The 109,464-nt window shown below is 40.4% G+C and overlaps 5 protein-coding genes across 5 annotated transcripts; 3 read left to right on the forward strand and 2 right to left on the reverse strand.

Moving 5' to 3' along the window:
• Positions 1 to 1,835: 1,835 nt before the first annotated feature.
• Positions 1,836 to 4,798, reverse strand: LOC145875700 (haptoglobin-like). The gene is made up of 4 exons (XM_082971531.1): positions 4,662 to 4,798; positions 4,221 to 4,333; positions 2,786 to 3,054; positions 1,836 to 2,600 (listed from the first exon to the last, which is right to left on the reverse strand). The coding sequence occupies exons 1-4, from the start codon at positions 4,664 to 4,666 to the stop codon at positions 2,037 to 2,039; spliced, it is 951 nt and encodes a 316-aa protein (XP_082827657.1). The 5' UTR covers positions 4,667 to 4,798; the 3' UTR covers positions 1,836 to 2,036.
• Positions 4,799 to 17,323: 12,525 nt separating this feature from the next.
• Positions 17,324 to 37,347, forward strand: LOC145875670 (uncharacterized). The gene is made up of 2 exons (XM_082971508.1): positions 17,324 to 17,380; positions 35,427 to 37,347. Exons 1-2 carry the CDS (start codon positions 17,324 to 17,326, stop codon positions 36,102 to 36,104), a joined length of 735 nt encoding a protein of 244 aa, XP_082827634.1. The 3' UTR covers positions 36,105 to 37,347.
• Positions 37,348 to 42,541: 5,194 nt separating this feature from the next.
• On the forward strand, positions 42,542 to 48,178 carry LOC145875671 (uncharacterized). The gene is made up of 2 exons (XM_082971509.1): positions 42,542 to 42,581; positions 46,073 to 48,178. The coding sequence occupies exons 1-2, from the start codon at positions 42,542 to 42,544 to the stop codon at positions 47,206 to 47,208; spliced, it is 1,176 nt and encodes a 391-aa protein (XP_082827635.1). The 3' UTR covers positions 47,209 to 48,178.
• A 6,984-nt stretch (positions 48,179 to 55,162) lies between these two features.
• LOC145875672 (uncharacterized) lies at positions 55,163 to 89,339 on the reverse strand (the record flags this gene model as incomplete). Its single annotated transcript, XM_082971510.1, has 2 exons — positions 55,163 to 55,877; positions 88,136 to 89,339. Coding segments are annotated over 2 exons (1,730 nt in total), but the record flags the coding sequence as incomplete, so codon positions are not given.
• LOC123733394 (uncharacterized) lies at positions 71,441 to 77,569 on the forward strand. The gene is made up of 2 exons (XM_082971484.1): positions 71,441 to 71,453; positions 74,183 to 77,569. The coding sequence occupies exons 1-2, from the start codon at positions 71,441 to 71,443 to the stop codon at positions 75,505 to 75,507; spliced, it is 1,338 nt and encodes a 445-aa protein (XP_082827610.1). The 3' UTR covers positions 75,508 to 77,569.
• Positions 89,340 to 109,464: the final 20,125 nt, after the last annotated feature.

Here is a 109,464-nt window from a genome sequence, read left to right on the forward strand (position 1 = left end):
CCACTAGATGTCACCAGCCTTTACAAAGTGTTTTGAGTCTTTTACTGTGAGATCTGACCGAACAAGAGCCTTGGAACGGTGATGGCCGATTAGACTCTGGCGCGCGAGTTCATGTTGGGTACCCTCGTTCCAATACGTTTTAAAAGAGAATGCATTCGTCCGCCTTCAATTTTATTCATGTTCTGGTTGAAAAAGGCACTAATGATTTATGCTATACAACGTTTGACATGTTTGAACGAACGTAAATATTTTTTTTCCCCTCGTTCATGATGAGAAGTTCGGCTGGCATAGATCATGTGCTAACAACACAGAGCTTTTTGGACATAAATTATGAGCTTTTTCGAACAAAACTACATTTGTTATGGACCTGGGATTCCTGGAAGTGACATCTGATGAAGAGAATCAAAGGTAATGGATTATTTACATAGTATTTTCGATTTTAGATCTCTCCAACATGGCGGTTAGTCTGTATCGCAAAGCGTATTTTTATGGGCGCAGTGCTCAGATTATTGCAAAGTGTGATTTCCCAGTAAGGTTATTTTTAAATCTGGCAATCCGGTTGCGTTCAAGAGATGTAAATCTATAATTCTTTGAATGACAATATAATATTTTACCAATGTTTTCGAATAGTAATTATTTAATTTGTCGTGCTGATTTGACTGGCGGTTATTGGAGGGAAACGATTTCCTCAACATCAACGCCATAGTAAAACGCTGTTTTTGGATATAAATATGAACTTGATAGAACTAAAAATGCATGTATTGTCTAACATAATGTCCTAGGAGTGTCATCTGATGGAGATTGTCAAAGGTTAGTGCATAATTTTAGCTGGTTTTCTGCTTTTGGTGATGCCTGTCTTTGAATTGACAAAACATTACACACAGCTATTGTCAATGTACTCTCCTAACATAATCTAACTTTATGCTTTCGCCGTAAAGCCTTTTTGAAATCGGACAACGTGGTTAGATTAAGGAGATGTTTATCTTTCAAAGGGTGTAAGATAGTTGTATTTTTGAGAAATTTGAATTATGACATTTAATTGTTTTCAAATTTGGCACTCTTGATATTTCACCTGTTGTTGATAGGGTGTACCAGGGGTGGGACGCATGCGTCCCACATAGCCCCTAGTACATAGAGATTAAAGGAAAAAGCTTCTACCAGTCCGTGGTGAGTAATCCCAGTTCTGATGTCCAGAAGTTATTTTCGGTCGTAAGAGACGGTAGCAGCAACATTATGTACAAAAGAAGTTAAAAAATAAGTTACAAACAACACAAAAAAATTAACAAAATAGCACAATTGATTACGGGCATGTAAAACATCAGCCATACTCTTCGGCACCATTTCTGAGATATCTCTTGTTGAAACTGAACAAATTGTGGTACAGCAGGCTGCTCCAAAGCAAGAGAGCTATTAACTAGTGTTGAGCTGTGATGACAAGCCTTTTGTCTTCTGTATTTAAATTAGTCACTAACCAGGAGTGACATGACCTCCATTCCCCTGCTGGGAGGGATTCTAGACCCTCGTTTATGTAGCTCTATTTTAGAACAAGTTATTTCCTTCTTGAATGATTTTCATGACAAATCTACTAAAAAACCCTTGCTGGTCTCAACACAATATCCTCCTTGGCCAGATAACAATTTTCCTTAATAATTCCATTACTTAAATGAACTTCAAAATCGTCTCATGTCCTAGCTGTAGGCTACTTGTTTTAATGGCTCTAACATGCTCTAAGGTTCCAGCTTGTAGAGATGATCTAAAACATGTTTCCCAGCATTCTAAAAGGAGTTGAAGAAAATGTGAATAAAAGTTATAAGGTGAAACATCGGAAACCAAACTTCTTAGGAGAGATTAATTTATTGAAAATCCTTTGAAATCAACATCGGAAGACACACTCAATCAGGCGGGGGCACACACTCAATGAAAGTCGAAACTTGAGAGAGTTTTACAAGATCAAGTCAGAAAATTACTTTGTTAGCAAAGGCATAATGGAGATTATGAGCCCCGGCTCTCATATCTGAAACTGTGCTGAGTGGAGGCTACAACTGCCTCGAAAACATCTCAGACATTACACTGGAGCGGAGACTGGCTGATTTCTCACTGTCACCCCTGAGGACACTGTTGATCCAAGGCATGTAGGCAGAGAGCTTCATGTAGACAGCGTATTTCCTCACGGCACAGGCCTTATCGAAGGACAGGATCCCTGCAGCATACACTCTGCCGTCTTTGGGGTCCTGGACTGCCAGGGCACCGCCTGCATCCCCAAAGCACACATTCTCCTGGTACTTGCTGGCTCCAGTACAGAACATGTTGTCGTCTATGGTTGGAGTGCTGCCACCACGGTTGTACTCTGCCTTACAGAAGCTATGCGATGCCACAGGCAATACCAGGTGTTTCAGTGACTCAGCGGGGGTGAAGTGGACCCCCCAACCCCAGCCTGTGATGATGCCTTTCTCCTGGGCTGCCTCAGCCAGGTCCTCACCCCTCTCAGGCAGAGGGATGGGCATCACAGCCTCGCTCAAGGTGAATGGCTCCTTCAGCTGAATCAGAGCCAGGTCGTTGTCCCAGTCTGACACGCTCTGGAAGCCTGGGTGCAGAACCACCTAGAAGGGGAAGGGAATAATTCATAGGACCTTTTTTTTGACGATCTACTGTATTTGTGCTCTAACTACCTATAAGACTGAAAATGATGATGTAGGTGAGAGAGCCCAGTGCAGTTCTGCTTGCTGTAAATACTGAATTGTCTGTATATTGTTTGAAAGAGATGGTAATGGGTATACTAGCTCACCTTTTCTACAGCAACTTCTTTGGAGTCATTGGCTTGGGAGTATCGCGTGATGCCTAGGTACACCTTGGGGATGATTGGTTCTTTCCCCTGGGTGTCCTGCCTACTCTTCCTGACAAACAAGTTCCTGCCAGCGGTCAGGACCCAGCGGTCAGAGATTAGAGCTCCCCCAGCGAAGCCCCCGTTCATGACGTTTTTACTCAGATAGACCATGGCCTGCCAGGGGACATGAGGGGCCAGGGTGCCCCCAACCATACGCCTGAAGCGCAGGTCTGGGCAAGAAACACAACAACATTATTTCTATACAATCTCTATATGGTTAAAACATCCCCAACTCAGCACCACCTAGCACTTACTGCTGTGCAACTCAAACACAACCATAAAAGATTATTGCAGAAAAATGAAATGTGCCTCAATACAATTCCAGCCTTTGTTTTAGTTTGAGTTTGAGTTTGCTAAAATCAACACTATTCACTTGAATACACATAGCATTTGGTAGTAGCTTTCTGGAACCTTTTAGCTTTGACCTGACAAAAGTTCAGTAAATTCATTAATCATCTACTATTATCTAAAAAAAATAAGTGTTGTCATGACTTGAGCCAGACAAGGCTAGCTTTCACAGAATTACCTTGGAGGTCAGAATACGCAGAAACCTAGATGAGGATGGAATTAGTGTCATTTCTCTTCTCAAACATTTTCCTGAAACGTTTGATGAGAGGTGGATTTTGAGGAATTTTACTTTTCAAGGCTTTCATGCTCTGTAGATTTTCCTAATGACATATTTTACCATCCAGCTTGGAGGAAGCTGAGACTGAGGATCTCTCCTTCCTTTCCTCCCTGCTTGCCTTCTCTTTGATCCCTGTCATCTCATGTGTGTCGCTGCTGAATCGATTTTTAAGATAATCGGGATAATAGCTGTGAGCCGTGAGACTTAACAAGGTTCTCACTTGAAAGTGATAGTGACATCCTCATTTTGGCCACAGCTACTGTATTCTCCAACAGGCTGAATAGGAACAGCTTGTGTCTGCTCAGCTCAGAGTTGCGTAAGGGGATCCATAGTGAAGATTGGCTTCAGAACATCCGATGAGAGTGACAGTGTAATTGAAATGTGAGTGATATCCTTACACGAACCAGTCACAATGGGCCAGCAAATATAATATGTTTCGGAAATAGACAAATTGCACGTGTGAAAACACACGTGTAATGTGTAAGTCCAATATTTTTGGGCGATATTCTGCATCAATGGTGTCACTAACACCCACCTTAACATAGACATGGGACAAGAAAGGTTGTCAATGATCTTTAAAATGTACATGTTTTTGTTTGAAAACGTTTCATCCCTCTCACTTTGTTGACATTTCAATCTAAATCAGAAAAAGTAAGCCCGTATTGGCATAAGGCAGGGAGTTGGTTATGTGTCAGTTAGACAGATAGCTACCTGAATTGTCTGACATCTCATCAATTGATTTGGTTTTGATTTTGATTTTGATTTTGATTTTGTCCTGTTCCAGACAGACACAGGAGGCCGCGAGGAGCACTACCAGGGATGACCTGCGGACAGAAGGAACACATAAGTACAGTACACACACACAGAGCCAACTGACAGACAGCGCCCAAACACTCACTAGTACCACAACTAACGGTTCCTTTACTTAGGAAGTCTCTGGGCTTGCTTGTTAACCTATATTTAGAAAAGGTCTCTAGCTAGAGCAATTTGAATGTTTTTTGAAAGATTTAAGTAGCTGTGTTTCCCTGCCATTTTACAAAGATCCATTGTCCAAAGACATTTCAGAGATTCATTTGGATTGGTACTGCAATGACAACAATTGCCAGGCAACTAGGGTTTTGTTGAAGAAAGAATATGAAAAGTATAACATACCACATTTTGATGGAAATATCTGTTTATCAGTTTGTATGTTGAGCTGTGTCTCCTCTGTAAAGACGATGGTACTCCGTGAGAAGTTATAGGACCAAGGCCTTATATCTGCTGAGGAGAGAACTCACCCCCTGTCTGCCCACCGCTGGGAATTTTGCTGGACACAGCTTCAGTTCTGATTCCCGAAAATCGGAGAGATTGCAAAATCTCTGTTCATGCCAACCCATTATTGGAATCGTGTCCAAACCCTAACCCTGACCCCATCTGGAGCTCAGCCACAGCCAACTAGTATCAGAGAAGACCATCTGAGGGATAAATCATTTCATAGGGTATGAATTATGAAATCAGAACAGGACACAGCACATCTATAATTTGTGCGTCAATTTGGTTTATTGAAAGTAAATGAGGTGCATATAAATGCCGCATCAGAGTGTGTTATTTAAAAAATGTGATACCGTCATAGTTGTTGTTGTTTGTTGTTGACTCACATTTGCTGTTTACGACTCACTTTGGTAACACTGTACTTGACATCCAGCGTCATAAAACATTATGACACAGTCATAACCATGTCATAATATGTCATAACAGCTGACATAACTTGTCATAGCCTGTTATAATATGGTCATAACACTGTTATGACACATATTTGGACCTGTTGTGACATATATTGAGTTATTTTATGGCTGGTTATAACACCTACATAAGAGTGTCAAAACCCACAAAACCTACCACACAAGGCAAACCATTCCATTACACCATAGCCTACATGTCAACAGTATGTTTATGTTATATACAAATGTTTGAAATTGACCATATTCAATTATTGTAGTTGCTCACACATTGATGTCAGACATTTTTTTTTATAAACAAAAACATTTATTTCACCTTTATTTAACCAGGTGGGCCAGTTGAGAACAAGTCCTTTATTTAACCAGGTGGGCCAGTAGAGAACAAGTCCTTTATTTAACCAGGTGGCCAGTTGAGAACAAGTCCTTTATTTAACCAGGTGGGCCAGTTGAGAACAAGTCCTTTATTTAACCAGGTAGGCCAGTTGAGAACAAGTTCTCATTTACAACAGTGACCTGGCCAAGATAAAGCAAAGCAGTGCGACACAAACAACAACACAGAGTTACACATGGAATAAACAAACACACAGTCAATAACACAATAAAAAAATCCAGTGTTATTAACACTGGAGTGATAGATGTGCAGATGATGATGTGCAAGTAGAAATACTGGTGTGCAAAAGAACAAAAAAAGTAAATAAAACAATATGGGGATGGGTTGGCGCCCCCCCCCTTGGGTTGTGCCATGGCGGAGATCTTTGTGGGCTATACTCGGCCTTGTCTTCGGAGGGTGAGTTGGTGGTTGTAGACATCCCTCTAGTGGTGTGGGGGCTGTGCTTTGGCAAAGTGGGTGGGGTTATATCCTGCCTGTTTGGCCCTGTCTGGGGGTTTCATTGGATGGGGCCACAGTGTCTTCTGATCCCTCCTGTCTCAGCCTCCAGTATTTATGCTGCAGTAGTTTATGTGTCGGGGGGCTAGGGTCAGTCTGTTACATCTGGAGTATTTCTCTTGTCTTATCCGGTGTCCTGTGTGAATGTAAATATGCTCTCTCTAATTCTCTCTTTCTCTCTTTCTGTCTTTCTCTCGGAGGACCTGAGCCCTAGGACCATGCCTCAGGACTACCTGGCATGATGACTCCTTGCTGTCCCCAGTCCACCTGGCCATGCTGCTGCTCCAGTTTCAACTGTTCTGCCTGCGGCTACGGAACCCTGACCTGTTCACCGGACGTACTTGTTGCACCCTCGACAACTACAATGATTATTATTATCTGACCATGCTGGTCATTTATGAACATTTTAACATCTTGACCATGTTCTGTTATAATATCCACCCGGCACAGCCAGAAGAGGACTGGCCACCCCTCATATCCTGGTTCCTCTCTAGGTTTCTTCCTAGGTTTTTGGCCTTTCTAGGGAGTTTTTCCTAGGGAGTTTTTCCTAGCCACCGTGCTTCTTTCACATGCATTGCTTGCTGTTTGGGGTTTTAGGCTGGGTTTCTGTACAGCACTTTGAGATTTCAGCTGATGTACGAAGGGCTATATAAATACATTTGATTTGATTTGATTTGTAGGTAGTTGGATGGGCTATTTACAGATGGGCTATGTACAGCTGCAATGATCGGTAAGCTGCTCAGATAGCTGATGCTTGAAGTTAGTCAGGGAGATATACCGTTGAAGTCGGAGGTTTACATACACCTTACCCAAATACATTTAAACTCAGTTTTTCACAATTCCTGACATTTAATTCTAGTAAAAGTTCCCTGTCTTAGGTCAGTTAGGATCACCACTTTATGTTAAGACTGTGAAATGTCAGAAAGATAGTAGGGAGAATAATTTATTTCAGCTTTTATTTCTTTCATCGCATTCCCAGTGGGTCAGAAGTTTGCATACACTCAATTAGTATTTGGTAGCATTGCCTTTAAATTGTTTAACTTGGGTCAAAGGTTTTGGGTAGCCTTCCTCAAGCTTCCCACAATATGTTGGGTGAATTTTGGCCCATTCCTCCTGGCAGAGCTGGTGTAACTGAGTCAGATTTGTAGGCCTCCTTGCACACACACGCTTTTTCAGTTCTGCCCACAGATTTTCTATCGGATTGAGGTCAGGGCTTTGTGATCGCCACTCCAATACATTAACTTTGTTGTCCTTAAGCCATTTTGCCACAACATTGGAAGTATGTTTGGGGTCATTGTCCATTTGGAAGACCCATTTGAGACCAAGCTTTAACTTCCTGACTGATGTCTTGAGATGTTGCTTCAATATGTCCACATAATTTTCCTACCTCATGATGCCATCTATTTTGTGAAGTGCACCAGTCCCTCCTGCAGCAAAGCACCCCCACAACATGATGCTGCCACCCCCGTGCTTCACGGTTGGGATGGTGTTCTTCGGCTTGCAAGCCTCCCACTTTTTCCTCCAAACAGAACGATGGTCATTATGGCCAAACAGTTCTATTTTTGTTTCATCAGATCAGAGGACATTTCTCCAAAAAGTATGATCTTTGTCCCCATGTGCAGTTGCAAACTGTAGTCTGGCTTTTTTTATGGTGGTTTTGGAGCAGTGGCTTCTTCCTTGCTGAGCGGCCTTCCTTTCTGAGTGGCCTTATGTTGATATAGGACTCGTTTTACTGTGGATATAGATACTTTTGTACCTGTTTCCTCCAACATCTTCACAAGGTCCTTTGCTGTTGTTCTGGGATTGATTTGCACTTTTTGCACCAAAGTACGTTCATCTCTAGGAGATTTTCACCAAAGTTGATTTGTCACGTGCGCTGAATACAGTGAAATGCTTACTTACAGGCTCTAACCAATAGTGCATAAAAGGTATTAGGTGAGCAACAGGTAAGTAAAGAAATAAAACAACAGTAAAAAGACAGGCTATATACAGTAGCGAGGCTATAAAAGTAGCGAGGCTACATACAGACACCGGTTAGTCAGGCTGATTGAGGTAGTATGTACATGTAGATATGGTTAAAGTGACTATGCATATATGATGAACAGAGAGTAGCAGTAGCGTAAAAGAGGGGTTGGCGGGTGGTGGGTGGGACACAATGCAGATAGTCCGGGTAGCCATTTGATTACCTGTTCAGGAGTCTTATGGCTTGGGGGTAAAAACTGTTGAGAAGCCTTTTTGTCCTAGACTTGGCACTCCGGTACCGCTTGCCATGCGGTAGTAGAGAGAACAGTCTATGACTGGGGTGGCTGGGGTCTTTGACAATTTTTAGGCCCTTCCTCTGACATTGCCTGGTGTAGAGGTCCTGGATGGCAGGCAGCTTAGCCCCAGTGATGTACTGGGCCGTATGCACTACCCTCTGTAGTGCCTTGCGGTCAGAGGCCGAGTAGTTGCCATACCAGGCAGTGATGCAACCAGTCAGGATGCTATCGATGTTGCAGCTGTAGAACCTTTTCAGAATCTCAGGACCCATATCAAATCTTTTTAGTTTCCTGAGGGGGAATAGGCTTTGTCGTGCCCTCTTCACGACTGTCATGGTGTGTTTGGATCATTCTAGTTTGTTGTTGATGTGGACACCAAGGAACTTGAAGCTCTCAACCTGCTCCACTACAGCCCCGTTGATGAGAATGGGGGCGTGCTCGGTCCTCCTTTTCCTGTGGTCCACAATCATCTCCTTAGTCTTGGTTACGTTGAGGGATAGGTTGTTATTCTGGCACCACCTGGCTAGGTCTCTGACCTCCTCCCTATAGGCTGTCTCGTCGTTGTCGGTGATCAGGCCTACCACTGTTGTGTCGACTGCAAACTTAACCTCTATGGGCTAGGCGGGACGAATTCGTCCCACCTACGTAACAGCCACTTGAAGCCTGTGGCGCGATTTTCAAAACCTTAAAAATCCTATTACTTCAATTTCTCAAACATATGACTATTTTACAGCTATTTAAAGACAAGACTCTCGTTAATCTAACCACACTGTCCGATTTCAAAAAGGCTTTACAACGAAAGCAAAACATTAGATTATGTCAGCAGAGTACCAAGCCAGAAATAATCAGACACCCATTTTTCAAGCTAGCATATAATGTCACCAAAACCCAGAAGACAGCTAAATGCAGCACTCACCTTCGATGATCTTCATCAGATGACAACCCTAGGACATTATGTTATACAATACATGCATGTTTTGTTCAATCAAGTTCATATTTATATCAAAAACCAGCTTTTTACATTAGCATGTGACGTTCAGAACTAGCATACCCCCCGCAAACTTCCGGGGAATTCGCTAACATTTTACTAAATTACTCACGATAAACGTTCACAAAAAGCATAACAATTATTTTAAGAATTATAGATACAGACCTCCTCTATGCACTCGATATGTCCGATTTTAAAATAGAATATTGCAAAATGTGCTTTCACCAAAAAGCTAAGTACATAGCCCAGGCATCACGGGCTAGCTATTTAGACACCCGGCAAGTTTAGCACTCACCATAATCATATTTACTATTATAAAAGTTTGATTACCTTTCGTTGTCTTCGTCAGAATGCACTCCCAGGACTGCTACTTCAATAACAAATGTTGGTTTGGTCCAAAATAATCCATCGTTATATCCGAATAGCGGCGTTTTGTTCGTGCGTTCCAGACACTATCCGAAATGGTAAAGAAGGGTCGCGCGCATGGCGTAATTCGTGACAAAAAAAATCTAAATATTCCATTACCGTACTTCGAAGCATGTCAACCGCTGTTTAAAATCAATTTTTACGCAATTTTTCTCGTAGAAAAACGATAATATTCCGACAGGGAATCTCCTTTTCGGCAAACAGAGGAAAAAAATCACAAAGGCGGGGGCGGTCGGGTCACGCGCCTAAGCCCAGAGTCCCTTGATCGGCCACTTGAGAAAGGCGATAATGTGTTTCAGCCTGGGGCTGGGATGACGACATTCTGTTTTTTCCCGGGCTCTAAGCGCCTATGGACGACGTAGGAAGTGTCACGTTAGAGCAGAGATCCTTAGTAAAAGATAGAGATGGAAAAGAAGTTCAAGAAATGGTCAGACAGGCCACTTCCTGTAAAGGAATCTCTCAGGTTTTGACCTGCCATTTGAGTTCTGTTATACTCACAGACACCATTCAAACAGTTTTAGAAGCTTTAGGGTGTTTTCTATCCATATGTAATAAGTATATGCATATTCTAGTTACTGGGTAGGAGTGGTAACCAGATTAAATCGGGTATGTTTTTTATCCAGCCGTGTCAATACTGCCGCCTAGCCCTAACAGGTTAATGATTAGGTTGGAGTCGTGCCTGGCCATGCAGTCATGGGTGAACAAGGAGTACAGGAGGGGACTGAGCACACACCCCTGGGGAGCTCCAGTGTTGAGGACCAGCGTGGCAGATGTGTTGCTACCTACCCTCACCACCTGGCCCGTCAGGAAGTCCAGGATCCAGTTGCAGAGGGAGGTGTTTAGTCCCAGGATCCTTAGCTTAGTGATGAACTTTGAGGGTACTATGGTGTTGAACGCTGAGCTGTAGTCAATGAACAGCATTCTCACATAAGTGTTCCTTTTATCCAGGTGGGAAAGGGCAGTGTGGAGTGCAATAGAGATTGCATCATCTGTGGATCTGTTTGGGCGGTATGCAAATTGGAGTGGGTCTAGGGTTTCTGGGATAATGGTGTTGATGTGAGCCATTACCAACCTTTCAAAGCACTTCACAGCTACAGACGTGAGTGCGTGAGTCATTTAGACAGGTTGCCTTTGTGTTCTTGGGCACTGGGACTATGGTGGTCTTTTTGAAACTTGTTGGTATTACAGACTCAATCAGGGACATGTTGAAAATGTCAGTGAAGACACCTGCCAGTTGGTCAGCACATGCCAGGAGCACACATCCTGGTAATCCATCTGGCCCCGCAGCCTTGTGTATGTTATTTTTTATTATTTTTTACCCCTTTTTTTCTCCCCAATTTCTTGGTATCCAATTGGTACTTACAGTCTTGTCTCATCGCTGCAACTCCCGTACGGACTCTGGAGAGGCGAAGGTCGAGAGCCATGCGTCCTCCGAAACACAACCCAACCTAGCCGCACTGCTTCTTGACACAATGCCCATCCAACCCGGAAGCCAGCAGCACCAATGCGTCGGAGGAAACACCGTACCCATGGCGACCTGGTCAGTGTGCACTGCGCCCGGCCCGACACAGGAGTCGCTAGTGCGCGATGAGACAAGGATATCCCTGCCGGCCAAACCCTCCCTAACCCGGACGATGCTGGGCCAATTGTGCACTGCCCCATGGGCCTCCCGGTCGCTGCCGGCTGCGACAGAGCCTAGGCTCAAACCTCGAATCTCTGGTGGCACAGCTAGCACCTTAGACCACTGCGCCACCCGGGAGGCTAGCCTTGTGTATGTTGACCTGTTTAAAGGTCTTACTCACGTCGGCAACGGAGAGCATGATCACACAGTCGTCCGGAACAGCTGATGCTCTCATGCATGCCTCAGTGTTGCTTGCCTCGAAGTGAGCATAGAAGTGATTTAGCTCGTCTGGTAGGCTCGTGTCACTGGGCAGCTCGCGGCTGTGCTTCCCTTTGTAGTCTGTAATAGTTTGCAAGCCCTGCCACATAAGACGAGCATCGGAGCCAGTGTAATATGATTCAATCTTAGCCCTGTATTGACACTTTGCCTGTTTGATGGTTTGTCACAGGGCATAGCAGGATTTCTTATGAGCTTCCGGGTTAGAGTCCCACACCTTGAAAGCGGCAGCTCTACCCTTTAGCTCAGTGCGAATGTTGCCTGTAATCCATGGATTCTGGTTGGGGTATGTACATACAGTTACTGTGGGGACGACGTCCTTGATGCACTTATTGATAAAGCCAGTGACTGATGTGGTGTACTCCTCAATGCCATCGGAAGAATCCCAGAACATGTTCCAGTCTGTGATAGCAAAACAGTCCTGTAGTTTAGTGTCTGCTTCATCTGACCACTTTTTTATTGACCGAGTCACTGGTGCTTCCTGCTTTAATTTTTGCTTATAAGCAGGAATCAGGAGGACAGAGTTGTGGCCGGATTTACCAAATGGAGGGCGAGGGAGAGCTTTGTATGCGTCTCTGTCTGTGGAGTACAGGTGATCTAGAATTTTTTTCCCTCTGGATGCACATTTAACATGTTGATATAAATTTGGTAGAACTGATTTAAGTTTCCCTGCATTAAAGTCTCCGGCCACTAGGAGCGCCGTCTCTGGGTGAGTGGTTTCCTGTTTGCTTATTTCCTTATACAGCTGACTGAGTTCCAGCTTTGTGAAATCATGTGAATTCCACTTGGCTGTTGACAGAGGGAGAGAGAACAGGTAGCCTAGTAGTGTAAAGTTGAGTAAACTATTAGTCTGTCCCTTTGCCATGCTTCTTGTCTCTCAACAACATTAGGAAAAGTGCAGCCTTGCAACTAAAGAATTTGCTGGTGTTGGGGAAAGAAATTGTAGTATTATGTGACTTTCTTCCACTGGGAGATCTGGTCATTATCTGATGTATTCAATTCTGAGTTTGCATCCCAATATTACACTTTATATACGTCATAGAATACTGAATATAACAAAACTGTTAGACATAGAAACACCGAATTTTCTGCATTAAAAAAAATCGAATAATGTTTATAAATGATTAAATTATGAAAAAATAAGAATATCACTCCACCCGTGAGGCCACTAGATAATTTGACTGCAGGACAGGGCTACTACCACATCCCAGTTGAAAGCACCTTCTGACATGCATCAGTGTGCGATCTCATTCTTATGGCCACTCGTTGGAGTGGAGTAGTTTGTTCATAGCCATCCTCCTTTTTGTCCGTGCAAAATTATTTTGCTATAGTATCGATTAAATGTAAAATGAGAGGCTTTCATTGACAAACAGAAAAAAAGCTGCAGTGCTTTGTAGCAAAGAGGTGAGCGTACAACGTACAGTATGTTGTCGTGTACTTATATTGCTGTAGATCTAGGGATTGATACTGGCTGAACAGTATCATGTACCTCATCAGTGTAATTAAAGCATATACAACAGCCATTGTTAATAGGAACTGTGTCAGGGCTAACGAGTTAGCAGATTGTCTCTCAGATGGTCTCATCGGTATCATTCATTCATGTTTCTGAAACAAGTGGGCGGGCTGGCATAACGCAATGACTGATGCAAGGACAGAGGGATGGATTGCCTGGCACTGTAATGCTGTTGATGTCTCTGAACTGTCATGCTCTTAGTGCCTGATGTTACATAAGACTGGTAACGTCATTGTGGCTCTATGTCACACTGTCACAACCACTGATTGTCCTTAGTGCTTGTGATTCCAGACTGGAACCTGTGTGTTGTGTATCACACTACAGGACAGGACATGATGTACAGGTACGTGTACAGATAAAAACACCCATCTGCCAGCAGCCATTACATTACATTTAGCATTTCACGTGTGTGTGTGTGTGTGTGTGTGTGTGTGTGTGTGTGTGTCAAATCAAATGTTATTTGTTACATGCGCCAAATACAACAGTGAAATGCTTACTTACAAACTCTTTCCCAAAGATGTAGAGTTTTAGATAAAATGATAAAAAAAGCGAGAAATAAAACACACAAGCATGAAGCTATATACAAGGAGTACCAATACCATATCAATGTGCAGGGATACGTGGTAGTTGAGGTAAATATGTACATGTACAGGAGGCTGGGGCTCCCGAGTGGCACAGCGGTCTAAGGCACTGCATCTCAGTGCAAGAGGTGTCACTACAGTCCCTGGTTTGAATCCAGGCTGTATCACATCCGGCCGTGATTGAAAGTCCCATAGAGCGGCGCACAATTGGCCCGGTGTCGTCCGGGTTTGGCCGGGTAGGCTGTCATTGTGAATAAGAATTTGTTCTTAACTGACTTGCCTAATTAAATAAAGGTTAAATAAATATACACTGCTCAAAAAAATAAAGGGAACACTTAAACAACACAATGTAACTCCAAGTCAATCACACTTCTGTGAAATCAAACTGTCCACTTAGGAAGCAACACTGATTGACAATACATTTCTTTCACATGCTGTTGTGCAAATGGAATAGACAACAGGTGGAAATTATAGGCAATTAGCAAGACACCCCCAATAAAGGAGTGGTTCTGCAGGTGGGGACCACAGACCACTTCTCAGTTCCTATGCTTCCTGGCTGATGTTTTGGTCACTTTTGAATGCTGACGGTACTTTCACTCTAGTGGTAGCATGAGACGGAGTCTACAACCCACACAAGTGGCTCAGGTAGTGCAGCTCATCCAGGATGGCACATCAATGCGAGCTGTGGCAAGAAGGTTTGCTGTGTCTGTCAGCGTAGTGTCCAGAGCATGGAGGCACTACCAGGAGACAGGCCAGTACATCAGGAGACGTGGAGGAGGCCGTAGGAGGGCAACAACCCAGCAGCAGGACCGCTACCTCCTCCTTTGTGCAAGGAGGAGCAGGAGGAGCACTGCCAGAGCCCTGCAAAATGACCTCCAGCAGGCCACAAATGTGCATGTGTCTGCTCAAACGGTCAGAAACAGACTCCATGAGGGTGGTATGAGGGCCCGTCAGCACATTCAACTATGTAAAGAAAAAAGTATTTAATAAGATTATTTCTTTCATTCAGATCTAGGATGTGTTGTTTAAGTGTTCCCTTTATTTTTTTGAGCAGTATATATACTACTTTATTCATCTCAATACCAGAACAATATAAATACTACTTTATTCATCTCAATGCCAGTACAATATAAATACTACTTTATTAATCTCAATGCCAGTACAATATAAATACTACTTTATTCATCTCAATACCAGTACAATATAAATACTACTTTATTCATCTCAATGCCAGTACAATATAAATACTACTTTATTCATCTCAATGCCAGTACAATATAAATACTACTTTATTCATCTCAATAACAGAACAATATAAATACTACTTTATTCATCTCAATACCAGTACAATATAAATACTACTTTATTCATCTCAATGCCAGTACAATATAAATACTACTTTATTCATCTCAATAACAGAACAATATAAATACTACTTTATTCATCTCAATGCCAGAACAATATAAATACTACTTTATTCATCTCAATAACAGAACAATATAAATACTACTTTATTCATCTCAATAACAGAACAATATAAATTACTACTTTATTCATCTCAATACCAGTACAATATAAATACTACTTTATTCATCTCAATAACAGTAGCCCACCAAGTACAATATAAATACCGATTGTAAATATGGTATTGGAACTGACCCCGTATAAATTACACAGTGTCCTACACATTGTAAATATGGTATTGGAACTGACCCCGTATAAATACTGAACAAAAATATTAAATGCAACATGCTACAATTTCAAAGATTTTACTGAGTTACAGTTCATAGAAGGAAATCAGTCATTTAAATAAATAAATTAGGCCCTAATCTATGGATTAGACATGACTGGGAATACAGATATGCATCTGTTGGTCACAGATACCGTTAAAAGTTAGGGGTGTGGATCAGAACCAGTCAGTATCTGGTGTGACCACCATTTGCCTCATGCAGCGCGACACGTCTTCTTCACATAGAGTTGATCAGGCTGCTGATTGTGGCCTGTGGAATGTTGTCCGACTTCCTCTTCAATGGCTGTGTGAAGTTGCTGGATATTGGCGAGAACTGGAACACGCTGTCGTACACGTCTATCCAGAGCATCCCAAACATGCTCAATGAGTGACATGTCTGGTGAGTATGCAGGCCATGGAAGAACTGGGACATTTTCAGCTTCCAGGAATTGTGTACAGATCCTTGTTGACATTATCGTGCTGAAACATGAGGTGATGGAGGAGGAAGAACGGCACGACAACGGGGCCCCAGGATCTCGTCACGGTATCTCTGTGCATTCAAATTGCCATTGATAAAATGCAATTGTGTTCGTTGTCCGTATCTTACCATACGCAGCAGGTTAGGAGAAAAAAACGTATCAGGTTGTGATAATTAAGTTAAGGTTAGGAAAATGGTTAGGGTTAGCTAAAATGCCCCCCCAAAAATATTATATATACTTTTATGTTTCCACACCTCACAAGCTACAGACAACATGGAAAGCGGTAATATGTCTAGATGGGATACAGCTTTTGTCAAATTGACATCTAAGTATATTATATATTTTTGGTGTATTTTAGCTAAACTTAACCATTTTCCTAACCTTAACCTAATTATCATAACCTTTTTCTCCTAACCTGCTACGTACGTTCTCCTAAACTTACTGCGAAAAGTTTTTTTTTTGTTTGTTTGTTGACAAAAGCTGTATCCCATCTAGACTCAAAATCACAGTCCTCCCACAATCCTCTCCTTCCATTTTTAATCCCGACATCCACTGCGGTCTCCACCGGACAAGATGGCGGACAGAATAGGTACGTCGGTTGTCTGTAAAAAAATAAAATAAACGTTTACAGGTTTTAATTAATTTTTTTATTAATTAAACTGACATTTTCACTTCAGCATTTACATGCGAAACATTGTATTTTATTACATTTTAAAAAAGCAAGTTAGTTAATAATGTTTCTATGTTGTGTTTTTGAAGGCCGCGGTAAATCCATGGTTACGAGTCAAGTCAAGGAATTTACTGTCATGGTCATTAAAACGGACAAAATACAACTTTAAAAACAGCTTGGGTATATTACAAGGAGGAGAATAAGGGAAAAAAAACAAATAGAAATATATATATATTCCCTGACAGTTTCTCTAAACGGTTGTAAAAATATTCAACTAATTTTACAGCGTTTTGCGTCCAGACGATATGCTAGGTGGCTAGGTATTTAGCCAGGTAAGTTAGTTAGCTATATGTCTGTATTTGATTTGATATAATGTGGAATAGGTTCTGTTTTTTGTTTTCTCATTTCTTTGGGAATAACCTCTGGCTGTTATGTTTTATATGTTACTGTTAAAATAAAAAGTTAGCTAAGCTAAGCTAGTTAGCCTGCAGGACTAGCCTCTTGCAATGCAGTCGGAGTTAGCAACGTTATGTAGCTTGCTGGCTAATGACAGGCTAACTGGTTATGACAAACAGCCTTGTCTCAACATAACTCCCGTGACTTTGAACTAGCTAACTTTAGCTAACTATCATATATATTTCGATATGCTAGGTGGCTAGGTATGTAGCCATGTTGGAGGCGCTGGAAGATGGCGGCGAGTGTAGACGAGATTTCAGCTTGCTCCGAGTAACCTTACTTAAATGTAACGGAACTTGGCTTATAGTAAACACAATAGAGAACAACGCTTAGTTGACCGATAATTTGATTCATAACTTTGAGAAATGGAAGGAAAAAATGTGCAAAAGAGCAAAGGGAGGAGAAGGCAGTTGCTAGCTGAGCACTCATACGGTGGAGAAAAACCGCCACCTGACTCCTCAGGAGAAGAAATGGAGGATTCTGGACATTCGGTTGATTCTGACAATGCAGTCAATAGTCCTGCACCCAAAAAGACACATAAAGAATTATCTTTGCGCGAACTACAGATCAACATAATCGATGCTGTAAACGAAAGAGCCGACGGTCTGGAGAAAATGATACGCGAAAACACATCAAAAATAGTTGACCTCGAGACCTCTCTGAATCATGCATACAAGAGTATCGAAGAGCTTAAACTTGCAAACACTGCTACGTCTGAGAAATGCATTGCTCAGGAGAAGACCATCGCAGACATGCAAGAGCGCTTATCGGAAGCAGAGCGATACCGGAGAAGGTGGGGGCTACGGCTTTACGGTGTCCCCGAGAACCAGGATGAGAATGTGAAGCGCTTAGTAAGAGACATCTGTAACCGTGTGGCACCGGACTTTCCCGATGGATATATGGATATGGCTGTGGATGTCGCTCATCGGATTGGGAAGAAACAAGATGCCATCGTCAGCCGATCGATCATCATCCAGTTTGCTTTTCGCACAGCGAGAGATGCAGTTTGGAAGAAAGCAAAGGAAAGCGCCTTTCTGAAAGAAAAAAACTTAGATTCGGGGAGGATTTGACTGTAGCAGACAAGGCAGCAAAGGCAAAATTGTGGCCTCTCGTACAACAGGCCCGAAATCAAGGAAACGGTGGATACTACAGGGGAATCAGAGCTTTTTTCGCCAACGGTAAAGAAATACGACCGGGGTGATTTGATTTGTTCTGTCGGTAGGTTTACAAGGTAGTTCCTTCCCCACTGCAAACTGAACGTTCTACTTTTGAAACATGGTGTTACTATTTTACAAGTTAAGAATTCTGTTAATACATATATGAAGCAACTTTTTATAGAGAGGGTAAAGTTGAGATTGCATAGGATTTTTCTTTCTATTCTATAGATATGGACTTGAAGTTTATGTCAATCAATGCCAGGGGGATACGTAACATGTTGAAGAGAAAAGCTTTTGTTTTGTTTTGTAAGGACTGCAACGCAGATCTTGCATTCGTTCAAGAAACACATTCATGCAAAGAGGACTATAATTATTGGAAAAATCAGTGGGGCAGTGACATTTTTTTGGCCCACGGGACAAATCATTCAGCTGGGGTTGCAATTTTAGCACACAATTTCAAAGGGACATTTTTGTTTACTCAAATGGACTCCAATGGACATTGGCTAGTAGCGGTCATCAACCACATGGACAGATTATTTGTGTTGTGTAATGTATATGGATACTGTTCTAGTCCTCCAAATAACTTACTTCTAGAGGAAATTGAAGAAATTGTTAAAAATCTTCTGAGAAAATATCCATCCAGTCAGATAATAGTTGGTGGAGATTTTTAATATGGTTTATTCTAATGAGACTGATAGATTGCCTCATAGGCCTAACATTGGTGTGAACAAGTTGGTGAATTTCTGCCAAAGCCTGGACTTAATTGACATATGGAGAGTAAAAAACCCTGGAGAGATACAATACACATGGAGTAATAGAGATCGTTCCTTACAATCAAGAATTGATTTGTGGGTGATAACCTCTAGTCTTGTGCCCAACACTGTAGAGGTGAAAATACTGCCTGCAGTCCTGACGGATCATAAAGTCATATGGTTGACTGTAAGAATATGCAGTAATGATGGTAAGAAATACTCTGGTGGTTACTGGAAACTAAATAACTCATTGTTATTGCATGATGATTTAAAAAATGTGATTAAGAATCTAATTTCTGTTTACTGGAGTTTAGCTACATCTAATGCAGAATATGGGAAATATTGGGAACTGCTGAAATTTAAAATCCGCTCAGCCTGTATTACTTATGGAAAACGGCTTGCTTTAAGAAGGAGATGTGAGGTAGCTGAACTCTCTAAAACAATTGCCGATATCACAGAGATTGAGCATCTTCATCTTAATGAGAAAGATAAATTGAATGATTTACAGAATCAACTAGATACATTGTATGAGGAAAAGGCTAGAGGAGCTTTCATAAGATCTAGAAAACAATGGCTTGAAAAAGGTGAAAAGAACAGTAGATACTTTTTTAATTTGGAGAAGAGGAGAGGGGAACTCAACACACTTCGGAAACTTAAAATTAATGGGGTTACCACTGAGGATAGAGAGTTGTTATCAGAATTTCCCACTAAATTTTATGAGAATCTTTACTCCTTAGATAACAATTTGAGTGACTCTAAGGATCTCCTTGATTCTATAGAGAATGTTAATTCGATTAGTGAAGAACTCAATCAGTCTTGTTGCCAAGATTTATCCATTATGGACATCCAGTACGGGGTTGCTCAGTTAAAAAAGAACAAATCTCCAGGTTGTGATGGATTAACCTCTGAATTTTACAAAACCTTCTTTGAAGAAATAGCACCTTTTTTACTTGAAACCTTTAAGGAGGCTATAAAGAAGGGAGAACTACCTGCCTCTCTGAAGCAAGGGGTTATTACTCTTATACCTAAACCACACAAGGATCTCCTAAGTATTGATAATTGGCGTCCAATCACACTCCTAAATAACGACTACAAAATTATAGCCTTAATCTTTGCAAAAAGGTTAAAGTCTTGCTTAAATGATCTGATTGATGAATGTCAATCAGGGTTTATGAAAGGGCGCCATATATCTAATAATCTGAGGCTGATATTAGACTTGGTTGAGTATCGTGATCTATTAGATGACTTCCCTGTTATCCTATTTCTGGATTTTCAGAAAGCATTTGATACAGTAAGTCACAATTTTATCTTTGATTGTCTTAAGCATTTGAAATTTGGTCGTTTCTTTGTTGATGCTATTAGAACTCTGTATAATGGTGGCAATAGCTGTATCAAACTCTGTCATGGAACATCCTCAAGATTTAACATTTACAAAGGAATACGACAAGGTTGTCCAATTTCACCTTTTTTATTTTTGTTAGTTTCTCAAATGTTATGCTCATTAGTTCATAAAAGTCCATTTGAAGGCATTACATTCCAGTCCAGAGAGATCAAGATATCCCAACTGGCGGATGACACCTCACTTTTTTTGAAAAATGTATCTCAAGCTAGATTAGCATTGGATATCGTGAAGCAGTTCTCCAAAATCTCAGGCTTGACTTTAAATCTTTCCAAATGTGAGTTGTTTGTTTTGAAAGGGGCTGTCAACCCAGCAGATTGTAACATCTCTGAAAAAGATACTGTAACCTACCTCGGTGTAAAGATCACCAAAAATCTTAAGGCTATGAATGATCTTAATTTGAACCCTGTAACTGAATCTGTCAAAAAAAAATTATCCTCATGGTTAGGGAGGGATTTAAGTCTTCAAGGAAGGGTGCTTTTATCCAAAGCTGAGGGCCTATCTCGTGCATCCTATCTTTTTTCATCTATTGACATTCCCAAATCCACTTGCTGTACCTTAGATAGGCTTTTGTACAACTTCATATGGAAAAACAAGCCACATAAGATAAAAAGAGATGTTATCACCAACAGGGTTTGTGATGGCGGTCTAAATGTCTTAGATTTCACTCTCTTCAATCAGATATCAAAGGTCAACTGGATTAAAAGGTACATAAAAAATCCTCATAGCTTCTGGAATATTATACCTCATTTTGTTTTTCAGAAGTTCGGCGGGCTTAATTTTTTACTACAATGTCCATATATTGTGGGTAAAATTCCTGTGAAACTGCCGGTTTTTCACAAGCAGGCTTTAATGTGCTGGGCTTTGTTGTATAAACACAACTTTTCACCTCATAAATGTTTTATTTGGAACAATGGGTCAATATTACATAGAAACAAGATGTTATTTAACCATAAATGGTTCTCGAAAAACATTGTTCTTGTCAGCCAATTGGTTAATAACAGTGGGAATCTATTTACACAGAGAGAATTTATGGAAATATACAACTTTGAGGTTTCAAGCAAGGAATATGACACTGTTATTAAAGCTATACCTAGTGGGATAAAAACTTTACTTCAGAATAATGCATATTTTGGAATATCTCCGATTGTAAGCGATATTCAGTTGAATGGCATTGGTCTACTAGATACGAAATTCAACAATCGTTTAATAAGGGATATTTCCTACAGGAAGTCTATTCCCTCTGCGATATTTTGTTGGGCTTCATCGTTTGATGTAAACTGGCGCCGTGCTTGGCTCACTCCACACAGATTTATGGTGACCAATAAAGTAAAGGAGATCTCCTTTAAGATAATCCATAGATGCTATCCGTGTAATAGCTTGATTTCTAAATATATATTTGATGTTACCAGTGAATGCAGTTTTTGTGAACTAGAAACTGAATCTATTGAACACTTATTCTGTAATTGTTTATATAGTGAAGTGTTTTGGACTGATGTAAAACTATATCTTAGCCGCAAATTGCATACAACCATTGATATTACTAAGTTTGACATATTATTTTACTACACTGATTCCACAATTGAACGTGAGTATGTCATAAATCTCTTTATTTTATTAGGAAAATCTTTTATCCATAAATCAAAATTTATGAAGAAAAAGCCCCTTTTCTTAATTTTTTTATCTGATTTGGAACAGTACGTAGAATCTTTAAAACGTATACAAAACAATATGTCAAAAAAATTTCTTCGATATATGTCTGTATTTGATTTGATATAATAGTTTTTTTTTTTTTTCTCTAATTTCTTTGGATTCCCTCTGGCTGTTATGTTATGTTTATGTTTTGCATGTTACTGTTATTTACAGCAAGTTAAATAAAGATTTGTGCAAACTTAAAAAAAAAAATTAAAAAAAAAGACCTCCTCTTTAGCAGGAGGAGAGCAGCTTAGTGAGCGCATGGTCGGAGATGTTAGCTAGCTAGGCTAGTGCTAACTTAACCAGCCAGCTAGTTGACTTACAACGTAAATATTAAATGAAATGGGGTAGCTAGTTGTTTACACATAAGTATGTTTAAATCACAGTTACAATTAAACCAGGAAAGTGTCTAAAGAACTTGAATGTTCCGACTTTGTCGCCTAGCGAGCTACCGAGGTGGCTGCAGTTGTTGAAGAAGCGTTCCGTCCACTAGATTATACGTCACACTAGAAACATCGCCTGAAAGACACATATCGCCATCTGCTGTCAGGAGGGAGGAAACGCAGTTGAGGAGGGAAAACTATTTTTATTCTTCTTCATTGAATTATAATATTATAAAGCAGTTTAGGGAAACGTTTTTTTCTCTCCATTAAATATGAATATTATATCAACACGTACAAAGATGCAACAAGTGTTGTTTGATTAGTTCAGATTTTTAATGAGAATTTTAAACAAACTCTACATCTACTCCACATCTGTATTTCTGATTCAGTCAAATAACTAGATATCAAAATAAGCACCTAGTTATTGATATCCTTGATAAAGATGAGCAAAAATTACTGTATAAAATAAATAAATAAACTTTACCCACTACCAGGATATTTTAGCCCAAAACCTGGTTACCTCTCTGCTAGGAGGCTGAAACTTGGCCAAAGTGGATCTTCCCTGTAGCTCAGTTGGTAGAGCATGGTGTTTGCAACACCAGGGTTGTGGGTTCGATTCCCACGGGGGGCCAGCACAGAAAAAAAAATGTATGAAATGTATGCATTCACTACTGTAAGTCACACTGGATAAGAGTGTCTGCTAAATGACTAAAATGTAAATATTCCAGCAAGACACATCAACATCCACAAAGAAATGGTTAATTGGGCACAAAAAAAATAATTTTAATGGCCATCTCAGTCTTCGGACTTGAACTCCATTGAAAACCTGTGGTTTGAATTGAACAGGGCAGTCCACAAGCGCAGACAAAATAAATCAAGGACATGGAGAGATTCTGTATGGAGGAAGGGTCTAAGGTCCCACCCAATGTGTTCTCTAATCTCATAAAACATTTCAGTGTCGTTATCCTCCCAAGGGGAGGGTGCTGGAATATTGAAAACATGGGTGGCAATAATTCAGACCCCTACCTTTTGAGAATTACATGTTAAACTCTATATTTTTCTCTGAGCAATTGTATTAGTATAAAATAATATAATTTCCCTTTATTTCTTATACAATATAGCTCAGTATTTGAATTCTTTATTTTATAGAGTCGTTTTTGCTCATCTTTATCAAGGGTGTCAACAATTTTGTCCCCCACTGTACCTCCATACTGCTGCTACATGGTGTAACAATACATCATGTAGATGTACATAATGAACAGACTAGGTCTATACTGCTCCTACATGGTGTAACAATACATCATGTAGATGTATATAATGAACAGACTAGGTCTATACTGCTCCTACGTGGTGTAACAATACATCATGTAGATGTATATAATGAACAGACTAGGTCTATACTGGTCCTACATGGTGTAACAATACATCATGTAGATGTATATAATGAACAGACTAGGTCTATACTGCTCCTACATGGTGTAACAATACATCATGTAGATGTATATAATGAACAGACTAGGTCTATACTGCTCCTACATGGTGTAACAATACATCATGTAGATGTATATAATGAACAGACTAGGTCTATACTGCTCCTACGTGGTGTAACAATACATCATGTAGATGTATATAATGAACAGACTAGGTCTATACTGCTCCTACGTGGTGTAACAATACATCATGTAGATGTATATAATGAACAGACTAGGTCTATACTGCTCCTACATGGTGTAACAATACATCATGTAGATATATATAATGAACAGACTAGGTCTATACTGCTCCTACATGGTGTAACAATACATCATGTAGATGTATATAATGAACAGACTAGGTCTATACTGATCCTACATGGTGTAACAATACATCATGTAGATGTATATAATGAACAGACTAGGTCTATACTGCTGCTACATGGTGTAACAATACATCATGTAGATGTATATAATGAACAGACTAGGTCTATACTGCTCCTACATGGTGTAACAATACATCATGTGGGGCTTTAAGGCGATGTTAGTGTGACGTATAATGTAGTGGACGGAACGCTTCTTTCAACAGCAGCAACAGGGGATTTGTAGATCAGTCAGTTTGCAGTCGCCTGCAGTGTCGAACAAGCCCAATACCAAACCAATCAGGTGGTTGTTTGATGAAATGAAGCTTCAGACGCCATTGATGACGTGCTGCTGATAAAGTGATACAGGCATCGGTACACTGCTTTGAAGTTTACTGCTTATCGATTTGGACGCAGGCCTCGTAGCTCCGGTATCAAAAGTAACATCCCTACTGACAACAAGGCAGCAGAGTCTACCGTGCTAATGCGTTCCCACTAGATATCACAACCACACAGTATATGAAAGCATGAGGTGTGGCTGACGTTTACAAGCTGGAGCTAGATACCGAGCTAGCATACAAACTCTGTAGCACATAGTGCATTGTGGGTAGTTTAGAAGATATCCGGAAATAAGTTTAAGAAATATGTAACAACGCAAAAACATAACTGTTTGTACTTATAGGTAACCAGATTGTGACTACAACTAAGTTACTAAGTCTTTAACCACACTGTGTTGTTACACGGGTGAGTAAAAACGAACGCTTCCTACCCTTTAACTTTTTGTCAGAAAATAAAATAAACGTTTTACTCAACTGCGTTACCCACTCCAGTCAGCAGATGGCGGTGTGGGAATTTAAGGCGATGCTGTTGGTGTGACGTATAATCTAGTGGACGGAACGCTTCTTTCAACAGCAGCAACAGTTATTAAGCGTCCTCGGTAGCTTGCTAGACAAAATAGCCGAACCAATAAAGCTCATTAGACGCGTTAGTGTATATTAGCCTCTGTGTTTTAAACCCACTACTGTCGTCTAGTTAGTTATCAGATTTAATTTCATATTTACGGTGTTGTTGTTATTATTCAGCTAGCGGGCTGGTTAAGTTAGCATTAGCCTAGCTAGCTAACATCCCCGACCATGCGGTCACTGCGCTACTCTCCTGCTAATGAAGAGAACATCACAGTAAAACAAGAAGTAGAGGGTGAGGCCGTTACTGTGAAAGAAGAAAAATACGCGTTCAGAGTGAAAGAGGAGGAGGATGTTACAGTAAAAGAAGAGGAGGATGCAGTTTATGAAGAGGAAGAGGAAGAGGGGGAGATGACTGTTACATCGATAGAGGAGGAAACTGGACATCTGGGCCCGGTTTCCCAAACGCATCTTAAGGCGTCCAATGGTTCTAACGGTGAACTTAGCCATAAGATGGTTTTGAGAAACCGTTCCCTGATTAACACTAGTAAGTACTGTCTTAAATACAGAGGCACAAACTCTGCAGTTGTTGAACTGATGTGTGGTGTTAAAGCGGAAATCTGCAATAGCTACATCTATATTTGGACTTTTAAATTATTTATTTATAGCCATTGATTCTTGAAGAATATAACACATGCCTCATGAGCTTAGTTCAACTGTTGTACCCCATCAGATCCCCAAATAAGCTTAGTTCTAAACATTAGAGTAAAGAAATGTAAATCAACACTGTATACCCTCAACATGGTTAAAACTATAATGTTGATATCATGGATGGTCAGTCCTTGCATCCATAGGTCTGTCTATGAATTTGAAAGTAGTTACATTTCTCCAACCCCATAATCATCTTATTACCAAAACAGTGGTGGAATTACAGCTTTGTTATTGTTTGAACTGCAGATTGCTGGGTTGTGTGGGTTTTTTAAACGGCAACAAAATGGCTGCCCAGAGGCTTGGTTTGGTAAACAGCTGAGGGATGGGGGAAGAAGTGTAACCACTCTCAAATTCATAGAGAAAGCTATTGTAGCAACCGTAACCAAACACCTAGCGACCTCTTCAAGAAGTTCAGACATCTTGGCGTAACAGTTATAAGGTGTTGGCTTGACAGTCACTGGACCCAGGTTTGAGTTCAGCTCAGGGCCTCCCCCTGAATGGACTACACTATAAATACAAAGACTGGCCATCCATGATGTCATAATGATAGTTTAACCAGGTTTCTAGGCTATATAGTATATTCTAGAATTCATCCATGATGTCATAATGATAGTTTAACCAGGTTTCTAGGCTATATAGTATATTCTAGAATTCATCCATGATGTCATAATGATAGTTTAACCAGGTTTCTGGGCTATATAGTATATTCTAGAATTGCCAGTGTAGATTTCCTGTGGAGGCAAATTATTAGAGCTGTTGATAAGTCATTGTATAATATTCAGCCAATTGTTTTTCATGCCATTACATTAAAGGCAAGACATACCTAGATTCAATTACATTCATGAATTGGTTTGAAACCTTTGTTTTAAACCCGTCTCAAAATTGGTGCCTTGCCGGATTTGTAAAAAATGGTTTGTCATGAAACTCTATTTTTTAAATGTATTTAAATGTAACCTTTATTTAACTAGGCAAGTCAGTTAAGAACAAATTCTTATTTACAATGACTGCCTACCCCGGACAACGCTGGGCCAATTGTGCGCCGCCCTATGGGACTCCAAATCACGGCCGGTTGTGATACAGCCTGGATTTGAACCAGGGTGTCTGTAGTGAAGCCTCAAGCACTGAGATGCAGTGTCCGCTGCGCCACTCGGGAGCCCCAAAATCATGTTCTAGTGCTGTCCCCAACTAAAATACATCTTGGTCAACCAAGAGTCATCTGTTCTTTCTACCAATCACCCCATGTGTTTTTATAAAATCTGTATGTACTGAACTTGTCTGATGCTTTAAGCACGCTGTTTGATTAAATAAATAAGACACACAAATGACGAGGGAGCCAGTCGTCAACATGACCTGACTGGAGGGAGCCAGTCGTCAACATGACCTGACTGGAGGGAGCCAGTCGTCAACATGACCTGACTGGAGGGAGCCAGTCGTCAACATGACCTGACTGGAGGGAGCCAGTCGTCAACATGACCTGACTGGAGGGAGCCAGTCGTCAACATGACCTGACTGGAGGGAGCCAGTCTTCAACATGACCTGACTGGAGGGAGCCAGTCGTCAACATGACCTGACTGGAGGGAGCCAGTCGTCAACATGACCTGACTCATCCTACTCCTCTGGTGATGTAGACGTTATCCCAGGCCCTGTGTGTCCCCAGGCGCTCTCATTTGTTGACTTCTGTAACCGTAAAAGCCTTGGTTTCATGCATGTTAACATCAGAAGCCTCCTCCCTAAGTTTGTTTTACTCACTGCTTTAGCACACTCCGCCAACCTTGATGTCCTTGCCGTGTCTGAATCCTGGCTTTGGAAGGTCACCAAAAATTCTGAAATTTCCATCCCCAACTACAACATTTTCCATCAAAATGAGAGGAGTTGCAATCTACTGCAGAGATGGCCTGCAATGTTCTATCATACATTCCAGGTCTAAGCCCAAACAGTTCAAGCTTTTAATTAAAAAAATGAATCTCTCCAGAAATAAGTCTCTCACTGTTGCCGCCTGTTACAGACCCCCCTCAGCTCCCAGCTGCCCTGGACACCATATGTGAATTGATTGGCTCCCATCTATCTTCAGAGTTTGTTCTGTTAGGTGACCTAAACTGGGATATGCTTAACCTCTCTAGGGGGTTTTCAAAACGTTTGAAATGCTATTACTTCAATTTCTCAAACATATGACTATTTTACAGCTATTTAAAGACAAGACTCTCGTTAATCTAACCACACTGTCCGATTTCAAAAAGGCTTTACAGCGAAAGCAAAACATTAGATTATGTCAGCAGACTACCCAGCCAGAAATAATCAGACTACCCATTTTTCAAGCTAGCATATAATGTCACAAAAACCCAAAAGACAGCTAAATGCAGCACTAACCTTTGATGATCTTCATCAGATGACACACCTAGGACATTATGTTATACAATACATGCATGTTTTGTTCAATCAAGTTCATATTTATATCAAAAAACAGCTTTTTACATTAGCATGTGACGTTCAGAACTAGCATACTTCCGGGGAATTTACTAACAATTTACTAAATTACTCACGATAAACGTTCACAAAAAGCATAACAATTATTTTAAGAATTATAGATACAGAACTCCTCTATGCACTCGATATGTCCGATTTTAAAATAGCTTTTTGGTGAAAGCACATTTTGCAATATTCTAAGTACATAGCCCAGCCATCACGGGCTAGCTATTTAGACACCCGGCAAGTTTAGCCTTCACCAAAATCAGATTTACTATAAGAAAAATGGTCTTACCTTTCCTGTTCTTCGTCAGAATGCACTCCCAGGACTTCTACTTCAATAACAAATGTAGGTTTGGTCCCAAATAATCCATCGTTATATCCAAATATCCTCTGTTTTGTTCGTGCGTTCTAGACACTATCCCAATGGTAAATCACAGTCGCACGCATGGCGCATAACGTGACATTTTTTTGAAATATTCCATTACCGTACTTCGAAGCATGTCAACCGCTGTTTAAAATCAATTTTTATGCAATTTATCTCGTAGAAAAGCGATAATATTCCGACCGGGAATCTGCGTGTCTGTAAACGGAGGGAAAAACAGAAAGGCGGGGGCGGCCAGTGCTCGAGCCTAAGCCCTTTGTCCTCTGATAGACCACTTAGCAAAAGCGCTCGTGTGTTTCAGCCAGGGCTTTGAATTACGTCATTCAGGTTTTTCCCGGGTTCTGAGAGCCCATTGGAGCCGTAGGAAGTGTCACGTAACAGCAGAGATCCTTTGTAATGAATAGAGATGACAAAGAAGGGCAAGAAATGGTCAGACAGGGTACTTCCTGTACAGAATCTTCTCAGGTTTTGGCCTGCCAAATGAGTTCTGTTATACTCACAGACACCATTCAAACAGTTTTAGAAACTTTGGAGTGTTTTCTATCCAAAGCTAATAATTATATGCATATTCTAGTTTCTGGGCAGGACTAATAATCAGATTAAATCGGGTACGTTTTTTATCCAGCCGTGAAAATACTGCCCCCTAGCCATAAGAGGTTAACCTCTCTAGGGGGTGTGGGACGCTACCGTCCCACATGGCCAACATCCAGTGAAATTGCAGAGCACCAAATTCAAAAACAGAAATACTCATAAGAATTCATAAAACATACAAGTGTTATACATCGGTTTAAAGATTAACTTCTTGTTAATCAAACCACGGTGTCAGATTTCATAAAGGCTTTACCGTGAAAGCATACCATGCGATTATCTGAGAACAGCGCCCAGCAGACAAATCATTACAAACAGTTACCAGCCAAGTAGAGGAGTTACACAAGTCAGAAATAGCGATAAAATGAATCACTTACTTTTGATGATCTTCATATCGTTGCAACTCACAAGACTCCCATTTACTCAATAAATGTTTGTTTTGTTCGATAAAGTCTCTCTTTATATCCAAAAACCTCCGTTTTGTTCATGCGTTTTGTTCAGTAATCCACAGGCTCAAAGGCAATCACAACAGCCAGACGAAAAATCCGAAAAGTATCAGTAAAGTTCGTAGAAACATGTCAAACGATGTTTATAATCAATCCTCAGGTTGTTTTTAGCCTAAATAATATATAACATTTCAACCGGACAATAACGTCGTCAATATAAAAGGTAAACAAGAAAGGTGCGCTCTCGGTCTCGCGCATGAAAAATCTCTGAGATACTGAATGGTCCACTCATTCAGAGTGGTCTTACACTCTCATTTTTCAGGATGCAAGCCTGAAACTATTTCTAAAGACTGTTGACATCTAGTGGAAGCCATAGGAAGTGCAATTTGAGACCTAAGTCAATGGAATCTGTATAGGCAGTCAATGGAAAACTACAACAACAACAAATCCCACTTCCTGGTTGTATTTTTCTCAGGTTTTCGCCTGTCATATCAGTTCTGTTATACTCACAGACATTATTTTAACAGTTTTGGAAACTTTAGAGTGTTTTCTATCCAAATCTACCAAGTTTACTTTGGCACGCTTTTCATCCGGAGGTGAAAACAGTGCCCCTTCCCTAGTGAGGTTAACACCCCGGCCGTCCTACAATTCAAGCTAGATGCCCTCAATCTCACACAAATTATCAAGGAACCCACCAGGTACAACCCCTAAATCTGTAAACATGGGTACCCTCATAGATATTATCCTGACCAATTTGCCCTCCAAATACACCTCTGCTGTTTTCAATCAGGATCTCAGCGATTACTGTCTCATTGCCTGCATCCGTTATGGGTTTGCGGTCAAACGACCACCCCTCATCACTGTCAAACGCTCCCTAAAACACTTCTGCGTGCAGGCCTTTCTAATCGACCTGGCCCGGGTATCCTGGAAGGATATTGACCTCATCCCGTCAGTAGGGGATGCCTGGTTGTTCTTTAATTATAATTTCCTCACCACCTTAGATAAGCATGCCCCTTTCAAAAAATGTAGAACTAAGAACAGATATAGCCCTTGGTTCACTCCAGACCTGACTGCCCTCGACCAGCACAAAAACATAGAATAGGCTCCGCGATATGCAACTTTCAGAGAGTCAGGAACCAATACACACAGTCAGTTAGGAAAGCAAAGGCTAGCTTTTTCAAACAGAAATTTGCATCCTGTAGCTCTAACTCCAAAAAGTTTTGGGACACTGTAAAGTCCATGGAGAATAAGAGCACCTCTTCCCAGCTGCCCACTGCACTGACGCTAGGAAACACTGTCACCACCGATAACTCCACGATAATCGAGAATTTCAATAAGCAATTCTCTACGGCTGGCCATGCTTTCCTCCTGGCTACCCCAACCCCGGCCAACAGCTCCCCGCAGCTACTTCCCCAAGCCTCCCCATCTTCTCCTTCACCCAAATCCAGATAGCTGATGTTCTGAAATAGTTGCAAAACCTGGACCTGTACAAATCAGCTGGGCTAGACAATCTGGACCCTCTCTTTTCTAAAATGATCCGCCGCCATTGTGGCAACCACATTACTAGTCTGTTCAACCTCTCTTTCGTATTGTCCAAGATTCCTAAAGATTGGAACGCTTCCGCGGTCATCCCCCTCTTCAAAGGGGGTGATACTCTAGACCCAAACTATTACAGACCTATATCCATCCTTCCCTGCTGTTCTAAAGTCTTCGAAAGTCAAGTTAACCTCTATGGGACCGGCGGGACGAATTCTTCCCACCTACGTAACAGCCAGTTGAATCCTGTGGCGCGATTTTCAAAACCTTTGAAATGCTATTACTTCAATTTCTCAAACATATGACTATTTTACAGCTATTTAAAGACAAGACTCTCGTTAATCTAACCACACTGTTCGATTTCAAAAAGGCTTTACAACGAAAGCAAAACATTAGATTATGTCAGCAGAGTACACAGCCAGAAATAATCAGACACCCATTTTTCAAGCTAGCATATAATGTCACAAAAACCCAGAAGACAGCTAAATGCAGCACTAACCTTTGATCTTCATCAGATGACACACCTAGGACATTATGTCATACAAAACATGCATTTTTTGTTCAATCAAGTTCATATTTATATCAAAAACCAGCTTTTTACATTAGCATGTGACGTTTAGAAAAAGCATACCCCCCGCAAACTTCCGGGGAATTTACTAACAATTTACTAAATTACTCACGATAAACATTCACAAAAAGCATAACAATTATTTTAAGAATTATAGATACATTACTCCTCTATGCACTCGATATGTCCGATTTTAAAATAGCTTTTCGGATGAAGCACATTTTGCAATATTCTGAGTAGACAGCCCGACATCACAGGGCTAGCTATTTAGACATCCGGCAAGTTTAGCCTTCACCAAAATCCCATTTACTATAACAAAAATGGTCTTACCTTTCCTGTTCTTCGTCAGAATGCACTCCCAGGACTGCTACTTCAATAACAAATGTTGGTTTGGTCCAAAATAATCCATCGTTATATCCGAATAGCGGCGTTTTGTTCGTGCATTCAAGACACTATCTGAAAGGGTAAATAAGGGTCGTGCGCATGGCGCAATTCGTGACAAAAAAATCTAAATATTCCATTACCGTACTTCGAAGCATGTCAACCGCTGTTTACAATCCATTTTTATGCAATTTTTCTCGTAAAAAAGCGATAATATTCCGACCGGGAATGTCCATTTAGCTAAACAGAGGAAAGTAAACAAAGCTTTCGGTCGACGCGGGCACGAGCCTGAGTCTCACAGTACTGTAACCAGCCACTACCCAAACGCGCTACTTTGTTTCAGCCAGAGCCTGCAAAGCCATGATTCAGCTTTTTGCCCCCTTCTGAGACCCTATGGCAGCCGTAGGAAGTGTCACGGGACAGCTAAGATCCTCACTCTTCAATTAACAGAGACAAGAAGAACGACACCTTGTCAGACAGGCCACTTCCTGCATGAAACCTTCTCAGGTTTTTGCCTGCCATATGAGTTCTGTTATACTCACAGACACCATTCAAACAGTTTTAGAAACTTTAGGGTGTTTTCTATCCAAAGCCAATAATTATATGCATATTCTAGTTACTGGGCAGGAGTAGTAACCAGATTAAATCGGGTACGTTTTTTATCCAGCCGTGTCAATACTGCCCCCTATCCCCAACAGGTTAACAAACAGATCACTGACCATTTTGAATCCCACCGTACCTTCTCTGCTGTGCAATCCACTTTCCGAGCTGATCACAGGTGCACCTCAGCCACGCTCAAGGTACTAAACGATATCATAACCGCCATCGATAAAAGACAGTACTGTGCAGCTGTCTTCATCAACCTGGCCAAGGCTTTCGACTTTGTCAATCACCTTATTCTTATTGGCACACTCAACAGCCTTCGTTTCTCAAATGACTGACTCGCCTGGTTCACCAACTACTTCTCAGACAGAGTTCAGTGTGTCAAATCGGAGGGCCTGTTGTCCGGACCTCTGGCAGTCTCTATGGAGCTACCACAGGGTTCAATTGTCGGACCGACTCTTTTCTCTGTATATACCAACAATATTGCTCTTGCTGCGGGTGATTCCTTGATCCACCTCTACGCAGACGACACCATTCTGTATACATCTGGCCCTTCTTTGGACACTGTGTTAACAAACCTCCAAACGAGCTTCAATGCCATACAACACTCCATCTGTGGCCTCCAACTGCTCTTAAATGCTAGTAAAACTAAATGTATGCTCTTCAACCGGTCGCTGCCCGCACCCGCCCGTCAGCATCACTACTCTGGACGGTTTTAACTTAGAATATGTGGACAACTATAAATACCTAAGTGTCTGGCTAGACTGAAAACTCTCCTTCCAGCCTCATATTAAAATATTAAGCATTTTCAATACAAAATTAAATCTAGAATCGGCTTCCTATTTCGCAACATAGCCTCCTTCACTCACGCTGCCAAACATACCCTCGTAAAACTGACTATCCTACCGATCCTTGACTTTGGCGATGTCATTTTCAAAATAGCCTCCAACACTCTACTCAGCAAACTGGATGCAGTCTATCACAGTGCCATCCGTTTTGTCACCAATGCCCCATATACCACCCACCACTGGGACCTGTATGCTCTCGTCGGCTGGCCCTCACTACATATTCGTCGCCAAACCCACTGGCTCCAGGTCATCTATAAGTCTTTGCTAGGCCGCCTTCACTCACTGGTCACCATAGCAACACCCACCCATAGCACGCGCTCCAGGAGGTATATCTCACTGGTCAGCCCCAAAGCCAACACCTACTTTGGCCGCCTTTCCTTCCAGTTGTCTGCTGCCAATGACTGGAACGAATTGCAAAAATCGCTGAAGTTGGAGACTTATATCTCCCTCACTAACTTCAAGCATCAGCTATCTGAGCAGCTAACCGATCGCTGCAGCTGTACACAGCCCATCTGTAAATAGTCCATCCAACTGCCTACCTCATCCCCATGTTTTTATTTACTTTCTCTGCTCTTTTGCACACCAGTATTTCTACTTGCACATCATCATCTGCACATCTATCACTCCAGTGTTAATTTGCTAAATTGTAATTACTTCGCTACTATGGCCTATTTATTGCCTTACCTCCTTGCTACATTTGCACAACTGTATATAGATTTTTCTGTTGTGTTATTGACTACTTTTTATCCCATGTGTAACTCTGTTGTTTTTTTCTGTCGCACTGCCTTGCTTTATCTCGGCCAGGTCGCAGTTGTAAATGAGAACTTGTTCTCAACTAGTCTACCTGGTCAAATAAAGGTGAACTAAAAAAATGAAGTAAAAACATATTAACTTTATTGACATTAATGTGGTTCTTCAATAATTACACATAATTCTTAATACTGTAGCAAACATTATATTAAGCAGGACATTCAAACGAGCCTTACAATTATAATCCAAAGTAGTGTGAAATGTACTCATAAGCAACCTGGAAATGGAGGTTACTCCCCTGAGTTTAACCCCATTCACATTCAGAATCTTTGCTCACCATTTTGCTCCAGGCAGATATACTACATCCATAACTATCGGTTTCCTCATTAGCAGGGAGGAGTTTCTGCAATCAAATTGCCCTCGTGCTGCAATTTTAGCAAACACAGAAAGGGGCCAATATTGGAGACCAAAGTCGCCTGGCACACTGCTTAGAGGTTCAACAACATGAATAACTTATTTCTAGCCTACAATCATCGATTTCACTACTAATGTGAAAACAAGACAAAATATGACTATTCTTGCTCATTTTAAGACAATTGTTAAATAATTTTAACATTCATTACAGATGTCAATTGTTGTACAACATCATGGCTACTCTGTAGGCATGACCTTTTACAGTGGATTTCTGCTGTTGTGGGCCTTTAACCATCTGTCTGACTTTGTTGTTCACACAGGAGAGAGACGGGACTATCGTGGATCCTCTGGGGAGCCTCAACAACCTCATGATGCTGACAAGGCAGAGAAGAGTCTCTCCAGATCAGAACTCCAGGCATTCAAATTCATCAGAGAACACACACAGGAGAGAAACCTTATAGCTGTGATCAATGTGGGAAGAGTTTTGCTGCATCTGGCCAGCTGACTTTACACCAGAGAACACACACAGGAGAGAAACCTTATAGCTGTGATCAATGTGGGAAGAGTTTTGCTGCATCTGGCCAGCTGATTTTACACCAGAGAACACACACAGGAGAGAAACCTTATAGCTGTGATCAATGTGGGAAGAGTTTTGCTGCATCTAGCAGTCTGACTAAACACCAGAGAATACACACAGGAGATGAATCTTATAGCTGTGGTCAATGTGGGAAGAGTTTTGCTCGATCTGGAGTGCTGACAGTTCACCAGAGAATACACACAGGAGAGAAATCTTATAGCTGTGATCAATGTGGGAAGAGTTTTGCTAGATCTGGAGAGCTGACAGTTCACTACAGAATACACACAGGAGAAAAACCTTATAGCTGTGGTCAATGTGGGAAGAGTTTTGCTGCATCTGGCCAGCTGATTTTACACCAGAGAACACACACAGGAGAGAAACCTTATAGCTGTGATCAATGTGGGAAGAGTTTTGCTGCATCTAGCAGTCTGACTAAACACCAGAGAATACACACAGGAGATGAATCTTATAGCTGTGGTCAATGTGGGAAGAGTTTTGGTCAATCTTGCCATCTGACTCAACAGCAGAGAACACACACAGGAGAGAAATCTTATAGCTGTGGTCAATGTGGGAAGAGTTTTGGTCAATCATCTGATGTTTAATCAGATATCTGATTAAACATCAGAAAATTCATGAAGGAGTTGTTTCATGATATCAGTGAAATAAAATGTTGAATGTTTAAACATTGTAGAAGGAGTATTTTAATGTCACAATGTAGAACCTAAACGTTTGTCCCCTGTTCTATTGATTTCAACATGATATGAATATTAGACTCGGGGGGGGAAAACCCAAACTCTGAAATGGAAGAGTACTATTTATGAGATTTAACAAAAAGTGACTAACACAAAAAGAGCTGTGTTACACTTACCACGTTGGTGACCCACTGGAATCAAAATGCAACACTTCAAAATGTAGCTAGCTGTTTTCTACAAATTGTCCTCTAACCAGGGATGTACACATTATTCCCAGATTCCGTGTGATTTTTTGAGCTGTTAGTTTTAACAGGACGTGCAACCTCATCGCCCTCCTGTCTTACAATTGATTTTAACATGATATCGATGAGTGATGACAAATAAGTGTTGTGTTCCTTTGTTTAGCGACCCCTACATTTAAATGTATCACTCCAAAATGTAGCTAACTGTTTTCTGCAGGTTGTCCTCTAATGAGGTAAAATATATCTCCCATTTCCATGTGTTTTTTTAGTTGTGTTAGTTTCAACATCATGTACAACCTGATTTCCCCCCTAATCGATATCAGTGATTTATTGCTACTTGTCAAAACAACAGCGTTTTTGGTGCTTGTACAGTTTATAAGGAGATTGTTTTAAATAATATGATTATTGTGACAGATGTTTGTGTTACATTTTATGTTTAGGTTTTCAATTTATCACAAACTGTTTCTCCATTTGGACTATTGATTTGGACACGTTTAAACTGTGACATTGGGGATATCTCACCTAGCAAAATGTCGTTGAAAATAAGACTTTGCCCGACATACAATATAAGTTTGGTTTTAGTTGAAAGTGAAAGTTGAAAAGAAAACAATTTAATTTCAACATACTTACAGCCTATACACATAGTCGCAGTACAATAATCAATTATATGAACAATCCTACATCACTCCAGTATTTATTTACAACATTCAAGTACTAATTGTCTTTATTCCACTACTGAAGAAGCATGACTCAAAGATTAAGCCTGACAAAAGATACATTTTATGCCTCACCATTAAGTGAATTATTGCTAATACATATTAACAAACGGGTGTACATTTGGTTTTTATATTTCATGTTTAATATTCATGTAAAATTTAGTAATCAATGATTATTTATGCAACCAACTGACAATTTTTGGGGTACAATTATATTGACATTGTTACCCTGCTTTTAGAATATCAGGGTTCATTCTCAGATGTGCCAACCCAAATGTACTAGAGCATGACATTGGGGACTGGGCCCCGATCCAACAACATGCCTATCTAGTGAACCCTTAGAAGAGAGAGAAGCTCCGCAGTGAGGTGGAAAGTTACTATGGATATTAAGGAGCTAGTTCTAGAAGCTAGTGAGTTTTAGGAAGACGAGAGTTCTAGAAGCTAGTTAGTTTTAGGAAGACGAGAGTTCTAGAAGCTAGTGAGTTTTAGGAAGACGAGAGTTCTAGAAGCTAGTGAGTTTTAGGAAGACGAGAGTTCTAGAAGCTAGTGAGTTTTAGGAAGACTAGAGTTCTAGAAGCTAGTGAGTTTTAGGAAGACGAGTGTTCTAGAAGCTAGTGAGTTTTAGGAAGACGAGAGTTCTAGAAGCTAGTGAGTTTTAGGAAGACGAGAGTTGTAGAAGCTAGTTAGTTTTAGGAAGACGAGAGTTCTAGAAGCTAGTGAGTTTTAGGAAGACGAGAGTTCTAGAAGCTAGTGAGTTTTAGGATTCTATAGAAAGAAAAAGGCGAAAAAAAGAATATGATTGTATATTATTATTTAGAAATGCATGTTTTTAATTGTTGACAGCCAGTAGACACCATATTTATATTCTAGAAGGTGAAGCATTGTAGTTGATTATAATGTGAAATGGAAGTTGTTTTCTGTTGGTGGTGAGCAAACTTGTCCAACAAAAATATAGGATATATTTGTTGTCTTAAGGGGGAAGGTGTTACAGGCTTTGGTTTTTCCATTTATGTTTTGAGGTTGAACTTTAGCTCGTTAGCTCGTCTAGCTCGTTAGCTCGTCTAGCTCGTTAGCACATCTAGCTCGTTAGCCCGTCTAGCTCGTTAGCACGTCTAGCTCGTTAGCACGTCTAGCTCGTTAGCACGTCTAGCTCGTTAGCCCGTCTAGCTCGTTAGCACGTCTAGCGCGTTAGCACGTCTAGCTCGTTAGCCCGTCTAGCTCGTTAGCACGTAGGACGCACTGATTGGTGTCACCTCGTTAGTCAGTATGTGTTACACCTGTGCTGGCTTGTCCATCTCGTTAGTGGGAAGGTGTTTCACCTGAGCTGGTCCAGGTTCTATTTAAGAGTGTCTGGCCCAGTGCTCCAGTTGTCTTGATACATGTGGAGAGTCAACACCTTTAGTTGCTCCACCTTTTTGGTTTACTTCCTGTCTTTAAGTTTGGTGTGGGATTTTCTTTTGTTTGCCTCTTCTTGGGCAGATTTAGTGGGTCTCATGGTGGGTGTCTTTTAGGTCCCAGTTGTTGTTACTAGTCAACTTTCAGTGGACACCCCCATAGTGTCTTTCAGATCCCCTCCTAAAAAACAAGCTTATATTTTGGGTTGGATGTTGCATCCAATTAATATTTTAATCAATGGCATTTCCTTAGAATGTTCATTAGTCTTTCAGTTGTTAGTCTTCTGTTTGTTGTTTACTAAATATTTCTGTTTATTTTCATTTTTTATTTTTTTTCCTGTGAAGCCATTGTGTTGCATCCATGTCTGAAATGTGCTGTATAAATAAAGCTGGATTTGATTTCGTACAAATTAACCCAATGACTGGCCAATCAACAGACTCTTGGTAGGAAAAACAGTATCACTTTTCCAGCCTGCTGAAGGCGTGGTGGAGTGGTAAACACCACCCCCGGCTCTACCAGGGACTTGAGGTGGTCTCCCACAGCTCTGCTTATGTCATGTTCTGTGGCCTTGCTGTTCCATTTCTTGACTGCCCCTGCAACACAGAAACACATTTAGTCATATTATATAAAAAACTCAAAGTAATGGATATGGAGCATCTATGGCCTCAGTTACACCTGGCACCTAAATGTGACTTCTGTCATCTGATCACTCCAAGCTGCATTAGGTTCAGATCTACCAGGATGGGCCTTTGACAGTCTGGATGCAGTCAGGCCACCGAATATAAATAAGCAATGTAAAGAGATGGGGTGAATCAGTGAAAAAGTAAAGGAAAAAGTTTAATGTTACCCCTTCCTTGTGTTGTTTGTAATAAATAATAATATATATATATATTTTTAAATCAGTCGGGGTCTAAACTTACTGTTGAGAGTTAGAATAGAAGAATAGACAGTGTAATTTCGAAAAGTACATCAGCAGTTTTTCTCTTGAAAAAAAAATAAAGATGAATGAGTGGGTAAAAGTACATTCTACAGAAATGACCTTCATTATATCAAAGAACAAATGTGTGTCTGAGGGGAAATTAACTTTCATACAGCCAAAAGGGGTGAGAAGTTATACCCATATCAGTGGACAATTTTCACTGCTGCTGAAAAACATCTCCACAGCATGATGTTGCCACCACCATGCTTCACCGTAGGGATGGTACCAATTTTCCTCCAGATGTGACACATGACATTCATGCCAAAGAGTTCAATCTAGGTTTAATCAGACCAGAGAATCTTGTTTTTCAATGGTCTGAGAGTCCTTTAGGTGCCTTTTGTCAAACTCCAAGCTGGCTGTCATGTGCCTTTTACTGAGGAGTGGCTTCCGTCTATGGTAGAGTGGCCAAAGGCCTGATTGGTGGAGTGCTGCAGAGATGATGGTCCTTCTGGAAGGTTCTCCCATCTCCACAGAGGAACTCTGGAGCTCTGTTAGAGTGACCATCGGGTTCTTGGTCACCTCCCTGACCAAGGCCCTTCTCCCCTGATTGCTCAGTTTGGCCGGGCGGCCAGCTCTAGGTAGAGTTTTGGTGGTTCCAAACTTCTTCCATTTAAGAATGATGGAGGCCACTGTGTTCTTGGGTACCTTCAATGCTGCAGAAATGTTTTGGTACCCTTCCCCAGATCTGTGCCCCGACACAATCCTGTCTCAGAGCTCTACAGACAATTCCTTTGACCTCATGACTTGGTTTTTGCTCTGACATGCACTGTAAACTGTGGGACCTTACATAGACAGGTGTGTGCCTTTCCAAATCATGTCCAATCAATTGAATTTACCACAGGTGGACTCCAATCAAGTTGTAGAAACATCTCAAGGATGATCAATGGAAACAGGATGTACCTGAGCTCAATTTCAAGTCTCATAACAAAGGGTCTGAATACTTAAGTAAAAACATGTTTTTGGTTTGTCATTATGGGGTATTGTGATGTCATTATGGGTTATTGTGATGTCATTATGGGGTATTGTGTGTGTAGATTGATGAGGGGAAAAAATTATTAAATTTTAGAATAAGGCTGTAACGTAACAAAATCTGGAAAAGGTGAAGGGGTCTGAATACTTAACGAATGCATTGTAAACCGCTGGCAGAGTTTTCTACCATTGGCAGTTTTGTACACAGTCATGTGATACGTGGTATAGAAAAGTCCAATCTTAGGAGAGTACATGGGAGGCACTATACTGTGTGTCTGCAGGTGTCTATCTGGTCAAAACCACTGATACAGGAGCCCCTCCACCCTCTGGTGGGATGGATCATGACTACAGAGAAACCTAGATTCAAATACTTAGATGTGTGTGTATTGGGTATATGTTGTGAAATTGTTAGATATTAATTGTTAGATATTACTGCACTGTCGCAGCTAGAAACACAAGCATTTCACTACACCTGCAATAACATCTGCTAAACATGTGTATGTGACCAATAAAATGTGATTTGATTTGAAATAAACGTCCTATTTATCAAAGGTGTTTTTGGCTGGAGTCAAAATGACTCCAAAGGATTTTAATTTGTTAAAAGTCCATATTGATACAGAAACACTAAACCATGATATAGATTTATTAAGAACAAGTTGATTGACAAAGTCATGAAAATTTGGAAGAATTGAATAAAATACATTTTGGCTATGATAAAAGATATGCCTCTGGGGTCAAAATGATCCATGTCAGAAGTATGGTTCAATGCAAATATGTAGTGGGTGTAAAGTTTGTTTTAAATTCTCACTCATTAAAAACGAATCAATCAACACATGCTTCTCTTTGAACGACTTAATATAATATTAAACTTTTCTGAAATAAATGAAAAATAAACGTTTGGTTCCTCAACTGCGTTGCCCAGTCCAGTCAGCAGATGGCGATGTGCGTCTTTTAGGTTCAGGCGATGCTGCCAGTGTGACGTATAATCTAGTGGACGGGACGCTCCTTCAACAACAACAGCTAGTCAGACACCTCGGTAGCTTTCTAGCAAACATAGCTACAACATTCACGCTCTTTACACTGGTTTGGTGTATATTAGTCGCTGTGTATTAAACACACTTCTGTCGTATGTACTTGTTGGACCATTTAATTATATATTTACGTTGTTTGTCAGCTAGCTGGTTTGCTAAGTTAGCTTAGAACTAGGCTAGTCGCTAATGCTAACTAGCTAACATCTCCGACCATGAGTTCACTAAGCTACTCTCCTCCTGCTAAAGAAGCGGAGGTCTGCTGGACGGAGGAAGAAACTCTAGTGAAAGAGGAGGAGGAAGAGGAGGCTGTTACATTGGAGGAAGAAGAGGAGGTTGGAGATCTGTTTAACACCAGTAAGTACCGTCTCTGCAGTCGTTGAACCAATATGCAGTAAAGGGGTTCTACACTTTAATGTTGTTCTGTAGGAATGGCTGAAGCTACACTGTAACGTGTAGAACATCAAGAGTGGACCATCAACAAAACGTTAACAATTGATCAAATGCATCCAATGACAATGCCTGAAATACTGTAGTCCTCAATATCTCCTATTAGATTAGCCCAAGATGTTCTCTTAAAGGGGCAATCAGCAGTTGTTACATCCATTTAGGGACTTATACATTAATGATATGTACCCATCTGTTTCCTGAATAAATCACTTAGAAATGCCTCATGAGCTTAGTTCAACTGTTGTACTCCATCAGAACCCAAAATATAAGCATTTTTTTACTCCAATGTTTGTCAGTAAATATAAACAAACACTGTATATCCTCAAAACATGGTTAAAACTATAATGTTGATATCATGGATGGTTACATTTCTCCAGCCCCATCCCTCAGCTTTTTACTGAAACGGGCAGGGAGTACGCTTTGTTATTGTTTCTACTGCCGATTGCTGCCCCCGTTACTCCTCAAGGTCCAAGGACTGTATGTTATTTTCAGAGGTAGACTGGCTCTGGCAGCATTCCATCTAAATGTGAATCGATTCTCAATTGCGACACATTCAAGGAAAATAGACATGTTTCTCGACTCATACCCTGACTTTAAAAAGGGATTTGGTGAGAATTAGTTTAGGAACTGCGTGTCACAGCATGACAATGTGAACGCGATTGGTCGACAGTCTCTTGGATGGGAGTTATATACGCCCTGACATTTTCTGGAATAGTTTTTATTTGAAAACGTTTTTGTTTACTTGCCTGCCTATTGAATTTGGAATGCACTGTACTGTTCATCTCTGAAACTCACTGAGATAATTCCTTTGATACAGCAGTAGCAATACACGGATATAACATCTACAGGGTCGTACAGTAGGTCTATGTTGTTATTAGGTGAAGTTATGGGTCCTACAGTAGGTCTATGTTGTTATTAGGTGAAGTTATGGGTCCTACAGTAGGTCTATGTTGTTATTAGGTGAAGTTATGGGTCCTACAGTAGGTCTATGTTGTTATTAGGTTAAGTTATGGGTCCTACAGTAGGTCTATGTTATTGTTAGGTGAAGTTATGGGTCCTACAGTAGGTCTATGTTATTGTTAGGTGAAGTTATGGGTCCTACAGTAGGTCTATGTTATTGTTAGGTGAGGTTATGGGTCCTACAGTAGGTCTATATTGTTATTAGGTGAAGTTATGGGTCCTACAGTAGGTCTATGTTGTTATTAGGTGAAGTTATGGGTCCTACAGTAGGTCTATGTTATTGTTAGGTGAAGTTATGGGTCCTACAGTAGGTCTATGTTATTGTTAGGTGAAGTTATGGGTCCTACAGTAGGTCTATGTTGTTGTTAGGTGAAGTTATGGGTCCTACAGTAGGTCTATGTTATTGTTAGGTGAAGTTATGGGTCCTACAGTAGGTCTATGTTATTGTTAGGTGAAGTTATGGGTCCTACAGTAGGTCTATGTTGTTAGGTGAAGTTATGGGTCCTACAGTAGGTCTATGTTATTGTTAGGTGAAGTTATGGGTCCTACAGTAGGACTATGTTGTTGTTAGGTGAAGTTATGGGTCCTACAGTAGGTCTATGTTATTGTTAGGTGAAGTTATGGGTCCTACAGTAGGTCTATGTTATTGTTAGGTGAAGTTATGCGTCCTACAGTAGGTCTATGTTATTGTTAGGTGAAGTTATGGGTCCTACAGTAGGTCTATGTTGTTGTTAGGTGAAGTTATGGGTCCTACAGTATCCTGCTCACCAGTATCTCTACTTGCACATCGTCATCTGCTCATCTATCACTCCAGTGTTAATCTGCTAAATTGTAATTACTTCGCTACTATGGCCTATTTATTGCCTTACCTCCTTACTCCATTTGCACACACTGTATATAGATTTTTCTATTGTGTTATTGACTGTACTTTTGTTTATCCCACGTGTAACTGTTGTTTTTTTGTCGCACTGCTTTGCTTTATCTTGGCCAGGTCACAGTTGTAAATGAGAACTTGTTCTTGACTGGCCACCTGGGTAAATAAAGGTGAAAATAATATATATATTTTTTTTACTTTATTGACAACACCCAAATGGATACTGTCATTAACACAGTTCTTCAATAATTACACATAACTCATAATACTGTAGCAAACATTATATTAACCTGTTGGGGATAGGGGGCAGTATTTGCACGGCCGGATAAAAAACGTACCCGATTTAATCTGATTATTACTCCTGCCCAGAAACTAGAATATGCATATAATTATAAGCTTTGGATAGAAAACACTCCAAAGTTTCTAAAACTGTTTGAATGGTGTCTGTGAGTATAACAGAACTCATTTGGCAGGCCAAAACCTGAGAAGATTCCAAACAGGAAACGCTCTCTCTGACCATTTCATGGCCTTCTTGATCATCTCTAACCAAAACAGGGGATCTCTGGCATGACGTGACATTTTCTAACACTCCCATAGGCTCTCAGAAGGCGCCAGAAATTTGAATGGTTGCTTTGGAGCCCCAGGCTGAAACACATTAGCGCCTTTTGTAAGTGGTCTATCAAAGGACAATGAGAATGGAGGGGCGTGCACGGGCCGACTCCATGTTTACTTTCTCTCTCTTTGAACGTATACAGGGTTTCCCGGTCGAAATATTATCGCTTTTTTACGAGAAAAATAGCATAAAAATTGATTTTAAACAGCGGTTGACATGCTTCGAAGTACGGTAATGGAATATTTAGAATTTTTTTGTCACGTAATGCGCCGTGCGCGTGACCCTTATTTACCATTCGGATAGTGTCTTGAACGCACGAACAAAATGCCGCTATTTGGATATAACTATGGATTATTTTGAACCAAACCAACATTTGTTATTGAAGTAGAAGTCCTGGGAGTGCATTCTGACGAAGTCAGCAAAGGTAATCAAACTTTTCTAATAGTAAATCGGAGTTTGGTGAGTACCACACTTGCCGGGTGTCTAAATAGCTAGCCTGTGATGGCCGGGCTATGTACTCAGAATATTGCAAAATGTGCTTTCACCGAAAAGCTATTTTAAAATCGGACATAGCGAGTGCATAAAGGAGTTCTGTATCTATAATTCTTAAAATAATTGTTATGTTTTTTGTGAATGTTTATCGTGAGTAATTTAGTAAATTCACCGGAAGTTTGCGGGGGGTATGCTAGTTCTGAACGTCACATGCAAATGTAAAAGCTGGTTTTTGATATAAATATGAACTTGATTGAACAAAACATGCATGTATTGTATAACATAATGTCCTAGGATTGTCATCTGATGAAGATCATCAAAGTTTAGTGCTGCATTTAGCAGGTTTTGGTTTTTGTGACATTATATGCTAGCTTGAAAAATGGGTGTCTGATTATTTCTGGCTGGGTACTCTGCTGACATAATCTAATGTTTTGTTTTCGTTGTAAAGCCTTTTTGAAATCGGACAGTGTGGTTAGATAAAGGAGAGTCTTGTCTTTAAAATGGTTTAAAATAGTCATATGTTTGAGAAATTGAAGTAATAGCATTTCTAAGGTATTTAAATATCGCGCCACGGGATTCAACTGGCTGAGCGTCCCACCTAGCCCATAGAGGTTAAACAGGACATTCAAACGAGCCTTACAATTATAATCCAAAGTAGTGTGAAATGCACTCATTACCAACCTGGAAATGGAGGTTACTCCCCTGAGTTTTCCCCCATTCACATTCAGAATACATTGTGAGAAACTAAAATCTTTGCTCACCATTTTTGCTCCAGGCAGATATACTACATCCATAACTATCGGTTTCCTCATTAGCAGGGAGGAGTTTCTGCAATCAAATTGCACTCGTGCCACAATTTTAGCAAACACAGAAAGGGGCCTATATTGGAGACCAAAAGTCGTCTGGCACACTGCTTAGAGTTTCAACAACATGAATAACTTATTTCTAGCCTACAATCATCGATGTTACTACTAATGTGAAAACAAGACAAAATATGACTATTCTTGCTCATTTTAAGGCAAATGTCAAATAATTTTAACATTTATTACAGACGTCAATTGTTGTCCAACATCATGGCTCCGCTGTTGGCATCACCTTTTACAGTGGATTACCGCTGTTGTGGACCTTTAATCATCTGTCTGACTTTGTTGTTCACACAGGAGAGATATGGGACTATCGTGGATCCTCTGGGGAGCCTCAACAACCTCATGATGCTGAAGAGGCAGAGAAGAGTCTCTCCACATCAGAACACCTCAAGAAACACCTACAGAGATCCACAGGGAAGAGAACTCACTGCTGCTCTGACTGTGGGAAGAGATTTACTTCCTCATCAGGCATTAAAATTCATCAGAGAACACACACAGGAGAGAAACCTTACAGCTGTGATCAATGTGGGAAGAGTTTTACTTCATCTGGCTCTCTGAATCTACACCAGAGAACACACACAGGAGAGAAACCTTATAGCTGTGATCAATGTGGGAAGAGTTTTGGTCAATCTTGCCATCTGACTCAACACCAGAGAATACACACAGGAGAGAAACCTTATAGCTGTGATCAATGTGGGAAGAGTTTTGGCCAATCTTGCCATCTGACTCAACACCAGAGAATACACACAGGAGAGAAACCTTATAGCTGTGATCAATGTGGGAAGAGTTTTGGTCAATCTAGAGAGCTGACAGTGCACCAGAGAATACACACAGGAGAGAAACCTTATAGCTGTGGTCAATGTGGGAAGAGTTTTGGTCATTCTGGACAGCTGACAGTGCACCAGAGAACACACACAGGAGAGAAATCTTACAGCTGTGATCAATGTGGGATGAGTTATACTACATCTGGCTCTCTGAATCTACACCAGAGAACACACACAGGAGAGAAATCTTATATCTGTGATCAATGTGGGAAGAGTTTTGGTCGATCTTGCCATCTGACTCAACACCAGAGAATACACACAGGAGAGAAACCTTCCAGCTGTGATCAGTGTGGGAATAGTTTTACTACATCTGGCTCTCTGACTTTACACCGGAGAATACACACAGGAGAGAAACCTTATAGCTGTAATCAATGTGGGAAGAGTTTTACTACATCTAGCCAGCTGACTTTACACCAGAGAATACACACAGGAGAGAAACCTTATAGCTGTGGTCAATGTGGGAAGAGTTTTGGTCAATCTAGCCAGCTGACATTACACCAGACAACACACACAGGAGAGAAACCTTATAGTTGTGGTAAATGTGGGAAGAGTTTTTGTCAATCTGGCAATCTGACAGTGCACCAGAGAACACACACAGGGGAGTAATTTTATAGCTGTGATCAATGTGGGAAGAGTTTTGGTCAATCTAGCCAGCTGACATTACACCAGAGAACACACTGTATTGTATATATACAATAAATGTATTGGAGATGAGTTTTGTTTGGGCTCGTTCCAAGGGGACGAGAGTTCTAGAAGCTCGTGAGTTTTAGGATTCTATAGAAAGAGAAAGGATAAAAAAGTATGATTGTATATTATTATTTAGAAATACGTGTAGCCAGTAGACACCATGTTTATATTGTAGAAGGTGAAGCTTTGTAGATGATTACGTGAAATGGAAGTTGTAGAGATCTGAATGATCGGCTATGAAAAGCCAACTGACATTTACTCCTGAGGTGCTGACCTGTTGCACCCTCGACAACCACTGTGATTATTATTATTTGACCCTGCTGGTCATCTATGAACATTTGAACATCTTGGCCATGTTGTGTTCTAATCTCCACCCGGCACAGCCAGAAGAGGACTGGCCACCCCTCATAGCCTGGTTTCTTCCTTGGTTTTGGCCTTTCTAGGGAGTTTTTCCTAGCCACCGTGCTTCTACGCCTGCATTGCTTGCTGTTTGGGGTTTTAGGCTGGGTTTCTGTACAGCACTTTGAGATATCAGCTGATGTAAGAAGGGCTTTATAAATACATTTGATTGATTGATTGTACAACTGAATACATTCAACTGAAATGTGTCTTGGGTGCACTGATTGGTGTCACCTCGTTAGTCAGTATGTGTTACACCTGTGCTGGCTTGTCCATCTCGTTAGTGGGAAGGTGTTTCACCTGAGCTGGTCCAGGTTCTATTTAAGAGTGTCTGGCCCAGTGCTCCAGTTGTCTTGATACATGTGGAGAGTCAACACCTTTAGTTGCTCCACCTTTTTGGTTTGCTTCCTGTCTTTAAGTTTGGTGTGGGTATTTCTTTTGTTTTCCTCTTCTTGGGCAGATTTAGTGGGTCTCATGGTGGGTGTCTTTTATGTCCCAGTTGTTGTTACTAGTCAACTTCCAGTGGACACCCCCATAGTGTCTTTCAGAGCCCCTCCTAAAAAACAAGTTATATTTTGGGTTGGATATTGCATCATATTGTTGATATTTTAATCAATGGCATTTCCTTACAATGCTCATTAGTCTTTCAGTTGTTATTATTGTTTTTTATCCTCATATTTGTGTACTAAATATTTCAGTTTAATTTTCATAGTTTTTTCCTGTGAAGCCATTGTGTTGCATCCATGTCTGACATGTGCTGTATAAATAAAACTATTGAATGAACCCAATGACTGACCAAGCAACAGACTCTTGGTCCGAAAAACGGTATCAATCCAACTTTTCCAGCCTGCTGAAGGCGTGGTGGAGTGGTAAACACCACCCCTGGCTCTACCAGGGGCTTGAGGTGGTCTCCCACAGCTCTGCTTATGTCATGTTCTGTGGCCTTGCTGTTCCATTTCTGACTGCCCCTTGTCATGACGTTGGCCTCTTTGAGTACAGGGAGGACAGTTGACCCCCTCCCCCCTTACACCATCCCCCAACCTACCTTACCCCACCCAGGCCCTGTGTGAAAGGGTTGTAAAAACTCTGAGGAGAATGTCTTGCCACATAGAGAGACACAGGAAATTCTTCCAACTCACAGAATTGGGGAGCCAAGCGACATTTGTGTTCTGGAGAAGGTATGGAAGATTGGTGAAGAATCCAGCTACGAACTGGTCCGCTTGGTACAATTTTGTGATACTCAGAAGAGACAACATAGCCATATTACCATAAAACTGTTTATATAATAGCCTCAGCGATGAGACTTGCATCCACATGGTTGTATAAAATGTATTAATAAGGATAAAGTTTTTGTAATACATTGAGATGCTATGTACTGATGTTAATGTGATAGAATTGTATTCCTGTACCAAGCTTAACTCAGTCATCGGCACGCCCCCAGGGACCCATACAGGACCAGGCGTCATGTGACAAGCTGTTCTATGTCACTATAAAACCCACCCTGATTTACTTTTCTCCAGACCAGGCCTCCACTCCATTGTGAGTTGGCCAATAGGTTTGACCATCCAAGTACTCTACTGAAAGTGAACTATACCACGTGGTTAACTTTTAGACTATCGAGACCAACAGAATAAGAACAAGTCTTTGATATTAATTAATAGTCTGCAGCTAGAAATTATATCATTGAACGCGAAGACCGACGAAACATCTATTCTATGACGACATTAATGAATGTCGCTTTGAAAGATCCATTCTAACCGAGAGAGAGAGAGAGAGACAAAACTCTCCAACAGAACGACTCTTCAACAAGGATCCCGACGACACACTGAGCGTAAATATATATTGATTGCAGTTGTTCCCGAATGAGTGAGCGTTCATGTACAAAGGATTAGCATGTCAATTGTTAATATTAATGAACTCTTGTGTGTCTCCTCAGCTGACCGTTTATGACCCTTTGTTCAACAGGCCGCCAGGCCTGTTTAGACCACTAAAGCACATTACTCTACCAATTCTTTGTGATGATAATTACTGTTTGTATACTTTCTGTGAATTACTTAGTTTAGTAAATAAATGATTTTAAGACAATTGATGTATGGATGATTTTAGTAAAGACTGGGTTCGTGCAGATACAACAATTTACGACGTTTGGAATGAGACTGGACGCGAGGTAAAATACACCATTTAAACCAGAAGATAATCGGCCTATACTATAATATATAATGTTATAATATAGGAAAGTTATATTAGGAAAATTATAACTTTGTAATCTGAATATTTTCCTTGGTGCCCCGATCTCCTAGTTAATTACAATTAAACGATTAATCAGTTTAATCGCGTGATAATAATTACAGGGAGTTAATTGATAAACATGTCTTCAGTTTAATCGTACCCCAAAGACACGACACCCTGCAACACAAAAACACATTTAGTCATATTATACAAAACACTCAAGTAATGGATATGGAGCATCTATGGCCTCAGTTACACCTGGCACCTAAATGTGACTTCTGTCATCCGATCACTCCAAGCTGCTTTAGGTTCAGATCTACCAGGATGGGCCTTTGACACAGTCAGGCCACTGATTATGCATCAGCAATGTAAAGAGGTGGGGTGAATGAGGGGCAAAGTAAATTTGACACAAATTACCTTCATAATAAATCAAATGTTGTTGGTCACATACAGGTGTTCAGCAGATGTTATTGCAGGTGTAGTGAAATGCTTGTCCTTCTAGTTCCCACAGTGCAGTAATATCTAACAATTAATATCTAACAATTTCACAACAAATACCTAATACACACAAATCTAAGTAAAGGAATGGAATTAGGAATATATAAATATATGGATAAACAATGTTAGAGCAGCATAGACTGAGATACAGTTTATACATATGAGATGAGAAATGATATGCAAACATTATTAAAGGGCCAATGATTTCATGATGCCTGTTTACCAGTCTGACGGCCTGGAGATAGAAGCTGTTTATCAGTCTGACGGTCTGGAGATAGAAGCTGTTTAACAGTCTGACGGCCTGGAGATAGAAGCTGTTTAACAGTCTGACGGCCTGGAGATAGAAGCTGTTTAACAGTCTGACGGTCTGGAGATAGAAGCTGTTTAACAGTCTGATGGCCTGGAGATAGAAGCTGTTTAACAGTCTGATGGCCTGGAGATAGAAGCTGTTTAACAGTCTGATGGCCTGGAGATAGAAGCTGTTTAACAGTCTGATGGCCTGGAGATAGAAGCTGTTTAACAGTCTGATGGCCTGGAGATAGAAGCTGTTTAACAGTCTGATGGCCTGGAGATAGAAGCTGTTTACCAGTCTGATGGCCTGGAGATAGAAGCTGTTTAACAGTCTGATGGCCTGGAGATAGAAGCTGTTTAACAGTCTGATGGCCTGGAGATAGAAGCTGTTTAACAGTCTGATGGCCTGGAGATAGAAGCTGTTTACCAGTCTGATGGCCTGGAGATAGAAGCTGTTTAACAGTCTGATGGCCTTGAGATAGAAGCTGTTTAACAGTCTGATGGTCTGGAGATAGAAGCTGTTTATCAGTCTGATGGCCTGGAGATAGAAGCTGTTTTTCAGTCTGATGGCCTGGAGATAGAAGCTGTTTAACAGTCTGATGGCCTGGAGATAGAAGCTGTTTAACAGTCTGATGGTCTGGAGATAGAAGCTGTTTATCAGTCTGATGGCCTGGAGATAGAAGCTGTTTTTCAGTCTGATGGCCTGGAGATAGAAGCTGTTTAACAGTCTGATGGCCTGGAGATAGAAGCTGTTTAACAGTCTGATGGTCTGGAGATAGAAGCTGTTTTTCAGTCTGATGGCCTGGAGATAGAAGCTGTTTAACAGTCTGATGGCCTGGAGATAGAAGCTGTTTATCAGTCTGATGGCCTGGAGATAGAAGCTGTTTATCAGTCTGATGGCCTGGAGATAGAAGCTGTTTATCAGTCTGATGGTCTGGAGATAGAAGCTGTTTATCAGTCTGATGGTCTGGAGAGAGAAGCTGTTTATCAGTCTGATGGCCTGGAGAGAGAAGCTGTTTAACAGTCTGATGGCCTGGAGATAGAAGCTGTTTATCAGTCTGATGGCCTGGAGATAGAAGCTGTTTATCAGTCTGATGGCCTGGAGATAGAAGCTGTTTTTCAGTCTTTCAGTTCCAGCTTTGATGCACCTGTACTGACCTCACCTTCTGGATGATAGCAGGCTGAACAGGCAGTGGCTCGGGTAATAACAAAGAAGAAATGTGTGTGCCTGAGGGGAAATTAACTTTCATACAGCCAAAAGGGGTGAGAAATTACACCCATATCAGTGGACAATTTGCACTAATGTAAATAAATATAGATGATGGAACATATTCCCTTTAGCTGACGTGATGAACCGCTAAGGGGACATAAATATTTACCATCTAAACCATGTGTGACCTCTCACCTCTCTGGCTGTAGAAGTGTTCTTCCTAACCAGTCCCTCAACAGCTCTCTGACTGAGCTCCACCCTCACTGGGTCTTCAGAGGAGAGGAAGGCTGAGTAGGGATGGAAGGATGAATGGATCAGTCAGTCAATAAAGTGTAGAGCTGCTGTCTATGCTGTCTGACAAAATCACAATTTTAGTAGTTCATTAAAGTAAATAAGGCTTTATGACTGCTGAATACCAACGATCAATCATTTAGATCATGTATTTTCAGGTAGAGATACATCCTTGGGACGTCCTAGCCCGTTGAAGTTGACATTTAAAATGGTTAAGGTAGGGGTTAAGGTTAGGGTTTAGGGTAGGGATGTCCCAAGGATCCCAGATAGAATAATGCACAATGGTCAATGCTGTCTCTTTTACATAGCAGGTGATGAGTTCTGAACTTGAAAATATTAAATATCCTTATTATGTGAAATTGTATGAAACAATAATGTATGTTGATGCTAATATGATGTACAATATTCCATCATGTTTCTATCTGATAACAATAGTAATATATTTAATATGACAAATACAATTTTTTAATAGTATCACTAATTCATTTTAATTAACTTAATCATTATGATTCAACATCAGTTCACCGTCTCACCTCATACTGTATTGGAGCAGCAGCAGCTGACTGCCCAGTTCAACATCAGTTCACCGTCTCACCTCATACTGTATTGGAGCAGCAGCAGCTGACTGCCCGGTTCAACATCAGTTCACCGTCTCACCTCATACTGTATTGGAGCAGCAGCAGCTGACTGCCCAGTTCAACATCAGTTCACCGTCTCACCTCATACTGTATTGGAGCAGCAGCGGCTGACTGCCCAGTTCACCGTCTCACCTCATACTGTATTGGAGCAGCAGCAGCTGACTGCCCAGTTCAACATCAGTTCACCGTCTCACCTCATAATGTATTGGAGCAGCAGCAGCTGACTTGATCGTTGATGCTAATCATCATGTTTGAATCTGAGAGTAAATAGAGCCGACTACAACTCTAAAAATGAAGGGTTCAACTGGAGTTGTTCTCAGATCCCCTAAGAACCGTAGGGTTCTTGGTCAATGAAAAACAGCCCCAAAAGGTTCTTCAAAGAACTTGTTAGAAGGTGGGTTCATCGAGGAACCTCCGTTGTTGCTGGACTTCTTCCGGGAACTTCGCAATTACAACTGAAAACGATGGTGACAAGTTTGGATGCGACAACAGTTAAAAAGGTTAAGTTGGGTTGATGTTTGGCTCTGAATATTTATCGAAATAATTTATATAATAATATAACATATTAATAATGAATTACGAAGACAATGATGGTTTTCTGTGAATATCTTCCATAACGTTACGATAGTTAATGAACGTAAATATTAGAAAGCCGGGTTTGACCGTCGGCGTTGTATGAGCTACAGTACAGTACCGTTAGCTAGCTAGCTAACGTTATGTCCTAACTAGGCACAACTAGGTTTGGATTATTTCCTCAACTATATTCTTTCCCATATATTCTATATCGTTTCCATAAAGCCAACATGGCTTTACACTCATTAACGTAAGTTTCCAATCAAGAGCAGTTCTCACTTTTGTGATAATGAACTAGCTAACGTTAGCTTTGTTAACTAACTAACTAACTAACTAACTAACTTAGGACGGTGACCTGTCCAGACGAGATGTTACAACGAACTGAATCGTCAATGGAGGTCTTCCTCTTTATATAGCCTGCTACAGCATGCAATACTATTAACTCACAAAGGGGCATAACGTTATATGGACAATACTATCCCATTTTGGAAATGTTACATGTGCAATACTATCCCATTTTGAAACGTTACATGAACAATACTATCCCATTTTGGAAACGTTACATGTACAATACTATCCCATTTTGGAAACGTTACATGTACAATACTATCCCATTTTGGAAACATTACATGGACAATACTATCCCATTTTGGAAACGTTACATGGACAATACTATCCCATTTTGGAAACGTTACATGGACAATACTATCCCATTTTGGAAACGTTACATGGACAATACTATCCCATTTTGGAAACGTTACATGTACAATACTGTCCCATTTTGGAAACGTTACATGGACAATACTATCCCATTTTGGAAACGTTACATGTACAATACTATCCCATTTTGGAAACGTTACATGTCCGCCCCCTTGTGGAGGGAGATGGTAGCTGTAGATGGGATTCAAATGCATAATGGTATTAATACAGTGTCTAGACTACCTCTTTTGTATAAATGCCCTTCAGAATCCAAACACAGTATTGCCACGCAGCAAAATGTTGAGTATAATCTTTCAAGTCAGCCTGTCACACAATGCTATTCTCAAACATAACTAATATTAATAATCAATTAATATTTTAACCTACAGGAATATTTTCATTTTTCACATTTCTATGTCAAGGTTAGTTCCTAGGATTTTGCAACTCATACATTTATATCTTTCAATACTTCTAAAATGGGGTACAGGTGTAAAATAATTACAGGTTTAAAACAATTACAGGTTTAAAATAATTCCAGGTGCACCTTACTAGCTTATACTATATCATAAACTGTCTTAAATAGTAAACAAAGATTCTAGTTTTCATCCAGTTCACACAGATAGCTGACTCAGCCCTGTTTACACCTCCAAGGTGCCCCCCACTTAGGAATACACACTCAGAGGCTTTTCTAAAAACTCCACTTTACGTGCTCACCACCAACAGAAAACAACTTCCATCCACTACAATGCTTCACCTTCACCAATATAAACATGGTGTCCACTGGCTGTCAACAATTAAAAACAATTTAAAAAATAATAATTACCACGAGCTTCTAGAACTCTCGTCCCCTTGGAATGAACCCAAACAAAACTCATATCCAATACGGAAAACTAACTTCTTAATAATTTGTAGGAAACAGCTAGCTACATTTTGATTCAAGTGGGTCACCAACATGGTAAGTGTAACACAACTCTTTTTTTGTTAGTCACTTTTTGTTAAATCTCATAAATAGTAACTCTTTCAATTCAGAGCCTGGATTTCCCCCCTGAGGCTAATATCCATATCATGTTGAAATCAATAGAACAGGGGACAAACGTTTAGGGTTCTACATTGTGACATCATTAAAATACTCCTTCTACAATGTTAAAACATTTGACATTATTTCATTGATTGAGGTATTTTATCAGATTATCTCTGGTCACACTGATCACAGCTGAGGTTTCTCCTGTATGTGTTATATGGTGTGAAGTCCGCTTGTTAGACATAGTAAAACTCTTCCCACATTGAGCACAGCTATAAGATTTCTCTCCTGTGTGTGTTTTCTCTGGTGTGACATCAGGCTGGTTGACTGAGTAAAACTCTTCCCACATTGATTACAGCTAAAAGGCTTCTCTCCTGTGTGTGTTCTCTGGTGTTTAGTCAGACAGCTTTTCTCATTAAAGCTCTTCCCACATTGAGCACAGCTATAAGGTTTCTCTCCCGTGTGTGTTCTCCGGTGTTTAGTCAGACAGCTAGATGTAACATAACTCTTCCCACATTCATCACATCTATAAGATTTCTCTCCTGTGTGTGTTCTCTGGTGTTTAGTCAGACTGCTAGATTTAACATAACTCTTCCCACATTCATCACATCTATAAGGTTTCTCTCCTGTGTGTGTTCTCTGGTGTTTAGTCAGACTGCTAGATTTAACATAACTCTTCCCACATTCATCACATCTATAAGGTTTCTCTCCTGTGTGTGTTCTCTGGTGTTTAGTCAGACTGTTAGATGTAACAAAACTCTTCCCACATTCATCACAGCTATAAGGTTTCTCTCCTGTGTGTGTTCTCTGGTGTGATATCAGGCCAGTTGACCTAGTAAAACTCTTCCCACATTGAGCACAGTTATAAGGTTTCTCTCCTGTGTGAGTTCTCTGGTGTGATATCAGGCTGGTTGATTGAGTAAAACTCTTCCCACATTGAGTACAGCTAAAAGGTTTCTCTCCTGTGTGGATTCTCTGATGAATTTTAATGCCTGTTGATGAGGTGAATCTCTTCCCACAGTCAGAGCAGCAGTGAGTTCTCTTCCCTGTGGATGTCTGCAGGTGTTTCTTGAGGTGTTCTAATGTGGAGAGACTCTTCTCTGCCTCTTCAGCATCAAGAGGTTGTTGAGGCTCCCCAGAGGATCCACGATAGTCACGTCTCTCTCCTGCATGAACAACAAAGTCAGACAGATGATTAAAGGCCCACAAAATGAGCAAGAATAGTCATATTTTGTATTGTTTTCACATTAGTAGTAACATCGATGATTGAGGGCGATGCACACACAATCTGATTGTAGAAACTCCTCCCTGCTAATGAGGAAACCGCTAGTTATGGATGTAGTATATCTGGTAATGAGGAAACCACTAGTTATGGATGTAGTATATCTGGTAATGAGGAAACCACTAGTTATGGATGTAGTATATCTGGTAATGAGGAAACCACTAGTTATGGATGTAGTATATCTAGTAATGAGGAAACCACTAGTTATGGATGTAGTATATCTGGTAATGAGGAAACCACTAGTTATGGATGTAGTATATCTGGTAATGAGGAAACCAGTAGTTATGGATGTAGTATATCTGGTAAATAACCACTAGTTATGGATGTAGTATATCTGGTCATGAGGAAACCACTAGTTATGGATGTAGTATATCTGGTAATGAGGAAACCACTAGTTATGGATGTAGTATATCTGGTAATGAGGAAACCAGTAGTTATGGATGTAGTATATCTGGTAAATAACCACTAGTTATGGATGTAGTATATCTGGTCATGAGGAAACCACTAGTTATGGATGTAGTATATCTGGTAATGAGGAAACCACTAGTTATGGATGTAGTATATCTGGTAATGAGGAAACCACTAGTTATGGATGTAGTATATCTGCTAATGAGGAAACCACTAGTTATGGATGTACTATATCTGCTAATGAGGAAACCACTAGTTATGGATGTAGTATATCTGCCTGGAGCAAAAATGGTGAGCTAAGATTTTAGTTTTTCACGTTGTATTCTGAATATTACAGCGCAAGATCAGGAGTGCTACTCAAGGAAACTCACATTAAGCTCTGTGTCTATTCACTAATTCACCACCGTGGGGGAAAACTCAGGGGAGTTCTCATAGGCTGACAGCAAAAATAGCCTCCATTTACAGGTTGAGTACATTTCACATTACTTTTGGATTATAATTGTAAGGCTCGTTTGAATCTCCTGCTTAATATGTTTGTGTTATTGTCGCAAATCAACTGATTTATAGTTAAACACTTCAACCAGTTAAATGCTCTTTGGCTAGCTTTTCCATCAGCCTGACAATGAGGGTTTGTACACTAAGTGTTTAACAAATTAGCCCATAACATCACCACCAATAACATAGTAGAGGCCCATAACATCACCAACAATAACATAGTAGAGACCCATAACATCACCACCAATAACATAGTAGAGGTCCACCCATAACATCACCACCAATAACATAGTAGAGGTCCACCCATAACATCACCACCAATAACATAGTAGAGGTCCACCCATAACATCACCACCAATAACATAGTAGAGGTCCACCCATAACATCACCACCAATAACATAGTAGAGGTCCACCCATAACATCACCACCAATAACATAGTAGAGGTCCACCCATAACATCACCACCAATAACATAGCAGAGGTCCATAACATCACCAACAATAACATAGTAGAGGTCCACCCATAACATCACCACCAATAACATAGTAGAGGCCCATAACATCACCACCAATAACATAGTAGAGGTCCATAACATCACCACCAATAACATAGTAGAGGCCCACCCATAACATCACCACCAATAACATAGTAGAGGTCCATAACATCACCACCAATAACATAGTAGAGGTCCATAACATCACCACCAATAACATAGTAGAGGTCCACCCATAACATCACCACCAATAACATAGTAGAGGTCCATAACATCACCACCAATAACATAGTAGAGGTCCATAACATCACCACCAATAACATAGTAGAGGTCCATAACATCACCACCAATAACATAGTAGAGGTCCTTAACATCACCACCAATAACATAGTAGAGATCCACCCATAACATCACCACCAATAACATAGTAGAGGTCCACCCATAACATCACCACCAATAACATAGTAGAGGCCCACCCATAACATCACCAACGATAACATAGTAGAGGTCGACCGATTATGATTTTTCAATGCCGATGCCGATTATTGGAAGACCAAAATAAGCCAATACCGATTAATTGGACGATTTTTTATATATATTTGTAATAATGACAACTACAACAATACTGAATGAACACTTATTTTAACTTAATATAATACATCAATAAAATCTATTTAGTCTCAAATAAATAATGAAACATGTTCCATTTGGTTTAAATAGTGCAAAAACACAGTGTTGGAGAAGAAAGTAAAAGTGCAATATGTGCCATGTAAAAAAGCTTTTAACATATAACTATTTCTCTCTATATCATTTGAAATTCATATACATTTTTATTTATTTATTTAATTTATATATTTTCTTACCTTTAGTGGGTTAACTGCCTGTTCAGGGGCAGAACGACAGATTTGTACCTTGTCATCTCGGGGATTTGAACTTGCAACCTTTCAGTTACTAGTCCAACGTTCTAACCACTAGGCTACCCTGCCACCCAGAATGTTCTTATAGGCACTTTAGTATTGCCAGCCTAATCTCAGGAGTTGATAGGCTTGATGTCATAAACAGCGCTGTGCTTCAAGCATTGCTAAGAGCTGCTGGCAAACGCAGGAAAGTGCTGTTTGAATGAATGTTTGAATGAATGCTTACGAGCCTGCTGCTGCCTACCACCACTCAGTCAGACTGCTATATCAAAGATCAAATCATAGACTTAATTATAATATAATAACACACAGAAATACGAGCCTTAGGTCATATTCAATTTAATATCGCTCTTCACCGACCCAGGAAGGGGTGGGGCCAAACAGGTGTTGTACCTCGTTTCCCTCCTTCAGGGAACAGTAATTATAGTCATAAAGTTACACTCCCTTTCAGTTGGTCAACTTCGGTACAACATACTATGGGGAAATACAATCATTCCTCAACTGACCCAAACAGATACTAAATGAAACGGCCCCTGGCAGACCACCCAGACCTGACCCCGCAAGATTGTTGTCAATTTATTAATTGTCTTTTGTTTGAAACACTCCTGTCAATGTTGAGTAAGGACGCACACCTGAATACGCATATAGAAGTAGGACTAGTCTACCTGGTTACCCATATAGAAGTAGGACTAGTCTACCTGGTTACCCATATAGAAGTAGGACTAGTCTACCTGGTTACCCATATAGAAGTAGGACTAGTCTACCTGGTTACCCATATAGAAGTAGGACTAGTCTACCTGGTTACACATATAGAAGTAGGACTAGTCTACCTGGTTACACATATAGAAGTAGGACTAGTCTACCTGGTTACCCATATAGAAGTAGGACTAGTCTACCTGGTTACACATATAGAAGTAGGACTAGTCTACCTGGTTACCCATATAGAAGTAGGACTAGTCTACCTGGTTACACATATAGAAGTAGGACTAGTCTACCTGGTTACCCATATAGAAGTAGGACTAGTCTACCTGGTTACACATATAGAAGTAGGACTAGTCTACCTGGTTACCCATATAGAAGTAGGACTAGTCTACCTGGTTACCCATATAGAAGTAGGACTAGTCTACCTGGTTACACATATAGAAGTAGGACTAGTCTACCTGGTTACACATATAGAAGTAGGACTAGTCTACCTGGTTACACATATAGAAGTAGGACTAGTCTACCTGGTTACCCATATAGAAGTAGGACTAGTCTACCTGGTTACACATATAGAAGTAGGACTAGTCTACCTGGTTACACATATAGAAGTAGGACTAGTCTACCTGGTTACCCATATAGAAGTAGGACTAGTCTACCTGGTTACCCATATAGAAGTAGGACTAGTCTACCTGGTTACACATATAGAAGTAGGACTAGTCTACCTGGTTACCCATATAGAAGTAGGACTAGTCTACCTGGTTACACATATAGAAGTAGGACTAGTCTACCTGGTTACCCATATAGAAGTAGGACTAGTCTACCTGGTTACACATATAGAAGTAGGACTAGTCTACCTAATTACCCATATAGAAGTAGGACTAGTCTACCTGGTTACCCATATAGAAGTAGGACTAGTCTACCTGGTTACACATATAGAAGTAGGACTAGTCTACCTGGTTACCCATATAGAAGTAGGACTAGTCTACCTGGTTACCCATATAGAAGTAGGACTAGTCTACCTGGTTACCCATATAGAAGTAGGACTAGTCTACCTGGTTACCCATATAGAAGTAGGACTAGTCTACCTGGTTACACATATAGAAGTAGGACTAGTCTACCTGGTTACACATATAGAAGTAGGACTAGTCTACCTGGTTACACATATAGAAGTAGGACTAGTCTACCTGGTTACCCATATAGAAGTAGGACTAGTCTACCTGGTTACCCATATAGAAGTAGGACTAGTCTACCTGGTTACCCATATAGAAGTAGGACTAGTCTACCTGGTTACCCATATAGAAGTAGGACTAGTCTACCTGGTTACACATATAGAAGTAGGACTAGTCTACCTGGTTACCCATATAGAAGTAGGACTAGTCTACCTGGTTACACATATAGAAGTAGGACTAGTCTACCTGGTTACCCATATAGAAGTAGGACTAGTCTACCTGGTTACCCATATAGAAGTAGGACTAGTCTACCTGGTTACACATATAGAAGTAGGACTAGTCTACCTGGTTACCCATATAGAAGTAGGACTAGTCTACCTGGTTACACATATAGAAGTAGGACTAGTCTACCTGGTTACCCATATAGAAGTAGGACTAGTCTACCTGGTTACACATATAGAAGTAGGACTAGTCTACCTGGTTACCCATATAGAAGTAGGACTAGTCTACCTGGTTACCCATATAGAAGTAGGACTAGTCTACCTGGTTACACATATAGAAGTAGGACTAGTCTACCTGGTTACACATATAGAAGTAGGACTAGTCTACCTGGTTACCCATATAGAAGTAGGACTAGTCTACCTGGTTACACATATAGAAGTAGGACTAGTCTACCTGGTTACCCATATAGAAGTAGGACTAGTCTACCTGGTTACACATATAGAAGTAGGACTAGTCTACCTAATTACCCATATAGAAGTAGGACTAGTCTACCTGGTTACCCATATAGAAGTAGGACTAGTCTACCTGGTTACCCATATAGAAGTAGGACTAGTCTACCTGGTTACACATATAGAAGTAGGACTAGTCTACCTGGTTACACATATAGAAGTAGGACTAGTCTACCTGGTTACACATATAGAAGTAGGACTAGTCTACCTGGTTACCCATATAGAAGTAGGACTAGTCTACCTGGTTACCCATATAGAAGTAGGACTAGTCTACCTGGTTACACATATAGAAGTAGGACTAGTCTACCTGGTTACCCATATAGAAGTAGGACTAGTCTACCTGGTTACCCATATAGAAGTAGGACTAGTCTACCTGGTTACACATATAGAAGTAGGACTAGTCTACCTGGTTACCCATATAGAAGTAGGACTAGTCTACCTGGTTACCCATATAGAAGTAGGACTAGTCTACCTGGTTACACATATAGAAGTAGGACTAGTCTACCTGGCCTGTGTGCAAATGTAGGCCTATAAATGTGCCCATTTGGGGATGTCTGATAGTATTTCTGATTGTCTTAACGCACCACCACTAATGAGTTGTGGAGCTTCTCAAAGTATTATTTTCTTCACATCAAAAAGCAAGTAAACAAAGTCTAATCAAAATCAATTGCAAATGAGAATAGTTCCTCAAAGTATTTAAAAAATATATTTCCAGCTCTCACCCTTTCGATAAACACTCAGCATAAAAGGGAAAAATGTAATGCTCTGATCCAGTGGAAATGTCATAAAAGACCTGATTACTTCTTATCCTTTGCACAAATAGCCTACAGCTGTGTCTGTCCAGAACTCACTGGCAGGGAATAAGGCCCAGAATATTTTATACAATGTTGCAGGCTTGCTATCACAAGTTTAGGAGGACCCAGTTGATAGTTGATATGTTTTAAGTTTGTTGTAGACAGGCCATGTGCAGCAAATGTGATTTATAGGATATTTTCTACCTGCAGGCTGCAATGTTTTTATTTGTTGGTTTTATGTAGGCTATTTTTACATAGTTGGCAATGGCAATAAAAGTTACTTTTAGATTTGTATAATTTTCTTTTAGATTTAGATAGAATGTAGATTAATCACAGACAATGATTTTAAAATCTTCCATGAAAATGTGCATATGAAAATCCTAACTGGCACCAGATCAGTAGAAATGGTCAGATAAATTGCCACTCGAAATGGAAAAGGTTCGAGTCATCCCTCGAGTCATTTGTGTGTCTTAATTATTTGGTCAAACAGTGTGCTTAAAGCATCAGACCAGTTCAGTACATATAGTTGATTTTATTAAAACACATGGGTTGTGTCTATATATGGAAAAATATACATAACATTTAAACCAATCGATTGGTAGAAAGAACAGATGACTCTTGGTTGACCAAGATGTATTTTAGTTGGGGACAGCACTAGAACATGATGTTGGGGCCCCTGAGTGGTGCAGCGGTCTAAAACACTGTATCTCAGTGCTTGAGGCGTCACTACAGACACCCTGGTTCGAGTCCAGGCTGTGTCACAACTGGCCGTGATTGGGAGTTACAGTGAGGGAAAAAAGTATTTGATCCCCTGCTGATTTTGTACATTTGCCCACTGACAAAGAAATGATCAGTCTATAATTTTAATGGTAGGTTTATTTGAACAGTGAGAGACAGAATAACAAAAAAATCCAGAAAAACACATGTCAAAAATGTTATAAATTGACTTGCATTCAATGTTTGGGGCATCGCGACTGGTTACCTATTTTGATGTGATATGAAAGTATTGTGTGAAATTATTTTGATGTGAAAGTATTTTAAATAATTTTGATGTGATATGAAAGTATTATTTGAAATAATTTTGATGTGAAAGTATTTGAAATAATTGATGTGATATGAAAGTATTATTTCAAATAATTTTGATGTGATATTTAAGTATTGTGTGAAATTATTCTGAATTGATATGAAAGTACAGCGATTTATGTTTCTAGAAACGTATCGCAATTGAGAATCGATTCACATTTAGATGGATTATTTGACTATTTTAGCTGCCAGAGCCAGTCTACCTCTGAAAATAACATTCAGTCCTTGGACCTTGAGGAGTAACGGGGGCAGCAATCAGCAGTAGAAACAATAACAAAGCGAACTCCCTGCCCGTTTCGGTAAAAAGCTGAGGGATGGGGCTGGAGAAATGTAACCATCCATGATATCAACATTATAGTTTTAACCATGTTTTGAGGATATACAGTGTTTGTTTATATTTACTGACAAACATTGGAGTAAATAAAAGCTTATATTTTGGGTTCTGATGGGGTACGACAGTTGAACTAAGCTCATGAGGCATTTATAAGTGATTTCTTCAAGAAACAGATGGGTACATATCATTAATGTATAAGTCCCAAAATGGATGTAACAACTGCTGATTGCCCCTTTAAGAGAACATCTTGGGCTAATCTAATAGGAGATATTGAGGACTACAGTATTTCAGGCATTGTCATTGGATGCATTTGATCAATTGTTAACGTTTTGTTGATGGTCCACTCTTGATGTTCTACACGTTACAGTGTAGCTTCAGCCATTCCTACAGAACAACATTAAAGTGTAGAACCCCTTTACTGCATATTGGTTCAACGACTGCAGAGACGGTACTTACTGGTGTTAAACAGATCTCCAACCTCCTCTTCTTCCTCCAATGTGACAGTCATCTCCCCCTCCTCCTCTTTCACTCCAAAAACTGCCTCCTCTTTCTCTTCCTCCTCTTCTTTTACTGTAACATCCTCCTCCTCTTTCACTCTGAACGCCTCTTCCTCTTCTTTAACTGAAACGTCTTTCTCTTCTTCTTTCACGCTAACAGCTTCACCCTCTACTTGTTTTTGTATTGTAACATCTTTCTCTTCCTCCTCCTCTTTCACAAGAGCTTCTTTCTCCGTCCAGCAGACCTCCTCTTTAACAGGAGGAGAGTAGCTTAGTGAACTCATGGTCGGGGATGTTAGCTAGTTAGCATTAGCGACTAGCCTAGTTCTAAGCTAACTTAGCAAACCAGCTAGCTGACAAACAACGTAAATATATAATTAAATGGGCCAACAAGTACATACGACAGAAGTGTGTTTAATACACATCGACTAATATACACCAAAACAGTGTAAAGAGCGTGAATGTTGTAGCTATGTTTGCTAGAAAGCTACCGAGGTGTCTGACTAGCTGTTGTTGTTGAAGGAGCGTCCCGTCCACTAGATTATACGTCACACTGGCAGCATCGCCTGAACCTAAAAGACGCACATCGCCATCTGCTGACTGGACGAAGCAACGCAGTTGAGGAACCAAACGTTTATTTTTCATTTATTTCATAAAAGTTTAATATTATATTAAGTCGTTCAAAGAGAAGCATGTGTTGATTGATTCGTTTTTAATGAGTGAGAAATTGAAACAAACTTTACACCCACTACATATTTGCATTGAACCATACTTCTGACATGGATCATTTTGATCCCAGAGGCATATCTTTTTATCATGGCCAAAATGTGGTTTATTAAATTCTTCCAATTTTTCATGACTTTGTCAATCAACTTGTTCTTAATAAATCTAAATCATGGTTTAGTGTTTCTGTATCAAAATGGACTTTTAACAAATTCAAATCCTTTGAAGTCATTTTGACACCAGCCAAAAGCACCTTTGATAAATAGGACATTTATTTCAAATCAAAATCACATTTTATTGGTCACATACACGTGTTTAGCAGATGTTATTGCGGGTGTAGCGAAATGCTTGTTTTTCTAGCTGCGACAGTGCAGTAATATCTAACAATTTTACAACATATACCAAATACACACAAATCTAAGTTTCTCTGTAGACATGATCCATCCCACCAGAGGGTGGAGGGGCTCCTGTATCAGTGGTTTTGACCAGATAGACACATGCAGATACACAGTATAGTGCCTCCCATGTACTCTCCTAAGATTGGACTTTTCTATACCACGTATCACATGACTGTGTACAAAACTGCCAGCGGTAGAAAACTCTGCCAGTGGTAGAAAGTCTACCAGGGGTATACAGTGCATTCGTAAAGTATTCAGACCCCTTCACCTTTTCCACATTTTGTTACGTTACAGCATTCTTCTAAAATTGAATAATTTTTCACCCTCATCAAACTACACACAATGACAAACCCAAAACAGGTTTTTAGAACATTTTGTAAATGTATTTACTTTTAACATTTCTGCAGCATTGAAGGTCCCCAAGAACACAGTGGCCTCCATCATTATTTAATGGAAGAAGTTTGGAACCACCAAGACTCTTCCTAGAGCTGGCCGCCTGGACAAACTGAGAAATCGTGGGAGAAGGGCCTTGGTCAGGGAGGTGAACAAGAACCCGATGTTCACTCTGACAGAGCTCCGGATTTCCTCTGTGGAGACGGGAGAACCTTCCAGAAGGACAACCATCTCTGCAGCACTCCACCAATCAGGCCTTAATGTAGCAATGATTAAAGTGTCAAAATGTATTTCAATGGACAATTCAGTGAACTGTTCTGTGAAAGGTGTTGGCTAGAGATGACATGCAGGAGCTTGCAGGGATTTGTAGTCTTGCATGTCGTCTACTTTGATGCTAATTAGCATTTTAGAATCCGAGAGTAAAGAGACACAAATATATTGATACAAGTATTTGTAATGGATCCCCATTAGTTCCTGCCAAGGCAGCAGCTACTCTTCCTGGGGTTTATAATGGATCTTCATTAGTTCCTGCCAAGTAAGGTCGGGGAGCATGCCAGCCTGCCTGAACCGCCCCTGAACTAACAGGTATAAATGATGGGTTATGAATTAACAGGCATAAATGATGGGTTATGAATTAACAGGCATAAATGATGGGTTATGAATTAACAGGCATAAATGATGGGTTATGAATTAACAGGTATAAATGATGGGTTATGAACTAACAGGTATAAATGATGGGTTATGAATTAACAGGTATAAATGATGGGTTATAAATGATGGGTTATGAACTAATAGGTATAAATGATGGGTTATGAACTAACAGGTATAAATGATGGGTTATGAACTAACAGGTATAAATGATGGGTTATGAATTAACAGGTATAAATGATGGGTTATGAATTAACAGGTATAAATGATGGGTTATGAACTAACAGGTATAAATGATGGGTTATGAACTAACAGGTATAAATGATGGGTTATGAACTAACAGGTATAAATGATGGGTTATGAATTAACAGGTATAAATGATGGGTTATGAATTAACAGGTATAAATGATGGGTTATGAATTAACAGGCATAAATGATGGGTTATGAATTAACAGGCATAAATGATGGGTTATGAATTAACAGGCATAAATGATGGGTTATGAACTAACAGGTATAAATGATGGGTTATGAATTAACAGGTATAAATGATGGGTTATGAATTAACAGGTATAAATGATGGGTTATGAATTAACAGGTATAAATGATGGGTTATGAATTAACAGGTATAAATGATGGGATATGAATTAACAGGTATAAATGATGGGTTATGAATTAACAGGTATAAATGATGGGTTATGAATTAACAGGTATAAATGATGGGTTATGAATTAACAGGTATAAATGATGGGTTATGAACTAACAGGTATAAATGATGGGTTATGAACTAACAGGTATAAATGATGGGTTATGAACTAACACATCCCCTGCGAGCCCAGGCATTTCAATACATTCAGGATTTCTTACGGTCCATGTGCAATGTATATGGTTATCTCTGTCTCTCTCTCCATCTCTTCTTTAACAAGCAGCCATGTTGTTGTCATTCCACTAGGGACCTGTTTTCAGCATTTTAAGTCTGCAGTCAATAACCACTGCACTGGGATTATCCCTCTACACCCTTTACACATGTACTGCACTGGGATTATCCCTCAACACCCTTTACACATGTACTGCACTGGGATTATCCCTCTACACCCTTTACACATGTACTGTACTGGGATTATCCCTCAACACCCTTTACACATGTACTGCACTGGAAATATCCCTCTACACCCTTTACACATGTACTGCACTGGAATTATCCCTCAACACCCTTTACACATGTACTGCACTGGAAATATCCCTCTACACCCTTTACACATGTACTGCACTGGAATTATCCCTCAATACCCTTTACACATGTACTGCACTGGAATTATCCCTCAATACCCTTTACACATGTACTGCACTGGAATTATCCTTCTACACGTGTACTGGAAATATCGCTCAACACCCTTTACACATGTACTGCACTGGGATTATCCCTCTACACCCTTTACACATGTACTGCACTGGGATTATCCCTCTACACCCTTTACACATGTACTGCACTGGGATTATCCCTCTACACCCTTTACACATGTACTGCACTGGAATTATCCTTCTACACATGTACTGCACTGGAATTATCCCTCAACACCCTTTACACATGTACTGCACTGGGATTATCCCTCTACACCCTCTACACATGTACTGTACTGGGATTATCCCTCTACACCCTTTACACATGTACTGCACTGGAATTATCCCTTTACACATGTACTGCACTGGAATTATCCTTTTACACATGTACTGCACTGGGATTATCCCTCTACACCCTTTACACATGTACTGCACTGGAATTATCCCTTTACACATGTACTGCACTGGAATTATCCTTTTACACATGTACTGCACTGGAATTATCCCTTTACACCCTTTACACATGTACTGCACTGGAATTATCCCTTTACACATGTACTGCACTGGAATTATCCTTTTACACATGTACTGCACTGGGATTATCCCTCTACACCCTTTACACATGTACTGTACTGGAATTATCCCTTTACAGTTAGAAGCACTTCCTTTAAGAGTGTGCTCCTAATCTCAGCTCGTTACCTGTATAAAAGACACCTGGGAGACAGAAATCTTTCTGATTGAGAGGGGGTCAAATACTTATTTCCCTCACTAAAATGCAAATCAATTTATAACATTTTTGACATGCATTTTTCTGGATTTTTTTTGTTGTTATTCTGTCTCTCACTGCTCAAATAAACCTACTATTAAAATTATAGACTGATTATTTCTTTGTAAGTGGGCAAATGTACAAAATCAGCAGGGGATCAAATACTTTTCCCCCCCACTGTACATCTACATGATGTATTGTTACACCATGTAGGAGCAGTATAGACCTAGTCTGTTCATTATATACATCTACATGATGTATTGTTACACCAAAAAAAAGGGAAATTATATTATTTTATACTAATACAATTGCTCAGAGAAAGAGATTTAGTTTAACATGTAATTCTCAAAAGGCAGGGGTCTGAATTATTGCTACCCATGTTTTCAATACTCCAGCACTCTCCCCTTGGGAGGATAATGACACTGAAATGTTTTATGAGATTAGAGAACACATTGGGTGGTATCTTAGACCATTCCTCCATACAGAATCTCTCCAGGTCCTTGATTTATTTAGTCTGTCTTGTGGACTGCCCTGTTCAATTCAAACCACAGGTTTTCAATGGAGTTCAAGTCTGAAGACTGAGATGGCCATAGAACATTTTTGATTTTGTACCCAATTTACAGTTTCTTTGTTTTGCTGGAAGATCCACTTATGGCCAAGTTTCAGCCTCCTAGCAGAGAGGTAACCAGGTTTTGGGCTAAAATATCCTGGTAGTGGTTAAAGTTGATTTATTTTATACATTTTTGCTCATCTTTATCAAGGGTATTAATAACTAGGTGCTTATTTTGATATCTTGTTTTTTGACTGAGTCAGAAATACAGATGTGGAGTAGATGTAGAGTTTGTTTTAAATTCTCATAAAAATCTGAACTAATCAAACAACACTTGTTGCTCTTTATACGTGTTGATATAATATTCATATTTAATGGAGAGAAAAAAAGTTTCCCTAAACTGCTTTATAATATTATAATTCAATGAAGAATAAAAATAGTTTTCCCTCCTCAACTGCGTTTCCTCCCTCCAGACAGCAGATGGCGATATGTGTCTTTCAGGCGATGTTTCTAGTGTGACGTATAATCTAGTGGACGGAACGCTTCTTCAACAACTGCAGCCACCTCGGTAGCTCGCTAGCCGACAAAGTCGGAACATTCAAGTTCTTTAGACACTTTCCTGGTTTAATTGTAACTGTGATTTAAACATACTTATGTGGAAACAACGAGCTACCCCATTTAATTTAATATTTACGTTGTAAGTCAACTATCTGGCTGGTTAAGTTAGCACTAGCCTAGCTAGCTAACATCCCCGACCATGCGCTCACTAAGCTACTCTCCTCCTGCTAAAGAAGAGGTCTGTTGGACGGAGAAAGAAGCTCTGGGGCTGAACGTTGTCGTGAAAGAGGAGAAGGAAGAGGAGGATGTCACAGTAAAACAAGAAGTAGAGGGTGAGGCTGTTACAGTGAAAGAAGAAGAGAAAGACGTTACAGAGAAAGAAGAGGAAGACGCGTTCAGAGTGAAAGAGGAGGAGGATGTTACTGTGAAAGAAGAGGAGGAAGTGAAAGAAAATGAAGACGTTTTTGGAATGAAGGATGAAGAGGGGGAGATTACTGTCACATTAGAGGAGGACGAAGAAGAGAAGACTGGAGAGCTGATTAACACCAGTAAATACAGTGAGTACTATCTAATAAAACAGGGACATTGATCTGATTAACACCAGTAAATACAGTGAGTACTATCTAATAAAACAGGGACATTGATCTGATTAACACCAGTAAATACAGTGAGTACTATCTAATAAAACAGGGACATTGATCTGATTAACACCAGTAAATACAGTGAGTACTATCTAATAAAACAGGGACATTGATCTGATTAACACCAGTAAATACAGTGAGTACTATCTTATAAAACAGGGACACAAACTCTGCAGTTGTTGAACTAATGTGTGATTTTAAAAGGGCATTCTACACTTCAATATGTTTTTGTACTGTATGAATTGTTCATGACGTCCTTTCCTGTTGAAAAGTGATATATAAATACAGTAAATTATAAACACACTAAAGGGAAACAAATAAATGTTTTGAGCAAAATAGTGTTTTTTTAGACAACTGCAAACTAGAAGGAGTGAGTGATGTCATAGTAAGGCCTCCAAGGAGTTGGCTTGATGGGAAGTCGTGATGTCATCCAATAGGAGGCTGATCTTCATGTGAATATTCATTATTCTTTTTAAAATCCTTCCTGTTCTGTCAAGTTGGTTGTTGATCATTGCTAGAAAGCCATTTTCAAGTCTTGCCATAGACTTTCAAGATGATTTAAGTCCGAACTGTAACTAGGCCACTCAGGAACATTCAATGTCATCTTGGTAAGCTCCTCCAGTGTAGATTTGGCCTTGTGGTTTAGGTTATTGTCCTGTTAGGACAGTTTTTTGTATTCAGATCTCTGAAATGCTCTCTACCTACGTAACATTTAGTGTCTCCTTATGTTACGGTTGGAAAACAGTTTTCATGGGCACAAAAATCCTAAATCATTTCAGAGTTTGCTAAATCCAGTGGTTCTAACCGAGAGTCACCTTAACATTATTGACACCCAAATGGATACTGTCATTAATGCAGTTCTTCAATAATTACACATAATTCTTAATACTGTAGCTGTTTAGTTACAGTCACATGTTCAACTATCATCAGCTGATCCAGGAAATCATTTTCTGAATGCCAGTCACATGACAAACATCACGACATGCAACAACAACCAAAGTGCTTCTTCATTCATTACTCTGGTAAAGACAGTTATGCCGTTCTCCATGTTGGATCCAACATCCCTAACAAATGTATGTTTATAAAGTGTTATTGTCTGCTTGATTTACAGTAGGGTCTCGTTAGTCTGTTTGGACACAGAGATACTTAGCTCATAATGTGTAGAGAACTGTTCCTTGATGGATAGGCTATTGTACAACACACAGAGCTATTTTCCTTTATTCAGGACATTTAGAATGACAACACATTACAGAGTAGCCTAGTGGGATTATTCACAAAATTATCTGGTGATCAGGTTATGAAATGTCATGACAAAGACATTTTAGTTTCCATGTTTCACCTGAAATATTAAATTATATATAGTCTTAGGTGAAGTAGGTCTATGTTGTTGTTAGGTGAAGTTATGGGTCCTACAGTAGGTCTGTGTTGTTGTTAGGTGAAGTTATGGGCCCTACAGTAGGTCTATGTTATTGTTAGGTGAAGTTATGGGTCTTACAGTTGGTCTATGTTATTGTTAGGTGAAGTTATGGGCCAATTTGTTAACCTGTTGGGTCTAGGGGGCAGCATTTGCACGTCTGGATAAAAAAAATGTACCCGATTTAATCTGGTTACTAATCCTACCCAGTAACTAGAATATGCATATACTTATTATATATGGATAGAAAACACTCTAAAGTTTCCAAAACTGTTTGAATGGTGTCTGTGAGTATAACAGAACTCATTTGGCAGGCAAAACCCTGAGACATTTTCTGACAGGAAGTGGATACCTGATGTGTTGTATTGACTTTAAAGCTATCCCATTGAAAGACACAGGGGTTTAGGAATATTTTGGCACTTCCTATTGCTTCCACTAGATGTCACCAGCCTTTACAAAGTGTTTTGAGTCTTCTGGAGGGAGATCTGACCGAACAAGAGCCATGGAACGGTGATGTCCCATTAGACACCTGGCGCGCTACTTCATGTTGGGTACCCTCGTTCCAATACGTTATAAAAGGCTATGCATTCGTCCACCTTGAATATTATTCATGTTCTGGTTAAAAAAGGCCCTAATGATTTATGCTATACAACGTTTGACATGTTTGAACGAACGGAAATATATTTTTTCCCCTCGTTCATGACGAGAAGTCCGGCTGGCTTACATCATGTGCTAACGAGACGGAGATTTTTGGACATAAATGATGAGCTTTTTTGAACAAAACTACATTCGTTATGGACCTGTGATACCTGGAAGTGACATCTGATGAAGAGAATCAAAGGTAATGGATTATTTACATAGTATTTTCGATTTTAGATCTCCCCAACATGACGTCTAGTCTGTATCGCAACGCGTATTTTTCTGGGCACAGTGCTCAGATTATTGCAAAGTGTGATTTCCCAGTAAGGTTATTTTTAAATCTGGCAAGTTGATTGCGTTCAAAAGATGTAAATCTATAATTCTTTAAATGACAATATAATATTTTAACAATGTTTTCTAATTTTAATTATTTAATTTCTGACGCTGACTTGACTGCCGGTTATTGGAGGGAAACGATTTCCTCAACATCAATGCCATAGTAAAACGCTGTTTTTGTATATAAATATGAACTTGATAGAACTAAAAATGCATGCATTGTCTAACATAATGTCCTAGGAGTGTCATCTGATGGAGATTGTAAAAGGTTAGTGTATCATTTTAGCTGGTTTTATGGTTTTGGTGACCCTGTCTTTGACTTGACAAAACATTACACACAACTCTTGTAAATGTACTGTCCTAACATACTCTAAATTTATGCTTTCGCCGTAAAACCTTTTTGAAATCGTAAAACGTGGTTAGATTAAGGAGATGTTTATCTTTCAAATGGTGTAACATAGTTGTATTTTTGAAAAATTTGAATTTTGACATTTATTTGGATTCAAATTTGCCGCTCTTGAAATGCACCTGCTGTTGATGGAGTGCACCACAGGTGGCACGCTAGCGTCCCACCTAGCCCCAAGAGGTTAAACACTTAGTGTACAAACCCTCATTGTCAGGCTGATGTTAAAGCTAGCCAAAGAGCATTTTACTGGTTGAAGTGTTTTTTAAGTATAAATCAGTTGATATGCGACAATAACACAAACATATTAAGTAGGTGATTCAAGCGAGTCTTACAATTATAATCCATATTTAATGTGAAATGCACTCATAAGCAACCTGTAAATGGAGGCTATTTTTGCTGTCAGCCTATGAGAACTCCCCTGAGTTTCCCCCACGGTGGTGAATTAGTGAATAGACACAGAGCTTAATGTGAGTTTCCTTGAGTAGCACTCCTGATCTTGTGCTGTAATATTCAGAATACATTGTGAAAACTAAAATCTTTGCTCACTATTTTTTGCTCCAGGCAGATATACTACATCCATAACTAGTGGTTTCCTCATTACCAGATATACTACATCCATAACTAGTGGTTTCCTCATTACCAGATATACTACATCCATAACTAGTGGTTTCCTCATTACCAGATATACTACATCCATAACTAGTGGTTTCCTCATTACCAGATATACTACATCCATAACTAGCGGTTTCCTCATTACCAGATATACTACATCCATAACTAGTGGTTTCCTCATTACCAGATATACTACATCCATAACTAGTGGTTTCCTCATTACCAGATACACTACATCCATAACTAGTGGTTTCCTCATTACCAGATATACTACATCCATAACTAGTGGTTTCCTCATTACCAGATATACTACATCCATAACTAGTGGTTTCCTCATTACCAGATATACTACATCCATAACTAGTGGTTTCCTCATTAGCAGGGAAGTGTTTCTGCAATCATTTTTGTGTGCGCATCGCCCTCGTGTCGCAATTTTAGCAAACACAGAAAGGGGCCAATATTGGAGACCAAAAGTCATCTGGCACACTGCTTAGGGTTTCAACAACTTTAAAAACTTTTCTAGTTACTACTAGTGTGAAAACAAGACAAAATATGATTGTTGCTAAGTTGACTGTCTTAATTGTCAAATATTTTAACAGACGTCAATTGTTGTACAACTTCATGGGTATGCTCTGGGCATCACCTTTTACCTCAAATAAACAGTGGATTTCTGCTGTTGTGGACCTTTAACCATCTGTCTGACTTTGTTCTCACAGGAGAGAGACGGGACTATTGGGATCCTGGGGATCCTCAACAACATCATGATGCTGACGAGGCAGAGAAGAGTCTCTCCAGATCAGAACTCCTCAAGAAACACCAGCGAGTTCACACAGGAGAGAAATCTCACTGCTGCTCTGACTGTGGGAAAAGATTAAACTCTTCACTAGGCCTTAAAATACATCAAAGAATTCACACTGGGGAGAAACCATATAGCTGTGATCAATGTGGAAAGAGTTTTAAAAAATCTAGCAGTCTGACTAAACACCAGAGAATACACACAGGAGAAAAATCTTATAGCTGTGGTCAATGTGGGAAGAGTTATGTTAAATATGCACATCTGACTCGACACCAGAGAATACACACAGGAGAAAAACCTTATAGCTGTGGTCAATGTGGGAAGAGTTTTGTTCAATCTAGCCATCTGACTCTACACCAGAGAATACACACAGGAGAGAAATCTTATAGCTGTTGTCAATGTGGAAAGAGTTTTGCTGCATCTGGCAGTCTGACTCGACACCAGCGAGTACACACAGGAGAGAAACCATTCCACTGTTCAGATTGTGGGAAAAGATTCTCAACTTCACAGAATTTGAAGACGCACCAGAGAACACACACAGGAGAGAAACCTTTTAGCTGTGATCAATGTGGGAAGAGTTTTACTACATCTAGCAGTCTGACTCAACACCAGAGAATACACACAGGAGAGAAACCTTATAGCTGTGATCAATGTGGGAAGAGTTTTTGTCAATCTAGCCATCTGACAGTGCACCAGAAAAGACACACAGGAGAGAAACCTTATAGCTGTACTCAATGTGGGAAGAGTTTTGTTACATCTAGCCAGCTCACATTACACCAGAGAACACACACAGGAGAGAAACCTTATAGCTGTGGTCAATGTGGGAAGAGTTTTACTAACTCTAGCAGTCTGACTAAACACCAGAGAATACACACAGGAGAAAAATCTTATAGCTGTGGTCAATGTGGGAAGAGTTATGTTAAATATGCACATCTGACTCGACACCAGAGAACACACACAGGAGAAAAACCTTATAGCTGTGGTCAATGTGGGAAGAGTTTTGTTCAATCTAGCCATCTGACTCTACACCAGAGAATACACACAGGAGAGAAATCTTATAGCTGTTGTCAATGTGGAAAGAGTTTTGCTGCATCTGGCAGTCTGACTCGACACCAGAGAATACACACAGGAGAAAAACCTTATAGCTGTGGTCAATGTGGGAAGAGTTTTGTTCAATCTACAGATCTGAGAGTGCACCAGAGAATACACAGAGGAGAGAAACCTCTTAGCTGTGACCATAGATAATCTGATAAAAGATCTCTGATCAAATATTAGAAAATACATTAAGGAGTTGTTTCATGATATCAATGAATTAATGTCACAATGTAGAATGTTTAAACATTGTAGTAGAAGTATTTTAATGATGTCACAATGTAGAACCCTAAACGTTTGTCCCCTGTTCTATTGATTTCAACATGATATGGATATTAGCCTCAGGGGGAAAATCCAGGCTCTGAAATGGAAGAGTTACTATTTATGTGATTTAACAAAAAGTGACTAACAAAAAAAGAGTTGTGTTACACTCACCACGTTGGTGACGCACTGGAATCACAATGCAACACTTCAAAATGTAGCTAGCTGTTTTCTACAAATTGTCCTCTAACCAGGGATGTACACATTATTCCCAGATTCCGTGTGGTTTTTGAGCTGTTAGTTTTAACAGGACGTGCAACCTCATCTCCCTCCTCTCGGCACAATTGATTTCAACATGATATCGATGAGTGATGACAAATAAGTGTTGTGTTCCTTTGTTTAGCGACCCCTACCTTTAAATGCATCACTCCAAAATGTAGCTGACTGTCTTCTGCAGGTTGTCCTCTAACCAGTGAGGTGAAATATATCTCCCATTTCCATGTGTTTTTTAGTTGTGTTAGTTTCAACAGCACGTACAACCTGATTTAATCGATATCAGTGATTTATTGCTACTTGTGCAGTTTTATAAAGGTGCTTGTTTAAAAAAAAATCCAAGTAATATGATTATTGTGGCAGATGTTTGTGTATACAGCACATTTTATGTTTAGGTTTTCAATTTATCACAAACAGTTTTTGCATATTGGTTATTGATTTGGACACGTTAAAACTGTGTTTTGACATTGGGGATATCCCATCTAGCAACATGTAATTGAAAAGACTTTGAAAATAAGACTATGCAACCAAATATTTCATATTTACATTTCATGTAACATTTAGTAATAATTATTTATGTAACCAACTCACAATTTTTGGTACAATTATATTGACATTGTTGCCCTGCTTTTATAATATCAGGGTTAATTCTCAGATGTGCCAACCCAAATGTACTAGAGCATGACATTGGGGACTGGGCCCCGATCCAACAACATGCCTATCTAGTGAACCCTGAAAAGAGAGAGAAGCTCTGCAGTGAGGTGGAAAGTTACTATGGATATTGCAGGAGTTTCCTCTTGAAATCAGACATGTCTGTGGTAAGGACAACTTGGTTGCTGATTGTCTCAAAAAGATTTGTGTTTTGCGTTTAGCCAGTGCGTTGCCATGGATCACAATTTATTTTGACTGCATGTTTTTCTGTATTGGTGATGAGTTTTGTTTGGGCTCATTCCAAGGGGACGAGAGTTCTAGAATCTAGTGAGTTTTAGGAAGAAGAGAGTTCTAGAAGCTAGTGAGTTTTAGGAAGAGGAGAGTTCTAGAAGCTAGTGGTATTTAGAAAGACGAGAGTTCTAGAAGCTAGTGAGTTTTAGGAAGACGAGAGTTCTAGAAGCTAGTGAGTTTTAGGATTCTATAGTAAGTGAACCAAGGTGGGGGATTCTATAGAAAGAAAAAGGTGAAAAGATACTATTGTATATTATTATTTAGAAATACGTGTTTTTTCTTGTTTTTAATTGTTGACAGCCAGTAGACATCATGTTTATATTGGTGAAGGTGAAGCATTGTAGTTGATTATAATGTGAAATGGAAGTTGTTTTCTGTTGGTGGTGAGCAAACTTGTCCAACAAAAATATAGGATATATTTGTTGTCTTAAAGGGGAAGGTGTTACAGGCTTTGGTTTTTCCATTTATGTTTTGAGGTTGGACTTTAGCTCGTTAGCACTGATTGGTGTCACCTCGTTAGTCAGAATGTGTTACACCTGTGCTGGCTTGTCCATCTCGTTATGGTTGAATATTGCATCCAATTGTTAATATTTTAATCAATGGATTTTCCTTGGAATGTTCCGTAGTCTTTCAGTTGTGTAGTAAATATCCGTTTATTTTCATTGTTTTTTCCTGTGAAGCCATTGCGTGGCATCCATGTCTGAAAAGTGCTGTATAAATAAAGCTTGATTTGATTTGAGCATATTGCAAAACAAAGGAACCCAATGATTGACAATCAACAGACTTCATTATTTTTAAATTTTATTTAACCTATTTAACCTTTAATTAGGCAAGTCGGTTAACCTCTAGAGGACCCCTTCCCGCTCTGATCCCGCTAACGGGATTTATTGATAAGATACCATGGCGGGAAATTCAAAACTGCAAGAATCTAATAATTTCAATTTCTCAAACAATCAACTATTTTTCACCATTTGAAAGATAAACATCTCCTAAATCCAACCACATTGTCCGATTTCAAAGAGGCTTTACGGCGAAGCATAAAGTTAGGTTATGTTAGGAGAGTACATTGAAAATAGCTGCGTGTAATGTTTTGTCAATTCAAAGACAGGCGTCAACAAAAGCAGAAAACCAGCTAAAATTATGCACTAACCTTTGACAATCTTCATCAGATGACACTCCTAGGACATTATGTTATACAATACATGCATTTTTTGTTCCATCAAGTTCATATTTATATCCAAAAACAGCATTTTACAGTGGCGGTGAAATTCAGAATTTTTTTTCCCTCAAATGCTTCCGGTGAAGCAGCGTTACAATTTACAAAATTACTATTCGAAAACATTGGTAAATTATAATATTGTCATTCAAAGAATTATAGATTAACAGCTCATAAATGCTACCGCATTGCCAGATTTCAAAATAACTTTACTGGGAAATCACACTTTGCAATAAACGGGGTGCTATGCTAAGAACAATAGGCTAGGATATACAGGTTAGCACCATCTTGGAACCATCTAATATCAATAATACTATTGTAAATAATCCCTTACCTTTGATTATCTTCATCAGAAGGAACTTCCAGGAATCCCAGATCCACAACAAATGTGGTTTCTTTCGACAAAGTTCATAATTTATGTCCAAATAACTCCAAGTTGTTCCATGTTGTTAGCGCGTTCAGTAGGCTCCTCAAAATGTAGGGGGAGTCACGACGAAAAGTTTAAAAAAAAATCTATTTACGTTCGTTCAAACATGTCAAACGTTGTTTAGCATCAATCTTTAGGGCCATTTTTAACGTGAAACATCAGTAATGTTTCAACCCGACCTCTCCTGTGTCTTGAAAAACGTTTTGAAAAATGTCTTGCCTCACATGAACGCGCATGTGCGCACAATAATGAAGTGACGACATCCCAGGGACGTCAACTTCCCTTCCTTGTCATCCGGTCTCTGTTCATCATAGACGCTTCAAACAACTTTATAAAGATCGTTGACATCTAGTGGAAGCCGTAGGAAGTGCAAAATGAATCCTTTGTCACTGTGTGATCTATTAGCAATGACTCGAAAATAGTACAGCCACAAAATTCTCATTTCCTGCTTGTATTCTTCTCAGGTTTTTGCCTGCCATATGAGTTTTGTTATACTTACAGACACCATTCAAACAGTTTTAGAAAATTCAGAGTGTTTTCTATCCAAATATGTTAATAATATGCATATCCTAGCTTCTGAGTTGGTGTAGCAGGCAGTTAAAAATGGGCGCATATTTTTTTCAAAATTCTCAATACTGCCCCCTAGCCCCAACAGAACAAATTATTATTTACAATGATTGCCTACCAGGGAACAGTGGGTTAACTGCCTTGTTCAGGGGCAGAACAACATATACTGCTCAAAAAAATAAAGGGAACACTAAAATAACACGTCCTAGATCTGAATGAATGAAATAATCTTATCAAATACTTTTTTCTTTACATAGTTGAATGTGCTGACAACAAAATCACACACAAATAATCAATGGAAATGCAATTTATCAACCCATGGAGGTCTGGATTTGGAGTCACACTCAAAATTAAAGTGGAAAACCACACTACAGGCTGATCCAACTTTGATGTAATGTCCTTAAAACAAGTCAAAATGAGGCTCAGTAGTGTGTGTGGCCTCCACGTGCCTGTATGACCTCCCTACAACGCCTGGGCATGCTCCTGATGAGGTGGCGGATGGTCTCCTGAGGGATCTCCTTCCAGACCTGGACTAAAGCATCCGCCAACTCCTGGACAGTCTGTGGTGCAACGTGGCGTTGGTGGATGGAGCGAGACATGATGTCCCAGATGTGCTCAATTGGATTCAGGTCTGGGGAACGGGCGGGCCAGTCCATAGCATCAATGCTTTCCTCTTGCAGGAACTGCTGACACACTCCAGCCACATGAGGTCTAGCATTGTCTTGCATTAGGAGGAACCCAGGGCCAACCGCACTAGCATATGGTCTCACAAGGGGTCTGAGGATCTCATCTCGGTACCTAATGGCAGTCAGGCTACCTCTGGCGAGCACATGGAGTGCTGTGCAGCCCCCCAAAGAAATGCCACCCCACACCATGACTGACCCACCGCCAAACCGGTTATGCTGGAGGATGTTGCAGGCAGCAGAACGTTCTCCACGGCGTCTCCAGACTCTGTCACGTCTGTCACGTGCTCAGTGTGAACCTGCTTTCATCTGTGAAGAGCACAGGGCGCCAGTGGCGAATTTGCCAATCTTGGTGTTCTCTGGCAAATGCCAAACGTCCTGCACGGTGTTGGGCTGTAAGCACAACCCCCACCTGTGGACGTCGGGCCCTCATACCACCCTCATGGAGTCTGTTTCTGACCGTTTGAACAGACACATGCACATGTGGCCTGCTGGAGGTCCTTTTGCAGGGCTCTGGCAGTGCTCCTCCTGCTCCTCCTTGCACAAAGGCGGAGGTAGCGGTCTTGCTGCTGGGTTGTTGCCCTCCTACGGCCTCCTCCACGTCTCCTGATGTACTGGCCTGTCTCCTGGTAGCGCCTCCATGCTCTGGACACTACGCTGACAGACACAGCAAACCTTCTTGCCACAGCTCGCATTGATGTGCCATCCTGGATGAGCTGCACTACCTGAGCCACTTGTGTGGGTTGTAGACTCCGTTTCATGCTACCACTAGAGTGAAAGCACCGCCAGCATTCAAAAGTGACCAAAACATCAGCCAGGAAGCATAGGAACTGAGAAGTGGTCTGTGGTCCCCACCTGCAGAACCACTCCTTTATTGGGGGTGTCTTGCTAATTGCCTATAATTTCCACCTATTGTCTATTCCATTTGCACAACAGCATGTGAAATGTATTGTCAATCAGTGTTGCTTCCTAAGTGGACAGTTTGATTTCACAGAAGTGTGATTGACTTGGAGTTACATTGTGTTGTTTAAGTGTTCCCTTTATTTTTTTGAGCAGTGTATTTTTACCTTGTCAGCTCTAACCACTAGGCTACCTGCCACCCTCTTGCATAACCAATGAGCACATATCTTAGTATGAAAAACAGTATCAATTCAGTATATCTTCCACTATGTCAAAACAGTATCACTTTTCAACCAACCCAGTGCATTGGTTGAAACTGAAAAGTTTTGAAGTCAACAATACGTCAAGGATTCAACAACTGAAATCTGAAACAAACAACTGGATCAAACAGATCAATCCCACTGGACATTAGGTTTCATTCAGACCCTGCAGGGTTTAGATTAAGCCAGAACTAGTTAAACTAGGATATTTAAGTAGCTTTCGTGATCGTGTCTTAAATTTGGCTTAGTTAGTCGGAGACTGGAGTAAGGTAACTAAGCCTGAATGAGAACACCTGGGTTAAGCCTGATTAGGTTCAGCATGAACACCTGGGTTAATCCTGATTAGGTTCAGTATGAACACCTGGGTTAATCCTGATTAGGTTCAGTATGAACACCTGGGTTAATCCTGATTAGGTTCAGCATGAACACCTGGGTTAAGCCTGATTAGGTGCAGTATGAACACCTGGATTAATCCTGATTACGTTCAGCATGAACACCTGGGTTAATCCTGATTAGGTTCAGTATGAACACCTGGGTTAATCCTGATTAGGTTCAGTATGAACACCTGGGTTAATCCTGATTAGGTTCAGTATGAACACCTGGGTTAATCCTGATTAGGTTCAGTATGAACACCTGGGTTAATCCTGATTAGGTTCAGTATGAACACCTGGGTTAATCCTGATTAGGTTCAGTATGAACACCTGGGTTAATCCTGATTAGGTTCAGTATGAACACCTGGGTTAATCCTGATTAGGTTCAGTATGAACACCTGGGTTAATCCTGATTAGGTTCAGTATGAACACATGCTGTTGGTCTAGTGGTGCTCATTAAAACCCGGAATAGAAAACACCAATACTGGTGTGAATCTGGAGACGAAACAACGGCAGAGGCAAAAATAATTTGTTCAAAAAAACGCTCCAAAACAAATGTTGTCAAACCATCCAGTTATTGAAGGTACATTTAGTCTGCTAAATTTAGTCATTTAGCAGATGCTCTTATCCAGAGCGACTTACAGTAGTGAATGCATACATTTAATTTCATTTTCATGCATTTTTTGTACTGGCCCCCCGTGGGAATCAAACCCACAACCCTGGCGTTGCAAACACCATGCTCTACCAACTGAGCCACGGGGAAGGCCAGTATGTATAACACACCATGCTGGCGTTGTAAACACCATGCTCTACCAACTGAGCCACACTGCTGCTACTGAGCAGTAGAACAAGCGGGTTGGGCTGCAATTTGCTGTGAATTCAATGGAAATGTAACCACAAGAAGAGTACAACAACTTCAGGTGAGATATCTGCATTATTATCAGGATTACAGGAAGAAACAACAACTAGAGGTGAGATATCTGCATTATTATCAGGATTACAGGAAGAAACAACAACTAGAGGTGAGATATCTGCATTATTATCAGGATTACAGGAAGAAACAACAACTAGAGGTGAGATATCTGCATTATTATCAGGATTACAGGAAGAAACAACAACTAGAGGTGAGATATCTGCATTATTATCAGGATTACAGGAAGAAACAACAACTAGAGGTGAGATATCTGCATTATTATCAGGATTACAGGAAGAAACAACAACTAGAGGTGAGATATCTGCATTATTATCAGGATTACAGGAAGAAACAACAACTAGAGGTGAGATATCTGCATTATTATCAGGATTACAGGAAGAAACAACTAGAGGTGAGATATCTGCATTATTATCAGGATTACAAGAAGAAACAACAACTAGAGGTGAGATATCTGCATTATTATCAGGATTACAGGAAGAAACAACTTCAGGTGAGATATCTGCATTATTATCAGGATTACAGGAAGAAACAACAACTAGAGGTGAGATATCTGCATTATTATCAGGATTACAGGAAGAAACAACAACTAGAGGTGAGATATCTGCATTATTATCAGGATTACAGGAAGAAACAACTTCAGGTGAGATATCTGCATTATTATCAGGATTACAGGAAGAAACAACAACTAGAGGTGAGATATCTGCATTATTATCAGGATTACAGGAAGAAACAACAACTAGAGGTGAGATATCTGCATTATTATCAGGATTACAAGAAGAAACAACAACTAGAGGTGAGATATCTGCATTATTATCAGGATTACAGGAAGAAACAACAACTAGAGGTGAGATATCTGCATTATTATCAGGATTACAGGAAGAAACAACAACTAGAGGTGAGATATCTGCATTATTATCAGGATTACAGGAAGAAACAACTTCAGGTGAGATATCTGCATTATTATCAGGATTACAGGAAGAAACAACAACTAGAGGTGAGATATCTGCATTATTATCAGGATTACAGGAAGAAACAACAACTAGAGGTGAGATATCTGCATTATTATCAGGATTACAAGAAGAAACAACAACTAGAGGTGAGATATCTGCATTATTATCAGGATTACAAGAAGAAACAACAACTAGAGGTGAGATATCTGCATTATTATCAGGATTACAGGAAGAAACAACAACTAGAGGTGAGATATCTGCATTATTATCAGGATTACAGGAAGAAACAACAACTAGAGGTGAGATATCTGCATTATTATCAGGATTACAGGAAGAAACAACAACTAGAGGTGAGATATCTGCATTATTATCAGGATTACAGGAAGAAACAACAACTAGAGGTGAGATATCTGCATTATTATCAGGATTACAGGAAGAAACAACAACTAGAGGTGAGATATCTGCATTATTATCAGGATTACAGGAAGAAACAACAACTAGAGGTGAGATATCTGCATTATTATCAGGATTACAGGAAGAAACAACAACTAGAGGTGAGATATCTGCATTATTATCAGGATTACAGGAAGAAACAACAACTAGAGGTGAGATATCTGCATTATTATCAGGATTACAGGAAGAAACAACAACTAGAGGTGAGATATCTGCATTATTATCAGGATTACAGGAAGAAACAACAACTAGAGGTGAGATATCTGCATTATTATCAGGATTACAGGAAGAAACAACAACTAGAGGTGAGATATCTGCATTATTATCAGGATTACAGGAAGAAACAACAACTAGAGGTGAGATATCTGCATTATTATCAGGATTACAGGAAGAAACAACTTCAGGTGAGATATCTGCATTATTATCAGGATTACAGGAAGAAACAACAACTAGAGGTGAGATATCTGCATTATTATCAGGATTACAGGAAGAAACAACAACTAGAGGTGAGATATCTGCATTATTATCAGGATTACAGGAAGAAACAACAACTAGAGGTGAGATATCTGCATTATTATCAGGATTACAGGAAGAAACAACAACTAGAGGTGAGATATCTGCATTATTATCAGGATTACAGGAAGAAACAACTTCAGGTGAGATATCTGCATTATTATCAGGATTACAGGAAGAAACAACAGCTAGAGGTGAGATATCTGCATTATTATCAGGATTACAGGAAGAAACAACAACTAGAGGTGAGATATCTGCATTATTATCAGGATTACAGGAAGAAACAACTTCAGGTGAGATATCTGCATTATTATCAGGATTACAGGAAGAAACAACAACTAGAGGTGAGATATCTGCATTATTATCAGGATTACAGGAAGAAACAACAACTAGAGGTGAGATATCTGCATTATTATCAGGATTACAGGAAGAAACAACAACTAGAGGTGAGATATCTGCATTATTATCAGGATTACAGGAAGAAACAACAACTAGAGGTGAGATATCTGCATTATTATCAGGATTACAGGAAGAAACAACAACTAGAGGTGAGATATCTGCATTATTATCAGGATTACAGGAAGAAACAACAACTAGAGGTGAGATATCTGCATTATTATCAGGATTACAGGAAGAAACAACAACTAGAGGTGAGATATCTGCATTATTATCAGGATTACAGGAAGAAACAACAACTAGAGGTGAGATATCTGCATTATTATCAGGATTACAAGAAGAAACAACAACTAGAGGTGAGATATCTGCATTATTATCAGGATTACAGGAAGAAACAACAACTAGAGGTGAGATATCTGCATTATTATCAGGATTACAGGAAGAAACAACAACTAGAGGTGAGATATCTGCATTATTATCAGGATTACTGCAGACTTTATAGTTGGCTTGACCAGCAGCATCAGGAAACTAGATGTAAAGACTCCTCCTGCAGACTTTTTAGTTGGCTTGACCAGCAGCATCAGGAAACTAGATGTAAAGACTCCTCCTGCAGACTTTATAGTTGGCTTGACCAGCAGCATCAGGAAACTAGATGTAAAGACTCCTCCTGCAGACTTTATAGTTGGCTTGACCAGCAGCATCAGGAAACTAGATGTAAAGACTCCTCCTGCAGACTTTATAGTTGGCTTGGCCAGCAGCATCAGGAAACTAGATGTAAAGACTCCTCCTGCAGACTTTATAGTTGGCTTGACCAGCAGCATCAGGAAACTAGATGTAAAGACTCCTCCTGCAGACTTTGTGAACTATTAAACACACAGTTGCTTCACTGGCACCGACACAAATCACCAGTTTCACAATGAAAGATTCCAGATGCCAAAAACCTCACAGTGATCAGAACTTGGAGAGAATTGGGTGAAGGCCTTCCTCTTTGAGACAGAGAGGAAAGTCTAGGCTCAAGCAGAGATATGTGGGAAGGTGTTTCACCTGAGCTGGTCCAGGTTCTAATTAAGAGTTTCTGGCCCAGTGCTCCAATGCATTTTCTTTGTACATACGAAAGCGGCCTCAAAGTAATGTAATGGATTACTCCTATCCACAGGTACTGGTGTGGCTGGCCTCTGTAGTGCATGTTGGTCTTCATTTAGACATTCCACATAGTCCAGGCTCCCTCACAAACAGCACTAAGCAGAAGTTAAACCTGCCTCTGAAAGATTCATGTAAGCTTCCATTTAGTCCTGGAGAAGCTCTAATCCTCCCTCTTGCAATCGCCTTTGATTTGTCCAGAACAGGCTAAATCTACCACTATTTTAACATAACTCAAAGCGACTTGCACAGACTTAAGACAGCTCGAACAAGCATTTTAGTCTGGGACTAAGCTTAAGCCTTCTATGTGAAACCGGCTCTGTGTTTTATATAATATGACTAAATGTGTTTCTGTGTTGCAGGGGCAGTCAAGAAATGGAACAGCAAGGCCACAGAACATGACATAAGCAGAGCTGTGGGAGACCACCTCAAGCCCCTGGTAGAGCCGGGGGTGGTGTTTACCACTCCACCACGCCTTCAGCAGGCTGGAAAAGTGGGATTGATACTGTTTTTCATACTAAGAGGGACCAAGAGTTTGTTGATTGGTCAGTCATTGGGTTCATTTGTTGAAATCAAATTAAGTTTTATTTATACAGCACATTTCAGACACGGATGCAACACAATGGCTTCACAGGAAAAATAAATAAAAATGAAAATATTTAGAACACAACAAACAGAAGACTAACAACTGAAAGACTAATGAACATTCTAAGGAAATGACATTGACTAAAATATTAATTGGATGCAACATCCAACCCAAAATATAACTTGTTTTTTAGGAGGGGTTCTGAAAGACACTATGGGGGTGTCCACTGGAAGTTGACTAGTAACAACAACTGGGACCTAAAAGACACCCACCATGAGACCCACTAAATCTGCCCAAGAAGAGGCAAACAAAAGAAAAACCCACACCAAACTTAAAGACAGGAAGCAAACCAAAAAGGTGGAGCAACTAAAGGTGTTGACTCTCCACATGTATCAAGACAACTGGAGCACTGGGCCAGACACTCTTAAATAGAACCTGGACCAGCTCAGGTGAAACACCTTCCCACTAACGAGATGGACAAGCCAGCACAGGTGTAACACATACTGACTAACGAGGTGACACCAATCAGTGCGTCCTACGTGCTAACGAGCTAGACGTGCTAACGGAGCTAGACGTGCTAACGAGCTAGACGTGCTGACGAGCTAGACGTGCTGACGAGCTAGACGGGCTAACGAGCTAGACGGGCTGACGAGCTAGACGTGCTAACGAGCTAGACGGGCTAACGGGCTAGACGGGCTAACGAGCTAGACGGGCTAACGAGCTAGACGAGCTAGACGTGCTAACGAGCTAGACGTGCTAAAGTCCAACCTCAAAACATAAATGGAAAAACCAAAGCCTGTAACACCTTAAGACAACAAATATATCCTATATTTTTGTTGGAAAAGTTTGAGCACCACCAACAGAAAACAACTTCCATTTCACATTATAATCAACTACAATGATTCACCTTCACCAATATAAACATGGTGTCTACTGGATGTCAACAATTAAAAATAAGAAAAAAACACGTATTTCTAAATAATAATATACAATAGGATTATTTGTTTCTCCTTTTTCTTTCTATAGAATCCTAAATCCCACTAGCTTCTAGAACTCTCGTCTTCCTAAAACTCACTAGCTTCTAGAACTCTCGTCTTCCTAAAACTCACTAGCTTCTAGAACTCTCCTCTTCCTAAAACTCACTAGCTTCTAGAACTCTCGTCCCCTTGGAACGAGCCCAAACAAAACTCATCTCCAATACGGAAAAACGTGCAGTCAAAATAAATAAAGATCCATAGCAACGCACTGCCTAAACACAAAACACAAATCTTATATCCATTTGGGGGGAAATCAGGTTGAATCTGCTCTTGAAACTAACACAACAAAACAAAAAACACATGGAAATGGAGATATATTTTACCTCACTGGTTAGAGGACAACCTGCAGAAGACAGTCAGCTACATTTTGGAGTGATGCATTTAAATGTAGGGGTCACTAAACAAAGGAACACAACACTTATTTGTCATCACTCATCGATATCATGTTGAAATCAATTGTGTGAGAGGAAGGAGATGAGGTTGCACGTCCTGTAAAAACTAACAGCTCCAAAACCACACGGAATCTGAGAATAATGTGTACATCCCTGGTTAGAGGACAATTTGTAGAAAACAGCTCGCTACATTTTGATTCAAGTGGGTCACCAATGCTGTAAATGTAACACAGCTCTTTTTTTGTTAGTCACTTTTTGTTAAATCTCATAAATAGTAATCCTCCAATTCAGAGCCTGGATTTTCCCCCTGAGGCTAATATCCATATCATGCTGAAATCAATAGAACAGGGGACAAACGTTTAGGGTTCTACATTGTGACATCATTAAAATATATTTTCTGATATTTGATCAGAGGTCTTTTATCAGATTATCTCTGGTCACAGCTATAAGGCTGTGTGTGTTCTCTTGTGTACTGTCAGCTCTCCAGATCGACCAAAACTCTTCCCACAATGATTACAGCTAAAAGGTTTCTCTCCTGTGTGTATTCTCTGGTGCACTGTCAGCTCTCCAGATCGACCAAAACTCTTCCCACACTGATCACAGCTAAAAGGTTTCTCTCCTGTGTGTGTTCTCTGGTGTAAAGTCAGAGAGCCAGACTTACTAAAACTCTTCCCACATTGATCACAGCTATAAGGTTTCTCTCCTGTGTGTGTTCTCTGGTGTAAAGTCAGAGAGCCAGACTTACTAAAACTCTTCCCACATTGATCACAGCTATAAGGTTTCTCTCCTGTGTGTATTCTCTGGTGCACTGTCAGCTCTCCAGATCGACCATAACTCTTCCCACACTGATCACAGCTATAAGGTTTCTCTCCTGTGTGTATTCTCTGGTGTAGAGTCAGCGTGCTAGATGCAGCAAAACTCTTCCCACATTGACCACAGCTATAAGGTTTCTCTCCTGTGTGTGTTCTCTGGTGTAAAGTCAGAGAGCCAGACATACTAAAACCCTTCCCACATTGATCACAGCTATAAGGTTTCTCTCCTGTGTGTGTTCTCTGGTGTGATATCAGGCTGGTTGACTGAGTAAACCTCTTCCCACATTGACCACAGCTATAAGATTTCTCTCCTGTGTGGGTTCTCTGGTGTAAAGTCAGAGAGCCAGACTTACTAAAACTCTTCCCACATTGATCACAGCTATAAGGTTTCTCTCCTGTGTGTGTTCTCTGGTGCACTGTCAGATCTCCAGATCGACCAAAACGCTTCCCACACTGATCACAGCTATAAGATTTCTCTCCTGTGTGCGTTCTCTGGTGTTGAGTGAGAGTGCTAGGTGCAGCAAAACTCTTCCCACATTGACCACAGCTATATGGTTTCTCTCCTGTGTGTGTTCTCTGGTGTAAAGTCAGAGAGCCAGACTTACTAAAACTCTTCCCACATTGATCACAGATATAAGATTTCTCTCCTGTGTGTGTTCTCTGGTGTAATGTCAGCTGGCCAGATTGAACAAAACTCTTCCCACATTGACCACAGCTATAAGATGTCTCTCCTGTGTGGATTCTCTGATGAATTTTAATGCCTGATGAGGTGAATCTCTTCCCACAGTCAGAGCAGCAGTGAGTTCTCTTCCCTGTGGATCTCTGCAGGTGTTTCTTGAGGTGTTCTGATCTGGAGAGACTCTTCTCTGCCTCTTCAGCATCATGATGTTGTTGAGGCTCCCCAGAGGATCCACGATAGTCCCATATCTCTCCTGTGTGAACAACAAAGTCATACAGATGGTTAAAGGCCCACAACAGCAGAAATCCACTGTAAAAGGTGATGCCAACAGCGTAGCCATGATGTTATACAACAATTGACGTCTGTAATGAATGTTAAAATGATTTAACAATTGTCTTAAAATGAGCAAGAACAGTCATATTTTGTCTTGTTTTCACATTAGTAGTAACATCGATGATTGTAGGCTAGAAATAAGTTATTCATGTTGTTGAAACTCTAAGCAGTGTGCCAGACGACTTTTGGTCTCCAATATAGGCCCCTTTCTGTGTTTGCTAAAATTGCGGCACGAGGGCAATTTGATTGCAGAAACTCCTCCCTGCTAATGAGGAAACCACTAGTTATGGATGTAGTATATCTGGTAATGAGGAAACCGATAGTTATGGATGTAGTATATCTGCCTGGAGCAAAAATGGTGAGCAAAGATTTTAGTTTTTCACAATGTATTCTGAATGTGAATGGGGAAAAACTCAGGGAAGTAACTTCCATTTCCAGGTTGCTTATGAGTGCATTTCACGCTACTTTGGATTATAATTGTAAAGCTCGCTTGAATGTCCTGCTTAATATAATGTTTGCTACAGTATTAAGAACCGAGTTAATGACCGTATCCATTTGGGTGTTGTCAATAAAGTTATGATTTTTTAAATTTATTTTTAATTACATTTTGTTTTTCACCTTTATTTAAGCAGGTAGGCCAGTTGAGAACAAGTTCTCATTTACAACTGCGACCTGGCCAAGATAAAGCAAAGCAGTGCGACACAAACAACACAGAGTTACACATGGAATAAACAAACGTACAGTCAATAACACAATAGAAAAATCTATATACAGTGTGTGCAAATGGAGTACGGAGGTAAGGCAATAAATAGGCCATAGTAGCGAAGTAATTACAATTTAACAAATGAACACTGGAGTGATAGATGTGCAGATGATGATGTGCAAGTAGAAATACTGGTGTGCAAAAGAGCAAAAAAGTAAATAAAAACATGGGGATGAGGTAGGCAGTTGGATGGACTATTTACAGATGGACTGTGTACAGCTGCAGCGATCGGTTAGCTGCTCAGATAGCTGATGCTTAAAGTTAGTGAGGAAGATATATGTCTCCAACTTCAGCGATTTTTGCAATTCGTTCAAGTCATTGGCAGCAGAGAACTGGAAAGAAATGTGTCCAAAGTAGGTGTTGGCTTTGGTGATGACCAGTGAGATATACCTCTTTGAGTGCGTGCTATGGGTGGGTGTTGCTATGGTGACCTGTGAGCTGAGTGAAGGCGGCCTAGCAAAGACCTATAGATGACCTGGAGCCAGTGGGTTTGGCGACGAATATGTAGAGAAGGCCAGCCAACGAGAGCATACAGGTCGCAGTGGTGGGTGGTATATGGGGATTTGGTGACAAAACGGATGGCACTGTGATAGACTGCATCCAGTTTGCTGAGTAGAGTGTTGGAGGCTATTTTGAAAATGACATCGCCGAAGTCAAGGATTTATAAGATAGTCAGTTTTACGAGGGTATGTTTGGCAGTGTGAGTGAAGGAGGCTTTGTTGCGAAATATGAAGCCGATTCTAGATTTAATTTTGGATTGGAAATGCTTAACTTCATCGGGGTAGGGGGCAGTATTTTCACGTCCGGATGAAAAGCATGCCCAGAGTAAACTGCCTGCTACTCAGTCCCAAAAGCTAGAATATGCATATAATTAGTAGATTTGGATAGAAAACACTGAAGTGTCTAAAACGGTTTGAATAATGTCTGTGAGTATAACAGAACTCATATGTCAGGCAAATCCAACCAGGAAGTGTGGAAATCTGAGGTTTGTAGTTTTTCAAGAGATTGCCTATTTAACATCCAATATACAGTGTCTATGGGGTCATATTGCACTTCCAAAGGCTTCCACTAGATGTCAACAGTCTTTAGAACGTTGTTTCAGGCTTCTACTGTGAATGGGGAGAGAATAAGAGCTGATTGAGTCAGGTGTCTTATTTTAGTTATGTGCGCAGCCATGAGCACGAGCTCAGTTCTCTTTCCTTTATGAAGACAAAGGACTTGTCCGGTTGGAATATTATGGAAGATTTATGATAAAAACATCCTAAAGATTGATTCTACACATCGTTTGACGTGTTTCTACAAACTGTAATAGAACTTTTTTGACTTTTCGTCTGGACTTTAGTGCGCGCGCCTTCTGCATTTGGAATAGTGAACCTAACGCGCGAACAAAATGGAGGTATTTGGACATAAACATGAACTTTATCAAACAAAATGTACATGTATTGTGGAACTGGGATTCCTGGGAGTGCATTCCGATGAAAATCATCAAAGGTAAGTGAATATTTATAATGGTATTTCTGACTTCTGTTGACTCCACAACATGGCGGGTATCTGTATGGCTTGTTTTGGTGTCTGAGCGCTGTACTCAGATTATTGCAAAGTGTGCTTTCGCCGTAAAGCTTTTTTGAAATCTGACACAGCGGTTGCATTAAGGAGAAGTATATCTTTAATTCTATGCATAACACTTGTATCTTTTATCAACGTTTATGATGAGTATTTCTGTAAATTGATGTGCTCATTCATCGGGGGTTTTGGAGGCAAAACATTTCTGAACATTACATGCCAATGTAAAATGGGGTTTTTGGATATAAATATGAACTTTATCGAGCAAAACATACATATATTGTGTAACATGAAGTCCTATGAGTGCCACCTGATGAAGATCATCAAAGGTTAGTGATTAATTTTAGCTATATTTCTGGTTTTTGTGACGCCTCTCCTTGCTTGGAAAATGGCTGTGTGGTTTTTCTTGTCTAGGTGGTGTCCTAACATAATCTTTCGCCGTAAAGTGTTTTTGAAATCGGACACTGTGGTTGGATTAATGAGAAGTGTACCTTTACAATGGTGTATAATACTTGTATGTGTGAGAAATTTGAATTATGAGATTTTTGTTGTTTTGAATTTGGCGCCCTGCTATTTCAATGGCTGTTGGCGAGGTGTGACGGTAGCGTCCCACCTACCCCAGAGAGGTTTTAACATGCCGGTACATGCTGCTGTAATAACATGCAAGCAAATTGTCAGCCAAAATATCGTGTAAGGTAACTTACTTGAAAAGAAATGTCTTTATTACATTGCTTAACATGTTCTTAACATTTGTCATAATTAGTTAAAGCAATGAATTTGTTTCGGCTCTCGTTGGACTTCGGCTGCATATTTTCCGCCATTTTCTTCAAATCTGAAAATGATGTGAAGCTACGTCCATTTCCTGAAGAATTGCATTATGGGCCCTAAAGTACTGCGTGTATACGTCATATTTTGGCGAATTTAGTACGACATCCGGGAACTTTTGGCATACTAACTACATCAACGACATCATAACCGCCATCGATAAGAGACATTACTGTGCAGCCGTATTCATCGACCTGGCCAAGGCTTTCGACTCTGTCAATCACCACATTCTTATTGGCAAACTCGACAGCCTTGGTTTCTCAAATGATTGCCTCGCCTGGTTTACCTACTACTTCTCTGATAGAGTTCAGTGTGTCAAATCGGAGGGCCTGTTGTCCGGGCCTCTGGCAGTCTATGGGGGTGCCACAGGGTTCAATTCTCAGGCCGACTCTCTTCTCTGTATACATCAATGATGTCGCTCTTGCTGCTGGTGAGTCTCTGATCCACCTCTACGCAGATGACACCATTCTGTATACTTCTGGCACCTCTTTGGACACTGTGTTAACCTGTTAGGGCTAGGGGGCAGTATTTACACGGCCGGATAAAAAACGTACCCGATTTAATCTGGTTATTACTACTGCCCAGAAACTAGAATATGCATATAATTATTGGCTTTGGATAGAAAACACCCTACAGTTTCTAAAACTGTTTGAATGGTGTCTGTGAGTATAACAGAACTCATATAGCAGGCAAAAACCTGAGAAGATTCCAAACAGGAAGTACCCTCTCTGACCATTCCTTGGGCTTCTTGGCTCTGTTTAAAGAAAATTTAGGATATTTGCTGTAACGTGACACTTCCTACGGCTCCCATAGGCTCTCAGAACCCGGGAAAAAGCTGAATGATGTAATTCCAGCCGCTGGCTGAAAAACTTTAGCGCGTTTGGATGGAAGTCGATCAGAGGGCCATCAGACTGAGGCTCGTGCACGAGGGGATCCCATGCTTTTACTTTCTCTCTCTTTGAACGTAAACACGCTTTCCCTGTCGGAATATTATCGCTTTTTTACGAGAAAAATTGCATAAAAATTGATTTTCAACAGCGGTTGACATGCTTCGAAGTACGGTAATGGAATATTTAGAATTTTTTTGTCACAAAACGCGTCGGGCGCGTAACCCTTATTTACCCTTTCAGATAGTGTCTTGAACGCACGAACAAAACGCCGCTATTTGGATATAACTATGGATTATTTGGGACCAAACCAACATTTGTTATTGAAGTAGAAGTCCTGGGAGTGCATTCTGACGAAGAACAGCAAAGGTAATAACATTTTTCTTATAGTAAATCTGAGTTTGGTGAGTGCTAAACTTGCTGGGTGTCTAAATAGCTAGCCCTGTGATGCCGGGCTATCTACTTAGAATATTGCAAAATGTGCTTTCACCGAAAAGCTATTTTAAAATCGGACATATCGAGTGCATAGAGGAGTTCTGTATCTATAATTCTTAAAATAATTGTTATGCTTTTTGTGAACGTTTATCGTGAGTAATTTAGTACATTTTTAGTAAATTCACCGGAAGTTTGCGGGGGGTATGCTAGTTCTGAACGTCACATGCTAATGTAAAAAGCTGTTTTTTGATATAAATATGAACTTGATTGAACAAAACATGCATGTATTGTATAACATAATGTCCTAGGGTTGTCATCTGATGAAGATCATCAAAGGTTAGTGCTGCATTTAGCTGTCTTTTGGGATTATGTGACATTATATGCTAGCTTGAAAAATGGGTGTCTGATTATTTCTGGCTGGGTACTCTGCTGACATAATCTAATGTTTTGCTTTTGTTGTAAAGCCTTTTTGAAATCGGACAGTGTGGTTAGATTAACGAGAGTCTTGTCTTTAAAATGGTGTAAAATAGTCATATGTTTGAGAAATTGAAGTAATAGCATTTCTAAGGTATTTGAATAACGCGCCACTGGCTGTTACGTAGGTGGGACGAAATCGTCCCACTGGCCCTAGAGAAGTTAACTAACCTCCAAACGAGCTTCAATGCCATACAACTCTCCTTCCGTGGCCTCCAACTGCTCTTAAACGCAGGTAAAACTAAATGCATGCTATTCAATCGATCACTGCCCGCACCTGCTCGCCCATCCAGTATCACTACTCTGGACGGCTCTGACTTAGAATACGTGGACAACTACAAATACCTGGGTGTCTGGTTAGACTGTAAACTCTCCTTCCAGACTCACATTAAGCATCTCCAATCCAAAATTAAATCTAGAATCGGCTTCCTATATCTCAACAAAGCATCCTTCATACCCTCGTAAAACTGACCATCCTACCGATCCTCGACTTCGGTGATGTCATCTATAAAATAGCCTCCAAAACTCTACTCAACAAACTGGATGCAGTCTATCACAGTGCCATCCGTTTTGTCACCAAAGTCCCATATACCACCCACCATTGCGACCTGTACGCTCTCGTTGGTTGGCCCTCGTTTCATACTCGTCGCCAAACCCACTGGCTACAGGTTATCTACAAGTCTCTGCTAGGTAAAGCCCCGTCTTATCTCAACTCACTGGTCACCATAGCACCACCCACTCGTAGCATGCGCTCCAGCAGGTATATCTCACTGGTCACCCCCAAAGCCAACACCTCCTTTGGTCGTCTTTCCTTACAGTTCTCTGCTGCCAATGACTGGAACGAACTGCAAAAATCTCTGAAGCTGGAGACTCATATCTCCCTCACTAGCTTTAAGCACCAGCTGTCAGAGCAGCTCACAGATCACTGCACCTGTACATAGCCCATCTGTAAACACCCATTTACTATATAACCATTGATTCTTGAAGAATATAACTTATAAATGCCTCAAACTGTATTACCCCACCAGAAACCAAAACATAAGCTTGTATAACGCCACTGTTTGTAAACAAGCCTTATATCTTCTGTATAGCTGTGAAATCTGGTTAAAACTATAATTTTGACCTTATGGATGGCCAGTGCTTGTATTTATAGTGTAGTCAATTCAGGGGGTTGTCCTGAGCTAGACTCAAACCTGGGTCCAGCAACTGTCAAGCCAACACCTTATAACTGTTATGTCAAGATGTCTGAACTTCTTGAGGAGGTCGCTAGGTTTTGGGTTACGGTTTCTACAATAGCTTTCTCTATGAATTTGAGAGTGGTTACACTTCTCCTTCCCCCATCCCTCAGATGTTTACCAAACCAAGTCTCTGGGCGGATAATTTTTTGCTATTTAAATCCTAGGTTATCCCTATAAAATAGCCACACATCTATCAACCAATCTGCAGTTGAAACAATAACAAAGCTGTCATTCCACCACTAGTTTGGTTATAAGATGATGATGGGGCTGGAGAAATGTAACTACTCTCAAATTCATAGACAGACCTGCGGATGCAAGGACTGACCATCCATGATATCAACATTATAGTTTTAACCATGTTGAGGCTATACAGTGTTGGTTTACATTGTTTCTAAACATTGGAGTAAAAAAAGCTTATTTGGGGTTCTGATGGGGTACAACAGTTGAACTAAGCTCATGAGGCATGTGTTATATTCTTCAAGAATCAATGGCTATAAATAAATAATTATAAAGTCTAAATATGGATGTAGCTATTGCATATTTCCCCTTTAACACCACACATCAGTTCAACAACTGCAGAGTTTGTGCCTCTGTTTTTAAGACAGTACTTACTAGTGTTAATCAGGGAACGGTTTCTCAAAACCATCTTATTGCTAAGTTCACCGTTAGAACCATTGGACGCCTTAAGATGCGTTTGGGAAACCGGGCCCAGATATCCAGTTTCCTCCTCTTCTTCTTCCTCCTCCTTTTTCGATGTGACAGTGATCTCCTCCTCCTCCTCTTTCACTCCAAAAACAGCATCCTCCTCTTTCTCATCCTCCTCTTCTTTTACTGTAACATCCTCCTCCTCTTTCACTCTGAACGAGTCTTCCTCTTCTTTCACTGAAACGTCTTTCTCTTCTTCTTTCACTGTAACAGCTTCACCCTCTACTTGTTTTTGTATTGTAACATCTTTCTCCTCCTCCTCCTCTTTCACAAGAGTTTCTTTCTCCGTCCAGCAGACCTCCTCTTCTTTAGCAGGAGGAGAGTAACTTAGTGAACTCATGGTCGGAGATGTTAGTTAGTTAGCATTAGCAACTAGCCTAGTTCTAAGCTAACTTAGCAAACCAGCTAGCTGACAAACAACGTAAATATATAATTAAATGGTCCAACAAGTACATACGACAGAAGTGTGTTTAATACACAGCGACTAATATACACCAAACCAGTGTAAAGAGCGTGAATGTTGTAGCTATGTTTGTTAGAAAGCTACCGAGGTGTCTGACTAGCTGTTGTTGTTGAAGGAGCGTCCCGTCCACTAGATTCTACGTCACACTGGCAGCATCGCCTGAACCTAAAAGACGCACATCGCCATCTGCTGACTGTACTGGGCAACGCAGTTGAGGAACCAAACGTTTATTTTTCATTTATTTCATAAAAGTTTAATATTATATTAAGTCGTTCAAAGAGCAGCATGTGTTGATTGATTCGTTTTTAATGAGTGAGAATTTAATACAAACTTTACACCCACTACATATTTGCATTGAACCATACTTCTGACATGGATCATTTTGACCCCAGAGGCATATCTTTTATCATAGCAAAAATGTAGTTTATTCAATTCTTCATGACTTTGTCAATCAACTTGTTCTTAATAAATCTAAATCATGGTTTAGTGTTTCTGTATCAATATGGACTTTTAACAAATTCAAATCCTTTGGAGTCATTTCGACCCCAGACAAAAGCACCTTTGATAAATAGGACGTTTATTTCAAATCAAAATCACATTTTATTGGTCACATACACATGTTTAGCAGATGTTATTGCGGGTGTAGTGAAATGCTTGTGTTTCTAGCTCCGACAGTGCAGTAATATCTAACAAGTAATATCTAACAATTTCACAACATATACCCAATACACACACATCTAAGTATTTGAATCTAGGTTTCTCTGTAGACATGATCCATCCCACCAGAGGGTAGAGGGGCTCCTGTATCAGTGGTTTTGACCAGATAGACACCTGCAGATACACAGTATAGTGCCTCCCATGTACTCTCCTAAGATTGGACTTTTCTATACCACGTATCACATGACTGTGTACAAAACTGCCAATGGTAGAAAACTCTGCCAGCGGTTTACAATGCATTCGTTAAGTATTCAGACCCCTTCACTTTGGAGGAGAGAGCAGCTGTAACACAGTACCTGGTCTAGTTCATGACATTGAGGAGGAGAGCAGCTGTAACACAGTACCTGGTCTAGTTCATGACATTGAGGAGGAGAGAGCAGCTGTAACAGTACCTGGTCTAGTTCATGACATTGAGGAGGAGAGCAGCTGTAACACAGTACCTGGTCTAGTTCATGACATTGAGGAGGAGAGAGCAGCTGTAACAGTACCTGGTCTAGTTCATGGCATTGAGGAGGAGAGAGCAGCTGTAACACAGTACCTGGTCTAGTTCATGACATTGAGGAGGAGAGAGCAGCTGTAACACAGTACCTGGTCTAGTTCATGACATTGAGGAGGAGAGACCAGCTGTAACACAGTACCTGGTCTAGTTCATGACATTGAGGAGGAGAGACCAGCTGTAACAGTACCTGGTCTAGTTCATGACATTGAGGAGGAGAGCAGCTGTAACACAGTACCTGGTCTAGTTCATGACATTGAGGAGGAGAGAGCAGCTGTAACAGTACCTGGTCTAGTTCATGGCATTGAGGAGGAGAGAGCAGCTGTAACACAGTACCTGGTCTAGTTCATGGCATTGAGGAGGAGAGAGCAGCTGTAACACAGTACCTGGTCTAGTTCATGACATTGAGGAGGAGAGAGCAGCTGTAACAGTACCTGGTCTAGTTCATGGCATTGAGGAGGAGAGAGCAGCTGTAACACAGTACCTGGTCTAGTTCATGACATTGAGGAGGAGAGAGCAGCTGTAACACAGTACCTGGTCTAGTTCATGACATTGAGGAGGAGAGAGCAGCTGTAACAGTACCTGGTCTAGTTCATGACATTGAGGAGGAGAGAGCAGCTGTAACACAGTACCTGGTCTAGTTCATGACATTGAGGAGGAGAGAGCAGCTGTAACAGTACCCTGGTCTAGTTCATGGCATTGAGGAGGAGAGAGCAGCTGTAACACAGTACCTGGTCTAGTTCATGGCATTGGGAAAGGGACAAGGGGGATACTAAGAGGGACCAAGAGTCTGTTGATTGGTCAGTCATTGGGTTCATTTGTTTCGCAATATGTTCAAATCAAATCAAGCTTTATTTATACAGCACATGTCAGACATGGATGCAACACAATGGCTTCACAGGAAAAAAAATATGAAAATAATCAGAAAATATTTAGTACACAAATATGAGGATAAAAAACAATAATAACAACTGAAAGACAATGCCATTGATTAAAATATCAACAATATGATGCAATATCCAACCCAAAATATAACTTGTTTTTTAGGAGGGGCTCTGAACGACACTATGGGGGTGTCCACTGGAAGTTGACTAGTAAAAGCAACTGGGACCTAAAAGACACCCACCATGAGACCCACTAAATCTGCCTGGCAAGAAGAGGAAAACAAAAGAAAATCCCACACCAAACTTAAAGACAGGAAGTAAACCAAAAAGGTGGAGCAACTAAAGGTGTTGACTCTCCACATGTATCAAGACAACTGGAGCACTGGGCCAGACACTCTTAAATAGAACCTGGACCAGCTCAGGTGAAACACCTTCCCACTAACGAGATGGACAAGCCAGCACAGGTTGTAACACATACTGACTAACGAGGTGACACCAATCAGTGCGTCCTACGTGCTAACGAGCTAGACGTGCTGACGGAGCTAGACGTGCTGACGGAGCTAGACGTGCTGACGGAGCTAGACGTGCTGACGGAGCTAGACGTGCTGACGGAGCTAGACTTGCTAGACGGGCTAAAAGGGCTATACATGCTAACGAGCTAGACGTGCTAACGAGCTAGACGGGCTAACGGCTAGACGGGCTAACGAGCTAGACGGGCTAACGAGCTTAAACGTGCTAACGGGGCTAGTACGTGCTAACGAGCGAGAAGTGTCAACAATTAAAAACAAGAAAAACACATTTCTAAATAATACTATACAATCTAATTTAAAGAAAATCCTTTTTCTTACTATAGAATCCTAAAACTCACTAGCTTCTAGAATTCTCATCTTTCTAAATACCACTAGCTTCTAGAACTCTCATCCCCTTGGGAACCCCAACAAAACTCATCTCCAATACGGAAAATCGTGCAGTCAAAATAAATTGTAATGCACTGACAAAACACAAATCTTTTTGACTGCCCACCCTTGAGACAATCAGAAACCAAGTTGTCCTTACCACGGACATGTCTGATTTCAAGAGGAAACTCCTGCAATATCCATAGTAACTTTCCACCTCACTGCGGAGCTTCTCTCTCTTTTCAGGGTTCACTAGATAGGCATGTTGTTGGAACGGGGGCCCAGTCCCCAATGTCATGCTCTAGTACATTTGGGTTGGCACATCTGAGAATGAACCCTGATATTCTAAAAGCAGGGCAGCAATGTCAATATAAATTGTACCAAAAATTGTCAGTTGGTTTCATAAATAATTATGATTACTAAATCTTACATGAATATTAAACATGAAATATAAAAACCAAATGTACACTCCTTTGTTAAGAACCATCCCAAAATATAGACATGATGAGCCATCAATGAACTCGGGTAAAATGTGTGAGTAACTATGACTCTCTTAAGTAGGGAAGGGATTTTTTTTTCAAACATCCAAAAATACCTCAGGCAAGCTCCCATGACTTGGGACCATACTATGGTGGTCTGAGAGTGGGTATGAAGGTCTGTATACTCTCTAAAGTAATTTAACCTCTTAGGGCTAGGGGGCAGTATTGACACGGCTGGATAAAAAAACGTACCCGAATTAATCTGGTTACTACTCCTGCCCAGTAACTAGAATATGCATATCACTTATTACATATGGATAGAAAACACCCTAAAGTTTCTAAAACTGTTTGAATGGTGTCTGTGAGTATAACAGAACTCATATGGCAGGCAAAAACCTGAGAAGATTTCATGCTGGAAGTGGCCTGTCTGACAAGGTGTCGTTCATCATTGCCTCTGTTTATTGAAGACTGAGGATCTCTGCTATAACGTGACACTTCCTACGGCTCCCATAGGCTCTCAGAAGGCGGCAAAAATCTGAAACGTGGCTTTATATATATAACATATGACTATTTCACAGCATTTTAAAGACAAGACTCTCCTTTATCTAACCACACTGTCCGATTTCAAAAAGGCTTTACAGCGAAAGCAAAACATTAGATTATGTCAGCAGAGTACCAAGCCAGAAATAATCAGACACCCATTTTTCAAGCTAGCATATAATGTCACAAAAACCCAGAAGACAGCTAAATGCAGCACTAACCTTTGATGATCTTCATCAGATGACACACCTAGGACATTATGTTATACAATACATGCATGTTTTGTTCAATCAAGTTCATATTTATATAAAAAAAACAGCTTTTTACATTAGCATGTGACGTTCAGAACTAGCATACCCCCCGCAAACTTCCGGGGAATTTGCTAACAATTTACTAAATTACTCACAATAAACGTTCACAAAAAGCATAACAATTATTTAAAGAATTATAGATACAGAACTCCTCTATGCACTCGATATGTCCGATTTTAAAATAGCTTTTTGGTGAAAGCACATTTTGCAATATTCTAAGTACATAGCCCAGGCATCACGGGCTAGCTATTTAGACACCCGGCAAGTTTAGCACTCACCAATATCAGATTTACTATTATAAAAGTTTGATTACCTTTTGTTGTCTTCGTCAGAATGCACTCCCAGGACTGCTACTTCAATAACAAATGTTGGTTTTGGTCCAAAATAATCCATCGTTATATCCGAATAGCGGCATTTTGTTCGTGCGTCCCAGACACTATCCGAATGGTAAAGAAGGGTCGTGCGCATGGCGCAATTCGTGACAAATAAAAATCTAAATATTCCATTACCGGACTTCGAAGCATGTCAACCGCTGTTTAAAATCCATTTTTATGCCATTTTTCTCGTAAAAAAGAGATAATATTCCGACCGGGAATGTCTATTTAGCTAAACAGAGGAAAGAAAACAAAGCTTTCGGTCGACGCGGGCACGAGCCTGAGTCTCACAGTACTGTAACCAGCCACTACCCAAACGCGCTACTTATTTTCAGCCAGAGCCTGCAAAGCCACGATTCAGCTTTTTGCCGCCTTCTGAGAACCTATGGCAGCCGTAGGAAGTGTCACGGGACAGCTAAGATCCTCACTCTTCAATAAACAGAGACAAGAAGAACGACACCTTGTCAGACAGGCCACTTCCTGCATGAAATCTTCTCAGGTTTTTGCCTGCCATGTGAGTTCTGTTATACTCACAGACACCATTTCAAACAGTTTTAGAAACTTTAGGGTGTTTTCTATCCAAAGACAATAATTATATGCATATTCTAGTTACTGGACAGGAGTAGTAACCAGATTAAATCGGGTACGTTTTTTATCCAGCCGTGAAAATACTGCCCCCTAGCCATAACAGGTTAATTCTACCAGAAAGACAGCCATCCTAGAAGCACCTAAACCACTCAATAAGAAACAAATGATGAGTTTTCTTGGAATGATTAACTATTGCCGTGCGTGGATACCCCATTTTGCATTACATACAGGGAAGCTTAGTGAGTTGATTAATGGTAAAGCTATGGCAGCAAAAGATAAGATCAAGTGGACAGATGAGGCTGAAAATCAGTTTGTAAACATTAAAAAGTTATCAACATCTAGCTCAGTACTGGCGTTTCCCAGATATGATCGCCCCTTTACCCAGACAGTAGACTGTAGGGAGGGGTTCATGACATCAGTACTGACCCAGAGACACAGGGGAAAAAAATAGGCCTATTGCTTACTATTCCTCCCGATTAGATGAAGTAGCCCAAGCCCATGCCACTATGTTTGCAGTCTGTGGTGGCAGCAGCTCAGGCAGTTGAGGACTCGGCAATCTGTTGTGCTCTATCATGATTTGACTTTAAAAGTTCCTCATGCCGTATCCATACTGTTGTTAGAGCATAAGATGGCTTACATGTCACCAGCTAGACATTTGTCTCGTATGATAATTCTTTTGAACATGCCTAATTTGACAATAGGATGTTGTACTACTCTGAACCCCTCAACATTAGTTCCTATTAAAACAGATGGCAGCCCACATGATTGTGTAACAGAAACTGAGAAAGTTGTCCTACCAAGACCCGATTTAACTTATCTAGCTTTACCTGATGGGGAACTGACTATGTTTGTAGATGGATCATCAAGAAAGAACCATGATGGCACTAATGCGACAGGATATGCTATAGTTACAGACACAGAGGTCTTGGAAGCAGAGCCGTTACCGAGAAACTATTCAGCACAATAGGCAGAAATAGTAGCACTTACCCGTGCGTGTCAGTTAGGGACAGGAAAACGTATTACTATTTACAAAGACAGTGCCTATGCATTTAACACAGTACACATATTTGCAGCCCAATGGAGAAACAGGGAAGAGATAGTGGTATTAACCACTTCTTGGAAACCTATTACACATGCTCAGTTGATTTTGAATCTATTAGATGCTGTATTTTGCCAGAAAAGTTAGCTATTTGTATATGTGAGGCCCACATTAGAGGGACAGATAGTGTCAGTAACAACAACAGAAAAGCAGATGCGGAAACGAAAAAGGCCGGTCTTAACCTCTTGGGGCTAGGTGGGACGCTAGCGTGCCACCCGTGGTGCACTCCATCAACAGCAGGTGCATTTCAAGAGCGGCAAATTTGAATCCAAATAAATGTCAAAATTCAAATTTTTCAAAAATACAACTATGTTACACCATTTGAAAGATAAACATCTCCTTAATCTAACCACGTTTTACGATTTCAAAAAGGTTTTACGGCGAAAGCATAAATTTAGAGTATGTTAGGACAGTACATTTACAAGAGTTGTGTGTAATGTTTTGTCAAGTCAAAGACAGGGTCACCAAAACCATAAAACCAGCTAAAATGATGCACTAACCTTTTACAATCTCCATCAGATGACACTCCTAGGACATTATGTTAGACAATGCATGCATTTTTAGTTCTATCAAGTTCATATTTATATCCAAAAACAGCGTTTTACTATGGCATTGATGTTGAGGAAATCGTTTCCCTCCAATAACCGGCAGTCAAGTCAGCGTCAGAAATTAAATAATTAAAATTAGAAAACATTGGTAAAATATTATATTGTCATTTAAAGAATTATAGATTTACATCTCTTGAACGCAATCAACTTGCCAGATTTAAAAATAACCTTACTGGGAAATCACACTTTGCAATAATCTGAGCACTGCGCCCAGAAAAATACGCGTTGCGATACAGACTAGACGTCATGTTGGGGAGATCTAAAATCGAAAATACTATGTAAATAATCCATTACCTTTGATTCTCTTCATCAGATGTCACTTCCAGGTATCACAGGTCCATAACGAATGTAGTTTTGTTCAAAAAGCTCATCATTTATGTCCAAAAATCTCCGTCTCGTTAGCACATGATGTAAGCCAGCCGGACTTCTCGTCATGAACGAGGGGAAAAAATATATTTCCGTTCGTTCAAACATGTCAAACGTTGTATAGCATAAATCATTAGGGCCTTTTTTAACCAGAACATGAATAATATTCAAGGTGGACGAATGCATACTCTTTTATAACGTATTGGAACGAGGGTACCCAAGATGAACTCGCGCGCAAGGTGTCTAATGGGCCATCATCGTTCCATGGCTCTTGTTCGGTCAGATCTCCCTCCAGAAGACTCAAAACACTTTGTAAAGGCTGGTGACATCTAGTGGAAGCAATAGGAAGTGCCAAAATATTCCTAAACCCCTGTGTTTTTCAATGGGATAGGTTTAAAGTCAATACAACACATCAGGTATCCACTTCCTGTCAGAAAATGTCTCAGGGTTTTGCCTGCCAAATGAGTTCTGTTATACTCACAGACACCATTCAAACAGTTTTGGAAACTTTAGAGTGTTTTCTATCCATATATAATAAGTATATGCATATTCTAGTTACTGGGTAGGATTAGTAACCAGATTAAATCGGGTACATTTTTTTTATCCAGACGTGCAAATGCTGCCCCCTAGACCCAACAGGTTAAACCGCAGCCGTCCACACAGCAGTTCTTAAAAGAGGAAGTAAACATAGACAAAGCTATATTAAAATTGTCAGTCTAGAGCACCAGTGAAAGGGATTTCGAAATGGGAGAAGTTAGGAGCAATTTATATAAGGACGGTATTTGGTATCATGATAAGTTACCAATACTACCTAAGTCATTGTTTAGATATGCGGCAAGATTGACACATGGGCAGAGCCATGTGTCAACAGGGGATAGTAGAGCAGGTGGTAGAGCAGGTTAGAAAACACTTTGTGGCCTATTGGATAACGAACTACTTAAAAAAATAAAAAAATATAATAGACAAGTATATTAAATGGGAAGAACCGTTCCCAACTTACTGGGAGAATACGATTAGGGTAGTTGGTTTACTAGGATCTATCTCTTTAAATAATGGATTACATTTTAGCTGATCAGGTAAACCATATAGAATGCCAGAGTTAGGGAGGCCAGAACAGGTAGACATAGAAGTTGAAGATACACTAACAGAACACATGGTTAACCAAACCCGTATGTCCGAGACTTTGTGTCCAACAGGTGAATTACAGGAGAAGATGATTCACTCAATCCAACCAGGAGACTGGGTGTGGATCCAGTCCCTGAGGAGAAAAGAACTGGAAGCAGCCACGGTGGGAGGGCCCATACCAAGTGTTCCTGGTAATAGCCTTCGTGGTGAGAATAGCTGAAAGAGCTACCTGGGTTCATATCACACATTGCGGGAGGGTAAGACACATTGAAACTGTCGAACAATCACAGAGTTAGGAGAAGAACCGAATACCAATAAGGTTCAGGGGTTACCTCTCTAACAAAGATTCCCTAACCCGCCCGATCCTCACTGTGTGCGTTCATAGAAGTGAAAGTGTGGGTTGGCCTCTAGCCAGTGATATATTCTCCGGGAGGGGGTGGGGCTTTACAGGGGTACTGGTCAGTCTGAGCTGTCTGATTTTGGGAGCCATATTCCTAATACACCATGAACCACTCGAGAAGTCAGAAAGTTGTAACTTGACCCATAGTGTAGAAGATGAGGAGTTTTTATGGCCTAGGTACAAAAGGTCACTCGATCTGGATAAAAAGGAAGTGAGAGTAGAGTTAGGGAAGGATGTCTCAATACATAGTCTCCCCTTCTGTGTAGATCCCGGTGTAACTCATGGAATCAGGTCATAGCTCACACAGAGAGAGAAGGCTATGTCAATCCACACACCCAATATAGAAACAGATGGAGTATAGTGAAGGCCAGGGTTTTTGACTGCAATCCAGAGCAAGGGAAGTATTGCTTGAAGATAGGAATGACCATTAAAAGCATAAAGAAAGAGGATTTAGGATTATGGTATGTTGGCCTTGACCAGACCATTGTCGACACTGCGGTACCATTCCGAGTAATAGAGGTTAGGACAGGAGATAGTTCTACCGCCAGCCAGAATACCAGTTGTTCCCCTGATAAAATGGACATTACCCGTGTAGTCATCCAGAGCCAAGGACCGGTGAGGATAATTCAGATGAAAGATCTTAAGGAAGTGATTGAGGTGGAGACTTGGTTTGGGGATTCCAACCTATGGCTGGAATGGATTCAGTATACAGCTAGATCAGTAGCTAAAGAAGAAGGTTATGCCTGCGCAACAGCCAAACTTCAGTTGACAACCATCCCCTTTCTACCCGATGGAATTAATTTACCAAGGGGAATGGCCTGTATGGTAAAGCTGTTCATGAAGGCAAGGAAGCCAGACAGTTGCACTGATCTGCATTATCTGTATCCTATGTGCCCATTAGATCCAGACTTCCCCCTTTCACAGTCGCAGGAGGAGACTATTATTGTGTGGCTCGACACAACACACACGGATGGAACGTTGGGGAAGTAAGAACATGCAATAGGACAGAGAATGTTACAACTGACGAGACAATGAGGGACCTGACTGGGTGGTTGAGTTCCGAGGACTTTAGTAAGATAAAAAGGCCGAGAGCGGATGTCTGGTGGTTGTGTGGAGGTATGAAGCTGTGGCCAAACCTGCCTGCAAATTGGACTGGTTTTTGTGCATTGGTACAGTTAGGCATGCCCTTCACCCTTATACAACACAAAGACCTAGTGCCAGGTGAAAGAGAGGGGAGGAGTGCTCCGTCAGGGTCCTTTGATGATAGAATTTACATTGATAGCATTGGGGTTCCAAGGGGGGTGCCTGATGAGTTTAAAGCTAGGAATCAGATATGGGCTGGATTGGAATCAAGTCTTTTTTGGCGGTCGACTCTCAATAAAAATGTGGATTGGATAAATTACATTTATTATAACCAACAGCGTTTCATCAACTATACCAGAGAGGCAATTCAAGGGTTAGCTGAACAGACAGCTGCGACCACTTTGATGGTATTGCAGAATAGAATAGCTTTGGATATGTATTTTGGCTGAAAAGGGTGGTGTGTGTGTGATGTTCGGATCTGAATGCTGTACTTTCATCCCTGAGAACACATCCAGATGGATCAATGACCAAGGCCCTGGCCGGTCTAAACAATTTAGCTCAGGAGTTAGCAGAAAATTCTGGGGTGGACATGGCACTCACGGGATGGTTTGATAGTACGTTAGGAAAATGGAAAAAGGTTGTAATCACGGTGTTGTGGGCTGCTTTTACCTGTATGACTGTGTTGATATTATGTGGTTGTTGTTTGGTCCCTTGTGCGAGAGGTCTCATTTCCAGGGTTCTGGAGAGATCGATGACGGAACAGATGGTGAGATATGGACCGATTCCAAGTTCAGACCAGTGGGATGACAAATACCTACCGCCGAGCCTGGTGGAGGAGTCATTCAATTATGAGGAGCCCATGTTAGACGAGACCATCTTTAATGTTTAGGAAGACTGTTTCTCTAAATGAAGGTCATAGCAAAAATCCTAATCTGAAGAGTTATGACTGGACATAGGCTTAGAACAGTCATTGATAATTATGTAATGAAAATACATGTATTCGTTTTCTTTGATCTAGTTTGATTTTGTGTGACATTTCCGAATCCAGTAAAAATAGATGTGTTATAGTGTATGTGAAATATTTTGCCAATAGGGTGGATTGTAATGGAAATAATATGAAATAATCCTCTGTTTTCAATAAAGAGGGTGTAGAAGGCCAAGAAATGGTCAGAGAGGGCACTTCCTGTACACAATCTTCTCAGGTTTTGGCCTGCCATATGAGTTCTGTTATACTCACAGACACCATTCAAACAGTTTTAGAAACTTTAGGGTGTTTTCTATCCAAATCAAACAATTATATGCATATTCTAGTTTCTGGGCAGTAGTAATAACCAGATTAAATCGGGTATGTTTTTTATCCGGATGTGAAAATACTGCCCCCTACCCTAGAGAGGTTAAGAACTGCTGTGTCGACGGCTGCATTTTAAATCAAATCAAATCAAATGTATTTATATAGCCCTTCGTACATCAGCTGATATCTCAAAGTGCTGTACAGAAACCCAGCCTAAAACCCCAAACAGCAAGCAATGCATGTGAAAGAAGCACGGTGGCTAGGAAAAACTCCCTAGGAAAAACTCCCAAGAAAGTCAAAAACCTAGGAAGAAACCTAGAGAGGAACCAGGATATGAGGGGTGGCCAGTCCTCTTCTGGCTGTGCCGTGTGGATATTATAACAGAACATGGTCAAGATGTTAAAATGTTCATAAATGACCCGCATGGTCAAATAATAATAAAATAATAATAATCATAGTAGTTGTCGAGGGTGCAACAAGCACGTCCGGTGAACAGGTCAGGGTTCCATAGCCGCAGGCAGAACAGTTGAAACTGGAGCAGCAGCACGGCCAGGTGGACTGGGGACAGCAAGGAGTCATCATGCCAGGTGGTCCTGAGGCATGGTCCTAGGGCTCAGGTCCTCCGAGAGAAAGAAAGAAAGAAAGAAAGAAAGAAAGAAAGAAAGAAAGAAAGAAAAGAAAGAAAGAAAGAAAGAAAGAAAGAAAGAAAGAAAGAAAGAGAGAATTAGAGAGAGCATATTTAAATTCACACAGGACACCGGATAAGACAAGAGAAATACTCCAGATGTAACAGACTGACCCTAGCCCCCCGACACATAAACTACTGCAGCATAAATACTGGAGGCTGAGACAGGAGTGATCAGAAGACACTGTGGCCCCATCCGATGATACCCCCGGACAGGGCCAAACAGGCAGGATATAACCCCACCCACTTTGCCAAAGCACAGCCCCCACACCACTAGAGGGATGGTTCCAACCACCAACTTACCGTCCTAAGACAAGGCCGAGTATGGCCCACAAAGATCTACGCCATGGCACAACCCAAGGGGGCGCCAACCCAGACAGGAAGACCACGTCAGTGACTCAACCCACTCAAGTGACGCACCCCTCCCATGGACGGCATGGAAGAACACCAGTAAGCCAGTGACTCATCCCCTGTAATAGGATTAGAGGCAGAGAATCCCAGTGGAGAGAGGGGAACCGGCAAGGCAGAGACAGCAAGGGCAGTTCGTTGCTCCAGCCTTTCCGTTCACCTTCACACTCCTGGGCCAGACTATACTTAATCATAGGACCTACTGAAGAGATAAGTCTTCAGTAAAGACTTTAAGGTTGAGACCGAGTCTGCGTCTCTCACATGGGTAGGCAGACCATTCCA

Source organism: Salmo salar, unplaced genomic scaffold (assembly GCF_965601325.2).
Source record: "Salmo salar unplaced genomic scaffold, fSalSal1 ptg000306l, whole genome shotgun sequence".
In the NCBI taxonomy this organism is placed as follows: Eukaryota; Metazoa; Chordata; class Actinopteri; order Salmoniformes; family Salmonidae; genus Salmo; species Salmo salar.

Bases quoted from the DNA above. Each gene is read 5' to 3' on its own strand.
- LOC145875700 (XM_082971531.1), bottom strand. The intron at 3,055-4,220 runs GTAGCTATCTGT...TTTCTTGCCCAG, and splicing joins TGAGATGTCAGACAATTCAG to ACCTGCGCTTCAGGCGTATG. The intron at 2,601-2,785 runs GTGAGCTAGTAT...TTCCCCTTCTAG, and splicing joins AAGAAGTTGCTGTAGAAAAG to GTGGTTCTGCACCCAGGCTT.
- LOC145875670 (XM_082971508.1), top strand. From the start codon at position 17,324: ATGTTGGAGGCGCTGGAAGATGGCGGCGAGTGTAGACGAGATTTCAGC. The intron at 17,381-35,426 runs GTAACCTTACTT...GCATCTGGCCAG, and splicing joins GAGATTTCAGCTTGCTCCGA to CTGACTTTACACCAGAGAAC.
- LOC145875671 (XM_082971509.1), top strand. From the start codon at position 42,542: ATGTTTCTCGACTCATACCCTGACTTTAAAAAGGGATTTG. The intron at 42,582-46,072 runs GTGAGAATTAGT...TTGTTCACACAG, and splicing joins TGACTTTAAAAAGGGATTTG to GAGAGATATGGGACTATCGT.